This window comes from Corvus hawaiiensis, chromosome 5 (assembly GCF_020740725.1).
Source record: "Corvus hawaiiensis isolate bCorHaw1 chromosome 5, bCorHaw1.pri.cur, whole genome shotgun sequence".
Classification (NCBI taxonomy): Eukaryota; Metazoa; Chordata; class Aves; order Passeriformes; family Corvidae; genus Corvus; species Corvus hawaiiensis.
In genome coordinates, this window is record NC_063217.1 from 59,409,157 (window position 1) to 59,539,003 (window position 129,847).

At 39.3% G+C, this 129,847-nt stretch overlaps 3 protein-coding genes across 20 annotated transcripts; 1 reads left to right on the top strand and 2 right to left on the bottom strand.

Annotated features, from left to right (window-relative positions):
* Positions 1 to 17,398: 17,398 nt before the first annotated feature.
* On the bottom strand, positions 17,399 to 51,357 carry ANAPC10 (anaphase promoting complex subunit 10). Of its 7 annotated transcripts, none has more exons than XM_048304871.1 (5): positions 51,223 to 51,357; positions 44,225 to 44,341; positions 42,831 to 42,921; positions 41,938 to 42,058; positions 17,399 to 17,780 (listed from the first exon to the last, which is right to left on the bottom strand). In XM_048304871.1, exons 2-5 carry the CDS (start codon positions 44,337 to 44,339, stop codon positions 17,550 to 17,552), a joined length of 558 nt encoding a protein of 185 aa, XP_048160828.1. In that variant the 5' UTR covers positions 44,340 to 44,341; positions 51,223 to 51,357; the 3' UTR covers positions 17,399 to 17,549. The 7 variants fall into 7 exon arrangements, with proteins under 7 accessions (XP_048160828.1, XP_048160826.1, XP_048160825.1 ...); XM_048304869.1 differs by lacking the exon at positions 51,223 to 51,357 and adding an exon at positions 50,583 to 50,671; XM_048304868.1 differs by lacking the exon at positions 51,223 to 51,357 and adding an exon at positions 50,047 to 50,118.
* On the top strand, positions 50,223 to 68,206 carry ABCE1 (ATP binding cassette subfamily E member 1). Of its 2 annotated transcripts, none has more exons than XM_048304864.1 (18): positions 50,223 to 50,366; positions 57,327 to 57,494; positions 57,796 to 57,881; positions 58,395 to 58,492; positions 58,871 to 58,988; positions 60,786 to 60,923; positions 61,070 to 61,139; positions 62,202 to 62,298; positions 63,263 to 63,352; positions 63,936 to 64,057; positions 64,721 to 64,942; positions 65,360 to 65,419; positions 65,504 to 65,562; positions 65,736 to 65,846; positions 65,937 to 66,079; positions 66,176 to 66,298; positions 67,315 to 67,426; positions 67,673 to 68,206. In XM_048304864.1, exons 2-18 carry the CDS (start codon positions 57,392 to 57,394, stop codon positions 67,718 to 67,720), a joined length of 1,800 nt encoding a protein of 599 aa, XP_048160821.1. In that variant the 5' UTR covers positions 50,223 to 50,366; positions 57,327 to 57,391; the 3' UTR covers positions 67,721 to 68,206. The 2 variants fall into 2 exon arrangements, with proteins under 2 accessions (XP_048160821.1, XP_048160820.1); XM_048304863.1 differs by lacking the exon at positions 50,223 to 50,366 and adding an exon at positions 51,052 to 51,145.
* Positions 68,207 to 69,907: 1,701 nt separating this feature from the next.
* On the bottom strand, positions 69,908 to 95,736 carry OTUD4 (OTU deubiquitinase 4). 11 transcript variants are annotated; one of them, XM_048304855.1, is made up of 22 exons: positions 95,217 to 95,711; positions 93,596 to 93,679; positions 90,655 to 90,705; positions 90,302 to 90,348; positions 88,460 to 88,532; positions 87,916 to 87,997; positions 87,540 to 87,684; positions 85,586 to 85,643; positions 85,084 to 85,201; positions 84,793 to 84,857; positions 83,021 to 83,121; positions 81,603 to 81,727; positions 81,310 to 81,490; positions 80,586 to 80,751; positions 79,623 to 79,743; positions 77,538 to 77,593; positions 76,832 to 76,990; positions 76,171 to 76,309; positions 75,083 to 75,162; positions 74,893 to 75,007; positions 74,187 to 74,227; positions 69,908 to 72,534 (listed from the first exon to the last, which is right to left on the bottom strand). In XM_048304855.1, the coding sequence occupies exons 1-22, from the start codon at positions 95,379 to 95,381 to the stop codon at positions 71,308 to 71,310; spliced, it is 3,399 nt and encodes a 1,132-aa protein (XP_048160812.1). In that variant the 5' UTR covers positions 95,382 to 95,711; the 3' UTR covers positions 69,908 to 71,307. The 11 variants fall into 11 exon arrangements, 10 of the variants coding, with proteins under 10 accessions (XP_048160812.1, XP_048160813.1, XP_048160810.1 ...); XM_048304856.1 differs by having other exon boundaries at positions 74,893 to 75,162; positions 76,832 to 76,879; positions 95,217 to 95,712; XM_048304853.1 differs by having other exon boundaries at positions 74,893 to 75,162; positions 76,832 to 76,987; positions 95,217 to 95,712.
* Positions 95,737 to 129,847: the final 34,111 nt, after the last annotated feature.

A 129,847-nucleotide genomic window follows, 5' to 3' on the forward strand; every position in this document is an offset into this window, starting at 1 on the left:
GGGAGGGGCTCAGGCTGCAGCAGGGGCGGTGTGGCTGCTGCTCCTGAGAGCGGACCCACGCCGGGGAAGTTCAGGAGAACTGTCTCCTGTGGGAGGGACCCACTCCAGGGAAGTTCAGGAGAACTGTCTCCTGTGGGAGGGACCCACTCCAGGGAAGTTCAGGAGAACTGTCTCCTGTGGGAGGGACCCACTCCAGGGAAGTTCAGGAGAACTGTCTCCTGTGGGAGGGACCCACGGCCTCACAGGGGAAGGACTCCTGTCCCGGAGCAGCGGGAGGAAATCTCGGGGATGGACTGACCAAACCCCCAGGCCCTGTCTGCCTGCACTGTCAGTGGGAAGGAGGGAGGGGCTGGGGGTGGAAGGTGTTCTAAGGGCTTATTTTACTTCTCATTAAGGTCCTTATCTCATTCATTAAGCCTTCGTTAATTTTTTTTTTCCTTTTCCCTCCTCTGCCCAGCTGTGGCAGGGGAGGGTGAGCGAGCAGCTCTCGTGGGTGCCTGGTGTTGGGCCAGTGTCAAACCACGACAGAAGCCTCTTCAATTGATATCACAGTGTAAATCTAGTATCAACTATGAGAAGTTTAGTCTAGCTTAATATTCCTTCGACTATGTATGAACTGATGTTAACCAAGTTAGTATATATAAAATCAATATACTTCTATAGGTATGTATAAGAAGGAGGACTGGAGTTGATGATCTAAAAAGTGTCTTCAATCCTGTATCTCTATCATTACCCCTCAAAAAAAAAGTTCCCATGACTGTGATTGTCAAATGAAATGTAAGGATGTTGGTTTGTTTGTGAGTCATCAGTATTGACAAAAAATAGGAACAAAATTCATTGTGAGTTCTAATTAATGGGCTGTCTCCTTGTTTGAGAACCAGACAACTGGAAGGATGCTACAAAAATATTTTTGAAATTATATGGAGAATGATATTCCTCCACAGAATATGGAAGGAAAGTAAGTATCCCATAGAATAATATACTAGTCTATTATATATTGCAGCTTAAAAAAACACTTTAAAATATTAGATATTTCTATTGAAGTCATTTGTTGGATTTTATTTTTAATCTCTTTCTGCCTTCTCATTTCTAAGCAGTAGAAGCATTAGAAATTCTGGACTTAATGACAGTATGTCAGAGAACATGCTGTCTTGGGAGAAAATGAGTTCTGGATGCATCACCAGCTAAGTCTTACACTTTCACCAACTTCTCATTACTCCAGTTAATCCAGATCTTGAATTCTGAACTGCTAGAGAACAGCACTCCATGCAGCTGAGGGAGAGATGAAAATTCAGTTTTAAATACAAGGTATTCAGCCTCACCCCATCTCCCAGCAGTAACTGGAGCTGTTTCAGCAGCTGGTGGCTGCTGTGCCATGTGCCCACACCATCTCAGTTTTCACAAATCTTACTGGAATTCAAGCAGAGGTGAGGCAGGGGCCACTCTGATACACACACGAGAGGAACTAAATTCTATCTGGCTTTTATGCCTGCATAAATATGACACAGTAGTGCCTGGCAGCTTATCAGCAGGCCTAATGCCTGCTGAGTGTGTAAGGAAAGTAACACCTGGAAATTCTCCAGCTATTGGTAATATTACTCCTCTGTCTGAGGAAGCCTGACTAGAGATTTGGATCAATTGTCTAGAAAGTGGACATGAGAAAAATCTACAACCACAGAAGCTTATGTAAATAACAACTATGTTTAAAAGTTCATTGATATTAGATACATTTGTGAATGAAGGAAATTTAAGTCCACATTCTGACTTCTTCATTCCTATCAATTAGACTAAGTAGTATTGACACACAAATTCTGTATGAGTGATGTGGCTAAATCCCCACTGGTTCCAGCCTATAATTTCAGTCAGCCTGGTCTTCTGCAGCAAGAAAGAGGGATTTTCCAATTACTGAGAGACTTGTTCTATTTGTACATAAAAGATACAGGACAGATGATAAGTTGGTAAGTAACAGGATTATTTAGCCCATTTGGTCCAAGAAAAACCCATCCGCACAAAAAGCTCTTCTAGCAAAGGACTTATAAACCTCTTAGCTGGTGATTAAATGGCTAACTGATGTATTCCCATTGCCCTTTAGAAGCATGAGAAATCAGGAAAAGAGGGTGGAGTAAACTGAAAAGAAGTTAGTTGCTCAAGAATAGTTTATGCCAATTCAAAAGAAAAATTAGAATTCTTTCCAAAAACAGGGAGTTTAAGTGAAAGTCACAATCTGTGTTTAGTCCATTTGTGTGGGATTTCACACTGAGGAATGTATTTGTTTACTTTTCAGGAGAAGCAGCCATACTTACCGTAATCCCAGAAATATAGGAGCTCTATTAAAATGCATTTCAGCAGCACAGCCCAGGAATTACCACTCCACAGCACAACTGTGTATAGAGCCACATTACAATGGGCCTTTCCTTCTTCTCTTGGAACATACCTTTCTCTTACAAGTAGGGCTTTGGGGGCCATCCCCAAGATCCATCTTTAAGAAGGATTTTCTGTGCTTTGGCTTCTGCTCATTTATAGATGAGGTCTCACTTGTCACTGTAGTAACATCAGGGCTCTAAATGAAGAAAGGGTCCAAAAATTCAAATTGTTCTTCCTTTGCCAGAGCTTGCAAGACAACAACATTGAGCCTGAGTCTCAATAAAGATATTGTCACAGAGAATCAGAGCTATCTCACAGAAGGTATTCACTGAAATGGCTCCCAAAAGTTTGTTGTTTTGCCAGTCAGTGGAAACCAGAGTCCCAAGCTGGCAATCTCAGCTCTCTTGGCAGTGTTTGGTGAGAGACTTCAAGAAAGAGTCCTCAAAGGGAGCAAGCTGAGCTTGGAGCTGTGTAAGACTCACCTACAGCAAATGCCTTAGAGATGGATTTGCATTATTCCTGAAACTAGAATATGTTGACACAACATGAATAGAATTCCAGCCAGTACACCTACACCACCATGTGCTGTGATTTCCAGCAGGGATGCTTCAGGACTGGAGTGCAGACATAGCCAGCCCAGAGTCCGAGATGGTGGTGCAGATGTGCTCCTGAACACCTCCCTCTGGACAACGGAGGAGGACAGTGGATTTCCCTCTCCCTCACCCACCCACCACCCACGTGCAGGGCCAGAGCTCACCGACCTTTCCAATCCAGTGTGATTTCAACCCTCTTCTATCACTTGTGTGGCAGGTCAGGATGCAAGAATGAGGAAAGTAAGGAGAGGAAAACAGTTTATAGATTTTTCATGTTAAGCTGACCCACTTGAAGGAAACATTCATCAGGCCAGCAGAGAGAAGAGAACACAATTCTTCCCAATTCCTAGAGACGTGCCCAAACAACCAGACTAGAGTATTTTCCTCTGCTCTTTCATAAACACACACACCAGTGACTCATAACTGCTAATTAAAATCAGACCTAAGTGATTCCATAGATAGCCAGAGGAAATGAACCAGTGAAAATACAGGTCCTATGGTTTTCTGACATAGTCAGATAACAGAGTGGGCATTCTGCAGATTAAAAAACTGTGTTAAGAAGTGAAGGATGGCTCTTATTTAAGCCTTTAAATTGACTTCATGACCTAAGCCAGCGCTCACATAGATAAAGGAATACATGAAATTCCTGGGGCTTCTCAGGGCTCACATGAGCCCAGGGAAAGACCACTGCAGGTTTTCTGGTACAGGCATCTCTTGGAATTTTGGACAGCTAAACTCCATTCCAAAAGATGGAGTAATTTATCACTGCTGTTACATCTACTCTATGCAGCATTTCTGCCAAGTTCTAAATTATCACAAGGGACGAGATAGCTTTAACTAAAGTACCTGAAGGACCAACAAAAATCTAGCAAAACAGAGTGTTTTTTCTGGCATTCTTAGGTTCTCCTCCCATGCACAAGTACACTTAAAAAGGAATCACTGATCAATTGAAAAAAATTGATGTGACATTAATAGAAACTCAACTTTTTCCTATCTTGTGAAGGCAGAAGAGCATTGTCCCCTCCCTTCAAGACAAACTGTCATAAACTAGACTGGCAATAGCCTGGCCTTCAGAGTATCTTACATTAAATATGTCAATATTGCTTTTATCACTACTTATATTTTTGTATTGCAGAAATTTTATTTTTCTCCTGGCTTCTTATTTCCCATAAATAACTTTCTGTGAGTTATATATGGCTTCATATGCGCTGTGCACATTCAACTCACATAACAATGGGTGACTCACTCCTTTTCTGTCATTAAATAAAAACAGATTCTGCATTTCATGTCAGGAAAGGAGTTGATATGGTGCAATCTACGAGCACCAATCCCTTGTGTTATTTGCAGTTTGGCATCATAGTCCCTTCCTTGCCTTGTATCAGGATCTCAGAGATAGCAGGTATAAGAGAAGGCATAGTTTATTAGCTTTCTACCACACAGGGAATATTCTTCCCATGAAAAATCTTAAGTGTTCTTGTTACTGAAAGCCCCCTCAGCAGGATAGAAAATATAGTCTTTGATTTTGGTACAGATTTGTTTCTTCAAGTTTTGACTGTACATCAGTTTTGATTGTCCATAAATGTCAAAACTAAGCACCTGTAACATTCTGCACATTTTATACTCTCTGAACATTTTGACTTCAGGCCTGACACCATTTTATGGCATGTAATAGTTATTTCCAGAGTAGTAAAAAGAGTTTTCTACTCAATAGCCACCTCTGACGCATGGAATAAGCCTTGAGCAAAATTAGGTCTCTGATATGTCAGTACAATATATTAAGTAGAGATTATTGAGCTTGGTCTAAGTCTTTAAGTTAAATAATTGATGCACTTGCAACAGTCCTTCAAGACAGCTCTGACAAATTTTGTGTGTATTATTTAATGTTCATTTTAGTTGCACTATGGCTTTTATGAGACTGATTCTGCTAAACATGTATGAGCAACAAAAAATGCAAACTGTCATTATCTAGATTAGTGTGCCAAGACTAAGCTGTTTTAAGCATAAGCTGAAGCATTCAGTATCACAATGCTTTCTGTATGGTCCTCCAAAGTTCTTTGGAAGAATTAGACACAAAATAATCACATGAATCCTGAAGTTGAAATTTGTAATTAGAAGCAAAGTGCTACAAAAAAAGGAGCCTGTTTGATTTTGCCTTCCTATAATAAGAGGAAATGGCAACTAAAAACCAGAAGTCTGCTGAGTGTCTTTACAAGTCACAAAGTATTTCAACAACTATTTTACTTTCTATTATTTTATGTTACATTTTAAATAACCTAAAAAACACACTATGTTTGGAGGTTTAATGAATAAACCACTGTAGAAAGTACAGGTCATCATCAAACATAATTTTCACTACACACATCTCTTGTATCTTCCTGTGTATCAGCCAGCACATCCCTTTACTATTATTCACACAGAATTTTTTGAGAATGATAGAGCACAATGGTATCATGTTGTCTCATCCACTCACAGAGTTAATAAAAATGTTACTGTTATAGCAGTTTTTAAAAAACCAAATTTTGGTCCTAACCCTTTGGATGGAAGTGTCCTCAAGCACACTGTCATTGACAAACCCCCGATTTTGAAAGTTATTTTTTTCTTGTTAGCAAAGTATAGCCTAACAGTGCCTTTACTGTAGTCTTGCATGAAAGTAATAATTTTTCTGTACTTTTCCTATGACAAATTTATTTTTCCTATATGCTTTTACTGGCTGGTGCAGTTGGCATGGCTTGACTGACAATGAGCCAGAAAGATGTTGAGTGTAGGGAAAACTCACAGCTCTCTCAGCTGCTGGCACAGGGGAGGGGAAGAGCACAGCAGAAGTGATGCATTCAAGCACAGCCCTGTGAGTTAGCATTCCCTGCCTGCCAGCTTGGGAACACTGCTGCCAGTGCATGCAAATGCAGATTATTCACACTGCTGTAAACTAAGAGAAGGTGTTGGAAACTAACTGCACACAAAAACATAGCAAAATGTTGTAAGTACTCATCAATTGTATGAGCAAGAGAGTGCTGCTATTTGAGCCCAGGATTTTAAGAGGTAAAGATGATTTGCAAAATAAAATGCACTGTCTATCATGATTAAAACAATAACTGCTAAAGATGCTTACAGCACCTGTAATGTTTGATTGTGTTTTGTTACCAGAACAGAATTATAGCCCCATTAGGACACCAATCTGATGAATTTTTATCATTTATGGGAACACCACTGGATCACAATACTGTAGTTGAGTCTTAGGGAGAATACCTTAATAATTCTGTGTTGTGATAGACTCCATCAGGCGATACAATGACAAAGCTGGTGGTACTGAATAATAAATTTGTATGACAACAACTCATCTTAAATCTCCGAAGTCCCAGTTCACCTGGGCATTAGTGATTTGAAGGTATCACTACCTACAATTTGAATTTTAAGATGGCATTCAAAGAAATTTTGTGAATTTTTACGTGAACATATGAAGAGGAAATAGCAAGATATCTCTCTGGCAAACAGGTTCCTCTGCTTTTTAAACAAATCCTAGTTATGCACATGCCTAACTGGAAGTAAATTACAAAAACTTCAGGAAGTGAAAACACATGTTAAAGAATTACTATCATGCTTTGTGAAAAACAGGGGAAAATCCTGTTGTCAGATGAAACAAAAATAGTTCTGAATCAATGAAGTTGAATAAGAATCAACACATGGTTTTTATGATTTAAGAAAGCTCAGCAGACCTAATAGTGACACAGGACAACATTATAGGTGACAGCACAAACATACAAGCAAGATGAGCTAATTATCCAGTCCAACAAATGCCCATAAATTCTTTTTCTTCTTACTTCAGTGGAGCTCAGTAAGCTATGAAATCCAGGAGAAAAAGAAAAGGCATACTGTAAGCAGAAGCAGATACAATTCAAAAAGAATTTATCTCAATAAATGCTAAAGTAGACATGGACAGAAGAATACTTACATTAAGAGCTAAAGTACTTTCTTTTTGGAATCTGTGATGACAGAAACCAAGATGAATATGACACTATCTGACTGGCCTAGGTTTAGTTGTAAGCAGTGTTGGCCAAAAAGTGCATTTAATAGAGTATATCTAAGATCCAGTTCTGCATGTGTTTGAAAAGGAATGGCAGGGAGGAAAATAAAGAGATCTTCTGCAAACACAATCAAGTAGATACCAGAGCTAGAAGTGGAAAAGCTTTAGAAACTACATTACTTGTGATATTTTTGAGAAGCGGGAAATGACAAGTAAGTTCTGTGGCAAGGAGTTTATTTTAATGGAACAGCAGTAAAAGGAATGACACAGTGGAAGCATTTTGTGTGGTCCTGTTCATATTTTCACTGGATGGACAGAGTGCTGATTCCACCATAAGCTTTTATTAACAGCCAAATCCGACAAGATGTGATTTTAAGCTAAAATATATACATATATAAATTGTTTATTATTTAAATTTCAAAACAAGCATAGCATTCAGACTAAGAACTAAGCTCTTGCCAATTTTATAGAACATAACACTATGAAGGTTATGTATCAGTCTAAACATTTTCTCAGTGTACTGTGATGAGAAAACAGTTAGGGTCTTTTCCCCTGCTCCTTTCTTAAACATACTCCTCCTCAAAATTTTGCTTTTTGGTGTTACTGAAATGCAATATTTAATTATCAAATCACGATGTTTCTACTCTCAGTTGGCTTCACATTCTACACAAGTTTTGGCAACAGCAAAATGTTGAAGAACTTAATCACTGAAAAATGTACGAATGGCAGCAACAAGTAAATCCATGAGGTCCATTTAGTTCAACAACCTGTCCCTGACAGGAGCCCACAGAAGTATCCACTGGGTCCTTCGATATTTTCAAGCACTTTCTAGTGCTTTGGAAGGTGCTCTGAACAGGAGAGAAAAATCTTCATCTTTGACCCTTTGAACCTAACACTCCTTCCTTTTGCCACATTTGTTGTCTGTCCCCTGTAGTCACTTTGTTTCTCCAAATTGTTTCCCTTAATCCCTTTCCAAGCACGAGTTGTTTGGTCTTGCTAGGGCTTGATGCCATCCTGCTCCTAAAAAGGCACTGGTATAGACCAATGCCAGCAAGCAATTCCCAAGGGAACGGTGTAAGAGCACAAGTATATAATGGTATTTCACCCAGTACTCTGGTAATCTCCAACAGTTTATGGCCTGTCTTTTGGATTTCATAGTCTTCAGAGGATTTTTCTTCCATAAATTTGTTCAGTCCTGTTTAGAAACTATGCAAAAGCTTTAAATGTCTCCAGCCTGCTTCAGCCAGGTTTAAGCTACACAGCTTAAATACAGCTTTAAGAAAAATATACTTTTATTTATTTTGAACTTCTGCTGACATAACCTGATATCCTCTCATTTTTGTATAGAAAAGACATGGGGAGGGTGAAGAAAGAACAAAGAAAAGTTTAATAATGACAGAGCTTGAAAAACAAGAGTGTGAATAAGCCTGGCTCACACAAGCAGCTCAGGAGAACTGGGCAGGAGGCGTTACTCTGCTCCTTTTACTACCATACAGACTGCACGCTGGGGAAGCAGATTCCCAGCAGGGTGCTACAGACAATGCTAGGTTAAAACCCTCTCAGAGCTCATCCTGGGACACTGCTACTCTAGCACAAATCCCTGGTGGAAGCTATAAACAAGCATAAAAGAACAGAGATCTTTTTAGTACAAATACCCTTGGCAGACCGTACCTACATAGAAAGATACTTCAACTAGACTGGGGAAGCAAATAAATTATTTTAAAACACTCTGACTCTATAAACCCCAAATAAAAATAGCTATTCTAATGTACTGAAGCTTAGCTAGTTTCTGTAGAGAATTAATTTTAAACCAAATGGGAAGGTCCACGCAAAGTGACAAAGCACATTGCCAAGAAGATGCTATTTGGTGAAATGTGAACCATTACCCAGGGTTCATTCCCTCACAAATCTCTTCCGAGTTTCTCAAAACTTAGCCAAATTGCAACTTTGTTAGCTGAAATTTCCCATACCAGCTGTCTGCCTCGGGCTGAATTTATTTTTGAAAAATCCAGCCAAAACTATTCAGCCATTTCAGAGAAATACTCTCACAATCTTTTATTTGGAAACTTTTAGCACTCGAATGCTTTACAGTGGAGTTTCTGAAATTAGATGGGAACAGAGAGAGAGTAGGAGATATACATAGAACCATTCATGAAAGTCTGCCCAATTTTGGCCAAGCTTAAAAATGCACACCCCACAGAACAATCCTGAACATGATCTTGGTGTGAAGCTATGGGGCAAAGTCCACCTTTTGCTGTAACAGCTACTTTCAGGTATTGTATCCTTGGGCTGGGTTGAGTATTGTAACTAAAAGCAGAAAAATCTCTCCCCAGTGCTCTCAATAATCTCATCATCTGCAACTTCAGCAGGATGGGAAGAGAGCTGACAAGCAGAATATGTATTATGTAATGTGGGGAGGAAGCATGTGGTATTAGTTGGGACTAGCTGGGAAAGAAAGGAAAATCTTCAGGATTAGTGGAGGGAAAATGGAAAATTACGGGATTCTGGGGAGATATTGAGAAAACGAGCAGTGGGTGAGAAAATGTTTGACTGAATAGGATACAGCATGCTGCTACAGTGACTCTGGGAAAGGGACGGAGACAGAGAACTCTGGGGAAGGAAAACGGGGCTGAGGGGAAAACCAAAGGCTAGGGTGGAAAAGCACTTAGACTTGGAAATGAGACTGGGCCTAGACTGAAGACTGGGGAGGAAGCAAGCACTGCAAATAGTGAAGCAGGGTTCAGACATGATGACTTCTAGAGAAAAAAATTTAGGGCTGCCATGAGAAGCCAGAGAAATCAACTAATTGAATGCAAGCTTCTGGCCTCAATAAGCGAATTACATTGTTTTTATGAGAAGATTTTGTTGTTTTTCAGGTTCTCTCTTGAGCTGAATAGAATGAATGATGCAAGCAAGCCTCTGCCTTTAGGAACATCTGAGAAGGCCAGGTACTTTCACTAATACTTTAGAAAATCTGAACCAGAGCTTTCAGAGAAAGAAACAGACAATTAGTGATCACCTATGAAAATATTCAAGTGACTTTGCTAGAGTTGTTGTGTGGGAAAATAAAGATGGAGTCCAACTTTCCAAACAGCAATCTGTCTTAATCAAAGAACCATGTCCTCCCTTTCTGCAAGACTTCACCTCATTCACTCCATACTTTTCAAATTTCCAGCAGAATCAGAGGTCATAGACACTTTTCGCTATGCTATTTTGATTCATTCCTAAAATAAGGTGGGGGAAAAAGAACATATAATCATATACAAGAGGCAGCATAAATTACGGGAGCAGGAGGATTGTACAAACAATTTGAATAATCTTGACTTTTGACAACATAGATAAGCCTGTCATTGCAAACTTTGCAAGATACATGTATCAATCTTTTTCCATTTAATATGCAAGGCCTGAGTCTCTCCTAGCTTGCACTGTCCCACTGGTTTAATGAGGCTGCCTTTGCTTTATGTTAACATGAGAACACAGTTAATTCTTCTATCTGGAAGAAATGAAAACTGCAGTATCTGGAGAAGAGCAGTCTAAACAGCCATTTGATGTGAATGATATACTCAAAAAATATCTCTGAGAGATCCAGGGATGACACAAACACTTTATTGGCTAATAGAGACAAATAATTTCCTGGTTTTTTCAGGTATACCCAGATGAACTTACCTCCTTTTAGAAGTACAACTACTTCATAAAAAGACTTCAAAAAATATGAAAATGAAGGAAACAAACAAATTTAAAAAAAAAAATCACAAACAAGGAAGAATTAAAACCAAATTGTTACCACGGGTAGAAACACAAGGTTAGGGAAGAATTAAAATAAAAAAACTAAAAGAAAAATTATTTTTTGATGACCTACATCACTGCTTTTTTGCAAGGCCTTAAAAACTACATTGAATAATCAGAGTATGAAAATACAGTAGGATTGGGAATGTGGGATACAGCAGCATATGAGCACATGTGGTACATGTGCTCCCACTGAGAGTTACATATCCACCTACTAGAAGGTTTAGAATAACTTGAGACTTAGTTAAGAGACAACAGAATATAAAGACTCCTGGTTTTTCAATAAATTAACAGATAGAAAATCAAACATAATGAAGATACACATAATTTGTACTGAAAGATGAGCTATCTCTGCTAGAAGATTAACAATAGCCTGGAAGCTTTCAGTAAGATTTCAGTTTAAACCTTTGTCCCAGTAGTGTTCTCACTGGTTTTCCAATGGAAAAATGTACCTTTAGAAGTGCTGTAATTCTCTCCTGCCAACTACCAAATAATGGGAAATAGTACCAGACAGAACAGATAAAGCATAACATCTGAAATATTTAAGACTAGTCTCAACTAAAAGTAGAATAAGCTTTAAAACTGAATACAAGAGGTCACAAGATCCTGGCCTAGCAGTAGGTCTTACATTAAAAATTACATTGCATTTAAAGATAAAAACATTCTAAGAAATCAAAAATCACATCAAACAAAACATGAGCATTAAATTAAATACAATTGAAAGATAAGGTTTTATGGTTTTATTTGTTCCTAATAGAAGTTCTTTTCAGAGATGTGTGCCCCACACTAAAGATTCTACTCTGAAGCACCAGAATGAATGAACACCTCTTTATTTTATATTGATTTTCAGTGGCAACAGGAGAGCAACCTGAAGCAGTTGTGTAGAAAAACAGGTAAAACCTTTGCAAAAGAGTAGTAAGAGTTTATAGTTCACCTTCTCCTTGAAATTTCTAATCAGTTTAAACAAAGTGAAAAACACATTTTTAAAGGAGATGTACAAATGCAGAGAACAAGACAATTCCTTTCCTGAGGTGTTTTCTAATTAAAATGCCTAGACATTACTTTCTCATAAATTAATTGTTTATCATGGTAGTGTTTTTCTAGGGTGAATGAGACTCATTTATAGATGCTTTCCTCTCTGCTGCTTCACATTACAGATTATGTGCCAGTACAAAAATATGGTAAATATTGAAATGAAACAGCCATGAGGAATTTTGTTTAGATCATTCTTGTAAGCTAGACATCGTCACCCACGCAATTTCAGTCATATACTCAAGAATAATATTAAACATCCAAAAAGTGAAATGTTGCAGAGCTCTGATGCTCTCATCTTATGCAAGGAATTTTTACCTTCTAAGTTTAAAAGAATTAAACAAATTGCATGTTCAGTACTACATTGCATGTGTATGGAATTTACTCCTAATTTTGCATATTGAAAGAAGCATTTGACAAAGAAACTTCCAAAACTGCTCTAGGTTTGCCTCTTTTTATCTATATAACTGGGAAGTCAATGATCCCATTTAATTTCCTTAAATTAGAGCATTAAATATTGGCTAAACTGTTCCCCTACAGTTATTTATAATTATTATTACAATTATATAGTTATTTATAATTAACAGCAGTAATTCACTTCAGTGGGATCAGCGTTTAGGTATTTAATGTTTCCAGTGATCCCAAACTTACTTTCTCACTTCATATATAATTATGTCTGGATTATATCCTCTAGCAGCATCAAGTATTAATATAATTTTCATTACCTGGGCCTTGGGGTTGGGTTGGTGTTTTTTTCATTCTGTCATTAAACTAAACCATGCTAATACTGTTGACTGCTGCAGGAGAGGTTTCTCCCTTGGTGCAAATGGAGAAACTGTCACAGGCAATTGTTAGGCTGACATAAAACAGCTCTTTGAAATGTCAACCTGGAGCTACAGCAAATATGTCACGTGAAGGATGACTTTAAATTTGCCTCCATGAACAATGTTTAATGATGCTTTATGCAGCTTTATAAAAGCACCTTAACACCTTTCTGATCTAAACCAGAACACTTAAGTATTCCAAACCAACAGCAGACCACCCAATACCTTTGCCTGGAAGCCTCAGCAATCCCATCTTTAGAGGGACATACTCTTTAATATTATGAACATTTTAATTGCATTTAGATTCTTATCTCATGCTCCAGCAAAAAACTATTGCATTTAATTAAAGAAGTAAAGTAATGTGGTAGTTAAATAATATTTTTGTATACATGAAAAAGAATGCAAAGCATTCTTGTGATCAATGCATCAGTGTTAATTAACTGTTAACACAGAATGACAAAATTTAGGAATAAGAGCGCAAAGGTTACCAAGAATTAAACAAGTCAGGCCCTCAAAGCACTGCACTGCACTGCATGTTATAACCATGGGCTCTTCAGAGCCCCAAACCTCTACTTCCCCCATGCAGGCAAGCATGTGCTGAGGTCAGTCTGGGTCATCCAATAATCCCAAAGAATTCAGATGCATTCTCCTAAAGCTGCAGAGTTTAGTGGTAAATTCAAGAAAAATATCCACTAAAAATTATGTCCATAATTCATTTACACAGCAAAACATGGTAACATTATGATAACGACTTACTCTTTCATTTAGGCCTGGCAGAGCAATGAACTCTTCTTTTGTATTTCACCGAGCAGACCCATCCTGGAAATACAGGTTATAGAAAAACCCACTGACCATTTTGAAACAAAGACACATATTTATGGTTGACAAACTGTTAACGTCTTCAGGATTTCCTGAGAAGTTTACTAGTAGAGTAGCTTCTGGCTCTCATTCTTTCTTTACAAGGTGTAGTGCAATTCAGCCCTAATTACTAGGTTCAGTCTTATGACCCTGACTCACTCCAGGCAGCACAAATTGCCTGAGCACCTGTTTCACTTGCAGTTCTTCAGTCCAGGCAATTAAAATTATTGCTGGCTACCGCTGTATGAAAGGTGGGGGTTTTTCAAGCAATGACCTACTGCCTAAAGCTGTGGCTTGCCCTATTACGTGAGGCAACAATTTGCCTTCCCAATATCTGGTAGCTCTCCATGGTCCTTCAGTCTCTTCCATCCCTTCGTTCATTATGCCCAAGTTCCTGAGTTTTTGCTAGTCAGTACTGGCAATCTCAATATCTGGCTCTCTCTAACGTATAAACAGATTTCAAGCCTGAATAATGTTTCAATTACTTCCCTTGAACTGTTTTAACACAGGTGAAGAAATCAAGTACCAACAGTAACACTTGCTTCAGGGAGGTAGAACAAGCACCAAGACGCAGCTGAAGAGTTTCAGTGGTGCATCTATAGTCAGGGTGCTGGCATCTCCCCTATAGACTAAACTAGAACAGCAGAACCCAAAATATAGTTTAAACTTTAAAATGGAATTACATACAGAAATTGCATTACTGAAAAATTTGTCTTTGAAACAGGATCATTATCTGAAAATCAGCTTCACAGTGAAGATAGACAGTGATGATATGGCTTGAACTTCCAACTCTGCCAGATATTCCCTATGTGAACTTAAACAAAACATAAATGTTTTGCTCTTCTCCATTTTAGAAACCAGGAGCAGCAAATACCTCTTTTCTCCCTGTCCTGCCATCTGCCTTTTTTTATTTACACTGTGGTGCTAAGAAGACACACAGACATGACTTAGTCAAAACACAGGTACTCTCCTTCATTTCAACAGTTCCTCAAGATCCTGGTCACTCAGATACCTCCCTCTTCTACATGTCTGCAAAGGAAATAAGCTAAACTTTAATTAAAAGGAAGGGTTTTATACTTACACTGGGAATCAAATTTCTGTTCTGTGAGGCAGAAAGGCCTAGTGTGGTATCTTCCAAGAAAAAGTTTTAAACCCCCTAAATTACCACTATTTGAAGTGATGAGTCAGATCACTGCCAAATCATGATTTTTTTTAGTACAAATACATCTTCCATTTTGTCTGTCATTTATTCCAATATTACTTGTACTACTTGATATTTATCACGTGCTTCTTATACAAGAGAAAAAGAGAAAGTGATAAGATCCCAGACAACTGCATGTCTGAAAACAATGAGCAAGGAAAAGAAGCAGCAGCTAAACATAACATACATGTAAGTAACTTCCTGAATGACTTGGCAGCCCGGTTTGTTTATCTCAATTCAAGTACTAAGTACTATATTCGTACACAAAGGCAGCAACTTGCTTTATTTTCAGACACACTCATCTAGGATCTCAGCACTTAAAAATCAGCAGCCTTACGTGACCAAGTGCCAAAAATGTTAAAAACCAAGCATACTTCCACAGATGTTAAATACCAATGCAATGCAAAGTATCTACAATTGTTACAAAACAACACAGAAAAGATTTCTTATGGATTTAGAATGGCCACTGCACTTGTTTTTAGGTAAGTACAGATTCCTTCCCCAAAAGTGAAGCTTAACATAACCCAGTTTACCATGGGTATCATGGGTTCTTAAAACCACTTGAACACAATCCATAATTTCAGAATAGGATACATACTCAAGCTACATTTCAGCTTATTCAACTACACTGCCAGAAATAACAAATCCAAATTTTTGACACAAATGCTGCCCCCTATCCCATATGAGTGTTGATGTCCTGAAAAAAATCAATAAAAGCAAGAACAGTTCTCTAAAGATGCAAAAATGATGCCTACTGAAGGCAAGACAGAAATAAGAACAAGACCGTGCTGACAGGCTTGTTCCTAGTTTACTGGATAATGTTTGGCACAGAGCAGTATTACTCTAGACATTACTTGCAGAGTGACATGTATGAAAAGATAACTGTTACTGACCAAAGCACAAAATTACCACAGAATTATCTGTGGTAGAATCCTTAAGTAGGAAACAGGGGCTTGATGATGCAAGGCTAGGATAGAAAACTGCCATCTTATCTTCCGGGAGAAAAACAGGAAAATTCCATGCCTAATAATCTCCTTTCTTAAAAAACATCCATAATTTATCAAAAATAACTAGATAAATCCAGGAGAGGATTTTTGTTGTTTTTTAACAGCAGACTATCATGTGGACATCAAAAGTACATAATTTGCTTCAATTAAGTGAATAGGAATGTACAATTCCCTGACACTATATAAGAAAATCCACTGAAGAGACAGACTTGGTGAAAGGCACAAGTTCAGCCAGCTTCTGCTAAGCAGGAATTCTGCAGTTGATCCACCATTTACATGGAAAGGTAAAATAACATTAAGGTCTTCCCAAAATGATTGAATCTACATTTAAATAGAAACCCCAAATTAGTCATGCACTTCTCTACAAGGTTCATTATCAAGAAATGCCCTGTTTAATGACCCTCCTAAAGACTGTGGAATTCAGTCACAGATAAAACTTTCCAGTAAGCAACAGCTTCATCAAGTATATAAAATGAATTTCAACAGTTAAATCTTCCTCCTTCTTTGACAACTTCCCTATTTTCCTCTATTTCACCTCCTTTCTCCTCTGCAGGATTATGTATCATTGTTTGATGAGCCTCCACTATTGTCAGCCTTTCCTTGCTCACAATTAAGAAGAGTGACAAAAGTTTTCCTTGGCTGAGATCAGTCTGGATTGACCATCAACTTTCATGGCGCTATGAGGGAGAATGGGTTTGATCAGTACTGAACATTTTAAAAGAAACCTTTGAACGTCAACAACCTCTCTAAAATCTACTCCATTTTTTAAAAGATTAAATAACTAATGACTAGATTATGAGACATTAGTAGAGGTGCTGAATATTCCTACTCACAGCAAGCAGACAAAGCACACATTTTCCTCGCAATGCTCTTTACTTTAAAACACACATTAAAAGAATTCTGTGCTCTGAACCTGAGATTACTTGTGTTACACACTTGAGTTCTCAGTACTTTAGAAGGTGCATTGGACCACCACATTTATTCCTACATTGCTCCAGGATGCCACAGCATTCCTAACTCTCCTGTTTTCAACAGCTATCATGCTAGATGACCTACACACAGTGTATCTACATTAATGTATATATACTATATGGAATAATTTGGAAAGGTTTGGTTTTCTTCATGTCATTGTCATCTTCACTGCATTATCAGTCACTAGAACAGGCTCCCCAGGAGAATGGTTACAGCACCAAGCCTGTCACAGTTCAAGGAGCATCTGAACAACACTTAGTCATATGGATTAGTCTTAGGTAGTCATGCAAGAAGCTGCAAATTGGAGTTGATGATCCTTCCAGGCCTCTTCCAACTGGAGATGTTCTATAATTCTATGATTTACTTTGCAATTACAAAGAAGGCTAAATCCATGCAGATGGCCACTAAGCAGAAACAACCCTCTAGAGAAAAGGGTACAACACACTAGCATAAGTAATAGTGGGAAAATACTACTGATAATGTCTTTAAATCCTCTCTGTTCAAGAAGAAGAGGAACTTCTAAAAGAGCAGTTTTTGGTAGAAGAACAAACTATTTCCATGCATGATCATTAGGGGAAGAAATCACCAGCCCAAAATACCTGTATGACATCAAATTAATTATTGATTCCCACCCAGTCAAATACATTCTTTTAAGAGTGCCTGGATTGTTTTTTCCCCTCCCAGAGAGTACAAGAGCACTCAGACTCCTAGAAAAAGAAACAAAATTACAGACTACAACATACTGTAACACAAGATTATCTTTATTTCAAAATTGTACAAAGTATAAAGATATAATTACACTGAAGTAAACCCTGCTCTTTAAGTATCTGAATACTTTAGCAATGATATGGTCATGAAAAAAATACCTTTACCATTTCTCTTTAGGAACTTTTATCTGATGGAGCGATACATCATGAAATCAATTGTTGTACATCTGGGAAATTTACCAATGGAGCTCTCCTCCACAGGGGTGTACACTTTGATTTGCCTCATGTGAGTGTCTCTTCCATTTTGGTGATTCGCTAGAACAGCAATCTGGATCATAAAGGTGCGAATGGGCTTCTTGTGAGTATCTGTCAGAGGAACATGGATCCAGCCACTCGGTTCCACTAATTCCAGTTGCTGCCAAAAACAAGACAGGAGAGCAAAACACTCAGAAACAGTTCACATACTTCATATAAATGATCACATATTATACCCATTTAATAAAGCAGTCTTGTTAATCAGATTTTAGTTACTCTTTCAAATTAATTTGAAATAACAGAGTTGAATACTCATAGCTAATTTACTGGTCACGTAATTGAATACAAATTAATTTGGTTGTCTGCAGCTCTGTTTGCTTTTGCCTTTCAGAATCTACTCCTCATTTTGTGCCCTAACCTTAAAATAAAAATCAATATAGAAGAACATAGAATCCACTGTAAACTCAAGAAAGAAAAAGCAGTAGTATTTGGACCTTCTCACTGAAGAGCAATGCTCAAAGATGACAGAAAGGATGCATTTTAAATTGCTTTATCTAGGCGCTCTGAACTACAATATACTAAAATTACTTATGTAGGAAATTAGGTGCACACAAAGTCTGGATTTTCAGAAATTCTTTAGATTATTAGGGGGGCTGGGGAGGAGGAAAAAGAAGGTGACAGAGGATAAAATATCTCATGTATCAAGACAGATGCCTGGCCAATTAATAATTGCTGCACAGCCATTTAATCACATTCTAATCATACTTTGACTTGCATTTTTTACAACATACCCAGTGTGATATGATTCTTTTTTTCTTTTTTAATTTTAATCCTACACAAACCAATGCCAAGGCAAGCAAAGAACAGCATTTTGTTAACTCTAAACCACATCACTGACACATCAGATTGCTGAAATCAAGCTGGATGCTATGCAGAGCATGGTAACAGCTTTTGTTTAAAGCTAGCTGCCCAACTTCAAAGCACAGCTCAAGACACACATGGAAGAGCACACAAGTAAACAGAAGTCTTGGGGGGGAAAGAAAGCAAAACACAAAACAATTGTCCACTAGCAAGCGGATTTCACACAGCTAAGCAAATAAGAGTGCTGTTCTTAGCAGCTGAGTTCCCCTAAGGAAGATGTCTGTGCTTTGAGCAGCTCAAAATTCCCATCGTTCTCCTGAAAATACTGCATGGCACATCCTGTTCAAATGCCTTGTTTATGCTGAAGCTTTCAAAAGACCCATCTGAGAGCTACTGGTTCAGAGGCAAACACCCTGAGAAAATTACTCAAGAAACAAGTAAAAAAGTTTGATGACTACTTCAGCTTAAAGTAGCAATCAAAAAAAAATCTTTTTCACCTCCACCTTAAAAGGAAGAACAAGAAAAAAAAACCCAACAAAAAACCACAACCCAAAACTCTCCACTGCTGCAGACTCTCCAACGAATTATTTCCAAAGCATTAAATTCACTAAATCTTAGCAGCAAATCATTTTACTCTGGGAGCTAGACATTTCCGCAAACACACAGTCACTTATTTGTTGTAGCACTGTCCCTTTCAAAAACTTTTAAAATCTTTTTTTTTTTTTTTTTTTTTTTTGCATAGGAAACTTCAGGTAATGGCTGGCTTTACAAAGGGATAAAAAAAAAGATGTCTTGTTGATGCAGCTTGACAAAGGGGAAATTTATCATGGTGAGGTGGCAGTAAACAGCTTGAGCAAGGATACTTTCCATTTTCATAATAAACAGAGGAGGAGGATCCTCCTAAAATTTTATTCAACTACTACTGAGGTCAACTGACTGTGATTTCGAAGAGAATTAAAAGGCTATTGTTTTTTAATAATATTGTTTTTAATTACTGTTAATTAAACTTGCATTTTAATATTATTCTCAGCATCTACAAATTTTGACTGCTAATTCAAAGTGGAAAATTTGAGTTCAAGAGCTACGATACTGAGATTTTTATGCTTGGATCAATATGAAATTGATCAGTTAATAAAGTTTTTTTTTAAAGTACCAAAAATAAAAGTATAGCATATTTTTCAATGCTTTGTTTCCTCCTGATCAAGGGAGGTGGTTACACACTATTTACAGCATGTTGTTTTCCAGTCCTGCTACAAAGGCAACCAATTTCTTCCCAAGCCTTTCTACAGAGACGGGACAAGTCATTCCTTCACCTGTAAAATTGGCAACTGAGGCATTAGGTTAATTAGACTAAAAGGTTCCCTGGCTCCAGATGTCATATTTCATGTACTCTGAGCTGGTTTTTACTGTCTTAAGTGAAATACAGGATTTTACAGGAGGTTTAGCTCCCACTGAGTTCACTTGCAGTTCTGCATTTCTGCAAGTAGATCCAAGTTCTCAACACAGCCACTCGAACACAGAGTCTGAGCAGCCACCTAGGAACAGTCACTTGAGTGCCTCTCGCAGAAATACCACGACTGAGCACAGACAGAGTGCAATTCATCAAGCACCACTGAACTGTCTTAGCCACAAAGTCTTTTTCTTAATTCCCCATGTCTCAGCTTCACTCACTCCACATTTTTAAACTTCCCTAACAGATGAATACACAACCTTTACTTGTACAAATTCTGGACTCATCAGAATAGGCCCCTTTCCCCATTCCAGTCAAACAGTTGCCTCTTGGACAAAGCACACGGCACTTGTGATGAAGTTGGAGGCTACAGTGTACTAAGTGCAAGAGGTCAGAGTTAGATGTTTGAAAAAAGTGAGCTCTTGATTTCTGCCCTCTAAATAACATTCCTGTACTGACATTTGAGTCTAACCTTTTTTTTTAATTGATGCTCACATAGTTCATTAAAACCTTGATACCCACTCAACTATGGAGGTTTAAATGCAACAAAACCAAACAGAACATTCCGTAGAAAAGGAAGTATTGTTTTGCCAGTATGATACACACATTTTCTGTGACCAAAGGAATGGTATAAACCAGACACACACACTCTCCCAAATTCTTCTCCTTCACATCTGTCATGCTCTTTCAGATGAGTGAGACAGTTTCTTTTTCCAGAGGGCACAGGTCTGTCACCAGGGAGAAGGAACAGGACATGGGAATAGGCAGGGGTGATACAAGACACAATGCTGCCCACTCCTAGCTCAATGTCAGCACCCAGACCCAACCGTCACAACTCCTAGCAGAAGTGGGATGAAATATGCAGCTCTACTCTGCCTGGAGCATTCCCAGTGTGAACAGAATCTAAAGGAAGCTTACTGTGAAGTCTTCAGAAATTCCTATTAAGCCCATGCAAATGGCAATCTTTCAAAGCCTTGTAAACCGGTCTGGAAATTTGGGTGGATTTTTACAGGGAGGCAAAAGGCACATCCTCAACACAAAGGCTGAACTATTGCCAAATTTCAAATCCTTGCTTTAGAGCTTGGGGGCACTGGAGCATCAAAGAAGGACACCAGAATATTCTCACACAAGCAAAACAGCATACTTTTCACTAGCCTTATTCTTGGAACAGAACTGCTTTGGCTGAAACTTTCAAAAAATTCAACCCAAAGCAGATATCTGGCATGGAAAAATCTGTCTGAACTTTGCCAAAAGTTAAAGTAACTAAGAGTTAAGCCTTAAAATGGAAAGGGTCCCATAACCTTATGTACAGGTGGCACTGGCAGCTCCACCTACAGTAAATACTATACTTGAAATCCATTTCAGTCAACTTTCCTCAAAGTCAAGCCTGTTCTTTAAAAGCACAGACTACTGCATATACATACAGACACACACACACACGTATATTTCACCTCATTTCTGTAGCATCAGTCCACTATGAGCAAATACCAGATTAAGTTTCCTCCTGTATTTTTAATCTTATGTAGATCATTAAGACTCAGTCACAATTAAATGTCTTCCAAGAAATTTTTAAAAAAATCAGCTTTATTACTAATCACCTGAGTGAAATTAAAAATTCAAAATTTCTTTCTGTGTTTTTCAGGAAAAAGTTTTTTTTAAAAAAAGGAAAACACAGGAATGAATCAGTGCAAGTTCAGTATTGGTAACTCAGAACAGTTCCTGCAGCTCTAGACTAATCTTACTGTACAATATACTAAAAGACCAAGGTTTGTGGCTTTTTAAAATTTGCTTTTAATACTATACATTTTATGACAATTGGAAAACAAGAAGACCATGAAAGTCAAAATAAAAGAACAAAGGGATAAAAATTGAAATGGAAAAATCACTCACTTGTCCTTGCTGCTGTTATACTCTAGCTCTTCTCCTGCTTTCTCTCCGTTGCTTTCTTATTTTTCCTGTCCTCTGCGTGCTACAGCTTTACCTACGGACATACACTCCCAACTCCAGGAATCCGCATTATTTGGAAAACCAAAGCAAAATTAATGTTCTCAATGGAAGTCTCCTCCCCAGCCTATTTAACGGCCCTGTTTCTTCATTTTATTGTACAGTCCAGAGGTTCTACACAATTCCATACATATTTGGCAAGGCTACTGTTGCAACTAATGGGTGTCCTATCATAGAAGATGCAAACCACACAACAAAATGAAAATTTAAAAAAGAAAAAAAGACCAAAGCAACTTGAGGCTACACTTCAGAGAGATGACTGAACACAAGATTTTTAGGAGGAAGCTTGTTCTACAATCACTAGCCTCCTTACAGGCTAGGAAGTTATTTACCCAAAGAATACTTTTCTATTGTATTAATCCTACTTAAATTGAATATTGATCTCTTTTCCATAATCAGTGATATTTTGTTTACATTCTGTAGTGTCTCCAAATGGCACTTAACTCTAATTGCTACTTCTACTAGGGTTACAAATGCAACCCAAGTTTTTGGCAACATTTACAGCAAGCTAACATCCTTGAAATAAGACATGATTTTTCTTGCCCTTTAAGGGTATCTTTTGTGAAGATACAGAAAGGAAAAAACTCCCTGTAAGTAGTTTCACACTCAGGGATGTATGTTAGACAGGGCTCCCAGCTCAGGGGAATAAATATATATATATAGGAAGAAAAAGAAGCCCATTTTTTTGCTCTGGGAAGAGTGTGCAGAAGAGGACCTATGTACTGACAGAAAGCTGAGAATTCTTGCTGCCATCACAGCTTCAGCATGACAACATGGTTCTGAGATGTTGGTACCTCATCAAATTTCCATTTCATCAACTTTACTACTAGATTCAAATGGCTGTGAAATCAAACAGCATTTGATTTTACTCCTTCTACTTTTCTCATAAAACTGTTAAAGCTGCTTTTTGTTTTAGTGACTCAGCCAACTATGAAATTAAAAGTAGTGGCTAGACTCTTCTTCACACATACAATTTTGTCTCTCTATGTGCTTAGCTAGTTCTTACAATACACTTCTTATAAAAACCTAAGCTTTCCAAACAGGTGTTCTCAATAAATAATGTATTCTTTCAAGCAGCAGATTATAAAACTAAGTTTCAGGGAAAAGAAATGCTATGTTCAGAAATTAAGTATTTATCAATACACAAACTTTCTCATGTAGGGAAAGGCTTTTTCCTGTTTAGCCATTGTTTTTTACAGCTATGCAAATATGTTTTCACAACAACTGGCAAGGAGAAAGAAGGCTGGCTTGAATTCCAAACTTCTGTTTCCATAACTGCCGTGTCCTACCATGTAGTTACCAGGACTGAGAATCTGTGTGCCTCTGCATAATTCCAAGTATTGGAACTGTCAACACATGAAGTAGCAGAGCTTGGGCTTCAGCCATCACTTCACTTAGGAAGGAAGAGAATCAGTTAATAGCAGTGATGCACCAGTTCCAGCAGAAAAAATGAAGCATGTCCAAAAGAAACTCGGTGAGTTCCAAGTGAGCCAAAGGAGGGACACCACATTAGCAGCTTAACAGGGAACATAGGAACAGGCTCAAAGGACCCACTGTGAACAGCACACTCCTGTGCTCGGATGAAGCAACGACCACCTAAGGAGGTGCCTCTGTGGTCTTAATCAGCCACCTCCTTAAACGGTCAAGCAATCTCATTTCAGTCCATTAGGCAAGAGAAGTTTTCCATTCTTTTAAACAGCAGTTCCTGAAGAGTCTAGAGGAAACAGTCCATCCCTCAGGAAGAGTCCGCTGTGGATTTGGGTAGACAGGAGACTGATGCAGAATAAGCTATATTAGAGAGTGAAACCTGCAAACACCAGAAGTTCCTATCTTTTAGTATCCTATACACTAAAGTATCCTATAAGCTCTTTGTTCAAATAAAGTGAAAGAAATAACTTTTGGGAAGACTGGGAAGGTTGAAAAAGGTCCAAAAGATCCTTGCAAGAAGTTTTATAGAACCTCCTTCAGACTATTCTGCTCCAGATTAAAACAGTAAAAATTAATCAATGCCCAGGTGTTAGAAAGTTGCATCCAATTAAAATAAAGACAACTAAACACTCAAACCAAGCTAGGAAGAATATGTAGAAAAGGAAGAAAATCTAGAAAAGGTAATTCTTCATGGATCAAGGATTAGTATTCACAATGCTTAAATACAGATTCTTACACTGCCTTTCCAAATTTCCTATTTGAATGACTTAAGCAGCACAACACACGTTGGACAACGTCAGTGGGTTGTGTCACAGTGCCACTTTCTGAGGGGAGCAGATGATGCCAATTGAGCCATGTATGACACAACCTAAACTTCATTTGGCAGAATGACTCACCAGCCAACCCATGAAATGGTCTCAGTGACTGGTCCTCTTTAATATTCTTCAGAATTGGGTGTCCTGATTGTAATTTCCCCATACAGCTAAAAAGGAACCCTTTTGATTCTGCTGAGAAACCAGTGCAATACCTTCCAAGATGTATAGTTGATTCAGACAGAATTTCAATATTACAACAGGAATAAAGTTAGGAAGAGTTGAAATTTAACCCATGGAATGGTAAACATGGAAAGTTAGTTTTTTCATTATGGATGCCCTCATAATCTGTCTTTGAAATCTTCTGAAGTCAGACAAAGAACACATAAGAAGACAACAATTAAGTCTTAGACACAATGGGCAGCCTCTGGTAAGTATGTACATGAGCCTACTGTCAAATGGAGGAAATGGGGTACAATGGCACACACTGTGGAATACCAAGAGTTTTAGAACATGGATTCACAGGAAAAGCAGCTCTTTCAAAAGCACCAAGTGATGAAGAATCCCACGTAATGATGCCTGCAAAAGGGTCATGGCTGTGCTGAACTGCCCACATACAAAACTCCTGACAGATGAAGTCATGGATGGTCTCGACACGTGTGGAGGGGCCCCTGTCCGTGGTACTTAAGCAACCTCCACCCTGCCCATCCCACTCCCACCACTGCATCTGCTCACAGCACTTGCACAGTCAGGTACATCCAGCCTGAGAGGCAAAAAAATAACCTGCCAAATGCTCAACTACTGTGAAATTGTCAGCCAGAACTGTCTGACTCAATTGCCTGCTTAACTCTGGGTGGCAGGAAAAAAAGCAAAAGGAAAGGAAAAAAGAAAAAAAGAATTGACAACAGTCTTTGAATACTTCATTCTCTAAAATGTGGCTGAAAACAACTCTTCATTCTAGAAAATTTACCTGCAGAAACCATCAGGAATTTGTCACAGACTGTTTGCTAGGAAAGTCTCTCTGGAAAGAAAGAAACACTGTTTTCCCATTTGCTGTGCCATATGCACTTTTTTTTCAGTATGTTCTGTGAGGAGCAATGCATAGGGAACTCAACATTTATTATAAAAATACATACCTCAAGAGGTACATAATGCTTCAGAGAAGGACAAAAATGTTGAACAGCCTTGGACAGTTTGCTTTTCAGTCCCACATTTTTGAAATCCTATTGTAAAGTGAGGTCATTTGAACTTTCACGTAACAGTTTATGCTGGACACATCCATAAATTAAATCTTGTTCGGGAAGGATTGCCAGGCCATGTATGCCTTAAGTGGCAACCATCCTATCCACTGGAACTTCAGAAAAAAAATACAAAGACCTTCTCCCTGTCCCTTTGAAAAGCAGAATGATCAAGCCAGCAAATATAGAATGACAGTGCAGTCTAGAATGGAGTTTCATATGTGCAAGTACGGAAATAAGGCCTAAAACCCCAAAGCAAACCTACCCACAGCAGGAAGTCATCTAAGTTTAGTTTGGTATCAGCTAAAAGAGATTCCATCTTAACAGGAATCTGTTGCTCCAGAAGGAATACTATCTCCAACTGAAATCAGTCGTAACAGCTGTGAAATTTTGAAACTCTGATTTAAAAAAAATGGGTTTCATAACTCATTTAAGAATCAGTCAAGAATGGAGGAAAGGAAGACAAATACATCCTAAGTGCAGCAGCATTCTCCTGCAGGGACCTAGTCTCACTCCACAGCTGTCACAGCCCACAGGAGTGCCATAGCAGTGCCTTTGCAAGGGCACTGCAACTCTCAGAAGATTCCTGTATTGGGAGAATCCTTCAGATCTACAGGGACTCAGCTCCAATGTGAACCTGTTACTGCCCCTGAGCTTCAGCACACTGAAGATGAAAAAGCTACAAAAAAATTCTTAAGCTTAGGCTCTGGCACGGTGGCCTGGCTGAGAGTATCAAAAAATAGGTAATGCAGCCCAAAACAAGCCTTCGGCTGCAGTTTGCCTATTTCTGGTACCTAAGTTGTGTAAAGTTTTAGTTGCAGACATACTGGAACAGACTGCATCTGGACAGTCTGGCATGAAAAATGAATGGTAGAAAATCCATGGTTTGCTGCAAGTCTTTTCAGAATTCCAGCATTCTGAAAGAAGAATGAGGGATTTTTTTTTTTTTTTTTTTTTTTTTAACCAGGGTACTTTGCAACTCAAATTATCGGTGACTCAGTATTATAGATGCAGATGTGAGAAAAGAAACAGTACATTCAAAAAACAAACAAAAAAACCAAAAAAACCCCCCAAAACAAAACAAACAAACCACAAAATATTACTGTAAAATATATAGCGAACACTGCACATAGCACATTTAGAAAGAAGTGCAAATCTCATTTAATGAAAACAAATGTTCTACACCTTTAGGGAAGCACTTCAAATCAAAGTTTATCTTATTAATGTTTCTTCATTTTATGGACAAGTAAGTAACTAAGGAGGAGGCCCCATATGCACAAGGTAACTGTGTAAGGATGCTGCTAAGCAGGAATCTGAAAATGATGACCAACTGATACAGTAACTTTTGCGGTGCTTTTGAAAACCCTCAGTAAATTTTACATGATCAGAAGATTGGAAAAAACAACTGTCAAACATAACAAAAGCCACTACAGCTTTCCATGTTCACTCAAACAAATAGTACCATCTGCATTCAAAGTTTTTTGTCATAACACAAAATAAAAAATAGTGACAAAAGTATCAGAAAACCCCCATCTGGTTAAGTATGTGGACTGAGGTTTTCATAACAAAGGAAATAGGGCACAGAGTTCTTAAAAATTACTTAATAAAACATATTACTAGCCCTTTTATTTAAGTTTGTATCTTAGTCATAAATTTGAGTTCTCCCTGCCCAAGCACCAAAAAGCCCTAAGATTTTCCTGTACTGAGATATCAAAATCTTAGTCCCTCTTCAGAGCAGCACCCACCCAATATAAAGACATCATCTCTTACAACTTCCAGGTAAGGCAGGCTGCTCTCAGGGAAGAGAGTAGCACTTCATCTACTGAAGAGAGGCAGGGGAAACCAGTAATGAAACAGCAGACAGCTACACAGAGAGAACAGAAACAGACTGAACAAGGGCTACTGCAAAGAAGCCTGAATATATATTTAAAGAACCATTCTGAAGTTCAGGTTGAATTTGCATTACAAATGGAACTGCAGAACGGGACAAGGCAGCTGCCTTTTATGAAAAGTAACAGAACAGGCTGGACTTGATGGTCTTAGAGGTCTTTTCCAACCTAAATGATTCTATGATTAACACCACAGAATCTTCAAGGAGAGTATAGACAGAATATTCTTTAAGCAAGAAACAAGTGCTGTGAACAATGGCCTTATACAAGAGGACTTTAAGGCAAATAGAATGAACACCCAGAAGATGGCAAAGCATAAAGGGAGAAGTCCTATGAATTCTTTTTGAGCTAGAACTGCTGGGTACAAGTAGGAACAATATAAATGTATTCTATGGGCGCACTGCACATACTGACTGTAAATGGAAGTTAAGGCTGGAAAACATTTCTGGGAAGTAACTAACTTTACAAAGGGGCAGAAGTTTGCAAATTGGATGAAAACTGTACTGCAGATGTCTGCAGTTCCCATTTCTCCTAACATATATAATGGAATGATACTATGTTTGCGAGAAAGTGCAAAAAAACCCAGGTCATAATTTACCTTCAAAATTGTTTAGCCATATCCAGGAAATATGTCTAGACATAGCTACAGTTAAATTATACAAAGAAAGTATTTGAAAAAAAAAATTATGCAAGGAATATTAAAGATTTAAGTGTCTGAAAACTGGCCACACTGAGTTAATTGTCTATCAAACCATTTCAAATAACTTAGTGGCAATAACCTAGTGACCACATTTCATACCATGCACTTTGCATCCCAGAGAATACAGAAAATTAATATGGGAAATGAACAAATGTAAAAAAAATGGGAATATCATGATATTTAAAAATTAGTCCATAGTAGTAGTAGCAGCCAGCTGCTAGCTCTCAAGAATTTTTTATAGGTGAGGGAAAGAAAGTACATCTAAACCAAAAAAAAAAGACCAACATTCCCCTCACTGAAAAGGGCTATTACCACACCTTGAAGAGAACTAGATTCCTGGTCTTCTACCAGAAGACAGGCCCACAAAACTGCATGGCTGTAACTTTTTATCTGTTACACAAGATTGCAGCTCCTGAGTGACTTTATTTCTCAGGAAAGGACAGGAACAAATTATACCTGAGTGCTACCAAATTAAAAAAAACCTTGCTCATTCTTTACCAGCGAGAGGAAAAGTTGCTGCTTTAAGACACAAAAAGCACTGGGGTTAAGGGAAAGCATTTTTCCCGGTTTCATAGGAGTGGCTTGTTTCTGAGAATTGCAGAGGGTTGCCTCTCACAAAAATCAAGGAATTTGAAGACCCTAAACCTATGTAAGTAATCTCCAAATCCTGCAGAAGTACAGTGTGCAAACAAGTAAAACATTTCTGTGTCTGAATAAGGACTCTGTGTATGCTCAGTAAAAGCGAGCGGGGCAAAACCTGATAAACTTCAAGATTACTCAAGTGTGTTGTAGCATGCCAGGTTTCAACAAGCAAATGTAGAGTAACATTTCACAGGATCCAGAGTGTAATGCTCAGCTCAAGGAATATTTACTCTTTGGAAACAAATGCAAAAGACTGTTGTGAAAACTATTTGTGCAAATTTAAAATGCAATGCAAAGTCTCATCTAAGAAAGATCCCAAATTCATAAACATGTCTCACTGGAGATATATTTTCATAGGAATGAACTTTAAAAGGGAAGAAATATGAGTATATCTGTCAGAGGTTCAGCTGGGTAGTTTTATGTGAGCCAGAATACACTTCCATAAATTTGCAAAGCTGGAATCAGGTCTGTTGCCCAATGGAAGCATTTAATTTTACATCTAAACAGAATTTCTTTAATGTGCTGTAACAAATGCAGTGGAGTTTTTACCTTTTGCTTGTGTTTTCTTACAAATCAGTAAGAAAGCATGTCCAAAAAAAAAATGCAAGGCTTTTTTCCGTTGTTTTATGTGGAGGTCAGACTCTAGACTCTGCTTCTTTCAATCTAGATGAATTTTGTTTCTTGAGTTCTTTCTGGGACTCAAAGGTTCCTCAAGTCATCATTTACTCAAAGAATGTACAGTTTAAAAAGGTATTCAGTGGTGCTGTACACTGTTGGGCTAACAACTCCCGCACTGCAACAACACTTCTGCTACAAACAGCATCTGGAATAGCCTTAGTGCTACATCCTACAGACCAAGAACATGAGCTTTTCAGCATGAACTGTGTAAGAATCAAAATAAAATGACATCCAAAGTATGCTCCTGAAAAATGAGGGGGCAGGGCAAAAAAAACAAAGCATGAGAATGAGATAATTAAAAACTTGTTTACTAGCAGGCCTGCTATGTCCTAAGTCTAGAGCTACTGTGGGGTGTCATCTTACTGCTTAACAAAGTGCAGTCAACAACAAGCAGATGGAATTGGATTGCAAATCTATGTGATTTACTGTATATCTACAAGTCCTGTGGCTACATATGCTCCTCTGCTTAATTTATTTCTGCTATGCAAGTAAATGTCTAACTCCTCATGACAGCATAAAGAAAAAGAAGAAAGTCCAATAATTCCACAATAGAAGTTCCTACTCCAGCAGTGCTGGATTTACCGAAAGCTGATTTATGAAATCCTCTTTTAAACATGGTGACCATCATAATCACAACAGAGACCTGTTCAAGCAGAGGGAAGTCTACTTCAAAATTTTACTACATCATTTCTCCTGATATGGAATCGCAACTCTTTTTGAAACAAAAAAAAAAACCAAAACATGATTTGATTTTTACCTTACTAATTATGCTCAGCAACACCATCTTACTAAGAAGTAACAAATTAATCTCAGCTAAGAGAAACAAATTAGGATTTTCTGCATTTGCTAGTAGAAATAACCCAAAAAATTCCTTCATACCCACAGTTGAATTTGATCTCTGACAGATATGGGGGGGGGGGGGGGGGGAATAATAATTAAAAAATAAGTATTAGGGGCTAGGCCTCATGATTCACTCAAAAACTGTGACTGAGAACAGCATTCATAAAAAACTTCAATAAAAAACTGTATTTGTTAACATTCCTTTAACATGAGACATAAAACACTACAGAATTCATTCTGAAATAAAATAGGACTGTTAGATAAACCTTCTTTAGGAACTGGATGAAGGCAGCTAGAGAGCACAGGCCCTCAAGCCAGACACATATGCTACATTATTATTCTCACTCCACCCTCTCCTGTGTGTTCACACTGAAAATGGAAAAATCCTGGGAAAGGTTTTTCCGACTCAAACACACGATCTCAGTTATCTTATGACAGATTAAGACAGAGAACAGCCCTCAGAAAGAAATAAATTTATACTTCATATCTATAGAAACATTTCCATGCACTACTTGAGATAAGGAACAGGGTAACACCACATTCAATCCCTTCCCACCCAATAAAACTTAGCAAAGAACTGAATTTATACCCTGTGTAGCAGTGTTCTCATCAAAGCTACATGCAGACACGTGATCTCTGACCAAAACAACATTTCAGTAATCACAGGAGCAAGACCTCACTCTGGAAAGAACAGCCATGATGGCAGCTCTGAAGCAACTGAGCCTCTTGCTCAAGAACCCTGGATTTGTTCTAGATCTCTACCACCTGCCAGGTAGCATTTTCTTCTGAACACTGAGGAGTGCTTTAATTTACTACATCAGAATTCCTTTCTGGAACTACTTTCCTAGTGACACCATGAATAATCTCAGCTTTCCACTAGAATGTTAGGCTTCAAGAATGACAAAAAAAAAAAAAGGCAGATTGTAATTATAAAATCCCCCCCATGTGCCTACATAAAATACCCTTGTTCCTTTATTTCTACCTGAATTTATGGAAATTTTTGATTGGATTTTTTTGGTGCTGACTTGACAAAGCATGGCACATCCAGTGCATTTAATGGATTTGTTTCAGGGTTTTTTTAATCCTAATTAATAGCAACACCTGATAACTTTGCCACAAGGCAGTATGTACTGCAAATAGCCAAGTGTGACTGCATTTGTACAGATGCAAATAAAAGTATTATAACATGGAAGCCACACATACAGAGAATAATAAGTGGTGGGCCAATTGGCTCCTAATTTCTTCTAAATTGGGGCCACTTCCTCCCTCCACCCCACTGCCAAACTGTTGGTTTGGCAAAGGGTGGTGAACACAGTCACAGGATGTTTCCAGCTGCTGGTGCCTACAAGTTGTTTAAGTGAAACATAAAATAAGGTGTGCTGTGCCAGCTGACCAGCACCAGTTGAGATGACAGCTTAAAACTTTGTTAGGTATCCAAGAAAATTCCCATTCCTTTCATATCTTTTCTTATGCTTAAACCAAATTAAATGTTGACTGCTGGCTTTACTTTTGGAAGATTTTGATACTATGCTAGTAGCAGCACCCAGAGGGATCAGAATCAAATCTTGGACTTGACCTTGCTGCATGTATTTGGCACTTCTTAATGTCTGAAAATATCTAGTGCTCCCTCTAGTTACTCTCCACAATTAAGTCTGTGAAGGCAATCAGGTAAATCAAAGATGATTGTTTATAATTCACTGACTTTATCCTCCCAATCCATTTCACAGTGTAGAAAAAAGTAGCTTAAAGGCAAGAAGCTTCCCAAAGGTGAGCAACCTCTCTAGAAAGAGGAAAGCAGGAGTGAGTGAGCAGCATCTTACTGTCAGTTTTGACACAAGTCTTTAACATCCTTCAAGCAAAAGATGGTGGTGTGACTCCCATGATGTTTTCACATTTGGAATCCAAAACCAGAGGAGATAATTTTGGATTACTCAAGCCTTCAGAACTTACAGAATGGGAAAGAGCATGACTGTAGAATGTGGTAGGGTAGAAGAAGAAAAATGGGATAGAGAAATAACCCTTTATTTAACAATTTCCATGCACTATGCAGGGCCCTTTACTACAGAATAATAGAATTTCCCTTCCAAATACAGGTCTGCTGCACTTTTCCAAGATCTCCTTCCTAACATGCCGCCTTCTTGAGATCAAAGAAGTGTCCCTTGTTCCAGACAGTTTCTTCCATGGTACCTACCTCCTTGCTCTGCTAAATAACTGTGAAGTCAGGTGTCCAGAATCCACTTCCCCAAAAGCCAATAAATGATACAGCCAGCCAACGAAGACAAAGATATTCATTTTCCCTAGTTCAAACCTTGAAGCCTTATGTGACCAGGAACCCCTTCAAACACCCAAGTAAAAAAAATGCATTAAACAGTTTGCCTACCAGGGTCTCCATCCTTCTGTCCAAGTGCAGAGAGATCAAACACAAGAGATAAAATAGATGTTGCTACATGCTCCAGTTTGCAAGTGAACAGGATCACGTTTCATAAACCACAGTTCAAATGAACTCCGATCAGCTGAGGGGGTTCGCCTGGCTGAGCACCATGAAGATGTTCTGGGTGAGCATCACACTGGCACCCACTATAAGCTGTAATGCTGGAGGCATTCGTATGTTTTAAAATGTCAGCTAGACACCACACTTGCATTAAAAAAGGAGAGGGAAGGAAGGGAAGGGGTTAAATATTGAAGTAGAGAAGCTAAGTATGTGAGTGTCTTCTGTCATGCTGTCACCTCCCCCTCCATCCACCCACCTTATTCCTCACTCCCATGTTCAGTCTTCAAGATAATGCTTAAATGAAGAGAAAAGCAAGCACCAAGATCTTTCTTGTTACAGTTTTTATGTTGCCAGTCCCTGCTTGCTCCTCTTACTTCTGAAACATTAATGATTATCTGCAAGAAGTATCTAGTGAGCCTACACTGGTAAACTGTAATTAGAAATCCCTACAAACTTTGAAAAACCATTGACCAACAAGTATCCCAGTACACTCCCCAAACACAGAACCTTTATTCCAACAGGAACTTCCAGTAAAAAATTATGTGTGAACAGCAGACACTGATGTTCACACAAGCTTACTGCATACAACCCAGCAGGCGATTTTTCTGGTTTTTTTGGATTATGCCCTGGAGGTGCTGGCACAATGGAATTTCAATACCATAATTGCTTATTTCTCTGTGTGCCAGCTACTGAAATAACAGGTAAAAAGAAAAAAAAATACACATAAAACAAACATTCTCTTTTTTTAAATTACAGGAATCACAAAATGAAATGTTTTTAATTCTCTAGTTCAAACGATGTAATTTATAACCATGACACAAATAGAGAAGAAGCACAAAAGAAGGGAAAATACAGAAATAACATAACGTTCCCAAGGTTCAGTTTACAAGGACCTCACACAAAGTTTTTTTTTTTTGCAACTCTTACTAGAAACAGTATTATTTGCTAAAAATGCAGTAGCTGCCAAAAGCTATGATCCATCTAAAGCAAACATGTTTAAGATGGAAATAGAGTGTTAATGCTGAAGAAAGACAGAATTGAGTATACAAGTTTTCTTTTTAAAGTGTGGAAGCAACTGCAGTACAGAGTTAAGTTTGCTTTTCATCTTTCTGAGCAAAAATTGATTGCATTTGCAGATAAACACCTAAATTAGAGAGAAGTGCATTAAGACAATAACAGAAGTAATCAAATTTCAAACTTTCTAATTAAACCTCTTTTTCCTGCAGAAGGTTATTGGGAATTCAACACTAGCCTTGGTTCACATGATAGAACAATGGGAAAATTTTCCGAATGGTTGAACGCTAACCCTGACAAGTGTGGAGAGCCAACTACAATACATTATATGGTAGCATAACCTGCCACCCACGTTGCTGAGAGAACAGCTTTCAAACACATGCACCGAGCTGTAAAACCACAAAATCCCTTATTACACATTGTCCCTTACTTAAGGTGAAATACACTATTCCCCCCTCCTCCTTTTACAGATCTTGGTGGGGTTTTTTTAAACCTTCATCTCTGAAGTTTATTTAGCAGCTAACTAGACCATTTTTCAGACTTTATTTTCCAAATGCCATTTTTCCTGTTTTGTTTTCTAACCAAAATAAAATCATGTTTTTATAGTACACAGTGAAGCCTGTTGTGCCTTTCACTGTTCCTTTTTTTTTAAATACTACTTCCACCTGTGTGACATTATCCAAACTTTTAAAAGGAAATGTCTGATATATGACTAATTCACTTGTGAAGACTTATTTCTGGAGTGAAATATTTTCCTTTTTTTAATGGGAAGATACATGACTCATCACTGGGTAAAGTAAAAAAAATGGTTCCATCGTTCTTTTGATTGGAAGACCAGATATTCTGATATTTACTGTGGTTCTTTTCCACTGTTATGCAATCCGAATATATTCAAAAAGATAAACTGCCACAGCCTGTGTGGTTATAGACACTGGCATTCATGAAAGTCAACCATTGCTGCAGAATGACAAACACACTCCACCCTCATTACAACATGCTGTGGTTACCAGCCAAACACCTTCGCCTTTTCTGAAAAGGCTACATTATAATAAAAGCAGACCAGCAAAACAAATCATACAAGGGGACCCAAGGGATGGTAAAAGTAGTAACAACTGGTAGAAAACATAACTCTGAATATGTAAAGTGAACTACTTAATGATTTGAGGAATGCATACAGCCTCATGCTGCAAAAAGAGCCCACTGAAAACTGCTGGTACGTACAACTTTCTTGGTTAATGATTCCCCCCTCCTGCCCCCTCCCACTGCACATGTCTGCTGCCTGAATCATTGCATTCCAAGATAGTTAGAGGATATACACAGTTTCTTCAGGGGTTTTCAGTTGCAGCTTTGCTGGCAAAGGGAATTTTATTTGCAAGTGTTTCTATTCTACTGACAAGGTCAATTAGTCCAGCGAACTATTGGTTGTTCTGTCTGATAGCTCTGTGTATTTATTCAAGCAAGCACTTTTATAACCCACAATTGAATGCAGACAGTTACCCTTGTAAACACGACTGTCCACAGGGATTTTCACTACATTTTGAGCATGTAAAAGAAAAACATGCTTTTCTTCCCTCAGCCTGATAGCACATAAGTTTGATTACAACTTGGAAATTTCAGGGAGCGAAGGGCATGGGGGCTACTGTTTTAGATAGATATGATCTACTGTACATCAATATACATATTTGGACCAATTCCTAGGAGCTAAAGAACACAGACATTTGATCTCTCTAAGAGCTCCAAAAATTTGGTAATGCTATCAAAGGAAGACAGATCAGCATCTCTGCTCTATCCAGGCATTAGAAAGAAAAAGCCATGGTTTAAAAGAAACAAAGCTGTATGTAGCTCTAAGGGCTGAAGGCTACATAAAATGCTTTCACAAAAGCCAAAAGCACAATATGTGTATGTGCGTGTGTGTCTCTGTGCAAATCAGGTGCAGGAGTTGGTAGAGTTAAAAATAAAATCAGGACAAAAACCCAAGACTATTCAACAGCTCTAGCTAGAATTTTTGTATATGAGCAGCATGGCCATGCCACTGGCAACATCTGCAGAGGAGAAAAGTGACAAACCCTACTCTCACAGAACTTTTATTAAGACATACATGTGCTCCCTTCACCATACATGTACTCCCTTCATAACAGTATCTTCTTGTGAAGAAGAGATTCTTCATTTTTACTAATTAGGAATGCTAAGGGGGTTAGTCTATTGGTACACTGATCTTCATTACTGAAGTCTTCCCTGAATAAATCTTTCAGAGATATAGAGAAGGTAAGAAACTATCAAGGAAAACCAGCAGTTTTTCACAGCTCCCTTCAACTGCTTTGGGTATTCTAGAGGTACTAGAAAGATTGAAAAGCCTACTGAAACAATCTGGGAAGTCTGTAGTACAGTAGACAATCACAGAGATAATCAATAATGAAAAATGTACTTCATAAAGCAATAAACTTGGTGAACAACACAGAAGTGTACACAGTATATTTAATCTCTAACATCTACCTAATCAATATTAAAGCACCACTAAAACCATACTTTTCTGAAAAGTGTCACCAAGAAAAGCTGACTCAGTATAACAAACTGATGAACAAATGGGAACAATAGGTTTTAAGGACTGTTCTTAATGGGAAGGAACTTTATACTTAAGTGTGTATGGTGCTTTTTCTGGGGAGCTTTTAAGTAAATGATACCAGTTCAAGCCAGGCAATCCTACACAGAACTAATTCACTTGAACAAAAAATGTCAAGCAGCTATAATCTGGTACCAAAATGAACAACACAATTGCAAGTTTCAGTCAGGTATAAACTTTGACTTGGGATACTGGTTCAATAGCAGAGATAACCTGCATAGACTACAAACAAACCACTTCACTCTCCTACAAGATGATTACTATTCTATAACAGTAGTATAAGATAACTATCACAACTATTATATGATTACTACTCTACAACAGTAGTATTATCCTACAAACTTCAAAAGAGTGCCAGAGATTATGCTCACCTAATATGCTCTATAGCATTCTATATCTGCTGTAAGGCCACAAGTCTATCCCTGCTTTTTAAAAAAAATACTAATATAAAAAGTTCAAACATCTGACTCTTTTGCCCTCACACACAGAGCGCTGTGTGCAACCTGCTCATGGCCCAGCAGAGAAAGGACTGGAATGTGTTTACAGTATTGTAATTAGAATACAGTAGGGAATGCTGCATTAAAGCCAATGAAAGATTCCCCCATCATGCTGGAGGACAGTTTAACTGCATTGATAACATATAGTTTTAAAAATTTGAATTTTTAAGCCACTGGTACCAGAAAGACTTTTATGTAAGTAAAATATTTAACAAAGATTTTGGGGAAATCTCTTCAAACCCGCCTACTAGAACTTCATGCACAGAAAAAGAGATGAAACAATGTAATAAAATACTGGCTACAGGAAGAGAAGGTGGCAGTGTGACCTAACTGTGGCCTTCCAGTACCTAAGGGAGCCTATAAGAAAGAGACATTTTACAAGGACACGTAGTGATAGGACAAGGAGGAACAGTTTTAAGCTGAAGTTTAGATTAGATCTTACTAAGAAGTTCTTTACTGTGAGGGTGGTGATTTTCCAATTTCTTTTCCACGGTGGAACTTAAAAGAACCATCACGAAGAAGGTTATAACTGCAGGAGAGGCTTTCACACATATGTAACACTCAGTGCTTCAATCAGTTCCTAGGCTCTCTGTACTTGAGTTCCCTCGAGGAAAGCTCTGTACTTCATCAACTTGCTGCCCTCCACAGAAGCTGTTGCCATATTGTTTCACATGGCTTTTCCTCTGCTTCAGAAAGTCAAGTCAAACTGACAGTATTAAAAATACAGGGCCTCTTTAAGGTACCCTTCCCTAATTGAGCCCTTCTGTGGCAAGAAAAGATTCCTTCATAGATTTGTTTCTGACTGCTCAGAAACAAAAGAAAAAATATTTTTTACATGTAACACATACCACAGCACAAAAAACACATTTAGTTTTCCTCTACAAAAGAGATGCTTACTTCTCTTAATATACCATTTCATAGCAAGGTAAGATAAAAATGCTTAACAATTTTATAGTGTGTAGGCCAAAATAATCTTCCACTGTTCTACTAGCTCTAATGTGGACCTCCCTATTTGTATATACCTCATATGCATAACAGGCTATTTCAATAACTGCATTTCTCATGACTGCACAGTAAGCTCTGCTCTAATGTATTACCATTCCAGAGTATAAAAGGGCAGGAAAATTGTAATCCTGTTCATAATTTCCACAGTTTGAAGCATTGAAATAACTAATACATTAGTTATTTCCATAAGCATATGAATGATGAAAAGGTCATATCACCTACAGTGATGATGATATTGGCAGGGAACGGTGATGTTATGTCATTTAATTTGCCTTCTTTTTGTAAAGATGAGTTCATGTAAACACCCCAGTTGGGGATTCACAAAATATCCGCTGCTGGAAGGTGGAAGTACGTATGGAGTACCAACTGCATCAAATGGAAATAACCCTGCTTCCAAAATTTGATTCCTACCTTTGACATCAATCACAAGGCTTGATAACTAACCAATACCAGTGGAGCATTCTACTCCCCTGCTTTGCAGATTTCCAATACCAGTGCATTTTAGATGTAAGGAACAGGTCCTGTGTGCATCCTGATGAAACAAATCCATACTCAGCCAGCATTAAGAGGAAGATAACAATCAAAACTAACAACTTGTGTGATGATTGTGTCTGTGGAGCATCTTAGAGACAGACAGGAAAGACTACAGATTGAAATTCTATAAAACTAAAGTTTACTCAGTCTTTTCTTAGCATCAAGAGTAGTTTGCAGAAAGCAGACTATTTTTAATTGACATTCTAAACCCAAGGAATAATTAGTGGTCAGAAATGTCTCTTTTCTTGAATGGAAGAAAGAATACAGAGGAATGCTTTCTAACCGAAGTACCTGAAGCCTAGTCAGGAATCTAAAGGAATAACAACTCAGTACTCCACCTTCAGTGGCAAGCAGTTTAAAAATGCACCTTAGAGATTTGATTTCCTTGATTGAATACCTTGCAACAGCCTTATGACAAGCTAGCATGTCCTCACTCCTCAGTATCTAAGTTTACTCCACATACAGGAAATAGGTGAAGATTGCTCACTGCTGGATTCCAGAAAACATCTTCACTACAGTCACTGGACACTGCAGGAGTAAAGGCATTACAGTAGGGTCACTCTTCCTTAACTATCTCTTGGAAAAGCTCCCCAGCTTGGGCATTCCTCCAGTTGGTAATTCGTCCCTCTACTGCAGAATCTCTTCAGTGAAGAAGGAGCCCTGTCCGTGGTGCTCAGTCACAACCCCACACCATCAGGGAGGCTGCTGTGCTTGCACCTGGTTACAAAACACCAGGCAAGGCCAAGAGGGACAGAAAACAAACTGAAAACAAACCAGACAGCAATCCAAAGGAAAAGCAAACAAACAAAAAATCCCAACAAAAACCTAAAACAAAGACTTCTCACTGTTGCCATCAAAGGTGTATTAAAATTACAGGGCTTTCACCTGAGTCTACATGATAGGCTGACAGCAGAAACCCCTGCAACTACGAGGTGTGTGTATATATATATTATATATGGATAGAGACTATACCCTGAAATACTATGTGCACTTAGCATCAAAACACTTAATATTCTCATAGCAAGATGAACTGCTGAAGATCTAAATGTCTCAGAGAAGTACAAATGTAATAAGCAGGTGAGCATCACTTGAAGAGAGCAGAGATCTCTCACAGACAGTACTTCACTCATACGCTTTGCAGTGGGTTATTTTCATATAATGAAAAAGTGTAATAACTTAAATCCTGAGGAGTCTGGATACTGTTCCAAAAATGCCTCTACAGACTATCTTGTCCATCCAGACTGTTTGTACCACCATGTGGGAAAACTCTATGACTGGAAATGAGAAAACATTTGCTCTCCAAGCCTGGCAGCTGTGATACAAAGGCACTTAAGTCATAGGAGAAGGCTGACTGCACACACCTTAACTGCAGCAAACAAGGGAACAGTCCTGCCAGATTGCGACGGCTGTTCCCATCACAATCCCTTACAATGGAGTACAAACGAGGGGGAAGAATTATTCAGAAAATAATTTCATCTTAGGTTCCAAAAAAGATACGCCTACATACTAGAATACAGACTAATACTAATCTTATATTTGTGACAAAATTTAGCCTAACAGCATATTGCATTGTGTTGAAAATTAGACCATTAGAAAAGAAAACACATTCATTAGACACTATGAGTTGGGCAAGCATCCATGGAAAAATATAAAATGCTTTAGCCTGATTTTCCACCCAGTTAATCAGTACTGAAGCCAATGGAATCATTGTATAATTAAGCAGATTTCTGTAAAGAGCTCATAACAGTTCACACTGCTTTAATAACCTCCCCATGTGTCAGAGAAGCTGAAGAAAGGAGACAGTTTCAGGACTGAAGGAAAATGTAACAGTATCACGCAGTTTAGGAAATATGAAAATTGATAGCAACATGTAACATCATGGTGATGACAGTCACAAGCATTTTACAGCATCCAAGTATTGTATCTCACTAACAAGAAGTGTGACCGTATTTTCTCCTAAATTTGGAAGTAAAAAAGGCACATGAGCATGTGGTATGCATAAGAATTACTGTCATGCATCATATTATAGTCACACTCACATACCATAAAAAAAACCTAGTAACTTGTTTCATTTAGAAGTACCATTTTTAACTACATAAATTTATGCATAGAATCCCGTGTTTAACAAGAAAAGAGCTAAAGAAATACTGCCTGAGACACTGGAGAAAACTAATACACTTGTTATACATTTAATTGCTTTACAGATCTTTAATATGTTAATAACACACATACCCTCGAGAGTGGGAGTCTACCAGTGTATGAGAAACTTAGGCAGCTATATGTATAGTGCTGTACTAAGCATGATTACAAAAAGGATAATAATCACTCAGTTACTGAAAGGGCAAATAAAAGTGCAAAAATCAAACTGATCATTAAGGACAACAATGACATCTAGTGGACACTCGGGAAACTGACCCGCAGCCTAGCAGGGAAAAGATCCAGCTGCCATTCTTCATATACTGTGCAATTCCCAAATTGCTATGATACAATTAGGAAGATTGAAAGGCAGAATTTGCAGCTGATGAAAGTCAAAATAATGTGGTGACTAATTCCTTCCAAAAGAATATTTAATTAATTAAAGAAAAATAGAACACGTTAAGACCCTTCAATTTAAAATTTAGGATAAAAGTGTAAGTCAAAACATATATGCTGAGAGAACATCACAAATCATTAAAAGGATGTAGACAGAAACATAATGCTAACAGACATCTCTACTACACTTTTTTTACTCCCACACCATCTACAACCTTCTACTTGCAACTTACTATTGGGACTTTGAATTGTTGGGACTGAAAACCAAAGTGAAAACAGTAAAAATCCCAGAAGTAAAAATTCAAGCCACCATTTAGCACCACCCTTTTCTCATCATTCCAATCCTTCTGTTATTGTAATACCTGCCATATAAGGCTGGTAAGTTAAACATTTCCAAAATACCAGCCAGTAACTGCTCAGCTCCAGAGAAGAGGAATTTGAAACATGAGGCTACCCTGACTCAGAATGAGCAAAATACCTGCTTATGAGTAACCTGATCAGTTTCCAAGATGGACTTCTACCAAGATCATCGATAATTTCAAATCTGCTTTTACCATTTACCAAAAGGTAAGCAAAACTAAGCAATTAAAGCAATTCAAATCGTATTAGAGTTCTGGCTAGAAGCACCACCATAAAAAAATACTGGATTTTATTATTTTATAAATAATAACACTAACAAAACACTCCAACTCTGTCTCATTCAAAGTCTTAAGCATACCTGCAGAAACAAAAATTGGATTTTGCTTCATATTGTTAAAAAACTGCATCCCATCCAAAATTTTTACATCTCAGTGACTGTCCAGTATTAAAAAGATTAAAAACTATACTCAAAAGTAAAACTTAATTTATGAACATATTCAATTATAATAATATTTGGTAAAAGAGCCTGATTAAAAAAAAAAACAGAAACCAGTCTACTAAATTTACAAGACAAAAACTAAAAGCAAACATCAAATAAACCCAGCCATCTTCCCCCTTCAAGCACAATGCCACATTTTACCTCCAAAAACCACTTGATTACATCAGATGTCCTAACAAAAGAGAACTGCCTTAAAACAGAAAGCAAAGCGTCATTAACCTACCCGGATTTCCTGGAGATTATGAAAATTATTTCCTACTCTGACAGAGATTTTGCTTGGAGTGTAACTTTCATCAGATTTGTAGTCTGCATAAATACATAAGGTCTTCACTGTTGTTTTTCTTCTGCCAAGAAGCAAAACAAGCTATGTAAGCATCATAAAGAAAAATATTCAGGATGAATTTGTTGCTAGCTTGCAATAACTAAGGATTTAAATGAAAATGAATATAAGTGTGCCTAGTGATTCATAAGAAACTTGCTGTTAAAGAACTAGGTGATTTTCCACATTACATTATGCACACAGTTGATTTTCACCATTCTCCTTTGCCTGCCTTCAGAAATGTCAGTATACCAAGAAACAGATGCCAAATAAGCACCTGTACGTACGTAACAAAGCTTAAGTTTAGCTTTTCAAATATGGGCTCTCTTATTAGACCAAGGCCTTCTCAAGAAAGTAAGCAAAAAAAGGTGACAAACATCTCATCTCCAGTTTGGTTAAAGAAAAAGTACTGAAAGCATCCTACACAGGACAGAATAAAAAAAAGTTTTCTCGAACTCAGCTGTCAGGTTATACAGGACTACATTAACAGCAGTCATCTACTCTCCAAATGACACTCAAAGACACAAAATCAGGACATAAGTCACTTTACATGAGTAAATGTGATGCTGTCACAACTGACATACCATTAAGCATTCCTTTTTGTTGCTTGTTTAGGCAGTTATAATGATCATAACACTTGAAAATCTCATTTTTATAAATGCTATCTGACTTGTTACCACTTGGGTAACAGAACTAACCCAGGAGTTCTTGCACTTCCAGAATTCCTACCTTGGTGAACAGTAATCAATATAAAGTTACACAAAGCACCCTAACCCATAGGGAGTATATTTTAATACCTAAATTGGATGTTCACCAAATGAGGCTGTGATCCATCTGACTGCCAGTAAGTTTCTAGATTATCATCTCGTAACTGATCCACTCCAAACCCTAAGAAAAAGAAAATGTGATAATCTTGAGTATGCCATTTCTGTGATGCAAATGTAGCTTTTCTTCAACTGTTACAAATTAATGTCTCCCAAGTTAAAACATATTAGGAAATATTTCTAGATATCCAAGCTGCACCTATGCTTTTCTAACACAAAACTGAAATAGCGGAGTCTGCAAAAGCTCAATACTGTTGAGGTCTGTGGGGTGTGAAACTATGTCAACATGTCCTGGAATTTCAAGTGGTTAAGTAGTAATTCATATTGATTGCCAGACCAATTAACATTTAGACTTTTCCACCTATTCTGTAACTTAACTGCTGAACTAAAGAAAAATCATTAGCAGAGACCATTCATTTATTATAAAATCTTAGCCAAATGTGACATTTCCTTTTCAAGTAGTCTCCTGAATTTTTTTTTCAAGTTACTAGCTAGAACAAGCAGCAGGTGGCAAAAACAGTAGTCCTAAAAGTTAATGCCATCCCATTTAAAGAAACAACTCCAAATCTGTATTTGCCACTGCCCCATTATTCGTCCTTTTACTACGCACATCCTTTTATTGATTGTCCACGCTAGTTGCAGTTCTAATACAGCAGTTGAAGTTTAATCTGCAATAAAAAATTTCCTTCAGCCTGTTTAAGCAACAAAACCATATGGTATTTTTCTACAATGTCCCAGGATATCAGACCAAAGTCATTTAGCCTGGGCATGATATTGTGACAAAGGGATCATTGACCCTAGGCTGCAGCAAGATAGCAGATCCATTCCCAACAGATATTTCTGAAATAGCAACTCAACCACCCCAAAGGGAAAGAATACAGATTTTCAGATATTTTGAGCAGGTATCACTGACTACACCTCAGGACCATGGGTTCATTTTACTTGCAGGGTTTTAGGGCAACCCTGTAATGGCTAAGCCCACACAAAGTTTAGGCAGAACACGCAGGTCACCCAGCTGTGTGGTCATCCTTAGTTAAAAATGGAAGAGAGCCAGACAAAATGCCAAAGCATAGAAACAAATTACAGAGTGCCAGCTGTGATTCTGCTCACATGGTTTAGTTTGTTCACTGTGCAAGGAAAAAAGAAAAAAATTAATATAAAATAGGCAAGAGTTCTGTTTAGTTCACATGAGATAGCTCCTCATAGTAGGATTTCTGATACAGTTATAACTTTCACACTGTATCACATATAGAGAAGGCCAAAATTATTTGTAGTGACTACAGCCTACACTACAGCAGTTTTACTGCTGTGGATGTCTTCCTCCCAAAACATAAATGCAACTTTTTACATCGTTGTTGTGATTTTACCTGGCTTACAGGATGAAAGAGACCAAACTGCTTGTGAGCCTATTTCTCTAACAGTACCAGTCCTCTCTAACTGCTTTGGATCAGCACCAGGTGGGGTCTTGTTTGGGGTAGTCATTTCTAGTGAGAGAAAAGAAGTGAGTTAGTTGACATATTTTTAGCTTGATGGGAAAATTAAAGGATTTTGTTTGTTCACACAGACAGTTTAATTCTTTGGCCTCACACTTATTATAATAGCCCACCGAATATGTGGTTTATACATATACACACATAAGCATACATTTTTGCATGCCTGTAGAACCTTTTATTTATATATATATATAAAGCAATAAGTATAAATATATAGAATATATATGTGTAATAGATCTAAGAGGTTCCACATACATGTAAATTTTGTGTCCTTAATAATTCAACTTACACTTGGAACATTCTAAAGACATATTTTATTTGTATCATTCTAATTTATGCACACAGAGTTAGGGTTTCAGAATTTGGTTTTTACAGTTCTGTTTGGTTTTTAAGAAATTAGAAATGTTGGTTTAAAGGCTAGCAATACAACTTCATTCTCTCCAGCAGTCACACTTAAAAGTTCTCTTAACCTGCAAATTCAGAAACTAGAGCAAGAGATACTTCTCCCTAAAATAGGAAATGGGAGTTTAAACAAATTGTATAATTTGTAGCAATTGGTTATAGCCACATTTTGGACCACATCCTTAACTTCACAACTTCATCTGGAATCATTAACTTGTGACTTGCATTGTTCAAGTAATCACAGTCAGTCTCAACACCCAGATTATGACCACATATACAACAACTTCATTAAGTTGGGTTTTGTATAGTACAGAGCACATTACTATTTCCTAGGAAGTAGCTTAAAATACTAAAAAAAAAAAAATTCCAAAGAAACATAAGTTCCATGAAAAGAACTACATTAAAGCTTAAAATTAAACCTAGAGCACTAAAGAGTCAGGGAATTAGAGCTGACCTCTCATCCTTTGCTTACATGCATGACATCATGTCATGCTCTGCTAATCTTGGAGAAAGTCTTCCAGTGCCTCTCCCAGACAGCAAATAAGGGACTGAGTTAGGCTGGTACCCCCAGGATCCAGGTCTTACCCACTACAGAACTGACACAAGGCAGAGACAACATTTTCTATGTACCAAAGACTCTGCAGCTTAAAAATTCTTTGTGGGACACAGGAAATCTGCATTCTGTAGTGCACCGAACACTTTCTACTGTCCCTTGGCTATATTTTTTTTAATTTTGCAAACATAAGACTTGACACAGGTATTTTACCTGCTTTCTCATGTACAAGACTGCAGTCCTAACTACCATAAAGAAAACATGAAGAAATAATTGCACATGTAGAAAAATCTAAATACTGACAACAGTGAGCGCCACAAAACAAAAGGCTGCAGACAAAACACCGTCCTCTCAGAAGAGAAGTTGGACACTACACAGCAAATCCTACAGATATCACATATATATTGACAAATATATTAATCCTAATGCCATCTAAATAAAAAAACCTTGGAAAAAAATTACAGAATATCTACTTCACAGCTACTTGAAAAGACAAACATTTTTCAGAGAATGGTTTGGACTGGTGGAAGGGACCTTCAAAAATCACCTAGTCCAACCCCCATGCTGCACCAAAATTCAAAGTATGTTTATTAAGCATTGGGGAGACTACTTTCCTGGACTTGTGAATTTTAAAGCTCAAATGGCTAGTCCAAACTCTGTGCAGTTTTTTTTACTTTTGTGACAATGAACTAAGAGAGGTTGAGTAGCCTTCACTTTAATTCTCAGATTTATATAGACACCAGAAATGCTGTTCTTCCGACCTCTAAAAATATACATAAAAAATTCAACCTCACAAAGTAAAGCTAAATTGTTCACTTGTAATTCAAGCGATCACATCTCAAAAACATCATAAAAAACAACTCTTGAATATTATCACCAACAAGTCTTGACATTCTTTTGACTTCAAGAGAAAATGAATGAAAAACTCCAAATCTCACCCTTAAGATGCAAGGAGTATGCAATCAACCCCTCAAAACCCACCAAAGGTAAATCAGAGGAATTACATTTTTCACTCAGATTACATCACAAAGTTGATTACACATGCTTTTAGCAAAAATTACTGGAATTTCTAAGGTATGCAGAATCCCTTAAGACAATGATGTTGAGATTTCTTATAAGCTTCAGCACACACAGCAAAGCTCTAAATAACTTAATAATGCAAGACTTGCATTGCACTGGCTCTCAAAAGTTTGAGGCATTACATTTTGGGGGTCTGAAACATACAGCAAGAAACCCCATTTAAGTTTCCTACTGTTTTAAACTGAGCTTGTTTCTTTCTATCTAACAGGCAAAGCTACTCAAACCCCAAAATCTCAACTCCAAGCCACTGCTGGCAAATAAATCAGCCACATATTGTGTGCTAGCGACGAGAAAGACTGAAAATTTTCAATGGTTGAACTAACTGAATCAGACTTTTATGACAGAACTCTTGCTCAAGAACAACACATTCTGGGTAGCTTTGCTGAAGCTCTGAAATACTCTCAGAACTTTAAAACCTGAAAGCTGATAGAAGTATTAAGGAAAAACAGTGCAACAACAGGCCAGCTCACTCAAGTAACACTTCTGGACATTTTACTAGCAGAAGTAAAAGTACCTTATTTTAAATGAGACACAAATACTTAGCGTGAAAGGAATTTCAGCCACCTAATAAAATTTTTCTTTCCTTTTTCAGGCTGTGTAAAAACAACTAATTTTTCTAGAAGCCCTTCTCCTTGACATGTGCTGAAAAATGGAAAGACACACTGTATCTTTAGAAGCATTGGCTGGAAACATCTCTTATTTTCCAATCCAGTTATTCCAAAAGATCATTAACAGCCTGCTGTTTCCATATTAACAGCATGACTATATGAATGTCTTAATGACATGATCAAAGCCACACTTTCATTTTGCCATTTTCCACTCTGTGGTTTGCACATCCTTTGATCAAGACAAAGCAGCGGCTTTTTCCCCCTCTCCTTGAACTCTTTATCCCTCATCTTCCTCAGAGAAGTTTGCTCTTTTCTGAAAAACATCCCATCCCTGTGAAGTAACAGCCAACTGAAGATGTTTTAGCAAGTACAGTTTGTGAACAGAGTGAAATGGATTTAAATGGTTGGACAGCCTGCCTTTCCCAACCAAACCAGCTAGGTTGTTCTCAGTGTACCAGCAGAAGACACCTTTAAAAGGTGCACACCTGCAAGCAAACCCTTCTGTAAGCACACAACACACCCAAGAGGAGACACTGAATGATACCTCATGGGCCTTTCCTACTAAAGCTCCATAAAAATCCAGGCTCAAAGAAAATTGCAGATTCCAAAGCAGTTTTCCCCTATTAAAGCTTCTAATTCCACCACCCTGTATGCATAGAACTGTTTAAACACACACCTGTAAAGGCCTTTGAGAGACCAGACTGTGTCCAAGAGATGTCTGTCCAGACATTTACTTCTCCAGCAAGAGATCTGTGGACAGCCAGCTTCAGGTTTCATCAGCCTAAAAGCTAAATGCTTTCCTTTAGCATCCAAATCAAGTATCACCTAAAAACAAGCATCTCTTGCTCTACAGAGAACTCAAAGACTTGTTAATCACTGGCTTTTACATAGCAACCCTTTTATTGATGCGAGGGCACTCATCAAATTTGCTCTTAGTTTCTTCCTTTCTAGAATGTCTATGCCTTTCAAGCTCCCCTCACAAGGTTTTATAAACCAAATATTCTTGCAGATTCTAGGTATCTAGTACTATTGTTTATAACCAGACCACTTCAGCTAAGGCCCTTTTTCAGCAGAGTAATCACTTCCCTTGTCTTTATTTTTACTCACACTAGTTAACGTGACAAAGCAACATCTGGTTAGGTGAAAGAAAATAATTCTCAATTAATGGCTGTTTTACTATGCACTACAGTGCTCAAATGCAGTACAAATATCCAGTATTTTTTGGGATACTGTTTGCTGTTCACTGACACTCTTTCCACTAATCAGGCCTTTGATTTTTTTATTCCTGTGTTCTCTTCCTCCCTCAGTTCTTGTTAACCGAGCCAAGTTACACTGATTTCCAACCTGCTACAAATCTTCCCAAGATGGTTTTTAATTTGAACCCTTAGTTGTACAGTGCTTGCAATCCTTCCAGTTTTGTGTTCAACATTACAGGAAGTAGTGAAAATACACTCAAAACTGAACTCTCCAGGAGCATGTTTCATGACACCCGTCTAAAAGTGAGTTATTTAAAAGTCAGCCTCAAAAGCTCTTAAAAAAAGATCTTTTAAAAGAATTATTTTTAGAGCACACTTCAGTAGCTTGAACAATGGCAGAAATCCCGTAAAACTCAAGAAAGACTCCTCATATTCCTTCCTTATTAAGTGCATTGACTACTGTAAAAAAAAGCTTGATCTAGACTACTCTTAACAAACCACACTAGAGTATTTCCTGTGCACACACTGATTTTAATTGTTCTCTACTTACTGACAGATTCCCTTCCCAAACCACCTCCTCAGAATCCTTCAGGGGATCAGAGCTCATCTGGCTTTTCTCTTTTTTTTTTTTTTAAAGAAGTATTACTCTAATTGCATTCCAATAATGTAATTTTATTCCATTTTAGCAAATATCTGATCACAGCCTTTCCAGGAAAACTGAACAAAGGCTCCACTGACTACCTCAGCATTTTCGCAACATCCACTTTTCCCATTCTTAACAGAAGGGAATTTCATACCTCAGATTCCCTGATTTTCTTAACTGCACTACTCATTTTACCTCACAAGTTCTTGTCCCTGCTCTCATTTTCTTTGGCTGGACCCTTGCTGGTCTAAGGCCTTTAGAGATCTCAAGATATATCTGAAAACCAGACTCTCACTATGCTTCCTATTTTTTACTCAGATAGAAGATTAAACATTAAACATTCAAATTACTAATGTTTAACTAATATTTAATAATGATAGTAAGCATTCAGCAGCACCCTATTTCAATTAGCTCACCTGTACATTTGATCCCTCAGATTATTCTCTCAATACAACTTTAATAAACTTATTATTTTTACCCTGCCTCCAGTGCATTGCTTTAAGCCTATTAGCAAAAATTACTAATCTTTCGTTGTCACAAATATATTTTACTAAAAACAAAGATAATTAAGATAATTATATAAGCAATTTTCTACATGTATTCCTAATCAACCTAAACATATACTTCTTTCAAAATATATTTTTGTGAAAGCCCAGACTCCCAAAGGTACCTGGTAAGGCTACAAGCTGTTCCTTAAAGGAGGCGAGCACATCTTTACAAGGAGTGTAAAGGGTAAATGTTAGGTGGAAGCTGTCGTGAAAACCCAGAGCAAGCAGAGGATGAAGCCGCTTTGAAAAACTAACTGGTAGCCATCCCCCCACGACTTGTTTGTGGGGTTTTCAATTAATATTAATTATAACAATTATAAATAAATATAATTAAAATTAACCAGGTTTACAACACTATATTGCGGCCGTGTCCCCCAGGCCTACAAACCGCTTCAGTATCGGAAATAAAGCAACAGCAAGCACCTACTCACGGCACACACCGGCCTCGCCGGATCCCCAGCCAGGGCTCCGCTCTCCGGCCGCGGGGGCGATGCGAGACCCCGCAGGCTCCGCGGGAGGGACCAGGCTGGGCAGCCCCCGGACCCAGTGCGAACGTGCTGCCCCAGCCAGCCGAGCTCCTGCCCGAGCTGGACCTTCTTCTTCTTCTTCTTTTTCTTCTTCCTCCTCCTCTTTCCCTCATGCCCCCGGTAGAGCCTCAGCACCCACCTTTCCCACCTGATCCCGCCAGGAGCCGCCGCCGCCGCAGCGCAGGGCGGAGGAGCCGCAGTGCGCGCGCGCCGCCCCGCCCGCTCCCCCTCAGGCGCCGGGGCCGCCCCTCACACGACGCGCTGGGCGGGGCGGGGCAGGGTGGGACCGGAGGGAGCGCCGCGGCCCGGCTCCTCCGGCGTGGGACTGATCCTGGGATGTGTTCGGTGTTGGCTACGGAACCCGAGTTCCCGAGGTGGTCTCTTGGAAGTGCTTCCCCACGGGAAGGAAAGCGCGTAGTCCTAGAGTTTCAGATGCAGATGACACGCTGCTCAGGTCAGGTAAAGGTCAGCAAGACCTTGGTGTCGTGGCACCCCTTGTGAGGGAGCAAATCCTTAGACATAATTATTACTGGGAGTGGTACCCTTATTGAGGTGATGGGCTCCTGAAAGAGAGTGACAGTTCTTCCCGATGGGAGTGAAAGCCCCAGTATTCCAAGTGCAGATGACAGCTGCCCAGGGCAGGTAAAGGCCAGCAAGACCATTCTATCTTGGTACCTTTCGCGTTGTATCAATCCCCGGGCGGATCCGATTTTGGAGCTCGGTTCCTAATGCCGAATCTGCGGTCGTGAAAGGGAATGGCAACACCTATCCTTGAGGAAAGAAGCAGCCGTTCTAACTGCTGCTGCCGCCGCCCGTGATCATCTACCCAGTGGAGATAGAAGCCAGCAAGACCTTTCTGTCCTGAGAACGCGCCGTGCCGAACCGGGGGCTCCCCTCGGAGCGGGGCCGACCCTCGCAGGGCAGGCTTGGGGAACCGGGACGGCTGGTGCCTCCCGCGCAGCTCCCTCCGCACGGCCGCCCTCGAGGTCTCCATGGCGAGGGCCGCCCTTCCTTTCCTCCCCTCCCCTCCCCTCCCCTCCGTGGCGCGCGCCCAGACCCCGCCTCCCAGGCCCGACGGCCATCTTGGCCGGGTGGCGGCGGCGGCGGCGCGAGCACGTTGCGCGCGCGGGCCCGCGTGCGGGAGCACCGGACGCCGTTCCCCCGCCGCGGCCCGACGGCGCCGCGCGCGCTCCCAGCCCTCCTCCCCCCGCCCCGCCTCTGCCCCCTCACAGCTCCCGGTAAGTAACGCCGGGGGGAATTCCGACCTTCCCGCACGGGAATGGAGGCGGTAGGGCAGGGGCCCCTCTCCTCATACCGTGCTGCTGGCCTGGCCGCCGCCGCTGGGCTTGGCCTGGGTGGTGGCCTCGCCCGATCCACCGTGGGAGAAGGGTCGGCTCGACCGCGCCCCGCCCGGGCCTTAGGGCCGGACGCTCCCGGGAATCGGGGCTCGCTGCCGGCGTGGGCACGGCCCGGGCCGGCACTGCCTGCACACGCGGTACGTCGTCCCAGACGCCTCGGGTTTTGTGCCAGCCGGGGTCAGAGAGCGCCGTCCCTGCTGCTGCTCCCGGCCGCAGGAATGGCTTCCCTGTGGATACAGCGCGGGATCCTCGCCTGCTTGCGGTGGTGGCGGCCTGCCTCTGGGAAAGGGAACGCCGGCATTTTGCTCCTGTGGAAAGGGGGAACTTCCTCCTCGGGTGGGGGGGAAAGCCGTATTTTGCCTTCTTTTGGGAGAACCTGATATCCACGTGGGTGCTTGTGGGGCGGTGAGGAGATCAAGCCTTCTTGCAGGTGCGATAAGATAGTAGGGTAAGGCCATTTCCTACGCGGTATGTGTAAAAACAAAAGAAGAAGTCGGCAGGGCTTTTCTCAAGGACCATGGTGGTGTTTCCTCCCTGGAATGCACATGGATGTTTCACCTGCACGTTCCTGTGACAGTTTTCACGCCCTAATTTAAGTTTCCCTGTTGTGGTTCCTTCCCTAAACTGCAGTCCTAAACCAGTGGTCGTGAAATTCTTTCATTAGTTTCATTAGAGTGCTAATTTATGGTTTCATTCTCACACGTTTCACTTCACGTTAAGGGGAAATGTTAAAGATTGAGTGATAATTAATACTGCTCAGCACAAGCTAAACACACCCACTCGTTGTGCAGCGTCAGTATATTTGACCATATGCTTTCATGTTAGCATCCTATTTTCTTATTCATGTTGTGTCTTATGAGTAACATAATGATTTAATACAGTAGGGAAATTTAGGCATGTCTAAACTTTTTTTACATTGCCGCAGTTTCTAAAACTAATGTCAAAACCTTAAGCATACACTAGTTCTTAATTCTTGGCAGATTTTGTTTGTTCTTGTATCATTTACTATTGTTTCTGCTTTGAATCTTATAGATGTAGTGATCTCCCATATGCAGTTTGAAAATCTGTTTTATTTTTCATTTAAATTTTCTTTGGGTGTTCTAGTTCTTAACTTTCTTGTTCTTGTTATGATGGACTGTATGTAGTCAGTACATCAGCAATGGAATTAATAGGCAATTCTTGAGCTTGTTTTCAATGGCAGCTGGAAATGCTGCTCATCCTCTCTTCTTTCCACAGCATTTCTCTCTGAGGTCTGATGCAGTGTAATTTTATAAAATGTTCACTGTTTTTGTGCAAAGCAACTAAAGTATGACACAATTCTGAACCCAGACCTTGCCTTCACATCTTTAATTGAATAGTCTCTGGTTCTGTTTCAGGCTTCGTTTACTTTTAATGTTTTAATTTTTCTTTGTTTTAAGTCTGAATAATTCAGTGCAATTTCAAATCCTTCTCACTCATAATTGCCTTGACTTAGTGGATTCTAATTTAGCTCTAATTCCTGTGAAAGAAATAAATATTATTATGCAAGCACATTGCACTTGTTCTACAGATCGTACATGGCTGTTGCCTTCTGTGACAGATAGCAAGATCTGCACATGTGCTGCTTTTTTTTTTTGTAATCTGGTGTGTCAGGATGTGCAGCAGCTGTGTCAGACAGCCTAAGAATGCTGACTCAGAATGCTTGTGATAACATGTTTTGTGTCTTATTTTTAGACATGTTTGATTTTTTTGTATTAAATTACATAATTGAACATAATATACAGCTTTTGGCTTCAACAGGTGATACTGCCAAGGTTTTTAGACCATCTTTTTTTCTCTAGCCAGAAGTTTTAGTCATTCTCTCATTGTTTCACCTGTGTTGTCAGTCCTTTCTGGGAAGATTTTCTGCTGCTACTCCATCATCATTCACTAATTCAAAGCAACTCTTTAGTCTAGTAGTTAGTAGTAAATTAATATTTTCATACTCTGTTGTTTATTCTGTTCTTCTTGAAATGGAAAGGAGGAGTGCAGTCATGAAGTCAAATGCTTCTGAGTACCAGTTTCTCCTGCCCCTAAACTGCTGACTGCACTGCACAGTTGCAGGTGTGCTATTCTGTAACATTGCTAATCTGTGTTCAGTGTCCTGAGAGTTCTACTTCTGCTCTTTGGAATCAGACCATCCTATAATTTAAATGCCACTCAGCTAACTGGACGTGAATATGTAACTTGAGTTCAGTCTGGTTTTGGACAGTTTGTTTATTTGTTTCTGAGTTCTAAGTAGAAATTATTACTTTCTGTCGTGGACAGTTGTCATTGTAGACATCAGCACAGTCCTGAAAATATTGCAGAAGTTACAGGAGTCACAAATATTTTTTTTTCTGAAAATGGTTAAGACCACCAGAGAGTTTTGGATAAACTGACGCTTCCGTTAGGTAGATGGGAGCAAAGTGGGAGGAGTGTGTGTCTCCATGCTGCTTCATTGCTTCTATTCCCCCCCACCAAGTACTCTAATAAATGCTTAGTGTACATACTTAAGTCTGTGACCCCTTCAAAACTATTCAGCACAGATGGGCATTTTCCCATGTAAGTTAGAATTAGAAAAAAATCCTAAACTTGGGCTGTTTGATTGCTTACCAACCACAGTCTGATTTCAGCAGTGAGTGTAAACTTCAGTCTGATTAACCTGCCAAGACTGTGCAAAGCTTGCTGAGAAAGTTGGCAAGAATTGCTTGTTTTAAGCCATACTTGCCTTGGTGTTTGAGAGCAGCCCCGTCCCACTCCTCTGCTTTGCAGCTTCAGGCTAAACCCGAGCTGGAAGGGGGCGTGGCTGAGGGGAGATGTCTGGGCTGCTCTCGGCACTGCTCAGCAGGAACCTCGAGCAGGGTTTGGGGGGCTGGGGAGGGCAGCCTGCTGAGCCACAGCAGGTTTGTCTTCTGGAGCTCGCCTGTGGAACCCACGGAACTGGTTCACTGCTGCTTAGAGCCAGTGGTCTGTCTGTCTGCTCAGGCCTTGGAGAAAGGGCTGACCCAGGTTAGGCACTTCCCCTGGGAAAACAGAGAGGGAGTGATTCACCCCCAAATACTCTTTGCACTGTAAACTGCAGGATTTTAATGAAAAGCATTGGGATGTCTTCCCAGAGAATGTATCTTTATTTGAAATAATGACAATAACCAGTATCTGTCCCCAAGAAAATTACCCTGACTCAGACAGCTTTATAGTCCTTAAAAGTAAGGCTTTCAGTTTCTTGTTTTCTCATGTATTAAAGTGAGAACTGCAGACTCATTATTCCGTGCCTGTTGGCCTGGCCTGCGGATGTCATTTCAATGTTCAGCCCTACTTTGTCAGTCTGGTCTGACAATACAGAACTGTTAAATAAATTTTAATTTTTTTTTTTTAATATTCAGTTGTTTGTTTGAAAACATCAGCTGTGTTAATAGGACTTTCTGCCTTAGGAAATTTAAAATAGTAAAGTAAGAAAATGAAATACAAGTAGAAACTAACGCAGTAAGGTTGGCAGCGTGACTAGTAGTTACATTCATTTATAGCTGATAAAGAATATTTTTGACATTAGTTTTAAAATACTTTGGAAATTTAATAAAGGAATAAGACTACCACTTTTAAAAGGAACCACTTAAATTATTCGTAACTATGGTAGTAATGGATTTAAGGATACAGTAACATCTGCTTTTCTGACCTTTGCTGAGTGTTAGATGTCCATCTTCTTTTCATTCATATTGCAGTAATATCTGGAGGATTCCTTCCAACTGAAGCTTATGGAAGAGTAGAGTTTAACATGATAAATGTGCCATACACCTATTTGGTTCTTGCTTCCTTCAGGAGTTTGCCAGTCACAACCTTTCTTCATCCAGTAGCCTTATGAAATAAATACAGTCTGTAAACCACTGCAGGATACTTTGGTTTGGTGAAGCAAAGGTGAACTGGACATCCAACAGAAAATACTTTCTTTAATTAGAAATGTTGGAGTCCTTTGGATGCAACTGCACCTTTGGATTGTATGGAAACCTGAAGTATTTCAAGACTTTTTCCCAATTATATCACTGAACTACTGATACTGCATTGAAATGGTTTTGAACATGCACCATCTGTAGGGCTGTCATCCCTTTATTTAGTGGTGGTGAGATGGAAATGCTTTGTACTTTATGGCATTTTTTGACCAAAAAAACCCTGTATGTCATCTGTAATATCTTAAAATCTTCCAAGACCCTCATAATTCAGTTGTCTTTGTTGTTCTGGAGCTGAAGGGAGTTGTCCTTAGGCGTGCCTTGTTCATAGGAACACAAAAGTTATTATTACTGTTATTTTCAGTACTGTGAGTGAATATAGTAATGGAAATATGAATGCACTTTAAAACACATTGCACCTTTTTTACCTGTCAAGACTTAAACGTAAAATTCTCTGCCCTTCCCTTCATTTGCTGCAGCTGTACAAAGTCCCAGTACTATCCCGTGCTTGTCAATGTACATTAAAAAAGCTAAGCAAGGAAAGAGAGGGTTGTAGGATACAAGTTGTAATTTCACATCTTTGCATGCATTTATTTGTTATTTCAGGAATATTTAATCATCTTGTACTCCACAGAATTATAGAATTTTTTAGGTTGGAAAAGATCTCCAAGGTAGTTGAGTCCCACCATTAACACAGCACTGCCCCCTAACCTGTGTCCCCGAGTGCCACATCTACATGTCTTTTAAATGCCTCCAGGGATGGTGACACCACCACTTCCCTGAGCTGCCTGCTGTAGTGCTTGTCCACCTTTCAGCGAAGATATTTTTCCTAATATCCTATCTAAATCTCCCCTGGTTAAATCTGAGGCTGTTTCCTCTTGTCCTGTCTCTTGTTGTCTCTTGTTATTTTGGAGCAGAGTCCAATCCCCCACCTTGGTACACCCTCCTTTCAGGCAGTTGTAGCCAGTGATAAGGGCTCTCCTGAGCCTCCCTTTCTAAACACCCCCAGCTCCCTCAGCCGTTCCTCAGACCTGTGCTCCAGCCCCTTCCCCAGCTCCATTGCCCTTCTCTGGACTCCCTCCAGCACCTCAGTGTCTTTCTTGCACTGAGGGGCCCAGAACGGGACACAGCGCTCGAGGTGCAGCCTCACCAGTGCCCAGTACAGGGGCACAGTCACTGCCCTGGTCCCGCTGCCCACACTATTGCTGATGCAGGCCAGGTGCCATTGGCCTTCTTGGCCCCCTGGGCACAGCTGGCTCATGTGCAGTCACTGTTGACCAGCACCTCCAGGTCCTTTTCCACCAGGCTGCCCCAGCCTGTAGCACTGCCTGGGGTTGTTGTGACCCAAGGGCAGGACCCAGCGTTTGGCCTTACTGATCCTCTGCCTATGCATCCGGCTTGGCCACATCCTTTTGCAGACCCTTTCGATGTTCTTTATAAAGAATTTTACTTCTTTTTATTGAAATGTATTACAGGCATTGATACCATATTAGGAGGTGCAGAATGTAACTGTAGTTATTTAAATACTACTGAAACTCGAGATTACAGAATCAAACGTCATCGTGTATGTCTGCTCACGTTGCCTGCTTTACTTTTTATATGCAATTACAATTTTCACTTTGAAAACTAGTTTACATTTTACACTGTTTTAAACCTTTAATACAGAATATTGGCATACAGTTCGTAAATGTAAATTCTAATTATATTCTCGGAGTAATAGTTGTAGTCACAGTTTGACAGTGTGAACAAGGGTGCTTTACACAAGGCAGCTTGTGAAACTAGACTTTGCAGCTGTATAGATTCTTACTTATGTTCTTACTACAATATGCTTTTTTTGGAAACAAATCCATTTTCAGATATAATCACAATTTTATTTTTATACTGGAAGAATAGTAATGGGATGGAAAGTTGATGTTAAAAATTTGTGCAGTTGTCTATGCATCAGTATCCTTGTTATTTGTATCTCTGACTTTGCTCTGTTTGCCACGTTGTTTAAAGGAGGAAAAAATCAATTAATTTTGTGTTTTTCATCTCTGCACTCCACTAGTAATAACTTAGGACATGTCTGTTCTCTGTACTGTCAGTAACATGGGGTTTTTTTCCCTTTTTTTTTCCATAAGGTCTGGAAGACTCCCACTACTCCTTGTCATAATTGGCGTATGTGTTTAACCCTAAATTGTGCATTATGGCAGACAAATTAACAAGAATTGCTATAGTCAACCATGACAAGTGTAAGCCAAAGAAATGTCGTCAGGAATGCAAGAAGAGTTGTCCTGTGGTTCGAATGGGTAAGATACAATGTAACAAAGTATTTAAGCAATTGGAGACAATTCAATTTCTACTAGGAGGAATGAGCTTTTTATAATTGCTAGATTTTTGTGTATCATTCAAGGTTTTGTTTCATAAAGCCTTTAGAAATATCACTGAAAGCAGGAACAATTCTTAGTAATAATGACACTTTTCAACCCTTTAGATGATCTAAAGCTGCACTGAACATTCATCAGTTGCATGTTCCTCTGTGGAATTTAGTAGGCAAGAGTTCTGATTCACCAGAAACTTTATTGACCTTATCTTATTTTTTTTCACCAGGAAAACTTTGCATAGAAGTCACATCACAGAGCAAAATAGCATGGATTTCAGAAACACTTTGTATTGGTTGTGGTATTTGCATCAAGGTAAATGTTAAACTGCTTTTTTTTAAAGTGCTAAATGTTCCTTATTTTGCTATTATATTTAGTAATGCATACTGTTAACTTGAAAAAGCAGTTTTCTTTCCTGGACTGATCAGACCAAGTTAACTGCTACTGTTCACAGAAAGTTAAGAACTGTGTCACTTGACTGAACTGGTTGAGTTGCAGGGTGTGGGTTTTGTTGTGGCTTTGTTTTTGCTTAGCTTTGTTTGGGTTTCTTGTTTGTGTCTGTAGACAGCAGCAGAATGATGTTTTTTTGAAAGAGGTGGAGAATATGTGCAGTGTGCCTTATTCGTATTGTAGACCAACAGTCTAAATTGCTGACTATTAGTTTGAAAAATGTGGTATAGAACTTCCTTGGCAGGTTGATCATGTAAAGGAAATTTGGCACAAGTCCATGTAAAAATGCAAATGCACAGCTGGGTGCAGTATAAAACATAGTCTTTTGATAATAAATTGTTGTGTGCACTAAAAATCTCTATTTTATTTCAATTCCAGAAATGCCCTTTTGCAGCTTTGTCAATTGTTAACTTACCTAGCAACCTGGAGAAAGAAACAACGCATAGATACTGTGCCAATGCCTTCAAACTTCACAGGTATTTTATTTTTCAAATATCAATGTAACAGAGACAAAAAATCCAACATAGTGCACATCCAAGCGTTCTTGTTTCTTATTTCCAGTAGCTTCCTTTTAGAATGTTAATTACATTTTTCTTAGTAAAAGGTATTATAATGAAATAAAGTGTAAGGGATTATTTTACAGAGCCCCTATTTAAAAACAGACTACCCTTAAATATTTCTTATGATCTTCTATTTGTAAGGAATTTGATACTATTTGAGTTAGATATTTGCAAGTTAACAAAGTGGGCTGTAATAATGAGAAATCTGAAAATGACTTGTAACATTTACTTGACCACTTAATGTTGGTGTCTGATGACATTAATATAACGCAAATTTATCAATGTTGTGTACAGGTTGCCTATCCCTCGTCCAGGTGAAGTGCTGGGATTGGTTGGAACCAATGGTATTGGAAAATCAACTGCCTTGAAAATTTTAGCAGGAAAACAGAAGCCAAATCTTGGAAAATATGATGTATGTATCAGCAACAGAGTTGGCATTCTAGATAGCTGTGTTTATATATTTGGACTGAATTTTTGTATTTGTGTGGATCTTGGCGCTTTCCCTGTTAACAGCCAGTGACCTACTCCACACAGGAACAGTAGTAGAAGGTTATTGTTAACAAAGGCTTTCTTGCAAATTGCGTGTATCTCTCAAGAAAGATCAGGATACTAATTATAACTATAACTCGCAGAAGATAAATATCAGAGGTAGGTTTCTGTCTTGAAGTCACACTTAAGGGCTTGGAGTTTTTTTAATACCAGTCTTTTAAAAAATGTCAAGTTTTTCTCCCTGCACAATTTACCTGTTCCCAGGAGGGATTTCCATAGCTCAAGTTTTGGAGTTTCTTCTAAGTTAACTTTGTTTTTATCTGAATAGCTCTAGGGTCTATGAGCACTTGCCATGTACACTTGTAATTTCTTAGGCATTTTTATCTTTGATTCTTTTGAGGAGGATTTCTCATAAAGTATGTTGTTAGTACGTAAGCTGTGGTTGAAGATATTTTCCAGTGTACAGTTTAATACTGAGCTCTGAAAATCCTTAGTTTCTTCATGTTGCTAGTTACTTAGAGATAAGATTTTTTGAGAACCAGACTTAACAACAACTTGTAACTGCTGGTATGGATGGGAATTCATAATCCATTTTCCTATGTATGTACTCCAAGTCAAACTGCAGCCAGTGAGCAAAATACCAGGGCTTCTTTACCTAGCGCTACTCCAAAGAGTAAATACTGTTAGAGAAAAGGCATAAATAACTACTATTAGTACTCGTCTTGTAAGTATTTCAGATATCAGTTTCTTACCTTCAAATTGCACATGGACAATGGAACTCTGATGGACACTTTTGTCCTTCAATAAGCACTTGTAAGAACAAGTGTGTTCAAACTTTCTTCAGCAGTTTCTTTACCTGAAAGAGTAATGTTTTGATAAACTATTCATTTCATGGCGGCCACCTAAAGCTGCAAAGAAATAATCATTTCCCAGATACATTCTCTTTCAAGTTTGGTTTATATTATTTTGTGGACTTCTTGTTTCAGGTGGTAGTATTGCAGAAATAGCAAAATTTTTGACTTTCTGAATGTGTATTTAATTGAATTACCATGCTTCCAAAATCAGACTTTGCTGTGAAGGAGCTATATCAGTATGACCACAGAAACATGTGGTATGAATTGAATCTTCCATGTTGCTTCTGCTCTAAAACTGATGGAGCATTTCCTCTGTGTATTTGCTTGGTTTGGAAATATGACTGTGTCAGTCTGATTCCATACTGTTTATCATCAAAGTAATTAACTCAGCACCCCTCAGAGTAGTACACTGTGCAAGGGGGAACTTTTCATGGGTGAGTGCTTTGAATAGTCCCTTTCTTTTTCAGCTTGTCATTTTTCCTTGGTCTTCTCATTCTTTTTCCTTGGAAATGTTTGCTAGAAGCAGAGAAAACTACCAAATTTTATTGCATCTTCTGTGCAAGTTTGTGCTTTTATCGTTCCAGTCCTTTTCCTTTGGATTAGCTGTAGTGTAGTACTCTAATCCATGCTGTCATTTTCCCCATGAAGTTGTTTCAGTTCAGTAGATTCTTTACTGTGCAAATTTAATTTTTTTTTTTTTTTAAGGCTAGTGATACCTGGAAAAAATCTCAATGTTTTTGGAGGGTTTTTTTGTTTGTTAACTTACAAGCATATTCTATTTTCCCTTATTGGTTGGAATTTAAAATTAGGGTTTCTTATTATGCTTTTAATGGTATAAGTAAACCCAGGCTTTAATTTTGTCACAGGATCCACCTGACTGGCAAGAAATTTTGACTTACTTCCGAGGATCCGAATTACAAAATTATTTTACCAAGATCCTGGAAGATGACCTTAAAGCTATCATTAAACCTCAGTACGTGGACCAGATCCCTAAAGCTGCAAAGGTGAGACCTTTCACAAGTTAATAGAAAGCTGGGAGCTTCTTCTGTAGTACTTCTCTTATGATTAAAGGTTTTATTTAGCAGCATAATTCAGAACTGTCTGAAATGTTTTATGTTGTTTGTTTTGTTCTTTATTATCTATCATGCAGGGAACAGTGGGATCAATTCTGGATAGGAAGGATGAAACTAAGACACAAACTGTTGTATGTCAGCAGCTTGGTAAGTAATTTTGTACAGTCAAATTTTAAAGCAGTTGAGAAGCTTGTATTTACTGAAACAATCAAGTTACCAGAATGTGATAGAACATGTAAATTATACCAAAAAAAATTATATACGTAAATTATACAAAAAAAAACCCAGAGAAAAAGTAAAGGTGCTTTAGTGTAAAGCCTAGGGCTAAATAACACAAATAATACTTCCTGGTGGCAAAGGCAAACTAATTGATACATGCTAGTTAACAGAATGTAATGCAGTTTCTGTTTCATAGTAGAAAGTGCTTATTTTTAAATCTGCTGCTCTTGCTTGCTCACAAGTGTGGCAAAATCTTAGCATCCCCCTTGGGAGAACCACTGCATGTAGAAAGTATTATCCTAGTGTACCACACTCCCCCCCAAAGCTTATATACATCTAATTATAGTAGGAGTAACACTGACTTCTGAGATTAATATAACTAATAAGAGCATCTGCATAGTTCAGCCCTGGTGATGTTTTGTATGTGTTTTATGTTTGGTTGTTACTGAATTTAGTTGTTGCTAAATTCACAATAGGATTCTCTTTGGTAGAACTGGGTGGTAAAAGTGGGGCTGCCATTGTGCCACCAAGAACATGGGCTTTGAGTCTCAATTTATTAGTGACACAATCTATTCTTGAAATGCAGTGTTCATTAAACTGCCTAGAAAATACTGGCTTCACCCTTCTGCTGTAAGGTTTGAGGGACTTGATTTTCTTGAAAACCAGAACTCTTCAGCCAAGTCTGACAACAAACACTTTCAAACCTGGTATAGTCTTTACCAAATATGTGGTGGAAAAAGAAATAGAAATGTAATCCTTCTGCATGATAAGAAGCAGCCATGCAGTTAATGCTGCAGAGAAGCCATAGCTTGCTGTGACATAGTATTAGCAGTATGATACTGATACTGTATAAACTGAATGCTTATTCTCCTTTGTTTTCTTTTCCTCTGTGTAGAATGCTTGCTATCTTTATACATGTTTCTGTAGGTAATAAAAATATGGATTGTTGTGTTGGTTATAACATACCTAAAATTAACCACTTATTTGCAGACTTAACACACCTGAAAGAAAGAAATGTTGAGGACCTTTCAGGAGGAGAACTTCAGAGATTTGCTTGTGCAGTTGTTTGCATTCAGAAGGCTGATATGTATGTTTAATTTACTTCTGTTACACATTGCTTCTAATAATCTGTCTCAGAATATGGTCCTCGAATTTACACTTAACAATAATACTTCTGTTTGAAACATTGAAAAGTATTTATTAATTATTAAATAAAGTTTTAAAAGGATTTTTTAAAAAACCAAAACTTTTGCCAACTCATCAGCTGAAAGCCATATTTAGTTTATGTATAGTCTCTGGATTTTGCATACTTTTATTTACCTGAGTGGAAATAGCTGATTTCAGAAGCTAGTGTTAAATTTCAGCATCACAACTTCATAACCTCTCCCTAATCCCACCTAAATATATCCTGTTGGACAGCACACCTGTCTCAGCCTCTCTGAATGAGAAAGGTACAGCTGCTTCCCCACCTCTTGGAACTTGTGTCCCTCCTCTCCTGTCTTGCAAGCAGGAAATCAGTGTCTAATCTATGCTGTTTCCTGACTCCTTGGGACCAGGAAAGCAAAATCAGAAGAGTTATGAGGTTTTGGGTTTTTTTGCTTTGATGAGGTTTTAGTTGGTTGGTTTTGTTCTGCTTGGGCTGCTGTTTTTTGGTTGGTTGGTGTGAGTTTCAAGTGAGTTTCCTTGTTCAGTTTTCTCTTTTTGGAAGATGTCCTTCTTCCATTCTTCTAAAGTATTTCTGCACTTTTCAGTTCATGTTAAATTAAGGTAACTCAGAATGAGTGCATGGGACTCCTAACTGCTGATTTCTTTTAACTTTTGGTAACTTTGTCAGAGCTCATGACAAAGTAATACTTAACTCACTTTTCAGATGACAGTCTACAGAGAATGAAGGCAGGTGTGCACAATTCTCATTTTTTGTCTCCCTTTCTCAGTATAAATAATGATATTTTTTTTATTTCCATGTATTTAATGGTTGAAATGTTAATATTATGTTTGAATAAGTAGAAAGCTTGCATTCACTAAGACTTCACTCCTCCTTTTGGGATTAGCTTCATGTTTGATGAACCTTCCAGCTACTTGGATGTCAAGCAGCGATTGAAGGCTGCCATTACTATTCGGTCCCTGATAAACCCTGACAGGTAAATACAAGCTTCAAATGTTTTGCTAGACTGTAATAATGCATGCCTGTTCACAGAGGGAAGAGACATCCAGTCCGTCTCCTTAGAAGTGCTTACTCCTCAGTATGGTATACTAACATGTTTCAAATATTCCAAGCCAGTCATATTCTATTCTTTTGCATTTTGGAAACTTACTTCTTGTAGTTTCTTGTCTCGATTCAGAATTTTGTAATAAGGATGGGAAAACATTGGTGGTTACTTTCCACCTGAATATTGCTGTTTCATCCCTTTCTCACAAAGATTTTTATTTTCTTAAAATGTGCTAAGTATTTTTCACTCAAATCAATCAATATCCTTCCACTTACATAAAGAAGCTGCCAGTTTACACTGAAGATGGGCTTTCAATTTGTCATTTGCAAGTTTATTGGACAGTTTAAAAAATGCTTGTTAGAGATTTGAACTCTCTCCTTTTTTAGTATAAAGTGAAGAAACCATGTTAACTAAAAATCGTGTTAATAGCTCTTGTTTATGCAAGACTAGAGTAAGAAAAAAGGAAAAATGTTTTGCACTGAAGTAAAAAAGCATCTCTCTGGCTCTTTTTCAGGTACATTATTGTTGTAGAGCATGATCTAAGTGTGTTAGATTATCTCTCTGACTTTATCTGCTGCCTGTATGGTGTGCCAAGTGCTTATGGTGTTGTTACCATGCCTTTCAGCGTAAGAGAAGGTAATTCTTGCCATATTTCTCCTTTTAAGCATAACCAAAAAAGACAGCAAAATGCCAATTGTCTGTTGTATAAACTTGTCCTCTTCCTGTTACAGTTCAGCAATGAAAATCTACTGTTTGATTTTCTGCAGAATTTCTGTGTTACATGATTCTAAATTTGTAACTCAGCCCAAAAGCCTTAATTATGAAATGCCCTTTTTCTCTTGCTATGGACATCATTTTGATACTTGTAGGCGTTTCGTAAACAGTGGAGTTACACAAAAGACCTTATTAGTAGAGAAAGGTCAGGAGGCAGTTTGCACAGTGCAGAGGTACATACTGTTCATCTGAATTGACCCCACTTGTAGTACTGAGCTCAGTAAAAACTCGTTTTGAGAGAATGGGCCCAACAGCAGTAGTTCCTTTAAGCCCCACACACATCACTAACTGTGGGTTTTCAGGAAGAGCTGCTACAGCCATTCTGTAATTTAGTAAGGGTTTTCTTTATTCAATTTGTATAATGTGCACACTTTAAAAAGGGGAGGTCTTGTTGCTTCTTTTACCGTGCCATTTAAATTCCAGAATTCTCCTTACCTGAATGGAATTTACAGCCAGGAATTGAAATTCATCTTGTTTTACTTTGTTACAGACCTTTTTTAATGATCTTTTTTCCTCCTATCATAGGCATAAACATTTTCCTAGATGGCTATGTTCCAACAGAAAATCTAAGGTTTCGAGATGCATCTCTGGTATTTAAAGTAGCTGAGACAGCTAACGAAGAAGAGGTTAAAAAGATGTGTATGTACAAATATCCAGGAATGAAAAAAAAGATGGGAGAATTTGAACTATCCATAGTAGCTGGAGAATTCACCGATTCTGAAATTATGGTGATGTTAGGGGAAAATGGTGAGTGCAATTTATGTTGGAAACTGTTTCTCCAACCTTGAATATGCTCCTAAAGCCCTTCTTCACTTTGGGAGCCAGGCTTCAGAATTACTGAGTTTGAGTCAGATTGAGCTGCTTGTTACCTGGGGAAGACATCACACCATGAGTCCCCTGACTAGAGAGGTGAAGTTACCGTGTGTTAACAATGTCATTGTTTGTCTGTTACCCCATTTTAAAACCTTACCATTTTAAGATGTCTCTTCCATTTGAAAAAGCAAGTAGTAAGTGCTGGAAGTTAATATAGGAGTTCTCAAAGCAGTCTAATTTTAAAATGTATTCTTTATTAAATAGTCTTTGTTGTTGTTGTATCAGTGACTTAATTGTTAGAGGTCTAAATTACTAAAAAGTGATTAATCTGTAACTTGTATTTTAACTTAGGAACTGGCAAAACAACATTTATCCGAATGCTTGCAGGAAGACTTACACCTGATGAAGGAGGTAATGTGTAATACCTTAGCTGAAATCTATTTTAAAGATACTGGAAAGGCTCTTGTTTACAATATTAATTTTGGTTTTTTATAGGTGAGGTCCCAGTCCTAAATGTTAGCTACAAACCACAGAAAATCAGCCCTAAATCTACGGTATGTTTCAGCCTTATTTACTAAGTATTGTGTTTGCTACAAAACGCAGAGACAGAAATTTTTTTATTCTTATTTTATATCTATTATCTATTTTAGATAGAATTTTTTTATTCTATTTATGCTTGTTTTCTTGTGGTGCATAAAACTGAATAGCAACATTTTCCTTTTGCTAGGGAAGCGTCCGTCAGCTGCTGCACGAGAAGATCAGAGATGCCTATACACACCCCCAGTTTGTAACTGACGTGATGAAACCTCTTCAGATAGAAAACATCATTGACCAGGAGGTATTAATTGCTTGAATCAACATCCCACTTGTCTTAACTCTTAACCTGTACCTGAACTAAGCATGGCCTTGTTTCTTCCCACACCACCAGGTTCAGACACTGTCTGGTGGTGAGTTGCAGCGTGTGGCATTAGCTCTTTGTCTGGGTAAACCTGCAGATGTTTATCTGATTGATGAGCCCTCAGCATATTTGGACTCTGAACAGCGTCTGATGGCTGCCAGAGTCATTAAACGGTGAGTACACATGGTGGGGAAGGAACTGAAATTGGCAATAGTACTACAATGAGATCACATTACTCTCTCTTCTTTTCTTTTTCTCCCTCATTTCAGTTTCATTCTCCATGCTAAAAAAACAGCTTTTGTGGTAGAACATGATTTTATCATGGCTACATATCTTGCTGATCGTGTGATTGTTTTTGATGGCATTCCTTCAAAGAACACACTGGCAAACAGGTAAGAGAGTTGTTGGGATTAGTAAGCAAGATTGTCATCCCTGCTTAGGGAAATTTAAGCTGCATCCAAGGCTGTCCTGAGGGTTCTGACTTTGGTTTTGAATCATGGAACAGAAAATGGGATTAATTCTCACTTACAGGCTGGCTAGACCAGAGCTGGGGTGGGGTTGGAGAACCTAACCAAACCCTCAAGAACTAGACCACCTCCTGGCTTAGACCAGCCTTAAGCCAACTGCACAATGGCTAAATTACAATCAGAAGAGACCAAGTAAGTAGCATCAATAGTAAGGAAACAAAAAAGTACCATCTGTTAAGTGTGCTCATTGAAAATAACTTTCAGATGTATTAAAAGAAAGCAGTGTATTAGTGGTACCTGTATGCAGATGTAGTGAAGGGCAAGTCTTGACAGCAACATGCAGCATACATTGTTTTACTCTTTCAAAGCTGTCCCATTTGATATGTCTACTTTTGTAAATAATTTCATGTAGATTACAGAGACTTTTTGATGAGCAGCCTTATCAGAAACCAGGGTTTTAGAACAGTGAGTACTTGGCACAAGCCAGATGAAGTAAACACATTGGTCTGCCATGTGTCTGCAACCCCCTGCTCTCCTGGTTTTGATGGTGTTCCTTCCAAGAACACACGTATTGGAATTCAAAAATAGCAATTATACCCTGATGCTGAGAAGGTTATGATCTTTGTCAGATTTCGCTTATGGTGCAAGGGTTGGGGTTTTTTTCTTTGAATATAAGCAAGTGTGCTGGCACACACATGTAGATACAAAATAAAAATAATGCAAAGGTCATGGCTGGAAGCCACACTGAGGTACTACTCTCATCTTTCAGCAGCCTCTCAGACAAGGTTTGACTAAAAATGTAGCACAGCCCAGTACATCAAATGCAGCTCACATTTGCATTTCCAGCTCTGAGTGAACTCAGGATGGAACTCAAAGTTGCCTGTAATTGTACAGTATAATACTTCTGAAAATGTAGCTAAAATATTCTTCTCTTTTAACAGTCCACAGACTCTTTTGGCTGGAATGAATAAGTTTTTATCTCAGCTTGAAATCACTTTTAGAAGAGACCCCAACAATTACAGACCAAGAATAAACAAACTCAATTCCATCAAGGTAAGAGAGGAGCACCTTTACAGTAAAGGAGCTGTGATTGTTTAATATGAAGCCAGGTTTTAAAGTAAGGACCAAAATGAAGATTGACATGGGAGTTCTGCTGTGCTGGAGAAACAGCATGTGAAACTAGTAAGAGTAATAATAAGGGAAGCAGAAAGGAGTTTAGATAAGCGTCTTTTATTTCAGTTATGTTCAAGTCTGCCAAAGACTACTTCAAGTAACTGTGACCTTTTTTCTCTTCCCAAGGATGTGGAACAAAAGAAGAGTGGAAACTACTTCTTCCTGGATGACTAAATATTGAATCCCAGCATCTTTTTAACTGGCATCTAGACATGCATATTGGAACCTAAACAGCTGTGATGAGATGGCTCAGATCAGGTTTTAGAAAAATTAATCTTTTGGAGCTTAAAATCTCTTGCTGCATTTAACATCCAAGACAGTAGCAGTAAACATCCTAGTCTGAGTAAAACTGCCACTTTCTATATTTTGGTGACACAGCCCTATTTTCAGTGTAAAAATTTCAAAATAGACCACCTTGAAATTGTGCAAATGGGTCTTCTGATTTTTCAAAATTTAAGGGAGGTTTTCAATTCAATATATCCTACTCATGTACCAAGTGCTGACTGAACTTCCTCATTTTAAAATAAATCTTGGAGGCTGTTTTCTGTCTAAGAGGGAAGTTTACTAAGAATGTCACGCTACAGGACCGACTCCTCTTTCTAAAAGGTTAAATCTCTCTGGATGAGGGTTTCAAAAATAAAATATCCACCTAACTTACAACTCTTCTGTGACACTGCAGAATTTCTTCAATAACTAATTCAGAAGTGTGTATATGATGTCACACACCCCTTTTCTCACACTGTAGTGCACACAGACGATGCAGCACAAAGAATGTAAAAGGTAGCGACATCTTTTTTTGATCATCTGCCCCTGTGCATCTTCTCAGACCTAGTGAGACGAAAATAATTTGTGAAACAATCTTAAGGAAATACTAACATCCTTTCCATCTTTCCAACTTCCTCTTCCATGAAGTTTTTATAAGGCTAAGATGCAGGAATTACTTTAAGAAAAAGTAAAAGCCTTGATCCTTACTACAGACAAAAATGAAAGTAAGAAATATCTTGCTAAAACCTTACTTCCATATACAGTAAGGTCCTTGAGGGAACCAGAAAGGAAATTTAAAGGTTCCTTGCTTACTTAAGCAGACATGTAAAAACAACTTTCAGCTATGTATCTTAAAAGGAAGGGTGTTTTCCATTCAGCAGTTCTCTGCCTTCACTGGCATGTGAAAAACATTATGAGAAAACATGGCTTTGTTCTTTGTTTACATTTTTGCCTCAGAAGCTACAGAAAGGAGTGGTTTTGTTTTTTAAGGCATTCTGTGTGTTAGTAACGTGGTTATTTCATAACCTTGGCAGTACTGAGCATTATATACACATTACCTCCCTCTTGTCTTGTAACAGCAATCCACCTGTACTACACCAGCAGAGGGACTCCCTATGGAAGTGCAAGTATTGAATACATCTTTACACCACCACCCTGGTCAGACAAAAACTTCCAAAGGCTGACTAAAGCTTGTTCTCCTCTCACAGCTTAACTCCCCTTGGAGTGGAGTTGTGCATTTTCTCTTAATCACGTGTAATAAGGGCTAGGTAAAGATGTGGTTCAGCAAATACCTGAAGCTGTGTATCACAGCTCATTATATGCTGAATATTACATATATTAACAGGAAGATCCTGCAGTCTAAAACATCATGCCCCAGGCCAGAGGTTGGGCCAATCAATCTACAGCTCTTTCAGCAAGAGAGGAAACCAGACTTACTTGATCAGCAATGGAGAAAATACATCTACACCTTCCAGTCCTTCACTGTCCTAGAGTAGCAAGGCAGTGTAGGCCCAGCTGAAAGTTGGTTTTTAAAAGTAAATTCTAAAAGCACATCCCTCCTAGTTACTGCCATGCCTCTCTTCCCCAGTGTTTCCCCACAAACTTCTGTAGAAGTGTTACTGCCTTCATTCTTGCAACAAAGCTTGTGACGAAGAGCCTGGTCAAGGACAGAATGATTATTGGGGTACAACTGGAGTTACAAGTTTAAAATTCACCAGTAAACTCAACAAGCAGCCCTCTATGGTTTTGAAAGGAGTTGAGATAAACTGAGAACAACAATTGTAACAACAGTTAAATCCCTCAGTGCTTGCTTCATTCTTAACCTGAAAAGGTGAAGATTGCCTCTTTGAAATCCTGAATACATTTCTGAATGAAAACGTATTTAAGATTAAAAAAAGAAAAAGCAAAAAGCCTTCAGCATGGCCCCTACCCCTACAAACAAAAACTGCAAATTCAGTATATGGCCCCTTTTTGTTCACTGCTTGCCACATCCTGTTCATCATTCTGCTGCTGACTACAGCTGGCTCTGTAAGAACAACACTTCATTTAACATCATTGCAACAGGTTTAAATACATAAATATAATTTAGAAAGCAAGTGAAAAGACAAAACATTTATTTTAATTAGGGTTTTATACATGGCATGCATCTGAAAACAAACTCTTTATCATGTAACTATCATCTGGTTTCCACACCAAGGGTGTACAATCTCAGACACAATAAATGGGTACCATCACCTACACTACTGTTTACAGAGATATAAAAATATACACAACAGTTCAATTTTACAGAGCAACAGAGCTGAGTGAATACTGTGCACACTGCACTCTCCGAGTCTGGACAGCTGAACATCCAGGCTGCAAAGGCAACAGGAACACTGCAGAGATCGTAACCGGGCTCAGAAGAAACAGCATCAGAACTCTGACACAGTGTAAAAATATAAGGCAGAAGCCACTTTCTTCTGAATTGTAGGGAAGAGCAGAGCACACTGAGACTCTCCATTCTTGCTTTTAAAAGTAGTTCCAGCAAGGAGTTGTACATGCAAAACATCCAACAGTGCAACAACAAAAGAATACTGAACAGTAGCTCAATCGTACAAACTTAAAAAAACGTAACACGTACTTTATGCATCTCCTCACAAAATATCTAGGATTTGTCAGTGCATTAGTGTTAAAGTGGCATTAAAAAAACTTCTGCTATTATAACAGATGCAGAATTATTTTGGAAATGCATAGCATCTACATTTTTATTGTCTTTGTAATTATTCAGTTGGCATAGGCACCATTCTAGTCACACCAGCATTAAGAAGAATTCATGGTGGAAACAGCCATTCTTATCAGTTCAAACACAGGTATTCTTGACTGCTTGTCTTGATTTTAATTTCAACAAATAAATGCTTTTTAAAATTCAAAAATATACCCTATGATTATGAAAAGAACTATATACAACATACCTAAGACACAGGGTTAGCTGGCTGCCATACGTGTAACACACAAGAGAAAACATTCAAGTTTGACAGATATTTTTTCTTTTTGAGATGAAAGGCCTTTGGGTTGGAAGCATATCAGAGACAACAGTGCAGTAGGCTGAGAATTCCTTTAGCTCAGTTCAGAACTAAGGCATTGTATGATAAAATATACATTTATATTTGGTGCAATGTTACTGTCAATTTTAGAATCTAGATCACATCAAATGCTGTCATTTGTCACTCTAGTAAACGCACATACTCATCTTCTATCACAAACGCAAACCTTTGTGGGGAAAAGAATTATCAAACACTAAACCTATTTTTTTTTTCTAATTTGACATTGAGGAAAAACTGCTAAGCCAAACAAACTCTAGACTCTCCCCAAAAACCCTGTGGTAGGACTTGACATCCTCCTAGTCTTTACTTGCCAAAAATTAAACATACTGAACTTCACTAAAAAGAAATTAAGATTTTAAACTGCTATTTCAAATTAGTTTTTGCTTCTTAAATTTTCCAATTATCCACTAAACTCTATGCTTGCTGTCCCCTCTGATTATCTCCCAGTGTTGCCCTTCTCCTGTCATTCCTATATGGCTGCCCTCTGAAGTTTCTCTGATACTGGTAGCCATCATCTCTGCTTCTGCTGGGTGGTCCTTTCCAGGCCTCCTCGTTTCTTTGGAACTGGTACCCTCCCCTGCTGGAATACCCCCTGTCAGGTCTAGGCCTTCTGCCTCCTCCATAAGTCTGGTTATAGAACTGCTTGGATCTGCCACTCCTCAGCATGTCAGAAACCTCACTGTCATCTTCAGAGCTGTCTTCCCTCGTTCTCTGGGCCCTGCTTTCTGTCTGCACGTTCCCAGTGCCCTTGGACTCTTTTCCTTTAGCAGGCTTCTCCTTCCGGCTGGGAGTGCTGGGTTTCAGTTCGTTTTTGGGAGGTTCTGCCAGCAGTGGCTGCATGCTGGGCCCTGCCACCGGCCTCTCCAGGCCCTGTGTCTGTGGAGGGCGATGTTGCTGCCCAGCTGTTTTCTGCTTAGGAGCAGCTGAAGGACAGGTTTGCTCCAGCTGGGGGGCTCTTGCTGAAGCGTCCTTCGGGGTCCCTGCAGCAGCCACTGGGAATGGGACGGTGTTGGAGCTGCTGCTGCTGTTGGTCTTCTGGAGCTGCTCTGCACAGTTCACTCCAGGAACTGGAGGGCTGCATTCTTTGCTCACATACATGTTGGCAGAGGTGCCAGCTGCTGCCTCTTTGTCCTCAGGTGACAAGACAACATTAGGTCTTGCTACTGAATTCTCAATGAAACCCTGAACTGGGTACCCATACCAAAAGTGAGGAAAGAAAGGAGGTGCTATTGGAACAGCTCCTAGAAAGTGATTGTGTCCAAAGGGTGGCTGCGGGAACATATTTTTCCCTCTTAGAGACTCCTCGTAGTTCGCATGAAGAGCTTGTGCTGGATTCTCCGGTTCGACACAGACCTGCCCTTGACTTTCTGACACCTGAGCTGAAGGGATGATCAGAGGCAGTGATGGAGATCTGTCAACCTGTGGAATCTGACCGTTGGACCTGGTCTCAGTCTGAACAGCAAAGTGCCTGTTTGGTCGTGCAGTTTCATTTTCGTTCTGAGTCGGAGCAGCCTCCTGGAACCAGGGATTGTGTGGATACACAGGAAGGGGCACGTTTGGGTACATTCTACAAGCAGCTAAATAGGCCTGGTGCAGGGGGTACAGGTAAGAATGGGGTGCCCACATGGGACAACTGTATGCCTGCAAGACAGCAGGGAAAAGAAAATTTAAAAATCAGTTATTTCGTCTTTGGAATCTTCAGAGAGACATAAAAGCACACTAGTCGTTTACCATTTTGAAACAGTTAAATTATAGGAGATAAAAGTTAATTTTCTTTACAGTGACTGCCCTCAATTCTAAATCCTACGACTCTAGGATGGTGTTCTTGTTTTTTGTTTTCCTTCCAAATGCAGTTGAAATGGGCAACAGTTATGACCAAGCAAGAAAACATAGTAGTAGTTTCTATACAGTTAAACATGCAATGCTATTAAGCTCTAGCTATGTGTTTGAAGAGAAACATTTCAAACTCATTTTCCAGAATCACACTTACTAACTAATCAGCCATTTGTTCTACTAGAGCTCACTTTGCAAAGACTACAACACTGAAGTTGTCCACCTCAGGTGGCAACCCCTTCCCTTTTCTCTACCTCCGTGTTAATGAACTGGACTCTGTAGGAACAGGCCCTGGAGCAAACCATCCTGAAAAGCCTAGCCAGACCTCCTCTCCAGGAGGCCCTTCCCTCTCAGTGTGCAGCTGGAGGGGTGTGGACAGGGCAGAGGCTGGAGCAGAGCAGCAGACAGACAATGCAGAAGGTATTTTCCCGAGCCTGCTGTACCCTGTGACACCACCGAAGGAGCACAGCCACTAGAACATGGGCTGGGACCAGCAGATGGTGCTGAAGCACCAGAACGACAGGCTAGATCCTAACTAATCCAAAATACCAGTAAGGAGAGTCCCAAACATGTCAGCTTATGAACCTCACGCTGTTTAAATACATTGTGGTGACACTTGCTAATGAATGACTTACGGATTTTCTATGAAGCAAAGAGACTTATATTAGGTAGAGGTATCTAATTTACATTGGAAACTGCTGAATATTCCCTCTTTGCATGCCCAGACACAAAAGAATATCGTTGCTATAGCCAAAGTCCCATGAAATAAACCCAAGAGCTCTCAGCACCTTGCCCAAAGTCGTTTGCCTGACAGAAGAGGTAAGAAGGTAAAAAAGGAACGTGCAGAAGGGAGAAAGAAAGCAAACAACTAGTCCTTCCCAAGCAATGGAAAACGCTGGGATTTGGCTAAGCCTCTTCCCCAACCAAACACACAGATTTGCACCACATTTACACATACACACACCTATAATTACTGAAAAAGTAGAAAACTGTTGTCATTAACCTGAGCAGAAAGAACAGACACCCAGGTTACTTTTAAGGGAGTGTCCCCAGGGAAAGATTTTGGGATCTGTACTGCAGTGGCTTTGCCAATACACAGCCAGGGTTGAAGTCTGAGGACATTTTCTCATTCCCTATGCACTGCATTCAAAAGAAGCATCTTCACACTCACAATTTATCTGTGACTTGGTAAAGCACAATTTGCTGACTGTGCAGCCACAGTTGGAAGCCAATAGTTCTCACTATGGTGTTGACATTAATTTGATTTCTGCTGACTTGAACTGCACTGTGGACAACTGCTGGAATCCCAGTTAACAGCACACAAATAAGAAAGTATTTCAGACTGAAAGATGGACTTGAAATGCACAGCTGCAGCAACAAAACTTCCACACTCCAAGTTCCAACAACTATTTACAAGCGATTTTTGTAATAAACATGAAAACGTAAGTTTGAAGAGTTACCTTCACACCAAGATTGAAGAAAAATCTAAGAATATTCTTATCTAGAAAAAAAAAAAAGAACAAAAATATTTATGAAGACCAAAAATATTTCATTTGATACAAAAACTGCATAAAGTTCTATTTCAGTAGAGAACACTGGTATTAAGTTACTGCTTGCATGTCTTCAATTGATTAGTTGGGGTTTTTTTGCCACACTAAGATATCTAGAACATGACAGCAGTTTAATTTTTTTTTAAAGAAACAGTTCACTAAACAAACACCACTGTGCAGTCAGACATGAAATATTCTTTATGGGCATACCTTGCATTCATAGTATGCCAAAACCTGTATTTTCTCAGGCCAGTAAGGAAACGCTCAACAGCTTCCAAGCTTTTAAATGACACAAGCAAACCTATTATTCTCACAGGAAGCAGTTCTCCAAGAATAAATCTTTACATGCACAAAACTTCAAGTTATGGTAGGGCAAGCTAAGAACCACAAAATGATCCTACCAGATTTCCAGGTGTGACCACTTGAAACAGTCACAATGTTGGCAGTGCAAACTACAGAGTTACAACTCTATTCAATATTCCACATCTTAAATCACAGAATGACAACTACTGGATCTTTTGACAGAGAATGACAACAGGACCAAAAGTTGTGTTTATCTGCATTTTAAGAAAAGAAGACCTATCAGGGAAAATGGTGTAAAATCCAGACTTCTCACCTTTAGGTAAATCTTCCCCAGTACTGCACAGGGAGTAAGGAGGTGCAACGGCTCTTTCTCCCTTTTCATTAAAAGGGAATCCAGGGTATAGCGGATCCTGGTAGGGATTCAGAGTCTGAGGCAAAGGCATTAAAGGCTGGTTAACTGCTTGTAGCCACACAGGAACTCCAGCAACTGAAGCAGATGTTACCTGAGCCTGTGATACAATAGAGTCAGGTCCTGTTGCTGGTCCTGGCATCAGTGAAGAAGCAGGTATTTGGGTTGGAATACCTAGAGGGAAAAAACCCCAACATACATACATACATAAAAATATAACAGGTATCAATGCATATATATATATATTTACGTATATACAGATATATAATCACAAACCAAAAGACATCAGAAAAGCAGGATTCAAAATGCAAAGAATAGTTTTCAGAAAGAATTAAGCAGGTAAGCTAAGCTTTCCAGAAACAGCTAAACTGACCCCGTATTTCTTTTTAAAATTATGAATACCAGAAGGAAATAGGAAGGAGAAAAAGTGGAGGAACTGAAACTTTTATGTGAATCCTTGAAGTTCTCATTCTGACAAGTCATTTACAGTCAACTCTGAATCTGAGCTCAGATCAACTGGGCTACACATCTTCTGTCACAGACACAGTCAAGCGTGACAAGACTGTGACTATCTCATGTGAACAAAGCAGACTGATCTGAAAGCTGGTTCTTGTAGAGAAACAGCAGTGTGAGAGAAAATGCAGCACCTGATCTAATGAGCAATATTGATTCCAAGCCAACTCCACAGACCAGAAGATATGCACAGCACTCAAAAACCCACTACACTGGCTTTGCAGCTAAGGTCCAAATGGATCTCATTAGTTCCAGACATACAAGCCCCAAGTTAAGTCCTCAGTCAGCCAAGGAACTTATTATTACATGGGACACAGAGCACAAATACGTATCAGGTTTCAACATGCTGACAATGTGTTCTACCTTAAGCAGATCCTCAGAACTCAATGCTATCCCAGTCAAGAGGAAAAATGGCAAATTGAGTACACAACCCTCTTATACCTTCAGGTTGCTCTACACCTTAAAGCAATCTGTACATACAGGCAATCAAAGATCTGCCAGAACTCTCACTAGCTTTCAGCAGTGAGACGCTACATTCCTATGAATGCCTGCCTTTGGAATGTGAAATACACGAGACAGTGTATCCTGGGCGAATCTTCAACTTAGTAAGAGAGTTAAAGTATTTTCCAGGGTTAGTAATTTCTGATTAACATTAGTATTTCTGCAAACCTGCTGGTCCATAGGTTGCTGGCTCACTTGGCCAAGCTGGCACAATGGCTGGTACAGAAGGCACTGCTGGAGGTAAATGCACCTCGGAGAAGACTGGAGAGGGTGTCGGAGTTACACTCGGCACGCATTCCGTCAGGTTCTGTAAAAACAAACAAACCTAAACCACACCATGCTTGGTGACCCTGTTGACTCCATCTTACTCAGACTACCACCATCCCCACAGGGAAGTACTAACTAGGAACATATCCAAAGAAATCTGAGCTACGTCACTGTGTGGAGAGCTCTGCTCTGAGCTCTATCCAGCCATGCCTGTATCACAGAGCCATCAGTGCTGGAACCACCCCCACAAGCTTTATATTTAAGTATCTCCAACCCAAAAGAACAGCCACCCTCACAAGCAGTTACCCATAACCTTGGAGAAACCTGAAAAGGCAAAGCTAAAGAATTTAAAGGAAAAAGCACCAGTTACCTTGGTAGCAAGATATGAAATAACCCCTCTCTCAGAAAAGAGTAGATATACTTCTACTTTTCTACCAAGGGTTGTCCTTTTACACTCTTTATGCTGGACATATCATAAAGATTCCTAACTGTAAATATGCAATTTTAGCATTATCACCATAGAAATGCCTGTGTAATTAAAAGCCAGTATTGTAATACATACGTGGCTGTGATGAAGCTCCCCTTTGTCTGAAGTCTCCTGACTGGAAAACTTTGAAATCAAACAAACATTTCTTACTTGCTCAGCAAGAATCGGAGAATCTGTTTTTACTTGTTCCAAAGGAGATGAAGCTTTTGGATAACTCTCATCTTGACTATTCTTCTAAAGCAAAGTTAGAAACAACAGACACAGCTAGTCTAATAGTAAGATTAACTTTACAAAGAGTTACTCAAAAACAGTAAACCACACTCCATACAAGGTGGGCTAAGTACCCATCACTATTACACTAGTGTAACATTTTGCTCATTGAAAGGACAGCAAAGGTTAAAAGCCAACAAGAGGCCACAAATCTTCACTGAACTTCAGAGCTCAGGGTCTGTTAGCACAGTAGCTATTAGCAAACATCAAATCTTCTGTGGTCCCATTAAACTGAAAGTACAGACTGTACTAAGCAATTACAAATCCAGATTCGTAAGTGCTCTCAATAGCCCAGGTTTGAAGACTCCCATTGCAGAGAAAGACTAAAAGTATGGGTTACAGGGCTGAGGAAAGCTGACAGAAATACAAGCCTCCAGCCTTAGGAGTATTTCACTAAAAGCTGTAAAGCAGCAGCAGCAATCACAGCTCTAAAGGCAGCTATTGCTCTGCTAATCATGTATCAGAGAAGCAATAACATTAAAAAAAAATTTGGTCTTTTCTTTAAGATTACCTCAGATGAATTTGGCTCAAGCTTCTGACTTAAGTGGATCTGCCTGGAATTTGACTCTGCAACACCAAGACATAACCTAGTAAATGAACCATTACACCACTTATGGCTATCAAAACTTAAGCCAGTTAATTTGTCTTTCCAAAATTAAACTTTCAAAACGAAACCTATACCTCAGTATATATTACTTCAGAAAACTTAAATTTCTATTTTTACCAAAGATCAAAGCATCCTAAAACAAACAGTTGTTCAGGCAGTAACAGAGCAGCTACTTCAACCTGGGTTCTCCAAGCTCTACCAGAGTTCTTTAGTGATGTTTGGTAACCATTTCAGTGATGCTTGGGGAAAGCAGGAATGAAATGCAGCCGTCCCTTTACACATATTCATTCTAAATTGCTCCTAATGAAACAGAAGTTTGTACTTTGCTTAAAGTGAAAGTATTCTGATCTGCATTTTCATTTTCAAGTGTTAAGATAACAGAAGCTCAAAGTCTTGTCTACTTTTGACTGCATAAAAAACCAGTTTAGAATGTTTCAGTGGATAAAAAGATCTAAAAAAATTTTCAGACTGCTGCACAAAGTTTCATTTCTCAAGCACCAGCAAATACTTTGGTAGGGAAGTGTTAAAAAACAGTCATGATATAAAAAGATCTGAACAAGTTCTTCACGTTCTGGCTTATATTCAGACCCGGCTACCACTGCTTGTCAATCAAACTCATGCCCGGAAGATTATCAATAGCAGATACCAACTGTTTAAAAGCTTGTTATATACTCTGTCACAACTAGACAACAGTATAAATGGAAACAGTATTGATTTTGAGAATTACTGCCAATTCCCCGAGCAGCAATAGGAATCCCTAAACACTCAGAAGGAAGTACACGTGATTCCCATGGGATTGTTAACCCAGTTTCACAAGAGGCAACACAATCCAGAGCATCACAAAAAGCAGAGAGAGCTGGACATGCCATGCCCCTCAGCCAAATCCATCATGACACTGGAGTCTTTACTTTCTCTCCAGATTTCTCTACATGAATGTTCCTTTGGCATTGCTTATGGAACAGGTTTGCAAAGGAAACAACTTTTTAGACATTTGGAGAATTAAAAATAGCTAAGGTGGGCCCTTGTGAGACCACTCAAGAAAGGATTCCATCTTGTAAGAGGGACTAAGGAGCACACATACCATAAACAGACAACAGCAATGTCTCTGCTGTTGCCAGAGATAAGGGAACAAAGCAAAAAAAAAAAAACTTTTTAAAAAATTGAGGGAAGGAGCAGCTTCTATGAGGAGACTAAAGCATCTGAGTTTTATTTAGTCAGGGGAAAAAAAAAAGTGGAAGAAGCCAAGAAAAAATCTGGGTTTTAGTTACGGCAAAGCTGACAGGACAAAAAGTTTTAAAAATACTAATTAAAAAATCCTACCAACCACTGCCAATTGCAATTAGCAAAGATTTACTAACTACCTCCTGACACGTACAGCTTCCATCTATTACTGCCATGTTCCACTTCGTCACAGAAGAGGAAAAGCTTTGAGTCCCTCAAGAGAAGCTAAAAAATGCTGTAACTGACTGGGGGGAGGGGGAAAACCCAAACAGAATTTTGACCATGTGACAGATCTTTCTACTGTAAACAGGTTTGTTTTTCCAGCTCTTCTGTACGCCATCCTCTCCCCTTCCTGTACCATCATATGCTAATTCTTAACCATGCCACACTGAATACTTTTACCTGTTTTTCTCATAAATTACTCTTAATGCTCCTCCCACTGGCACTTTCTGCCACACACTCTAGAATTTCAAAAAGGATCTAATTTAGAGTAGCTCTGGTAAGTACTTTAATTTCTCCTCTTCCCATTTACTACAAAAATCCCAGCCAAGAGTCTGCTCTCTCAGCCACATTCACAAAGCAGGAAAATGTACCTTCTTGACAAACCACACCCTTGCTACCTCCAGCCCAGCTTAGTTTGGTACTGCTACTCAGGATAACTTTCCCCTCATTGCCTAAACAGATACCCCATTTTGAATAAATTCTGGGGCTGGTAACAAAACCAAGCAAACAAAAAAACAGCCATGATCTAAACCCATTTAGTTTTACCTTTCTCCTTCTGCTCTTCCACTTCTGCTGTCCACTTGCTGTTTCTTCTTTCATTATTTGAGAACTTTTTCTGGTTTACATTATCCACAGTCTGTGTAGCAGCCTGACTGACTGACTGATTCTAAAGACGTTGACAAAAGCAGAAATACCACTTTATGTAATCACTCCAGTGACACTCTGCCATCATCTGCTATGAGACTATTATGCCTTCATGACAAGTAATGTTTATGTTTGTGATAGGCAGAAATGGGGGGGGTGGGAGTGGGGGTGAGGTCTGGCTCAGTATCACCCACTGGCAGATTCATCCACTCTTTCTCATTCCTTGCTACATCTTGCCAAGTGCCCTTTAAGAGCATTCATGTCACTAGCTGACATGACAAAATCTGCTTCACTCAGACAATAAATCACATCTCCTCCTGCAGGTGAGCAAATAACAGCAAACTGTTACTGCTCAGAGGGAGAGAGCAACCTCTGTCCTTCAGGCTTCAGTCTTGCACCTACTCATTCTTTCCAGCCTTATTTTTGTTTCTGTTTGCCCTAGGATTTAAACCCAAAAAGCCCCACACATGTTTAAAACGAACCTATGTGGAGACTAGCTCTTTACCCACAGGATCTGCTCACTTCCCTGGATGTACTGAGATTCCCACTCACTTCCATTAAAACTGCACCAATAGAATGATCTCCAAAATCCTACAGCTACAGATGCTCATGTGTCTCCCATATTTATATGCCATGTGTGGTGGATGTTCAATTATTCCCAGGATAAACTACTATGTGTATTTTCTTATCTTTAACCTGTAAAGTGTTGAAGATACTTTGTAATTAGAAGTACAGGTGAGTGCAAAATTAACATCCCTAATTTTTGAATTGCAGCATGATTCAAGGACTGCAAACAAATCGCTAATGAAAGGTTCGCAGACAAGCATGGAAAGTGCACTATTAATTACAATGAATACAGCATACATTGCAAAGAGCAGGAAAAGCTTGTTCATCCCGCTGCTGGATCTCATAAAGGGAGCGAGACTCCTCTATGGCCTGCTTCTCCCTGCGCTCCTCCGGAGACAGCCCAAAGTAATTGCAGTCCCTGCTGCCATGGCTCAGCTCCTCACTTCGCTCACGCTCCGCTTTTCTGCACAGGAAAAAAGGAAGCGGGATTACCTGGACTACAAAATTCAGGATCAAACACAATACAAACTCATGGGTTAAGGAGGAAGAAAGCAGATGCAATGATGGAAATTAATTCCAGAGGAATCAAAAAATCACTACCAACAAATGCAGGCAAAACGCTGTTCTCATACTCCTTTCAAGTGGTTAAGTCAGAACATGAAGCAGTTCCCTATGACAGGTTTAGCAAAAGGTGAGGGAAGATGTTAGCCGTGCCCAAGAAGCACTTGCAACATTATTTCAGCCCCAACCAAAAAGAAAAACAACAACTGCAACAAAAACCCACACCAACATCCACTTTCCAAGAAAAAAATGAGGCTCTGTACACAGTTGCTGCCATGTAAAAAAAGAAATAATTATTTTTCCTGTACTTGTGTGTATTCTTAAGGACTTGGGACACTTCTTAAGAATTCAATGGCAGCATATTTCAAAAGAGTATGCTGGAAGCATCTGAAGTAGGCACCTGGGCTTCCAGGAGCTCAGTCAGAGTTCAAGCCAAGGAAGATGCTGTTTGCAGTTTTACCTTACAGACTGGGAAGGATTCCTGCCTGGAGCTTTTTGCTCAGTTGAGGTCTGATGAGGTTGGGGCCCAGAACACAAGAACTGGTGCTGCCTGGTTCCCACAGTATGCTGAAGTCGAGGAGGTAGTGCTGACTGGGGTTTGATTGACTTGCTCTGATTCTTTGGCCCTTTGCACTCTGCATCTGTGGTAACAACGTGGAAACAGGTAAGACTTTTGTTTTAATCATTTTTTAAGCTCTTTGGGACAAGACATCTGACAAAGATTCTGCCATACAAAGACAGGTACAGTCCTACCAGGCTGAGCATTCTGCCCCCATGTTGGGTAAAATTTTTTTATCTTCTTCCCTGGCACAGTGTTCCAGCCCTCCATAGGAGAGGTCTGTGGAAGAGGTTTAAGGCTCTTCAGTGAGACAGCATGCCTACAAAACAAGGAATTACAGAGGGAATAATATCTTAAAAGACCAGACTGTGGCTTGCAGAAATTAATACCACATGTTCACTAATACTGACAGATCATTCCATTTTTGAGAACACTGCATTCAAACTCCTTTGCCTTTATGATTACACTCAAGCAATGTGTAGAACAGCAAACCCTTTTTTCTTCCTTTTTACATAAAACTGGTAAGTTGACACAAACTTATCCGGTAAAGAATGATCAGCCATTTGTGAAGTGCCTATTGTAATGTCTCCAAGGCAAACAGAAAAAAAAAAATGATCACAAAAAGCAATATACTTAGATAAAAGCAATACACTTAGATAAATTTATTACCAACACTGGAATAGGTGCCAAGATAGAAAGACGTTACATTGATGGTGTATATCCCAGAACAATTACTGCCTTTTTAAATGAGGATGCTGTAAGGATGGTCCAAGCAATTGTTTATATCATTTGAAAGGCAGACATTCAAACAGGTTAAATTCCAATTTAAAAAGGGTTCAAACTGCAAGATAATCTTTGGATCTCACAATATTTTCTTTTTCTAATGGAGATCAAATGAGATTAATGGACATCTTTCTCATTTACCTTGATTGAAAGTGTTTCCTCTTCCCAAACTACAATCAATGTGGGTTTTTTTGACCCAGAAGTCACAGGACTTACAGCAGAGCTCGGGATATCTCAAACTGCTCTCTCCCTGCCCCCTCCCCACCAAAAAACCCCAACAAACAAAAAGCCCCACCCCACACAACCAAAACCATCAAATCTGCAACCCACAACAACAACTTTAAACAATTTTTTGTCTCAGGTAGGGCAAAGATGATGCTGATCTAAACAGCAACTTGGCACTCTCTGCATGAAATCAGGCAGAGCTACTCAACCAACAGAGGAGCTCAGTGCTTTAATGGACCTTTCAATATGAAAAGCTTGTCACAAATCTAGCATCTAATTATTAAGTACAAGCAACACCTTATTAGCCTGGTGTCAAACTGTTTAGGTTTGAATCTTGTGCAAAAAGAATAAAATTAAAATACTACTAATGTAGTTACTGTTCTACTCTCCAAGTAATACCCGGACTACTTAGCACTACAGAAAAAAGTATGAAGTGATAATCAATTTTTCCTTTTTTTATTAGTATGTTGTTTTCTTAGCAAATTTGTGGTACTACTGCTTCAAGTAAAGAAAAAGATACATTTCAAGGGCTGAAGTTAACTCTGAACCAAAGTAATGCTTTGTTCAGTTTGGTGCTTCCTTCCAAAAGAGATTAAGCACTTACTTTGCTCCAAGCTCTTCTACAAATACAACAACTGGCCCATTCTCTGAAAAAACTTCTTGAATATGGGCATTATAAAATTTCCCATTATGGTCTAAGCGCACCTGTAAGGAAAAAAAAAAAGAAAGTGCATTAGTTCCAAAGATGACAGTGAGAGGAGGTAACTCTTCAAAATATCAACATTGTTAGAAACAGAACTTTTCCCTGGGCAGCAGAAGACCTGAGAATACACATCACAATTCAGTAAATGAATCAAAAGCCAATCTTCAATCCCTATTGCTTCTTCAAAAAGAAATAAAAATACTATTAAAACACACACACACACAACACTAAACAAGCAGCTTACTCAGGAACACTACTTAACGAACTATGCTTTTCAAAACCACATGAGAAAGTTAAAAGCAATCAGTGCAGCCAGGCTTTTCAGCTTTTCTGAAAACACTCTCTCACAATAAAACTCAAAGCTTTTCCATATTAAAATCCACTTCACTTCAGTGAAATTTAGTCCCATCAGGAACATAATGAACACCAATTACTTTGGGAGTTATTCTTCAGAAGGTCTTTTTAATTTATAAAACAACTAAAAATGTTCTTCAGACATGATCATGTTACTGGTCTGACTGACATTCTATGTTCTTAAAATTCTTCTGTTGAATAAAAAAAAAATTCTTAATGTTCCACTACAGTATTTGGCTTTACAGTTGTATTAATTTGATCAACTCTAATTTTCACTATTTACTTCATGTTTTCTTCCCATGTTTTTATCCCACAGGTTTACTGTCTTGCCACATACATATGAAATCTGAGAGAGAGAATATGTTAATTACCAGAGTGTTTTCTCCTAATAATATCTGTACCCTTCAATAAACACTACACAATACAGCCTTAGGGTCTAAAATGCAAATTTTAAGCCTGTACTATTGAACAATAAATAGTCAACTCAGCATCAAGTTCCTTTGGCTTGGTTTGGGGGGGAAGGGGTTTGAGGGCTTTGTGGGGTACTTTGTGGTTGGGGTTTTTTAGGTTTAGAGATGTGTTTTCCCTGGAGTTTAGTCACTATGGTTGATTCCATTCCACAAACAAAAAAGTACAAATTGAAAAAGCCCCTGTGCTGCATGATTACCCAAACTGAGTATTTTCTCATTAATACTGATCATTTTAATAGATGATCAAATGTCCTAGAAAGAAACATGTTTAGCCAAGTACCATCAGTTTAATTAACACGCTTAAGGGGACTAATCTACAATTTGAGAATTTAATGGCAAACCTTGCTTCTTCTTAAGCAGCAACACTTAATACAAATCTTAATCGAATTTAAAGACCACCTCTGTAACACACTTGCAACACCCTAAGCGGAAGAATCGCCCAAAACTTCAGGATCTGCAGTAACTAAAGCAAGCTCTACTTCACTACTTGGAAGTATTGAGATTTCATCAAAGCCAATTTACAAACAGTAATCGCTATCTCCAGTGTCAAACACAAATACATGGATCTACAATTCCATGCTTAACGTTGAGGCTACCAGACATCTTATACACGTACTCTTGCAGTTAACCTTGTGGCTTTTTAATGTAGCAAATTTGCACTGATGAGTAGTACGTATGCTGTAAGTCACAAACACTGCCAACAATTAAAGAACAACTATATCCTCAGCTGAAGACATAACCCAAGCGTATTTAGAAAGCAGCAATATCAAAATAGTTAATAAAAAGGGAAAATTAACATCTTGGGCAAAATGTTAATGAGGCTATAAACTACAATTCAACACTACTTACTTTACATTTATCTCCAATGGAGTATTGCATGCCAGCAGCAATAGAGAAATCTTGTTTTTGCTGATCTGTAAAAACAGAAGCAATAATACACTGTTAGTCTAAATACAACAAAAGAGTTACTTTCTTGATGCAGTAAAAATGCAAACCAGGTGTTCAGGCCCTAAATCTGCCCAGTGATCCACGTGAGGAAAACCAAACTAAACTCAAACTGCCACTTGCATCTGTTCTTCGGGAGGGCTTCACTTCACACAGCTTGCAAAAGCTGCAACTTTGAAGTATTCTGTTACTCACCCCATTTGGATCGGAGCCAAACATCGTATTCAACGTTTCTGTAAACCAAGGGATCAAGCGATTTCAGAACCTTTTTAGGCAACGCCAACAAGTTGGGATTCCCATTGCTCTCAAGGTGCTGCACAGAACAGAACAAAGTGCTAAATGGTCAACTACATAGACCTGTCAAGTTTTGCATTTTTCAATCAAGTGCTCAAGCCTTGTACTGAAATATAGAGAAGCTGAAGATACCTAGAGCATAAAGAGCTTTGAAAAAAATAATTAAATGGTGTTCTTTTAACCATACCAGAACGTAATTAAGAACTAAGCAGCACTAGAAAGGACACTGTCCACCTCTGAGCACATCAAAAATATACATTACTTTTCAAAAAAGAGGGTAGTTTTTAGGATATTACATGTTAGGAAAGCTATTAACTCAAGAGTCTTTCAGGAACATTAAATACTAAAAAATACAGGAGAATACAAGTTATTAGAAAGAAAATAAATCTCAACAGAAAAATACCTTGTTGCCAGAAAGAGACTTCATTCCATTCATATCACTAACTGTTGTAGCTTTACTTCTGTAATAGGACAGAGACAAGTTATGTTTTTATAATGAACTGCAGTATTACTAAGGTGTGAAAATCAGGTAAGACACATCTAGAAGGGGACAAAAATACTGAAGCTACCATTCTCTACATGTTTTCCTGACAATAAGCATCCCACAGAACATCTTCACCTCTTGAAGTGAAAAAGCTGTCTAAAATAAAAACTACGTTTTTAACTTTCTATGATATAGAAATAAGATCTTGGGTTTAAGTACAAGTTTTAGGAAGTCTATTTTATGTGCGCTGACTTTGTTGTCACTTTGAAAAAAAAAAGCAAGGGGTGGAAGGCAAGGGAAACAAAAATCCTCTCAGAATTTTTGCAACCACAATGCATAAGCAGACATAAAAAAACCTCAAAACCTACTCTGTTAGTTAACTTGCATCAGGCACTCTAATTTACTCTTATTTTCTATACCTGACATCACTGGAAAAATAGTTTCCACGGAGAAAGTCCCACGTATTTTTCCCTACAACAGTTGTAGGCAACTCTCAGCGTGAAATTCTCCCAAAACTATTACACTTAATAACAACATAACTGAAAAGTTTGTATTTATAAAATGAAAAGAATCTTCTGGAAAACTAGCTGATGAAACAAGCTGAAGTCAACTTTAAGACAAGCAAAAGATTTAGGACCTCATAAACACAGTAAAGGGTTTGTAATTTGTGTTAACTGGGTCAAGAGTCACACACACACCAGCCCTTGCGTTATAGGACATATGGTTTAAATCAAAAACATTGAGTTCCACAGTCTCCAGTGAGAATATGACCTTATTTCCAAAGGTGCTGAGGAGGTTAGCAGGATATTTTCTTAGGAATCCCAAAGATACAGGGTAAGGCTACTGCTTTTGAATCCCAGAAAAGCTCCAAGAACAGAAAGGAATAAAGATTTCCACTCACTGACATTTAGCTACAGTAATTGTTTCCTGAAGCAGAAATACTTTGTATTTTAATTGGCAAAATTCCCTAGTATTTTTTTTTCCAAACACAAAAATAAGCTAATCCCTTTCCCAGAACTTCTTTTTTTTTTTCTGTGATGTTTTCCATCATCTTCCTTTCTCTTGTTTTCAACCTGTGGGAGAAACCAGCTCCCAACAGCTCAAAGAATTTCTTCTGCCACATGCCACACAGCAGAGCCCTAAGGAAGGACTGTAACAATCATTGGGAAGAGGGGACATGATCCACTAATGCAGCATCACCTCCACAGTTTCAATGGAATTTCATACAAGCCAGAGTTAAGAATCCTACTAAGCAGAAGAAAACCCACCAACACATAAGTGCAAAAATGGCACTGTGAAAGACTGACTATGCAAAAGGAGTCAGGTCAAAATCTCAAAGCTTGTTAGAGCATCCAGCAAAAAGAATATAAACCCACCTCATAAAGATCAAGATAAAAATGGTGCAAGCTACATCTCTATGTCTCCATTAGCTTCACCTCAAGCAGGCATTCCAGCCCCCAAATGTGGAAGCCACACAAGATGGATTACATTCCTGTAACTCTACTCAGCTGCAGAGTAAGCTAAGTCATTCTCACAGAGTTTACCATGGCAGACTGGCACACTGACAGGTCTCCCAGGGAATTCTGTTATTCTGAACAGGAAGAGGTACATGTTGCAATGGCAATAATCCATTATGTAAAGAGACTCAAGGCTAGACCGCATAAAAAACAGAGGAGCCAGAAGCCTGTCCTTAGGTAAGTGAAGATTACACATTGCATTCTTTCACGCTTCTAACCCTACCTCTTTGTGCTTCTTCTCTTAGTCATTTGTGTTTTCAACCCTAACTTTGGATTCTACTACCTATCAGAAATTCAGAAAACTCATTTAACTTGTGTTCACAGGCATCTTGTGTTACCTTTTCAATCTCATTTACCTGTAGTTGTCATCTTCTGAATCTGAAGCAGACACTTCACTGCTCCCATTACTTTCCTCTGTCACACCAACAGCACTAAGTTCTGCCATGATTTTCTTTACATCCATATCAAACACTTTCTCATAGAGCAACTCATACAGCAGAGCTGGGGAAGAGGAGGAGAAAGTAGAAGAGCAAAATCAATTACCAGCTGAATCAGTTTTTGTTCCAGCATTACAGATGGTAATCACACAGTCACTGACAACTCAAACCGAAAACCAACCTACTAAAAACAACTGCGACAAACTTTCACACAGAGCCTTTTCCTGAAACCTAACACTGACAGCTTTAAGATTTTTGGTAAAAATATGCTTTTAACTAATGGCTTAATACTTACACTGGCACAGAGCAGCCTTTTCTGCATACTCTATAGGATACACAATATCATAGTGGTTTCCATTTGAGAAGCACAGCAATACCTATTAAAAAAACCACACAGACATTTTAGGCTTTGCATCTCACTTGATTTTTCATAAGCACTACCTTTTAAATTCAATTTAAGGCACCCATGTGCTTTGTTGTGTCTCAGCATCTCAATGTATCAATAAACAGTCAAAATGTTTGGGGATGTCCTTTAAACCAAACAGAATTTGAACAAAAGTCAAAAAGAATTTAAGACAAGTTAGTGCCTGAAAATTTATTTTTACAGAATTTTATATTAGTAGGAAGACATGCCACACCCTAAATACATCCCATCTATTTAAAAAGAAGTGTTACATGTATTAACAGCATAGCTGCCTTAAATACGTACAAAACAGCTAAAATTGAAATCTCAGAACATTTCATTGTGTTGAATAATAAAACTCACATGCAACTACTTGCTGTTTATAAAGTAGTTTTACTTCAGCCTGTCACAACAGCCATAATTTTATTTTTTTTACCTTATCAGAAAAGCCATTTTCAGTTACACGTGAAGGAGAAGCATTTGGCTCCTGGTATATTATGAAATCTTTCCTGGAAAAAAAAAAAGGTAGTTAAGAATTTATTTTAAAAGTAGTATCAATAAAAATTTGAGTATTGAAGTCAAATTCAAGGAACATACATAACCACAGAAAACACCTAGGGGTTTCTCTGCTATCATCAATCTCTACCATGGTTTGAAACTTAAATATTTTCTCTCTCCCTTTCATCCATAATGTTCTCTTTCAGTTCTTTGCTTAACAACCTGTCACTTCCTCCAACTTCTTTCTCACACAGGCAAAAGTGTTATCAGTCTTGCAAAATAATTGAGTATATTCACAGTTTCTGGATTTTAAAAAAAAAAAAAGAAACTTTTTACAGCTAGTCAGAAAAAGCAATTCTGAGAGGAAAAGAAGACCCACGTACTTCAGGGAGCGAAGAAAAATTTACTAGATAACCAAATTATATTCATGAGAGGTCTGAAGAGTGAAAGTGAAATCACACCTATTCATACTGAATTTCTATCCTATGCCTGGAAAGTCTGAAACTTGCTTACTTATTCACTTGGAACAGAAAAGGAGATTTGTACTTCTGCTTCCATTAAGTCTGCCAGCATGCAGGAAAGAAAGCAACTGTTTCCCTTTACCTCCACCACCATTCCTACCTTCCCTGAGACTCTAAATTGCCTTTTCAATAGAAGCCTGTCTTCCCAAAATAAGCACGGCAGTAACTACTCTTGTGTGTTCACCTCTGCAGTGAAATACTACAAAAGAGTTGCATCTGTGCCACAAAACCCTCCTGATGCTTTCAGTGGAAATTAAAAAACCCACTATTATCAACCAGGATTTGTCTCTATTCATTTATCAGCCCTGGATACCAATGTGGCATGACTGCAAAATAAACTACTCCTATTTATGAGAATACATTTCTCATGGCCAGAAATACAACAGATCATGACCATCCAGTTTCTGATGTGATTAAGCATCCAATTCTGCTGACTTTGAGTTATATCGCTCTACAACCTGGCTCAGTGTAACCATCAGACCTTCTCACCAAGCCTCTTGAGCCAGACCTTGCTCTGACTTTCAGCTCAGTCCTCCCCCATCCCTGCAGCCACGCAACTCCGAGCTGGTCCCACTGACCTCACAAAACACAAAGAGAGAATTCCATGCAATTTCCCACACGTAGCACTCGAAGTGCCTAAAGGTAATATTCAACTAGTTTGATTCTTTCCTCTTATCAGCTGTCTCACTAATAGAGAAAGCCATTAATTTACAGTAAACATTTTGAAGTACTGAATTTTTAATGGTTTTACAAACAGCAGACAGTGAAGATGCTGCGGATTACTCACTCTCTTGTGCAATAACTAGAAAGCAGTTATAAATATTCAGCACATTGTTTCTCACTACTTTGTGAAGAAAGATTTAGTATATAGGAAATCAGTACAGCCCACAACCCTTAGCAAGAGGATTAGTACTAAAGCCTTAGTGAGAAACAGGAAGAAAAGCAATTTTAACAGAAAAACTAGGATATTAAAATTAATGAAATACAAACTGTACGAGATTACCCACAACTGGCTGGGCAGGTGAGATACATGGCATTACTGCAAACCTCTACTCACATCCCGGATTAAATGTCATTTTCTAAACTCATTTTTTCTATTTTTATTTAATCCCTTGACAGCTGCAATTTTCAAAGCATATTTATAATTTGACAGAGTACTATGGTATGGCATAACATAATTCCATCTTTTCTATTCCAACTGATTTACTAAAAAAACAACAGAAATTATCTCAGTAAGACATATTGAAAGATTTTCTTACTTGTACATAAGAGAAAGGGCACTTATTTCTACTTGTCCAACCCATTCCTGTATTGAAAACAAAAGAAAACTTAAACAAACACACAATTATACCTCCTCATTAGATGATCAAGAGATGCAAGAAATCATTGTTGAAAATAAATATATGAACACTGAATCTGGAGTTCAGCAAGACATAAAAATACAATTCCTCAAATCATTTTACAGTAGAGAGTACATACATAAAACTATATATTCACATAATTCAAAGACCTTCTAAGCTCAATCAAAATTACTTTTGAGGAAAAAAAAATCCAATTAGCCATCAACTTCAAGGAAAGTACTGTTTTCTATTATAAATCAAGTTTAACATACCTGTGGATTTTCCAAACTTTTTAAATAATCTTCAAATGGCCCCTCTATGAACTGGATTAAAAAAAAAACCAAAACAGCAGTAATTAGTCATTTTTAATAGTGCAGCATATGGAATCCCCAGTCTGTGACCCACTGTACCAATGGGAATGTACCACTGGAAATTGAAGGCTCCCCTGCCCTCAAAAAGCTTACAACCTAAGTATAAAGTGATGTCGAGATGAAGGAATGAACAGTCAAACACATTGGTTTGCCTTGCAGAAAATAACCACATCAACAGCTTTCAAAGTCATCAGACAAGCCAAAATAAACCAAAGAAAAAGCCCCAAAAAGAAATTCAGCAGCCAAATGGGGAATCTGGAAGAAAGCAAAGATGATGTAATGTAGACGTTTATAGGCAATTCATCACAGGCATACAGTGCATCACTGAAGAGAGGACATGTGGACTTGAATTCAAGTATCTTGTTAAATAAACAGCAATGGACAGTCAGGAACAGGCATCACACTTCTGCAGTAGGGAAGCAGTGGTAAGGATCTAGTACAGCCAACTCATAAAGCACTTTTTCCTCTGTTCTGTATCACTTCAAACTGCTTTTACTTTCAGCAAAGGATGCAAACAATCAGACTACACTTCAAGTGCCAGCCCAAGAAAGTGATCCTTCAGCTGGACTCACTAACACAAATGAAGAGGCCAAACTCACATTTGCCAAGAGCAGACAAAGACGCTGCAGTAATTGAGATATCTTAACTTCAAAGTATTTCAGCCACACTGGCCACAGAGAGGCTAAATTTAAAAATTACTCTTTAGTCACAATCTGCTTGATTTATTTGAAATAAAGATCCACAGATGTCCAAACCAAGACGGAAATCCCTTTATGAACTTAAGCTGCAAGCTGGATGGCCTCTTTACCAACAGAGATTAAGAAACAAGATAATAAGGAGAACTGAGTGGAGTAGCGAGATTAAAAGTTCTGCTTTAGCCATTTTGAAGTGAGAAGAACCAACAAGCCTGGCCCAAATTTCTAATTTAGATAGAAGCAGTCAGGTGTGAAGTTAAAAAATGTGCATCAGTACGACATGATCAGAGACAGCAGTTGCTTTTTGTGTCAAAATTGAATGACCTGAAGATATTGCACAGAGGAAGAAAGGAAGGGCACCAGGAAGTTCTCACAGGAAGCTGAAGAGTTAGAGAATGAATGTAACACAGCAGCAATTCAAGATAACACTTCAAGAAAGGCTGAGGATGGAAATGAAGATGGTGGTTACACTCCTGAAATTTTGGTTATAACAGTATCAGTGGAAACAAAGACACAAATTCAAGCTGAAGTGATTACAATAGACAGAGAAGAGGAAGTTCAGTAAGTGCTGCCAGTACATGTCAATAGAGCATAACTACTGAGGAGGCAGCAAGTGAACAGCTGAACCAGGAGATATGGGAAAGAGGCATTTGTTGTTTATGCTGGTTGTGTGTTTGGGTTTTTCAAAGAGAGATAACAACGCTGTATTCCTGACAGAAAACACAAAGCATAGTGAGAGACAGAGGCAGCAAAGGAGAACAGCAGAGCTGAAGCGAGGTACCCGAGGGAGGAAGAACACTGGGAAATGACAAAACATCAAACACCTCCTCTCACAAGAAACTTTTAAAAAGGAGACTTTTCAGAAAGACAGCAAAGATGAACAGACAAGAAGTCATACCTTGGGATAATGTCTGAAGGAAAAAAAGAACACTGGGACCAGGAGTTTGGAGGAGAGACACCAAAACAATACTAAAACCAGCTCGGGCTAACAAAGTAGGGATGGGAAACCACAATATGGGAAATAACATACACTTAAGAGTCAAAAAGGGCATGGAATTTCAAAACACTACACAATGGAACAAGAGAACAGAAGCAGAGAAGCAGATATTGGAATGAGTGGGGTAATTCTGGAAAGAAAGGTATTAAAAAGTCAGCAGTGAAAAAATCAAGTAAGAGAGACATCCAGGAGTTGGTAAGTCCTGGATGGACTGGAAACAACTGGAAGGAGTCAAGTCAGAGCAGCGTTGTCCCAGAGAGATCTGCTGTATTTTGTATCTTTAGTTCCTGATAACTTCCACATTCATGTGATCACTCACATTTGAGCCCAGGGTACTATGTCAGAAATTACAGCACAGAGACACACCCTTATTCCTGCTTTCCTTCTCTTCCCTACACCAGTGCATATCTATAATAGTCTCTATTTTGGATCTGGGTAAATTCAGAACAGAAAAAGAGAGCTGAGTAACAATCTTCTAGTGGCAAATCCTTACACATACTCACTTCCCCTTTTGTCTATCGTGGAAATCAGGTAACAGTATATACACTAGAACCCATACAAATACAAACAGAAGCACCATTATTGATTAATGCTCTTTTAAAAGGAAGTGAAAAAAAGGATTTTATGATGTTAACACTGATGGTATTGACCAAGTATAGATCAATATCAAGCTTAGTTACAGATGTTTAGGGAAAAAATCCTACAGTGCCAATGCAGAATAAACTGCAGACCCTGAAACACATTTCACTAATCTCATCAGTCAAATCCCTTATATATTGGAAAAGCAATTAATTAGCAGAACAAGAACATTTTATGACTTTTATTAAAGTAGGCATAATACTAAACTAAATCCCAGATTTTAGTAGCTTCACTATAGACTATTAAAGTTTAAGTAAGTTTGCTTTTCTTTCTTCATGAGCATTAAAAACTTCTCACACCCCACATCACTCCAGTCCAAGGAGTACACAGGTTTCTCCAGGCTCATAAAAATGAGTTACCACCACATATGAGCTAATTAATTTAAAGAGCATCAACTGGTATTTAGCTATGATGAATATTGCCACAAACATAGGGAGGCACAGAATACATTGAAGTCGAAGGAATAAAGTCACTTTTTTTAAATGCTGACAAAGAAAACAAAAATACTTACTGCTTCAAATTTCTCCCTATTTTTCCGAAGATAGTCTACACAAGCCATCCTAACATCAATGTGCCGAGACTGAGAGTGCAACACCTACAAAGGGAGAAAGAGAACAAGGTGACATTGGATCTCAGGAGTTTTGATGACAGGCCACAAATAATTAATGACTGCTGTCTAAATACAGGTTTGGAAATACTCTAGTTTTATTTTTAAGAATATTTAATATGCATACTCATTCATTAGCAACCTCCTCAGGCAAGTCAAACCTCAATTACTTAATAAAAAATTAAGTAACTGCAGAATTCACAGGTTTGCTAAATTCAAACCTTCAATTTCAAGAGGACTTACTAAGCAAATGAATAGCATTTATTGTTAATCTTTAACTGCCTGCTTCGTAAAGGACTTCAGTTAACTGAAGTAAGTTATAGCAGGAGTGGATGAGGATGTCAACTACCAACATGCATTCATTCAAATGAAATCCAACCAAGTCTCACAGTGCATGTTTACCTTCTCTTCATTTTGAGAGACCTGTTGCCCAAACACTCTCTTGGAAGCCACAAATTCAGTTCCCAACACGACGCCTGCATCTACCTCCTGTTCAAATCTCTACTGGAAAACTGACTTTCATCACAGGTTCCAAGCTACCTCACTACAACATAGGAAGTTCCAGACAATTTAAGTCACAGTGTCTCTTGCAGTCCTTACACACAACCCTCAACATAAACCACTTCCAATTTCAGTTCAGTATTTCTGAATGAAGAGTACACAAATTATACCACATTTGCACATAAACACTTAATAACTCTGAATTAAAGACTTTACTTTCTTAGAGGTCATTTCCAATCTACATGATTCTATAATAAGACTGGGATATTAAAAATGTAATAGCTGACAAAAAGTTCTATCAACACTGGAGTGTGAGAGAAACCTTCTATGTATTAATTAAAAAGTCAGAATAGCAATATATATTACACATATATATTCCCTTGAGATAAAAAACCCCACCCACTTCCAATCAATAGTGTTTACTTGCCTGAACTTATCAACTCAGCAGAGAAAGGAATTTTTTTTTAAAAAGTGATCTGTGTATAATTAGCACAGGAATCTGGTTTCCCACAATCAGAAGCACCAGAGCTCCCACTGCTGTTTGCTTGTACTTAAGACAAGATGACGCTGTCGCTTTTTTCCTTTAACACTAACACTGAAATGGGGGAGGGGAATTCAACAGGAAGAACAAAATAAATTACTCATTTTCTCTAATTTTATAGTAAACTAATTAACAAAACTAAGAACATGGCTTTTCAGCTCTTTCCACTAAATTCTGTTTCCCAGTCTCATACCAAGCAGCTGTATTCCAATGTTGAGATCTTACACTGACAAAAAGCTCTGAGGAGGCGGTAGAAGGTCAAAACAGATAAGGATTTCTTGGTGGCAGGAGGCAGCTGTACACACAGAACTTCTCTCACCTTGCAAGGTGGAAATTATTGTAATAAAGTCATGTTTTTCACTGGTACGTGACCGCATAACCTTAGCCTATACCTGTCCGCGTTTTAACACTAATTACCACCCACTAATGAGATCTACTTCCCATGCCTTCGTGAGAAGGAGCTTTGTTTATGTAACCAGTTACCTGCTCGGCCACAGCCCTGAAAAGGCAGGACCCATCCTTGGCCACTTTCTTCCTGTACAAGCCCTGAGATCGCAGGTAGCGGTCCATGGACGTGTCCCCGGGGGCGTCCCCGCCGCTGCCGGGATGGCTCTGCTCCCCTCCGCCGGCCCTGCCCGCCGCATCCATGTTCACCGAGGAGAACGCCGCACCCCTCCTAGTCCCACATGGCGAGGAGAAGCCGCGGCGCAGCTCCGGGGCCGGGCGCAGGTGCAGCAGCCGGAGCGGGGGGCAGCGCTGGCCCGCCGGCAGCCGCAGGAGCAGCAGGAGCAGGAACAGGAGCGGCAGGAAGAGCAGCAGCCGGCTTCACGTTGTCCACTCGCATGTGGGGAGCGCGGAGAGAAGCGGCAAAGTTTCCCTGCGCAGCCCGGACTCGCAGCTCCGTCACTGCCGCGGCTTCCCGGCTGCCGCGGAGGGCCGGGGGCAGCTCCGGCGGGTCCCGGTGCCGGGTGGAACGGGCGCGTCCCGGGCGCGTAGCCGGCCTGCGGGCGGAAAACAAAAGGGAAAGGAAGGACACGTGCAGCCCGCCGGGAGGGAAGGAGGGGAGGGCGCAAACAGGAGCGTAACCTGGCGCTTATTTTCACTTTCAGCCCGGGCGCTGCTGGGAGCCGTAGTCCCGGAGGAGGAGGAAGCGGCGGGAGGCGGACACAGAGCCGGGAGGAGGACACAGCGCCCGGGGCCCTGCTGTCAGCCTTGCTCCCGGTTAGGATCATTCCATAGCTTCTAAGTTTTAGAACCAGCACGGGGGGGAATGGTTGGTGAAAAACTCTACGTAACTCGGTAGTGTGCGCTCGCAGCCCACAAAGCCAGATGTATCCTGGGCTGCATCCAAAGCAGTGTGGGCTGCATCCAAAGCAGCACAAGGCAGCAGGGCGAGGGGGAGGATTCTCTCCCCCTCTACTGCGCTTCGCTGAGACCCCACCTGGAATACTGTGTCCAGCTCTGGTGCTCCCAGCACAAGGAGGACATGGAACTGTTGGAGCAAGCCCAGAGGAGGCCACAAGGTTGATAAGGGGACTGGGGCACCTCCCCTATAAAGACAGACTGAGAAAGTTTGGGCTGTTCAGCCTGGAGAAGAGAAGACTGTGTGGAAATCGTACAACAAACTTCCAGTATCTGAAGGAGGCCTAAAAGGAAGCAGAAGAGGGACTAGGAACTGTAGTGACAGGACAAGAAATAACTGGTTCAAGCTCAGAGTGGAAATTTAGGTTAGATATTTGGAAGAAACTCTCCACTGTGAGGGTGGCGAGGCACTGGCACAGCTTGCTCAGGGAGGTTGTGGATGTCCCATCCCTGGCAGTGTTCAAGGCCAGGTTGGATAAGGCCTTGAGCAACCTGGTCTAGTGGGAGGTGTCCCCACACAGGGCAGTGGGGTTGGGACTAGATGATCTTTAAGGTCCATTCCAACCCCTTCACATTCTATGACTTTGTCTGAAACCTAATCCACAGTATGTGGAATGTGTGCATTTAGTTAGGCTTTGTTTGGTCTGGGCTTTCCCCCCCTGACAGATGAGATTGTGAGATTACTTTTTAACTCCATCCACTTGCAGGAAAGAAGATGGAAATAAAACAGAGATAGTAAAAAGGGGCTTACTTTATAAAGGGATTTTAAAAAGCCACAGCAATTCAATACTTTTAATGTATTACTTTTTTTGTATGCCACTCTTAGTTGTAAGAAGCCCAAACATTTGTATTGTAATTGCATGATTAAATTTTGCTTGGCATTGTAAACAGGATTTTTGATGCACAAAATGTGACAAGAAAGGACGCTCTTCAAACTTGTAAGGCGTTTATTTTTTTACTGTGGTTGTGCAACCTACCTGGGAGGAAGAGCTACAAAGCTCTCAAGTAGCACTAGCAACAAATAAGATGCTATCAGTTACTTCTTAGCCTAAATGAACAAAATCAGATGCAGGAAAGAGAAGTGAAGACAGAAATAATGAAAACCATGATTTTTACTTTCAGCTGATAGTAGTAAGACCAGGGAGGGGGGTGATTTGAGTTGAGATCCCCTAAGTAATAATAACAAATAATTTATTTTATAAGCACAAGTTACAAGCCAGGCCAAGTCTAGTGCTCTACCAGCTCCTTACAAGCAGCATCAAACCATCTTTCCTAAGAGAAGCTCAGGTTTGCCAGAAAGGAATAGGAAACAAATGCCAGTTCCTGGGATCTACATAGACAAGGAGAACAGAAAGTGAAAGAAGTAAAAGCAAAGCTCTATCTGCAGCCGAACCTCCAAGACACAGCCAGCTAGTGAGACAGCAAGGAGATGGATGTTTGAGACAAGGAAGGGGGTAAAAATACCAGCGAGGGGCTGAGGGAAAGTTCCAACTTCTCCCCAGAAGATGGGAAAGGTCATCTATAGACTAAACTATAAACAGTTGCTGCCACTGACTCAGCTACCACATTCACTCAAGGAACTCAGGCTAGCAGAGTCCTGCATGTGAGAGCTGCTTCCTCCCTAGATAAAAGTGATTTGGAAAGATGCTTTTGAGACCTTTCAAACTAGTGTCCAGTTACAGAGTTTCTTAGGAATATCCTATTTTTTCTCACCCTATTTGTCATGTTTAGAGGCAGAGCTATGCTCTAATATTTAACAAATCTGTCTTCTCATATATTTCAGCCTTTTATCATTGTGATTCTAAAGGCTGGTGAGGGGAAGGGCAAATGCCTTTCATCACATCTGTTAGACTCAAGAATGCCTATACACACCAGGCCACTCAGTATGTGACAGGATGTAAATGTGGTTCTCATAAGTGAATACACAGAAAATTAGAGCATTAAAGTCGTCTAGTTGCATAAAACAGTCTTCTAAAATCCTGCTCTTCCTGCAATCAACCCCTGAAGCTGATCAAGTGATGGTGACCCACAGAGTTTTTTTCCAAGTGCTGCTATACAAGAATCAATCCATTTCTAAAGAGGTTTAGTTCTCAATGAAGAAATCTACTCCATACACATATTTGCTAAGGCTCAAGGAGAAATGGACCCACCCAAAGGCACCTGAAACACCTCAGCATTAAAATAAATGCTCAATCAAGGTAAGAATGACCAAGTTATAACTCACGAGGTATTACAGATGTTCTGATTAGAGTTCCTACAGATGCTCTAATTAGAGTTAATACAGATGTTCTAATTAGCAAGTAGCTTTATTAACACTTTCAACCAGCACTTGTACCACGTGCAGCAGCTCCAGCCACGAGTTTAGTTTCTCCTCTCACTGCCCATACCCTGAATCAGCCCAGGAAGCTGACTCAAGCTGAAAACATTTTTTTCAAAAAAAAAAAAAAAAAAATAATCTAACTTTATCTTTAAACCAAGATTGGCTTTGTGATCCAGCTCACGGCCTGCCTGTCCCAACACCTGGGCCAGCAACCTTGAGGAGAGCAGCCCGGTGTTCCCCCGCCTCGCGCGCGCCCTTTCCCGGTTCGCCACGCGCCTCCTCCCACCCGCAGGTCGGGCACGGGCGGCTCGGCGGGGCAGGCCGGGGACAGGGACCCGGGCGGGGGCGGCCCCCCGGCCTCCCGGAGCCGCGCCCGCAGCCCCGCGATGCCCTGCCCGCCCGGCCACCCCCCCGGCACCGCCGCCGCCGGGGCCGCGCTCCCGCTGCCGCCGGCCCATGGCACTTACCGGCCCCCTCCTCCTGCTGTCCCCCCCACGGGCGACGCTAGCAGCGGCGGCACCGCCCCACGCTCCTCGCCCCGCCGCGGCCCCGGCACTTCAATCTCCCGCGGCGGCCGCTCCGCCCGCGTCGCTCCCGGTGATGCGCCCGCTGCCAGCCCCGTCCCGTCCCGCCCTCCCGCCGCGCCGATCCCCCCCCCCGCCCGCTGTTGGTTTGTCCCGCCGGCCACACCTGCGGCTCGCACCATTCGCCGCGCGGGGGGGCGCCAAGGGGGGGAAGAGTCTGGCGGGGAGGGCGCCCGGGTACCGGGGCAGCGAGCGGGATGTAGCGCTGGGATACTGCGCTGGGATCCGGCCCCGATCGGCTCGGAGGAGCCGGATGGTGCCGAGGCGAGCGGCAGTCGCCTCATGTCGTCCTCACCCGCAAGGCTCGCAGTGGTACAGCCGAGGAACCTCTCCTTCCCCTCACCCGGCAGGTCCCAGCGAGGGGCGGGCGCTGCCATGTGTTAGCGCCTACATCAGCTGTTCGGCCCGGCGGGAGCACCCCGCTCCAGCTGTGGAGTGCAACGGGAAACGTTTCTAAGCGTTTTTCTGACGGGTCATTTTTCTCTTAGTGAGGTAACAGCTGGGGAAACAGGTGTGGAATAGAACAGGGGACACCCCGCGTCACGCTTGCCACAGGGATCACGCCACAGCCACACAGGTTGGAGGGATCATCCCACAGCCACACAGGTTCGAGGGATTATCCCACAGCCATACAGGTTGGAGGGATCATCCCGCAGCCAGACAGGTCGGAGGGGACACCCCACAGCCGGTTGCGCTGCCAGAAGAAGTTGTTGAAACGTGCCCTCGGTACGTGCGTGCTGCCATAGTAATTGTGTATATTTCAGAAATATAACCATAAAATCAGAGTGTATTCTCATATCCCATTGCTCTTCCTCAGAAATGCTCTAGCAGACATGAAGAAACCTATGAAATGTTTGTAAAGCAGTAGTGGGAAGATTGTGGGAAGAGTAAGCAAGTGCGTAGCAAATTCAAATTCGATTTTTTTCCCCTGGCTAAAAAGCTTATTCAGGCTGGGAACTCAAAAGCAGCATGGCCAGCAGGGCAAGGGTGGGGATTCTGCCCTTCAGCTCCACTCTGGTGAGACCCCACCTGCAGTACTGCATCCAGCTCTGGGGTCCCCAGCTTTAAAAGGATGTGGAAATGTTGGAGCGAGTCCAGAGGAGGGTCATGGACATGCTCAGAGGGTTGGAGCACCTCTCCTATGAAGACAGACTGAGGGAGCTGGGGTTGTTCAGCCTGGAGAAGGTTGTGAGGAAACCTTACTGCAACCATTCAGTACCTAAAAGGGGCTACAAGAGAGCTGCAGAGCGATTTTTTTATTGCCTGTAGCAATAGGAGAAGGGGGCATGGCTTTAAACTGAAAGAGAGTAGGTTTATATTAGATACTAGGAAGAAATTTTTTACTCTGAGGGTGGTGAGGCACTGACACAGGTTCTCCAGAGAAGTTGTAGATGCCCCATCCCTGGAATTGTTCAAGGCCACATTTGATGGGGCTCTGAGCAACCTGACTTAGTGCAAGGTGTCCCTTGCCAGTGGCAGAGGTGTTGGAACTAGAACCTCTTCCAACCCAAACCGTTCTATGATTCTGTGAGTCAGCTATCCTGGCCATGCTCCCTCCCAGCTTTTTGTCCACTTCCTCACTGGCAGAGCATGAGATACTGAAAAGTCCTTGACTAAGAGTAAGCACTACTTAGCAACAACCAAAACATCAGAGTATTTTTCTCATACTGTATCCAAAACAGAGCACTGTACCAATTACTAAAAAAAAAAACTCTATCCCAGCCAAAACCAGGACATCATGGCAGAGGGGTTGGAACTAGACGATCTTCAAGGTCACTTTCAACCCAAACCATTCCATGATTCTGTGTTTCCCTGATCATCACTCAAACACATGATCAAGCCAAAGAGTTTAGGGAGCATTAATAAATAAATACTTCAAGCTAGCTAGCATGAATATTAATAGTGGTGATAAAGCCTGATGCTTAAGGGAACATAATTAAAAAAAAAAAAAAAAAGAGGGTGATCTGGCTAGAAAAAAAAATTTTAAGTTGCCTATTTGCTTAGTAGTCCATGATGAGATTTGTGTCCTGTCAAACTTCAGCCTGAGAGACTGAGGATGTTAGAGTTTGACTTGTCCCAACCCCTTCTGAACCAAATCTGAACAGCCTGTTAAAAGTTTTAGTTTAATTCCTCCATGATACCATATTTTTTTTATGGATGTGTGTGTGTGGACAAGCTTGGATTTAATTCTGCTGATGAAGAATAGACCTGGATTTCATGTCCCTCATGCAGAATAGTGGTGTAGTTATAGCAGAATATAGTAATGGTTGCATTATTCCTGCATGCTATTTATAGCTGACTGCATCTTTGTGCTTTATGCATGAGCCAAAGATGGTACACTCCAAGGACCTGCATTCCTTCATTACATCTCAGGGAACTACAAGAATGCAGTCTGCTTGAGTTTGAAATAATTATTCCTCAAAAATGTAGTGATCATGTAACATTTTGCCTTCTGGAGAGCTTTGGTCAAGGCTAGAATTTTAACTACTTTAATGGCTTTCCTTCCATTTAATGCCACATCAGGTCCTCAACATTCAGGTGGGCAGCACCCAAAATATGATGGACTGATGGCACAGGCAGCAGGTTAGTATATCAGCACAACAGAGCAAGCAAAGGAAGGCTGATTTGAGTTTGTGGAATGAATTCTAATTAACTAATTAACTAATTAACGCTGTCCCACATAGAATGAAAAAGACAGGATAAAAGGGCTGCGTGTGACACGATGGTCACAGTTCTTAGTTATACCAGAAGTATTTTTTATGCAGCTGTGGAAGGTGTATCCTCAAATTCTGGCCAGAATACCCATTGCAGTCCCTAATTTTGGGGAAGAATATTTTTCTTGGTTGGTTTTTTTTTTTTTTAGACAAATGGTTACCATTCAGTACAACACAAATGACAAAAAGCATGTTGTACTAAAAGTTGTTCCTTCCACCCTGAGGAACATTTCATAAACTGTCTTGAAGATGTTGGTCTGAAGATTTGTATAGTCAAGAAATGCTGACAGTTGAGGCAAGAAGGTATTTGAGGTAAATCGAGTCTTTTTAAAGCTTTCAGAACTCATGAATGGTTGTATTCTAAGCGCAGAAGGAAGATGGCAGAGCTGTATCCATTTAAAATAGAGTTTCTGGTGGTATAAAGATAGAACGCGAGTAATTGGCTGTGAATTGGGGGCTATCACTTTAGGTAAGGTGAACAGGTAGTTACATTGTACTAAAAATGTGCTCCTTTCACAGTTTCTTTAGGCTACCAGAGCTTTGTGTAGGGTTTGTGTGCCAAGGTCTTGGCAGAGGAGGGCCGCAGGAGTGGCTTATATGAGAGGCTGCCAGAAGCTTCCCACACGTCCAAGGGAACCAATGCCATAATCCTGTTTACAGAAGTAACTGTGTGACTGCAGCTAGAAAAATCCAGGAGTCTGGCAGCAGTATTTGCAGAAAAAAATATTTCCTGTAGCTTGGAATGAGTAAACACTAACACTTTGGAGGATTGGTTTGAATCAGTCGTCATGAAAATTTATCTTAGGTCAGTGAAAGAAAACTTTGATTTAAATGATTGTTTATATTAAATTACAGTTATATTGTGTCTTAAAGGCTGATTTTTCACTGTTTGGTAACAATTAAAATGTGCTGATTATGGTCTTCATGCATAATTTACCATTTCTTTTTGCTAGCAAAGAGGGTGTGGTGTAGTTAGTGAGACATTTCAGACTTTGAGATAACATCTCAATTTTTACATACATTTCACTATTTTGGAAGATGAGGACTGTTAATTTTTTTTTTTTCTAGGTAATTATTACACTTTTACTTGTGGTTCATACCAAACTCCTAGTGGATAAATATGGGAATTGAAAGAAAATAATGAGGAAAAAATCCCTTTTTATAGCTGCTTTTAGTTGAATAAGATTACTATAAATTTATTTGATCCTTCTTCTTAAGGAGATTGTCTAAGTATCTTTTGCATTGAAAAAGGTTTTCTTTAAAAAATGGAAGTACACTTGCAGGAAGAGAACATGATTGGTTTGATCACTCAGTCTTTCAAGTGTTAGAACTAGTAGAGATCATCTGGTCATCTCCACCTGTTTTTTATTTATGGATGGTAATAATGAAAAAAAAATCAGCAGAGGTAATCCATTTAAGTGAGCCCGTTGAATGATCAGAAATGAAGGAAATACTGCCCCCTTGCTTGCAGAAAAAGATGCTTGTCAAAAACTGTTTCAACAGTTCAGCAAACCAAGATTAATCCTTCAGCAGCTTGAACAGAAAATCCACACTGTTTAATAATGCTACTTTTGTAGTATTAGTATTATTATTTTGTTTTTCAAAGCAAACATATTTAAAATTAAATTTTAAATCAACCAACCTGATTGATTTTATTTTTATCGTTTTATTTTAGAGACCCAGAGAAGTTACCAGGCAAGAACAATTTTTTTTGCCTTATATTTAAATCAAGCACAAAATCAGAATCTTCCAGAAACGAGGTACTTTTCTTCATGTGTAAAGAGGCGGTATGTGATTGGAGGAATCTGTCTTTTAACAAGGCAGGAAAAAAATACCATTTAAATACATAAATCTCAAATATTGCTGCAGAATATTTGTTCTTTAATGTGTTTTGGAAGGAGCATAAGTTCGTAGCACTATCAACTTTGTTTAAACTAAGTGCAAGTGCATGAAATTATATTCATTAATAAAATCAGGATAAATCATGTTACTAATAGAGCTCTAGTGGTAAATAGAAAAAAATACAGAGGTGGACTTTATAGGAGCCAGTCTTGCTGAGTAATAGTTTTTATTTTTTTGGCATTCCAGCTCTAGCCTTCTGTTGCCTGTGCTGTTTTGAGCCCCAGAACAAGTGAAAATCTGTGGCGTTTAGGGGCAGTGGTTTTCCTCTCGCTGATAAGGCCGGAGGCCGGGGGTTGTAGTTCAGCTTTTGGTCGTTAGGTGACGGTAGCTCCCCGGGCATTTTGGGCTCTGGGTTTTCTGACGTGTTCAATTATGAGGTGAGAGAGCGCAGCAGGGATTTCGAACTGGTGTTTGGGTAAGGGAACACAGGCAGTACACTCGATGCATGCTGTCCCACTCCAAAAAACCCCAAACACCCCCCGCCACACACCAAAAAAAACCAAAACAAAAAAAAAAAAAAAAAAAAAAAAAAAAAAAAAAAAAAAAAAACCAACACCCCAAAACCACACAACAGAAAAAGAGATTTTTGACTGAAAATGAAGGATGCAGCCCAGCTCCAGAACACAGGGCTGAATAATGTCCAGTTCTCTGAGCTCAGTCTGTCCCCAGCCACTGTAGTACAACAACTCTGAGGTGTAAATTAAGCAGCAGGGGGTTGTCAGGTTGTTCTCCCACCTATTCTGCCTCTGCCAGCTGTGTGCAGGCACAGAAATGTGGTGTTTTGTTGGCTTGATGCCACGAGAGGCTCTTTGTACGCATTAGTGGCTCCCTGTGCTGTGGCACGGTCAAGTCCTACTGTTGATGTGTGCAGGGACAGAACTGCAGTTATCTACTTGTGATTAAGATTATGCAAAGGAGTGCCACTGATAGCACACTGCTTTGCTGAAAATACCACTGTGTTCCTAGGTTTTGTCAGTCACTGCAAGTAATGCTCTTTGAAATGATAGATTTCCCACATGCTGTGTTGCTTTTTAGTAGGATACAGGCCTTCTGCATGTTTTCAAGTGCAACGTTCATGTGCATTTTGTGTAAGAGAATTAATTCAGCTGATGATGACACATTGGGGCATTTAAACTGTGTATGCCTCTACTGCAGAATGTTTTCAGTGATAACCCAAATTACCTGAATAATGCATTAACTGCAAAGGAAAACAACTGAGTAAGGCTGCCACAGTTAACAGTGTGCAGTTCCTCCTTAACTGCAGACCTTTTAAGCCTTTTTTCATCTCAGTCTCAAAGCACAGAACTTCTTGAACAAGAGCTTTACTATCCATTTTGTAGATGAGGAAACTGGAACAACAAAATTTGATAATATGTATGTGATCATCCAGGAAGTGCCTGATACATCTGGAAATGGAGCCTGGGCGGGTTCTTGATCTCTGTTCTCGTGCCTTCACTGCCACATTAATTTTTCCATTTGCTGTACAGCTTTATTTGGTAATAGTGGGGTTGCTGTTTTTCACAAGACAGTCTGAGCTGGTGTCCAGATTAGAACAATAGCCATGACAACTGTTTTCTCTTTGATAAAGTACCATAAAAATGCACAGTGCTTTCAAGTAAGCACATGTGTGAGCAAAGAATGCAATGCCTGTTCCTTGACTTAAAAGTATCTTTTGTGAGCATGGAGTTCAGACTTCACAGGGTGCTAGTCCATGGATTTCCACTGTTTTTTCTGAAGTCAGTGAGGCTGCAGCTATATAAGTGAAGTTTGAGTTTTGCCTTCTACTTTCAAAGTAAGCATTTAATAATCAAGTAGACATCAGAGTGTATTTTGTGCTGGCTTTTAACTCAATGATATGCAGCACTGCAGTTGAGAAGGCTTTCATTGCAGCTATGTCTCAGCTTGACTTGTAAGGTTGCTAAAGGAATGTCTTGTTCTCGTGCCATATTTGTCTTGCTCAATATTTTTTTTTTCTTTGTAATTTATTTGCTTTAGAGAACAGAACCAGACTTAAGCATCTGTTTCTCAATGAGGGTGGGTATTTTTTGGGGAGATGTGGGGGTGTTTTCACCCAGTGTTACAGATGGTTTTACTAAAGAACATAACAGTTAACTGAGTAGCCCAAGGTGATTCAGTGAACTGATCAGCCTCCCTGAAAATGTTGAATTCTTCTGGCTCCTTGTCTTTTAAATTTGTCTAGCCACTAAATCATATTGGCTCCCAAATGAAATGAAACTTTGGGAACTGGAAGTCACTTTTCATACCGTCTAATTGCCATTCTTGTGTGGGAAAATTACTATAAAATCCTGCCTGGGAATGCTACTGAAATTGTTTTAATAATGTTAAACAAAGCTTTTTGCATCAAATAATTTATTATCTGTTGACACTAATTCACGCAGAGTATACGTATGAAAAGTCGAGCATGTTTTACTGGACCAAAGCAGGAGTGTGTGAGGTGATGTTGTATTGATGTACCCAGCAGAAAACAGAGGCTGTTCAAGAAAAGGACAACAGTTTCTGCCAGTATAAAAAGAAAGGGAAAGAATTCTCTCAGAAAGGCATCTTTTCTTGTGTAATGATTTTTAAAAGACAAGCATTTCCAGTTACTAAAAATTTTTCTTTCCAACTATTATTCAAAGGTTTTCTTGTCTCTATGCTTCTCCCTTTCCCATTCTTTCTGTTGCACTTTGGAAAATGTTGTGATGACCATGACAATTTGAAGCAGTAAATGAGGAAATGTTTGTGAGGAGGATCTGTTATTAGACTGATAGAGTGGTAAAAAATGACCATACTTTAAGGCACAGGTGTGATCTGAGGAAAGGTTTGTTTGTTCAGTACCTTATCTGTGTTTGTTACTGTGTCATCTGGTGTAATAATAGAAAAAAAACCCCAAACCTTGACTTTTATTTTCCATTTGTCTGTCCAATTTCTCTGTCAATTCTCTGTTTTCAACTCTGAAAACAAATGGTGAAAACAAATGGGGACAAAATATGGAGAAAGTTGAATAGAAAGAGAATGCTAAAACTTTTTCTTTACTTATTGACAGAGGATTTTGTTTGCTTTTGGGAGAGGGAGATGACTTCTAATAGCAAAACATTACTTAAAAACAAATGAGGAAATGCTACAGCATAGATAAATTGTGCATTTAAATTTGTGTAAGACAAAACCTGTTAACTGAAAACACACACCTTAGTTTAAAGTTGAACTCACATCTTTTTGTCTTTTTAAAAATACCATTTTATTTTGCATACCAACTTTTTAAGTAAAATATATGTCTTCCAGTTATGTGGCTTACAATGTAGTATTAGCTACTGATGTAAAGGTATTTTACCCACATTTCTTCATATTTCTTTTAACTTTCTTAAAATAGAAACTGTTTTATGTAAATACTTCTCTAAATAAAAATCTTTCCTGATTTGCTAATAAGGGGAAGCTAAAGATATGTACTCCAAGCTAGTGGATTGACATAGCTGTTGCATAATCAACTATTCCAGGATAATGATTCTTGCTTGGATAGGCTCTTCCAGAACAAAAAGTGGGTTTACTCCAAAATAATAAATATTTTTCCAAAGTAGAACTACTCTTTGCTGATTGGGTTATTGTGTGCTGAAATAAAATACTCACCTGAGAACAGGTGGTTCAAGTAAATAACAAATATTTTCCTTTCTAACAAATATTTTCATTAGTTTCTCTGGGGCAGCTTAGGTAAGATGTTGGCATCCCAAGGTTTTCAAACAAGGGGAAATTAAGTAAATTTTGACTGAAACAAGTACCTACCTAGCTCATTGTGTCACTCCTAACTCATGACATGCAGTATGGAAATTCAGAAGAACAATAATTGGGAGATACTTCTCTACAACAAAATTTATGTTTCAGGTGGAGATTGCTTGACTTCTTGCTAGGTAACATGGTAACATTCACATTCCATTCTCTTCAACATTATCTTATTTACTCTAGCAACAAACTCAGCTGATGTGTTCGGCTGGCACTGTTCACTTTTGCTCTGAGTCTTGGCCACTGGAATTTTTACCGTTTCCAAAGGGGTTTCCAGGGGTTACAGACTCAGAGCCCTTCCTGCTGACCAGCAGACCATCATCTCATCCAGATATTAGTCCAATGCTCAGGCAGCAGAGTGGTGACTGAGGGAGACAGAGTGTGTCTTCTCCTGCTAGATTAATCACATAATTGTCTGTCAAATTACTCAACTTTCCAGCACTGGCACTGGAACTGAGACTGTCTCTATTGCTGCCAAAGAGTATTCCCCTATCTTTGGCTGTATTTTAGGCTTTTCCAACTTGTGCAGGCTATCTCTGCCTATTATTTTTCTGACATCATACATTTTGCTGTCAGTAATCCTGCAACACACAAATAATTTGTTTTTTATGTCTGTAATTTATGCTCCAGAGTTGAGTAAATTGCTGCACTTCAGACCCAATCCAAAGTCTAATTAAGTCATTGGAAACATTCCAGTTGACTTCACTAGGCTTTACATCAGGCCCATAAGTAGTACTCAGCCTGCCACTGAGTCAGAACTTATAAAAGACAAAAAAAGCAGAACACTTTTTACCATTCTTAGTCAGAAAATGCCAAGGAAAGGAAAAACAGCAAAAAAGAATCAGACTGTAGTTTAAATTGCAACTCTTTCAGCTGCTAGTCCTAAATAGTGCTTCATTCAATAAGAAACCAATAAAAAAACTACTTAAGCATTGCTACATTAAAGGATTTATGAAGACGTTTCTTTTATTTATTTCTGGGCTTTTTTCTTGTATTTTAATTGCCTATTTAGAGGATTCTACATCATGCTAATATGAGTAAAGCTCTTGTGATTGCTAAATGTTACTTTTATTTTCAAAGTCTTGTTTTATATGTTATGGGCACCAAAGTGCTGCAGCTAACACCAAATGTGTGACTCGCGTGACAAACAAGAAAAATTAAAAAGATAAGATAAAAAAAAAGTATTTATTATTTCTTCTACAGAATCCAGGTAGCACTGTGAGAAACAGGGACTCTTGCTTCTCTTAGTAATGCTAACAATTGTGGAAACTGTTAAACCTCTCTTGAAAAAGCTGAACTTGAAATGTTTAAAAGAAAAAACCCACCACACTGACTTTCCCCCAGGGCTGCAGCAGATTCTGTAAGGTAAACAAGCTGTAGCACTGTGCTGTGGGTGCAGGTGGCTAATTAGTGCTCATCCCTATCTTTAATCCCAGGGGAAAGGAGAAAACCTTTTAAATCTCTCTATCAAAAATGGATGTAGTCAAGCTTGAAAGGAGGCCATGACAAGCTGACTGTAGAAGCTGTGTGAACAGTTAATTCAATTAGATCTTTAATGCAAATATCTCTGGAATACAGTTGCATTTGCATATCCCTCAGCAAGGACTTAAATCAACATTTTTAGTGCATTTTTCAGCATCCACTGAAATTAAATTAGTGAAATATTTGTGAAATGTAACTTCAGGATCTAGAAAACAACAGATTAAAATACCATTTATGGAGTAAATGACAAAGAAGATTAACTGAGTTTTAGGGTGCCAGGGAAGAATCTGAAGAACCTGCCAGAATCCAAAGAGCTGGATTCTCACAATTCTAAACAGGTCATATAAGGTCGGATTCACAGATTTAATTAGGTATCTAATTTCCTTTGGGCTTCTTAGTGATGTTATAAGGATCTGGTTCCTAGCTTTTCAGGTCTTGGTTCTGTGGATGTTTCTCTCAAGAGCATGTCCTCAAAACCAGAAAAAAATGGGGAGGGGAGGAGGAGTGCCTTTAAAGTTGGATCAGCTCTCTGCTCTGGTTTATTATTCAGCTCCACAGACAATCGCAGAAGAACAAACAGGGCGTGGGCACAGGCGTGGAAGTGATCAGGGATGAGGAAAGGGGGCTGGAAGCACTTAGCTCTGCCAGCGTGAGAAGCTGCTCTGGAACCAGCAAGCCTCGTTTCCTCAGGCCTCATCTACACTACAGAGTTTTCCAAGCAAAGCTGCCTTGTGTACCCACATGAGTTTGTAAGCTGGCAAAACATAACCCTTACTCTGGGTGAAATTTCCCATACCACAGCAGCCCTCAGCCACCAACCACTCTGCTCATGACATAGCAGCAGTGGCATCCAGGAGCTCCTGTCCCTGCTCATGGCAAGCATTTTTTCAAAGTCATTTTTTATCTAGGGGAGCATATCTAACAGGTTTTCTGAGAGGTGATGGTAAAGCATCCTGATTATATAGATAATACCTATTGCTATTTTGTTCCATTTTACTATGGAAGTGAGCCCTTTGCAGTCAGACTGTTACTGGTCGTACACTGTAATAATCTTTAAATGCTTTGTCTCAGGGAAATCTTCCATTTAAAGACAACTTGTAAATCATAGTTATCAAGTGTGAAATACCCAAGTTTAAAAAAAGAGAAAACATTTTCCATTCTGTTCACATCTGGGAATGAGAGGAATGAGAGAAATAGAGAATTTTCTCTCTGTGAGCAGGTTTCCAGAATTTAATTTAATTGCATTTGGGAGACTCGTCTATTGGTGTTGTAGCACTTACACTGCACAGTGACTGCATTGCTTGGTAACTGTTTGGACAGGAAAAACAATATAGTACAGAAGCAGAAACACATGCAGTAAACCAGCTTGGTGCACACAACAGCAGGAAATCCTTCTGAATGCAACAAGTGCACGAGGTAGATACCATAGCAAAGAAGCCAAAACCAGGGTAAATATTTTGTGCTGATTTCCTTACGCAAGATACTTGGATCAGTTGCACTCTCCTGTGTTTAAGCCAACAACATGTTTCTTCTCTATGAACACTGACAGTGGCAAGTGGTTATGCAAAAAGGTCCTCACCAGGGAAAGCAGCGGAACTGAATGAAAAGTCTGTTCCTGTTTCTCACCTCAATATTCAATCAAATACACTAAATGGAGAGAATGGGTTTCCTTTTAAAACTTTATTAGTTGTCTGAAGAATGTCTGCTGCACAAATAGGACAACTGTGTGCATTTTGAAACTGGTATTTTTTTGCTACATCAGTTCAGTTCTAGAAACGCTCGGTAAGATTTGCACGGGAGCATTCTAAGTCCTCACAATGTCCTTATTTAGTGGAAACTTGAAAAACTAGGCCATGACATACAAATGCACATCTCTATACTAATATAGGCTAGGCTAAGGCTTTTACAAACTATTGATAGTAATTCTCATTCTGATGGCAGCTGCCGAGAACTTTGTGAAACAGCAGCGTGATTTGGAAAAATAAGACCAAAATATGCATAATTTCAAAATTAGGAAGGCTTCTGCTCTTGATTTACCTTGTTACCCTTCTTAATGCAGTAGTATCAGTAAACACACTATCATGATAAATTCCATCTCAATCATAGTGAATGTGGTTTTCTCCTCATCCTTGACTATATCTATATAAACCATTATTATCAAAAGCACACAAAAAGCTAGGAAATCTCTTCATATTTCTTCGCTAACTCTACCCTCATCAAAATATGTTATTGCTGTAATCTGAACATAATTCTCCCTGAGTCTGTAACTTCTGGCAATTTTGAGTTTAATATCAAGACCTCTTTTACACACTAATCAGATTGATCCTTTATTTCAACTGAAAGCCCTCATTCTGTGATTCTGTGATTATATAGATTTTAAAACCTTTTTCTTAAAAATTTTCTTAAAAATCTTTTACAAATTAAAATAGCTAGTGCTGATAGATATGGGATGTAACACTATGGAATAACTATTTTGTATGAAGAAAAGAGATAGAAATCATGAACAAGCAATTCATCCCTGCAGCACTAGCTCTTCTTTGCTATCAAATAAATCTTTACATATACTTTCAAACACCACTTTTATCTAGACTCTGCAAAATTTGAAAATAATGTAACTTTAGACTGAGAAATGTTGTCCCTGTCAGCTGTAGTGAGAATAATGTACAGGAAAAGGTGATGTAATGATCGTATCACTTACATTATTCTCTCCCTAATGAATAATCTTCCACAATAAGGATGAGCTCACTTACTATTATTGGAGCCACATCTGTAGGCCACAGCACACTGCTGAATGTAGCAGAGTTTGGATGCTGTATCATCTGCCTGTAGCTAACACTTTTCATTGGAATTGCAAAACCATTATATGTACTGCATATGGAGTAAATTTTTCTCATGAGGAATCCAGCAGAATCAAAGAAAAAAAGCTTTTATTCACAGCAGTTGTACTTGGGATTCACACACTTCCTAAGCACAGCTACGTCTTTCTTTGAAAACCGGTCCCAGACTATTATTAGTTTGAAACAGCTAAAACATGTGATGAATGTTTTCTGTTCTTATTTCAGCCAGAGCTCACATGATTAGTATAGTAGTCTAAGTTTGATTTCAAACTAAGGATAGAAAATCTTCTCTATTTCCATTCCTGTTCCTATTTGTACCTTCAATGCAGACAGTCTGTGTGCCCAGTTGTGCAACTGTGTAGCTGACTTATGTAATGTGCTTTCTGTAAATGATGAATCATATTCTTATTTATACCTGGTAATATAAGTACGGCTGGGAGTCAATTTGGAACTCAAGAAATAACATAATTAGAGCCACTGAGTAATGTAATTCAGTATTACAAATGTCTTGAATGCACAAGCTTTTATTAATATTAATGAAGCGGGAATGGACAAGGAAGAATATAGTGTGTATAGAAAGTCTAAAATAAATACTCTCCCATAGAATAGGCACATTCCCTTACGCTGTTCTCTCCATGCATCTAATCCAATAACTGTACTGGGCTGGAAGGCGTACTGGGAACATTTTAGGCTGTGATTCAGGAAAGGGTTAAGCATGTGTTTAAAATGACACGTGTTTTTATGTGTTTTGCTGAGTGCAGTACTAGGAGCTGAACATAGCAGACCAGATTCCCTTTTTGTGGTGGCACTGTGTGTCTGTGGGAGCAGTGTTTCTATGGATAACTGTAAATTTCTCATTTAAGTAGGAATAAAGTTTTCTCATTTCAGTGTTTTGTCTCTGTACTCATAAAACCAGTTAGAGAAGTCAATTTTCATAAGAATTTTTGAACTAAAAATACGTCAAGGATTGCAAAAGAAACTTCAAAGCCATTCCTCTTCCAAATATGGTCCTAACACTGGGATCTTCCCTCTTAGTTAAACAACCTGTCATCACAAATCCCAAACTAGACTTATATATGTGTGCCCCCACGTACACAGGCAAACCCTTGTGTAAGCAGTAGTTACACCGTTTCAGATTTGAGAAGTTTGCCTCCAGGGGTAGTGATGGCCCCCTCAGGCTCTCCCACGCTGACACTGGTGTCCCCATTCTCACAGTCACTGACCCAGCTCCCAGCCCACCTTGACTTCTCCATAGCACTCTGGCTCCCAGTGTCCCCTCACGGAATGAGCCAGTGCTGTCTCTGTGTGTGCAGATAAAGTGGGTGAGTTGCTGGCCTGATGGGTGGCCCAGATATGCAGCTCTGGGGAGAGTTCTTCCCAGGTGCCTCCTGCTGGAAACTGGAGCAGCTTGTCACATTTATGCTGAGGTCTGCACCAGCCTCGGGACTTGCCCGGCTGGAATGTGCTAACAGAAAAGTTCCCAGTTTGGATTCAGCCTAGGAGGTACCACAGCTCCTTGAGGACTGTCATCTATCCCTGGGGTTATCTGTGGGAATGAAGCACCAGCAACTGGCATTAGTGGAAGCTGGGCCACTCACTGTGAGAAAGACATCGAGGGGCTGGAGTGAGTCCACAGAAGGGCAAGAGAGCTGATGAAGGGTCTGGAGAACAGGTCTGATGAAGAACAACTGAGGGAGCTGGAGGTGTTTAGCCTGGAGAAAAGGAGGCTCGGGGATGACCTTAGGACTCTCTGCAACTGCCTGAGAGGAGTTTGGAGCTAGGTGGGGGTTGGCCTCTTCTCCCAAGGAACAAACAACAGGACAAGAGGAAAGAGCCTCAGGTTGTGTCAGAGGAGGCTGAGGTTGGACATTAGGAAAAAATTCTTCCCCAAAAGGGTGGTGGCAGTGGTTCCAGGCAGTGGAACAGGCTGCCCAGGAAAGTAGTGGAAGTGTCCCTAGAAGTATTCAAAAAATATACAGATGTGCCACTTATGGACATTTTTTAGTGATGGACTTGGCAGTGCTGGGTTAACAGTGGGACTTGATGACCTTAGAGGTCTTTTCCAACATTATCAATTCTGTGATTCTGTGATCCTACATGTAGAGATTCTCTTTTGCTTACTAAAATTTGAACTGGACTCATTGCAATGCAGTGACATGATGTCTTCCTCTCTTATGCTTAACTGGACATCTTTCTTCTATCACTTCCATCACAAAACATTTTAAACTTTAATTTTTGGGATATGAATGTTTCTTCTCGATTTACTAATTGGACCCTACAATGCTTGCCTTGACACATTTCATAAACATTTTTTATGTTCTGTTTCTATTTGCTCTCTTTCTCCTAGCTGTCTCCTCTCCATTTCCTTTGAGAGGCATCAAGATTGTTCCTCTGCCCTGTTTCAAGACCTGAATAATTCTACAAAATTAATGCATGATGTCAAGTATGGGTAGAAATAAGCCATTATGTCCCTCATCACTATATTAGTCATTGATTTATTCAGCTCACTCTCAACCTTCATACAAATATATCACATCTTATAAAATTTCTCTCTGTTGCTATTTTTAGTGGATAAACATCAGCCAACAAAATAAACATTTCCATTCCATAGTATGAGATAGAATAGAGGAAAATATATTTGGTTCCTCCTACTAATTTCAGTTGTCCAAGTGTTTTTTTTCTCAGTGTTTGTGTCTCGTCTTTACTTGTGTAGGCATATTTCTATAAATTCTAGAACAGGTCAGTTTTATTCTGTGCAGTGCAACACCAAGTGAAAGTATCCCCTACATGGACAGGCCAGTGAGTAATTTTCCTCTCTCTCAGCCTGAAAAATGTCCAGAAGTATGTACGTATATATGTGTATTTTTTTAACTACAACGTATTTCTTCAGGGAATGTGAAATTTCTGTAATTGCAGCAATGGGCACAGTAAAACGAGTACAGATGATTACAGTTTGCACAAAGTGAATGGAAGTTTGTTTTCCCATAGCGCAGCAGGTAAGAAAAACACATAAAATCTCTTTGTTGAAAAGGGATGATGTTTCCACATCTTTTACAAAAAGCACTTGTTTCCTAGATTTTCTTAGTTTCACTAAAAAATCAGACCCAAGAAGAGTGGATTGCATGCAAAATAGAAAGAAAAGTATTTACTTTAATGTAAAGTAAACAGTAAAAGGGTAGAAGTAGAGTGTTCAGAGACACTGGTCAGGCTGCTTTTGTACCTTTCACTCATGCTTCAGCATCTACTACCATGCCTCATTTCCTCTCTCAAAGCTGAATTTTCTGCAGCAATCCTTGAAAGGGATTTTTTTTCCTTCTTGATTTGAAATTTTTGAGTCAATGCTTAATAAACTGGTGAATGACTTGCAAGAACCATGTGATGAGAACATGCTTCCTTAGGAGCATCTGACACTGAAGTATCTGACATGCAATCTGGAGTAATTTGTCTGTTTAGAAGATTGCTTACAGCCTCTTATGGCATATAGTAAAAGACAGTCCAAATAAGAAGGTAAGTCACTGGAATTCTGATGTTGCTATAAAAAGAGGACAAGTTCTTTCAAGCATAAAAATTATGAGTTCAGCTTTTTTTTTTTTCAGTCAGGATCCATCTTAAATTAGTTTCTGAAGTAAATCTAAATGGTTTTGTTTGAAAATCAGATTGAAAACTTCAACATCTTGCATGACTTAAGTGCTTTCTTGTTTCATTTGGGTTCGACATACCACAAGAGTCAGACACTTTTGTGTTCATGTTTCAGTGCTCGCAGTACTCAGGATAAGTCAGTACTTACACATGAAGTGTCTTCACAGTTAATGTTAAAAGGCAGCTACTTCTGGGCTTAATCATGGTTACTGGTTATCAGTGCAGAGCAAAACCATGGGAGAGCTACGAGAGAAGCGAAGTTCAGCTCAATGGAATACAGTTATCCAGGCCAGATTTTCCCTCTGCATCTTCCATTTCAATCACAGAGTGCTACAGGCTGTCTCTTTTCCTGGTGTGGAACCAGTTGTATCATGCTTACATGCATGGAATCCACTGGGCTAGGACACAAGGAATACAGTGTCCAGCTCAGTCATGCAATGGTATTCACCATAAGGAAATTAAAATTCATCAGAGAAAGAAACAATTTTCTCAACCATCTCTCTAGGACACCTAAGAATCATTGCAAATCATCCCACCATGTTTTCTCTGTACTATATGGACTTCTTGACCCCATGTCACTAATATGAATATACAAGAAGATACATTCTAAGAAGCAAAATAGCAAACACCTAATGAGATATTTCACAACAACAAAACAACTCACTAAATACTGTTCTACAAGCTAAAAATTATCACATTTCTAATTTCAATATATTTTTTAAATTGTGCAATAATAGAGAAGTCGATTTAATTTCCAAATGAAGTAGCTTATAAGAACAGCTGGTTTCACACACAAAAGCTGTGAGTGAATATTAGCTTTGAGTTATACTTTTTCAAGTGCATTGAGATTCATGACTAATGTATGAATTGTAGAGAGGCAGTTTTATAGATTTTATTTAGCGTGATGTATAAATTTGTATTTGATTCTTAAGTTCATTGCAAACATCCATTTGCCATCTGTGAGAACAAATATTTCAAGTATCAGAAAATTAGCTGTATTTTTAGCTGTGTGATACATGGCTAAACCCAATACAACAAAAATACAAATATTGTAACTACTGTTAAAATTCCTTGTATTACAGATAAATAATCTGGCGTGCTTTCCTATCTATATGACATATTCTGATAATTGGAAACTTAAATATATACATTTCAGTTATTTTTTTTCATTTCATGTTCCCTTCATTGTAACTCTTAACTTCTGGCTGAGAAAGGATTTTTGAAGCCAACAGCACTAAAATCCATGCAGCTACTGAAAATATTCTCCTCTCTCTGGCTTCAAAGCTTGCTGCCTAATGCCAGAGTAACACTGTCCCTGGGTCACAGCAACACCAGAGAATTAATAAATCATGTAAAACAGACAGTTGAGGAACAACTTGACAGCTTAGGAAGCACTGTCAGCCCCTCTGCCCATGGGTTCCCTATTGATGTCTACTCCAGTGGCCCACCTCAGGGCTCTCACCAGATGTGATCAGCCAGATTTCCCACTCGGGGCAGTGGAGACACAGAGAGCCCATTCATCCCTCTGCACCGGGCATGGGCAACTCCGACCCCCGTAGGCAGATCCCCAGGCAGCTCAGAGCCTCATCTGGTAGCCATTCGGATCTTGTGAACCCAAATATTATTTGAAACTACTTCTTTCTTCGTTCACTAGGCCCCACTGTTGTGATGAGACATCACAGCTGATGTGAAGCCCAGATTATTTCATGTTACAGCGTTAGCAGCAAACAGTTTTGTGAGCTTCTTCCAGCCTTCTCAGAAGCTTGAAGGATGCTTGAATGTGGAAGCTGTCAAATTTCATCAAAAGTTTAGATAAATGGATAGATATAAGTATCTGTAAGATAATTTATTTCGAAAACATATAGGAAAGGAACTGGATAATTATTAACTACTTTGGCTACCATCATCAAACACAGCTGGCAGTGAAAGGCATCTAAATTGTAGTTCTAGCCTGGTGTTTGATGGGTTATACCAGAATATGAACAGAAGAATTATTTCCATCCTTGGGCAGCAGTATCTTCCACCTCTCATTTTACAAGTTGATACTGTATTATAGATTACGATAAATGGGAGGAACTAAGCAGATTTTCTAGATACTTCTCTTCCTGTCACTGCCTGTAAATTATGGTACATTATGTAGTATTTAAACTTACTTACGTAATGCCAAGTCCCCCCAAATTTTAATCAATTTGTCAATGAGATTGCTGTAGAAATAGATCTGGAAACAGGAAAAAGTATGATATAATCAGAAGAGAAATGAGGCATATTTGCTGCCCTGAGGTCTAGGCTGACCTATTGACACTGTACACTCAAAGATCTTAATTAGCTGGTCAATTGTAAAATGCATCTCTTGGTACATGTGGAGTCTTTCAGCTGTGCACACAAAAGGATTAGATCAGCCTAATTTAGTTATGAAATCAAAGGGCAGGATTTTTAAGTAAGAATTGTAACTAAAGGTTAACTAGAATGACTTGGATTTTAAAAACAAGACTTTGTAGATACAGAGAAAATTACAGTAGTCCTATGTGAAGTCTGAGAAACAAATGCCTTCTTTAAAAATAAGGTGAAGTGAGGACCAGAGTTTAGGGTTTACCAATTCAGAATTTACCTACCTTAGATCTTGCATCTAAACACATGATTTTCAGCTCTCCAAGTCCACTGTAGGACCCATAGGTAATAGTAGTCTCCTTACAGACAAGGAAAGCCCTAGTCTACCTGCATAAATGCCTAGAAAAAGTCCTGAAATGTGTAACTTGAAATCAGAGCTGTCACCACCAAGTTTCTTCATGAAAACACCTGGCTTCAATTCATTCCCTGAATACAAGCTCAACAAGTCTGCTTTTCACTGTGGGGCAGATCTTGAGCTAAAATTATCCTGTTATCAGATGCAGCTCAATGCAATAGAAAGCCAGTAAAAGATGCACAGGGTTTACATCAAAACTAATGCAAAAGCTTTTAGGATGATATTCCAATATAGCCAACTCCCCATCTCAATTTTGATGTCAAATTTCATTAATTCAACCCTATGCCAATCCTAAACTCTGTATGCTTTCCTATGGTGCCTCAGTAAAGTGTACATCATATATGAAACAGTCTTGCATATTTAAAGACTTAAAAGTCAGGATTAAGAATTGGTTGGCTCTTAGACCTTTAAATATACAAGAGTGTTTCAGAGCACTCTACTAAACTTCTGTGAAACTTCAAGCACAACTAAACCCTGTTACACTTCACTACTGCTGGTGCACTTAATAATAGGCCACCAGAATCCTCAAGTGTGGTGCCGAGATCACTTGCACTAACCTAAACTCAGGGGTGGTGCCAAAAGGAAAGATCCTATTCTGCCCCAAGGTGTGCATTTCCACATCCTCCCTCAGGCTTGACATAGGCATTTGAGCAGCCAGGAAACAGGCCAGATGACAAAATTGATGTGGCTTAAAACCATGTCATAAGAAGAAAAGAATCCATCACAGAAAAGTGAGGTGGAGTAGAACCCTTTCTTGGATCATGAAATGATCATTTGGGCTTTTTAAGCAACAGGCTGGGAAATTTCCCAGCAGAAAAGGACCTGTGGGTACTCAACAGCCCCTGACCATGATCCACTGCATGCCCAGGTGGCCAAGAAAGGCATCAGCAATAATGTGGCCAGCGGGACCAGGGCAGTGATTGTCCTTCTGTACTGGGCACTGGTGAGGCCACACCTCGAGTGCCATGTTGAGTTCTGGTCTCTCACTAAAGAAAGACATTGAGGTGCTGGAGTGTGTCCAGAGAAGGGCAGTGGAGCTGGGGAAGGGTCTGGAGCAGAGGTCTGATGAGGAGGGTAGTCACAGAAGTCTCCTAACTGTGTGGAACAATGAGCAATAGCATGTGAATAGATTCTTATTTTGAGAATGTTGTTGCAACATAAATTTGTTTTGAAAGGCACTGTAAATAAAAGAAAATTATGCAGGAGCCTATAAAAGCATAATTCACAGGACAAGTATTTCATTTGAGTTAATGTAGAAAGTAACCTGCAATATTAGGCCATAAATGAAAATGAACATAAAGAAACTTTTGTCTCCAACTATTCCCAGCATCAGAATATGAGACACTTTGGCAGAGGCCTATGCAAAGAATAATCTCTCCTCAAAAAAGCTCAAGATAGTGATAGTGGGAATCCTACAAGCCAACAGTGGGAATAGACTCATCAGTGTTTGTGTGGGCATGCACAAAGTCTGTCTGTGCTAAGCTTGGCTGAAGCCACTGCTATGAGTCACTCACAAATTTAAACAAAATGTGTTGTGGAAGATTAAACAGAGGCTGAATAAGGAGTTTGCAGTCGTCACCATGTGTATTTAAGATTCTGTTCATTTTACTACAGATTGACAACATGAACAAAACAAGGGAGCATTTAATAAGTGTTGAAGACAAACGCCTTCAGTGTTCCAGGTTTTGTCTCATTCTCCCTTCTGCTCCCTGCAGCAAACCGAAGGCATCTAAAACAATTTGTTTAAAATAAGTGTTTTCTCATCAAAAACACTCTTCATATTTCAATGCAGCTAGCTATGTTGGTGTAGTAGAGAACAAAATTTAAGATGTGTTGTTCGGAATGTTTATTGACAAATACTTTGAAAATTTAAGTCTCTTGTCTTCTCTCTTTCTTCCTTACTGAGGAAAGCAGAATTTTGAGAAGGGATATCTTCAGGTTTGTAAGTGGAAAGACAGTAAGATGGGGCATTTCTGTCAGCTTTATATAGGCCAAAGAGGTAGAAATCAATAGCAAATGATACAATAGCTGTATTATTCTTTTACCAGTACATATTGGTAGTTTGTGAAGCATGCAGGAAAAAAGGGATTGATTCTTCACCATTCCTATTCTGGTTTTATAGATCTCTGATTTTCAAAGCCTGATACTAATTTTTCAGAAATGGAGGCTTTCTAGGTATCTAGAATAGATATTATTAAAAAACAAGTACAGTTTAATATACTAGAAAAAGGATCCTATCTTCTTTGCCTTTAAGGTGTCTGTCTAGTTAAGTTTGTCTAGTTAAGTTTGTGCTTACACTGTGGGTGTTTGTCAGCTACTCCTCTGAAAGTAACAAATGCAGGAGATCGTTCCATTATCTTGTAAATTAAATTACATTCTAGTTAGCTGAGATTTGACACCACCAGGGTACTGCAGCACATAATTCAATCTGATTTCATTTTTCTCATCTTTGTGTGCCACTTGTAAAATCCAGATGTATTGCCAAGTTCTTCAAACACATTTCCAGCAGCAACATGAGCTGAACAAGAGCCTCTCATTCCTTGACAGCCTCCTCAGGCAGCTGCGTGGGTGGCTTTGGAGTTTCTTTGTGGTCTTTCATGTGGTTGAGTTGCTGATGGGCTGTTTTGTCTGCTTTGCCCTCCTGGGTATCAGTTCTCTTTGATTTTGAGGAATTTACACATCTTTATCCATCTGAGAATACAGTTCTGTGTAAAACTCTTCTGAATTATGCAGAATCTACTTCTTTGTAAGGAAAGTGTATCTTCTAAATCCATGACCTGGATTACAGTTGGATTGCATAAAACCTTGAAATCTGACATTGAACATTTGATTTAAATTATTTATTTATCTGTTTATAACAACAGGCACCCTTAAAAAGCACAACCTAATTATAGTTTATGAAATATCAACAGAGAAACAGGAAATAGAAGTTAAATGTTTTCCTGCAAAGTTTCTCGAGCTAAATTTTGTGACTGCTGTATCCAAACAAATCATGTTTAAGAGATGTTGCATAGAAACTGAATGGCACTGAATTGTGATTTTAAACAAACTCCCAAATACTTTAAAAAGTGTCAAAATTTTAAGGGTACTCTTGTTCTTTTTTTTTTTTTTTTTTTTGGACTGGCTGCACCTCCTGTCTGTGATCCCAAGAGTTTAGGGGCATTGTTCCTCTCTACCTGGCTGCAAAATAGTACCGTATGTAATCACATTCCTTCTTACATTTGCTCTTTCCCTACACATAATAGATAACAGAGTTAAACCACGTGGCTAATATGCTAATGAAGATTTTTAAAAATAGTTAAGATTAGTCCTGGGCTCCTGAAAATCTTAGCTTTGAACTGCTGAAGTGTGACAAACTGTTAGATGTAAAATCTTGGAGTGTTTGTCACCACCTGATAGCCTGTTACTACTTGTTACCTAGCTGGGCACTGGTTTTTTCCCGGAGGGTGGCTGTTTGTTAGGGAAGTTTTATCACAGCAGGGTTCCTGACATGACAATGTTTACCGTGTAGCAGGAACAAATAAGTGCTCCTGGCATCTGCAGATAAATATGGAGAATGTGAACAGTGATGACAGAAGGAGAATGTATTTATGATAGCTCAGCTAATTAGTATGATTAAATTAGAAACAGATGGGATAAACAGTCTAGTGTTTTTTCTTGACTCTGAGTTATTTTAGTTCACATGATATTCTGAGTGAAATGGAAGAAGCATCTAGACTGAACAAAGCACGCTGTTGTAGTAAGTAGGATGACATAGTAAATCTTTTTACCACTAACTCCTAGGCTATATTGTTCTAAGTCTTTATGATCTAGGGATACAGGAAGCTCCCTGACAATACAAATGGTAGCAGTGAGCATGAGAATATGTTTATTTCTCCCTGACAGACTTGATCTTTTCCATCAGCAAAACTTTATTTTGGAGGTCTGTTAAAATTACGATCACATAAAGTCGTTTATATTCCAAGTATAAATTTTCAATATACTGTTTTTAAAAGAAAAACTCATGGCAAAAGAAAAAGTCCTACAGAACTGGAATTGTAAATGACCACATAACACATCTCTGCCATAATAATGACAGAGCTGGTTCTGTCCCTCCATTAACTGCATAAACTGGAATTTATTGAAAGGGTTGCAGCAAAAGAGGTAGGTTGCAGGTCTACTTTGATATGCCAGTGAAGTCAAGGCTTATCCCTCTCCAATTCCCACCATGGAAAAGTTTGTCTGGTTAAGGTGAGTACAGGTGAGAGCTACCTACAGATAAGTCTGGGGCGATGCTGGCCCACGGGAAGCAGGCAAAGCTAAGGTGAGAATTGTGTCTGTGTCTGTTACAGGTGATACAGAGCTGCCACTTTTGTTCTCCATGGGAATAGTTTGACCTTTTGACCAAATCTATCCACCAAATCCATGATAAAACACTGTTGAGCTGAGCATGGTCATTTTAATTTGCTGCTTGGTAGGTATGGTCTCTTTTCCTTTCATGGAGCAGTGAAGAGAGCAGGGAGGAAAAATGGGATCCAGAACTCATTTCTCTGTGTGAAAGTGCCTCTCAGTGCTTCGTCTGATAAATAAATCAGTTTGTACTCTGCCCACCCACCTTGTAGAAGGGAAGTGCCTTGAGCCACTCTCTGGGCCTAAAAGAGGTGAGGCATGGATAAGAATAACAGACTCATCAGCTACTACATCAAAAAATGAAAAGGAATTAGTAGAATTTTTATATTACAGTGGTTCTGTCTGTATTGATGATAATTTCACCATCTACCAGACAGACTGGTAGGAGAACATTTCTTTTCAGTAGTGGTGCAAGGTAATTGGATTTGGATCTGTCAAATCATGGCTACATGAGATGTTCAAACACACCATCTGAGTCTATATTTTTCAATCTGTTGTGGTGTTTTTTCAGGCAGATGTTGTAAATTAGCTATAAAAATATTAAAGGCAGGCAAAAAATCCCTTCTGGTAGTTTTGAGTGTGATGTGGAATCCACACAGACTTGCTCACTCAGACACTGAAACTGATATGACTCAGCAAAGGTCCTGAAGTAACTTGAAATTATTTTCTGCTGCCATTTGCCCACTTCTTGGCTTAGAGCCTCAGCCACACATCTTACTAGCTTCCCAGAAATCTGTGAAGTATAGAGCTCTGATGCTTTTCTTCAGCCACAAAGAGACGTGAGTGCTTTAACCATTAGTCTCCTTTAGCACACCAAATAAATACAGTCTAGTGGATTTGAATTAGGAGACTTGTCAATATAGAGTTGCAGCACCTTGGCAGTTACAGTTTAGAAGTAAAATTCCTATGATGCTCATAAAGAAACTTCAAGGAAGCCAAAATTTTTCTCTGTCTTTTAAATAAACTTGGCTAATTCACTGAGTTATCAAGCGTTGCTTATCGAATGCATAAAATAGTGTCTCCAGTAATGGTAAAACATGCACACTATTTTAATCAATATTGAAAGTAGTTATCAAGAGGATTTTGACTGTATCTGCTGACAGATAAATGTGCATGAATAATGTACACAGATATGCTTTTACTGCTCTGCCAACTTTCTCTTTTGTAAGCATAGATGCTGCTAATACCAAGTAACTGTACAGAAAGCAGGTTTTTGGTCCTATTCTCCTGAATTACTTCAATATAAAAGTCTAATAAGCACAGTCTAAATCATGGTCTTCTATTCAGCAGCTACATCAGTGTGGCCATATTGTTAAGGAATTGAGTTTGAGGTCTGTGATAAAGTAACACAAATCTGTTTCCAGCCTGATACCTGCTGGCACATAAAGTGTGTGATAGCTGGTGATAATCTACTATGAAACATCAAATTCCTGTCCCCTCTGTCCTCGCAGTAAATTGCTGACAGACTTTCTTGATGCTCTCCTTAAAGTAGAAGAGCTGCAAGTATTTTAAAAAATTATTATTCTTGAGAGAAAATAGATTCTGGAAAACAGGGAGTCCGTGAGCATAAAGCTGCTATTTGAAAGCACTTTGCCTCACCGTCTGTGTGTGTCCCAGCAGTGTGAGGAGAGGCGGGCTGCTGTGTGTCAGCAGTTTACCTCATCAGGAACCCAATGCTAGGGGCTATTTATTGGCCTTACTTTCAGAGCAGTGATCAGGACACAACTCTCAGCACTTTTTATAGTTGAGGGTGGAACGACAGAGCTGGTGCTGTGAGGGAAGCCCAGTAAGTATCTCTGAAACAATCTCTTATCTCTATAAAGTTCTCTATAAAGTCTCTTTAAGCTTAAGTTTTAAGAAAGTTGAGCCTTTTACACATGAACACAAGGTACATTTTTTTTTCTAGCATCAGAGGACAATCTTTGTTAGAAGAGAGATGTAACTAGAGTCTGGGAGAGTGCTAAGTGCTTTCATCTTTATAATTGAGGCCTACTGGTTAGGAGAAAGGAGAGAGTGGTAGTGCTGCTTACTAAATGTGCCTCCCTTAAGGATATCAGTCTAATGTTTTTCTTCAAAATTTGCTTTTTGATTTTTTGTTTATGACAGATCTTCCAGGTGTCCTTAACAAAACAGACTATTTCCTTGATTTCCCTTCTTGTGTGATAATTACCGAGATTTGAACATGGCTAGAGATTAAGTTTATCATGTGCTTGGAGCAGATAATCCTTTGAGAGAATGACAATATTTGAGCTAACTGGCAAGTATGTTATTGTTGCTTGTAACACACCTGGCAAACTTGAGACATAGTCTCAAGCTGCACCAGGGGAGATTCAGGTTGGACATTAGGAAGAATTTCTTCACAGAAAGGGTGATGAAGCATTCGAATGAACTGCCCAGGGAGGTGGTGCAATCACCACCCCTGGAGCTGTTTAAGGAAAGTGCCATGGTCTGGTTAGCATGGTGGTGTTCAAAGGTTGGACTCGATGATCTCAGAGGTCTTTTCCAAACAATTGATTCTGGCATTCTCTGATTCCTTATTATATTTTGCTACTCTGAAAAAAGACTGTAAAAATACATCTTCAAGGAATTCTGTGATATAAGGAACTATCTTGCAAATCAGTCTTGGCTAACAGGAAGAGCTTACTTTAGTGAATGAGACAAATAACTGGAATTCATAACAGACGGAGCACTTCTGCTAAGCCAGAATTTGCTGTATATACGAGTCACTTAGAAAAGATGCATCCGTACAATTCCTTTCTTTTAACTGATATCAAACAGTCTCTTGTATACTAAAGGATGTCTACTTAGCCGTGAAGGCCTAGCTCAGCCTTTACAACACCTAGAAAGCAGGTGGTCATCCCATCAGGATACCCGTGTTAGGTACCCAGACCCTGGTTGGTGTCACTGGAGAGCCAGAGCTCTGATCGGGTCACTTTGGTGAGTGTGAGTGTAACCTGTACATGATGGGGAACACTTGCTCAGCCCCCTACTTAACACCACTGTTGCTGTGTCAAGTCTTAGAAAGACCACAAGCCCCACACATTTTGGCTAGCAGTACCACCTTTTCCATACAACTACACTTTTTCTCTCTCTTTTTTTCTTTTTTTGTGCTTAGTCTATGTCACTTAGAAACTGAATTTTCCATGGAGCTTCTCTATCTTGCAAACATAATGTTTGTTGCACCTGCAACAAATGTTCAGGTGTATCATAGATCTGGGTGTATGTTATCTGTGGTTGTAAAACTTACCTTGTCTAGGTACTACAATGTTTTGGGGTTTTTTCCCTTCTGAATAGAGTAGTATATCATTCTTCAGCTTATCTGCTCTATACATGCCATGTACATAATCTCAGTTGTCTTCCATGGGACTGCCTTTTCCAGTGGTCTGCATGTCAAGAGATACAGGGATAAGTGGAGGTTGATGAGTTACACAAGATGTAATAACATTTCTTTCTTGCACCTCTTTTAGTGGCTTCCAGCTCTATCCAGATAATCAATGGATAACAAATCTTGTAAAAATACAAACACTGGTAATGTAATTTTTGAGACTTAGAGCCAATACTCAGCCTAGGGTGGCTTTAGGCAGTAGTACACAGTTCCTTGGGTACACTTCTCAGTTATCAGTATCCTTTATTAATGTTTATTTTTACATAATTGCTTAAGAATAACAATATACTTGCCATAGAATAAAGATCTAAAGTGTTTATTACAAAAAGAACTACGCTGAGGAGAGAGCTGCATTGACAAGTCTGGAAACAACCAAAAATACAGACTTCTGTTTCATATTGTGGTTATTTCCTTTAAACCAGAATAGCTAAGAATTTTCTTAAAACAGTATCTAAGTCCTGTAGAGACTGAAATACCACAAAGTGGCTGCAAGAGAGATTTTAGTATAATAGATTATTAGCAATTGTTATTCCTGTGCCTGCATTAAACTAGAAACAAAGTCTAGTGGCTTTTTAAATTGTTTGGAATCAGAAGGGCCAAGGTCTCCTCTTGCCCTGCAAACAAGCAGTTTCAAAGAATGTTTAACAGTATGAAAAAGATATTTATGTGTGCGTATATAAATATAAATAATATGTATATTAGTTCTGCATGGCACAGCTAAATGACAGCTATTTCTGTCTCTAGATATGTGTTTCTGATACTGCTGCTCACTTTCAATAGTTGCACAAATAAGGTTTGGATTATTCTGCAATGTATTCAGTTCAAGTGAAAGGTAAGCTGCAGACAAGATTTACATCCATGAAGATTATAGGGTTTGTTTCTCTCCTTTTTGAACAAATTCCCTCGCTATCAATGATGCCAATTCAGAAAACAATATGAATCTGACTATAAAGTTAAGCATTTTAAATCTAATGTCATTAGCTGCAGTAAATCTCAGAGAGGTTTTTTAAATTATTTGCTCAATAGGAGACAGAGTTCTCAGCTACATTACAATTAATATGCTTTTCACTCTGAGCCTTTCTAAGCAGTTAATCCTGTGCAAAATCCACTTTCACACTCCTGATAGTGCTTTTTTTCTTTTTTTGCTTGTTTGTAAGAGCTTTTAAAGGTTATTTTTAATTCATTTGTGCATCTAAAAATATTGGAATATCTGGTTGGCTATCGCAGGTTTAACCTTACTGCTGAGGTTTGGTTATGTGCCACAGGTAATGGAAACAATATAACCATTCTAGTGTTTTAAAGCTATGTTCCCAAGTACAGTAGGAGTTTACACCTAGCTGTAGCTTTGGCATCTGCTACTACTTTTTCTCTTGATTTCATTTTTTCAAAACCAATGAAGACAAATATTTGTGAAAGAGGTGAAACTTGTTTGTTAGTCACAGAAATTCTGGTATAAATACAGCTGTGGCCTCTGAGAAGATTATATATATAGAGAGAACATGAGCATATAGGTTCTTTATGACAGGCATTTTCCTGTTTAGTTTATCTCTTCAAGCCTTAACTAAATCATGTTGCTTTTAAAACTCATCGTCTATATGGTGTTAGAACTCAGAAAGAAGAAACCCTGTAGGTTAAAGTCACTTAACCTACACTCATGTTCACTTTCCTGAATAAGCAGGAAAAATTTTTGTTATGTCCCAGCTAAAACTGATAACTGTAGTAGTGATAAGGTCTTTAACAATATTGGTATTTTAATTGATACTGATAGGATTCAAGGCCAACACACAACAATGACTTCACAAACTTCTCCAGCTATTTCTGTACATGGACCTTGTACAGGCACAGATGGTTCCTCTTTAATTGTTGATAACAGTCTAGATCAGCCTCCCTACTTGCAGATTCACAAAACATTCCTTATGGCTGTGCAGCTATCTGACCAGCAAACTTTCATTTCATTCCTTATCTCTCTGTGACCCTCTGGAAGCCACTCAGAGACATCTTGAATTCCACAAGTTCCTGCATTTTTGTGGCTCAGCAGCTGAAAATTGTTCAAGGTTCTAGGCCTATTCAGAGATCTGCTTAAAAAACTGTCAGAAAGATTATCTTGAAAGTCTGTACTCTTTCACACATGCACAGACACAATCACTTTTATTTTCAGTATAAAACGTTAACGGAAGTTTATCAAAGTTCTATTAATTCTTTAGCTAGTTAAAATATGAAGAGGAAAATCTATGAATGTTTTCCATCTTATAGTTTCTCAGTTTTAATCTGCATTAAAAACCAATAGGTTTTAAGAAGGGCTTTTATGTTTTTAAAGAAGCTGAAATAAAATTCTACAAACATAAATGAAAATACTTCATGCTGCTCTAGCTTGTGCTGGGATTTGACAGGCTGAAACCATGATTTTCCCACATATTTTGAAGGGACCCAGACAGCAATAAAATTGCCTATGGCTCTGAAAATCATGCTTCATGCTTGCTTGCCTAGTGTTGTTGGCCAGAATAGCTCTTCAGAATAATGGTGCATATGTGTACTGTCATCCAAAATAAATCAATGATTTTGTGGAATAAAAATGTCTCAGCAGGGAGTCATTCCAGGCTAACACCACCATTCCAGAATAGCTGCACTATTCACTTTTCCCATTCAGTCTTGCAGTGTTGTCCATGTTTTGCCCACATTTTATTGCCTTGCCTGATTAAAAGCTTCTACTTGTTTATATAAAGTAGATTTTAAAAGGAAGAGAGATATTAATGGAAACTCCCAATCTCTTTATGCTAGCAACAAATATTAGCTCAAAGCCTAGGTCATTTAAAAACAGTAACATTCTGGAAGGGTGCTTCTCTCCTAACCTCCGCCATCACATACAGTGACACTGTTTTTTATCAAGCATGTATCAATTATGTATTGAATGGTTTGGGGAGAAGAGACCTTAAAGATTTTCTAGTTCCACCCACCCCTGCCATGGCCAGGGATGCCACCCACTAGATTAGGTTTCTCAGGACCCCCATCCAACACCTGAACACTTCCAAGGATGGTGCATCCACAATTCTCTGGGCAACCTGTTCCAGTGACACAGCACCCTCTGAGTAAAGAATTTCCTCCTACATCCAGTCTCAGCTCTTTTAGTTTAAAACCATTCCCCCTTGTCCTATCACTATCTGCTCATGTAAAAGTTGCTCTCTATCTGTTTTATAAGCCCCCTTTTAGATACTGGAAGGCTGCAATGAGGTCACCCTGGAGCCTTCTTCAGGCTGAACAACCGCAGCTCTCTCCGCCTGTCTTCACAGGAGAGGTTCTCCAGCCCTTTGATCATCTTCATCACTGTCTTCTGGACTCACTCCAAGAGGTCCATGTCCTTCTGATGTTGGGGGACCCAGAGTTGGACACAACTTATGACACAGACTCTGGACAGTGTTGCTAAAACTAGAGGTTGATGAAGAGCTAGGAAGTAATTTAGACAGGCAAATCCATGTAGCCTAACTTCCATTTTGGAACAGCAGTGGCCAGTCAGAAATGCTTATGATAAAGAAAATAAGCCAACACACAGTACTACCTGCCTGTTAATTCTCTGAGCTTTTGTGCCACCACGTTCAAAATGAGCTGGAAATTCAGGTGACCCTTGCAGCAGTGTACTAGAGCATTCTAAACAGTTCACCCAGGTTGCCCATTCAGATGTTAGGTCAGGGTATGATGTGCCAGGACAAACAGAGTCATCGTATACTGGATTTGGAAATTCTTTCAGACAGCTGATGTGCCAAGGCCAAACGGAACCTGGTAAGATAAATCTGACTGTTCAAGGTTGAAACCCAGGAAAACAAGGACTCTGTTATTTAGGCCAAGTGCTAGAATGAGATGGGCTGGTCTAGGGTTGCATTCAGTTTTCCGGTCAGTTTGCATCTTGTTGTTTGACAGAGTGTCCAAGAATGTGAAGGTCTGCCTGAGTTTTGTTTTTCTCATAGTCTCAGGGCAATGTCCACAAAGGA

Bases quoted from the DNA above. Each gene is read 5' to 3' on its own strand.
- ABCE1 (XM_048304864.1), top strand. From the start codon at position 57,392: ATGGCAGACAAATTAACAAGAATTGCTATAGTCAACCATGACAAGTGT. The intron at 61,140-62,201 runs GTAAGTAATTTT...ACTTATTTGCAG, and splicing joins TGTTGTATGTCAGCAGCTTG to ACTTAACACACCTGAAAGAA. The intron at 62,299-63,262 runs GTATGTTTAATT...TTTTGGGATTAG, and splicing joins TGCATTCAGAAGGCTGATAT to CTTCATGTTTGATGAACCTT.
- OTUD4 (XM_048304852.1), bottom strand. From the start codon at position 95,381: ATGGATGCGGCGGGCAGGGCCGGCGGAGGGGAGCAGAGCCATCCCGGC. The intron at 87,998-88,459 runs GTAAAAAAAATA...TTTTTTTAATAG, and splicing joins AAAATGGCTTTTCTGATAAG to GTATTGCTGTGCTTCTCAAA. The intron at 81,491-81,602 runs GTAGGACTGTAC...TTGTTACCACAG, and splicing joins GGGGCAGAATGCTCAGCCTG to ATGCAGAGTGCAAAGGGCCA.
- ANAPC10 (XM_048304871.1), bottom strand. From the start codon at position 44,339: ATGACTACCCCAAACAAGACCCCACCTGGTGCTGATCCAAAGCAGTTA. The intron at 42,922-44,224 runs GTAAAATCACAA...TCTTTTTCTTAG, and splicing joins TCTTTCATCCTGTAAGCCAG to GGTTTGGAGTGGATCAGTTA. The intron at 17,781-41,937 runs GTAGGTTAATGA...TGTTTTTGGCAG, and splicing joins ATAATCTCCAGGAAATCCGG to CAACTGGAATTAGTGGAACC.